General features: G+C 50.9%; 3 protein-coding genes and 1 long non-coding RNA gene across 8 annotated transcripts; 2 read left to right on the forward strand and 2 right to left on the reverse strand.

Annotated features, from left to right (window-relative positions):
- The first annotated feature begins 6654 nt into the window (after window positions 1-6654).
- Window positions 6655-21752, forward strand: VIL1 (villin 1). Its single transcript, XM_077829813.1, has 19 exons — window positions 6655-6729; window positions 7044-7118; window positions 7813-8009; window positions 8784-8892; window positions 9539-9649; window positions 10340-10542; window positions 11777-11855; window positions 12368-12466; window positions 13135-13288; window positions 13562-13662; window positions 14354-14491; window positions 15367-15525; window positions 16077-16256; window positions 16582-16727; window positions 17711-17855; window positions 18482-18670; window positions 19485-19553; window positions 19974-20108; window positions 21639-21752. The coding sequence occupies exons 1-19, from the start codon at window positions 6655-6657 to the stop codon at window positions 21750-21752; spliced, it is 2478 nt and encodes an 825-aa protein (XP_077685939.1).
- Window positions 21753-24696: 2944 nt separating this feature from the next.
- USP37 (ubiquitin specific peptidase 37) lies at window positions 24697-77481 on the reverse strand. Of its 3 annotated transcripts, none has more exons than XM_077829572.1 (24): window positions 77346-77481; window positions 74636-74802; window positions 71882-72053; window positions 71227-71327; window positions 64935-65116; window positions 64483-64557; window positions 63763-63860; window positions 59186-59270; window positions 57689-57850; window positions 56631-56762; window positions 53845-53968; window positions 53243-53448; window positions 51987-52104; window positions 50501-50580; window positions 47464-47628; window positions 45178-45243; window positions 43399-43549; window positions 38891-39146; window positions 36640-36806; window positions 34120-34180; window positions 31576-31691; window positions 29920-29989; window positions 29483-29621; window positions 24697-28744 (listed from the first exon to the last, which is right to left on the reverse strand). In XM_077829572.1, exons 2-24 carry the CDS (start codon window positions 74738-74740, stop codon window positions 28657-28659), a joined length of 2919 nt encoding a protein of 972 aa, XP_077685698.1. In that variant the 5' UTR covers window positions 74741-74802; window positions 77346-77481; the 3' UTR covers window positions 24697-28656. The 3 variants fall into 3 exon arrangements, with proteins under 3 accessions (XP_077685698.1, XP_077685697.1, XP_077685699.1); XM_077829571.1 differs by having other exon boundaries at window positions 74585-74802; XM_077829573.1 differs by lacking the exons at window positions 36640-36806; window positions 38891-39146 and having other exon boundaries at window positions 74585-74802.
- LOC144271919 (uncharacterized) lies at window positions 66775-69263 on the reverse strand. The gene is made up of 2 exons (XR_013347449.1): window positions 68884-69263; window positions 66775-68587 (listed from the first exon to the last, which is right to left on the reverse strand). It is a non-coding gene; the product is annotated as an uncharacterized LOC144271919 (long non-coding RNA).
- Window positions 77482-77610: 129 nt separating the features above from the next.
- CNOT9 (CCR4-NOT transcription complex subunit 9) lies at window positions 77611-90595 on the forward strand. 3 transcript variants are annotated; one of them, XM_077830049.1, is made up of 8 exons: window positions 77611-77772; window positions 81738-81917; window positions 82765-82880; window positions 84341-84450; window positions 86108-86217; window positions 88282-88380; window positions 89246-89337; window positions 90063-90595. In XM_077830049.1, the coding sequence occupies exons 1-8, from the start codon at window positions 77749-77751 to the stop codon at window positions 90229-90231; spliced, it is 900 nt and encodes a 299-aa protein (XP_077686175.1). In that variant the 5' UTR covers window positions 77611-77748; the 3' UTR covers window positions 90232-90595. The 3 variants fall into 3 exon arrangements, with proteins under 3 accessions (XP_077686175.1, XP_077686174.1, XP_077686173.1); XM_077830048.1 differs by having other exon boundaries at window positions 89246-89336; window positions 90056-90595; XM_077830047.1 differs by lacking the exon at window positions 77611-77772 and having other exon boundaries at window positions 81705-81917; window positions 89246-89336; window positions 90056-90595.
- Window positions 90596-141138: the final 50543 nt, after the last annotated feature.

Here is a 141138-nt window from a genome sequence, read left to right on the forward strand (position 1 = left end):
ATTGAGAACAGTCTAGAGCCATCCTCTTTGGAACCCCCTTTCAGGTAGTTGAAAGCAGCTATCAAATCCCCCCTCATTCTTCTCTTCTGCAGGCTAAACAATCCCAGCTCCCCCAGCCTCTCCTCATAAGTCATGTGTTCTAGACCCCTAATCATTTTTTAATCTTGCTTAAAGAGAAAGGATGATGTGACAGCCATGTTTGTTTGAATAAACGGGGTTGTGTCACCAGCCTTGTAAAGTATTTCTAAAATTGGCTTTGACAGTGACTGGCTTATAAGGCTTTCTGCATGTCGCTGCAGTCCCGAGGATTGGTGTTTTGCAGCCTTTTCACAGCATTTGTCAGCATTGACTTTGCTGATCGGTCTGGCAAACCAAGCTCCTCCACTTTTACTCTATAAATCCATGGTATGCTCGCAGCTTGAATACTGCGTGCAGTCCTGATCGCCCCATCTCAAAAAAGAGCTATTGAAGTTGGAAAAGGCACAGAGAAAGGCAGCTAAAATGATTAGGGATATGGAACAGCTTCCATATGAGGAGAGATTAAAAAGATTGGGGGACTTTCCAGCTTGGAAAAGAGACGACAAAGGGGTCTATAAAATCTTGACTGGTGAGGAGAAAGTGAAACGCTCCCTCACATAACACAAGAACTAGGGATCACCCAATGACATTAATAGGCAGCAGGTTGAAAACAAACAAAAGGAAGTACTGCTTCACACAACACACAGTTAACCTGTGGAACTCCTTGCCAGAGGATGTTGTGAAGGCCAAAACTAGAACAGGATTAAAAAAAAGAACTAGATAATCTCATGGAGGACAGGTCCATCAATGGTTGTTAGCCAGGGTGGGCAGGGATGCAACACCGTGCTCTGAGAGCCTCTGTATGCCCAAAGCTGGGAGTGGACAACAGGGGGATAGATCACTCAATAATTACCCTGTTCTGTTACTTCCCTTTGAAGCACTTGGCATTGGCCACTGTCAGAAGACAAAGGTACTGGGCTAGATGGACCATTGGTCAGACCCAGTATGGCCGTTCTTATGTTTTATGTAAAAATTAATGATAATATAATAAAAATGTTTAGTACAGAAACTCAACACCTGCGAAAATCGATCACTTGGGCAACACAGCTCTGTCTGCTGGATACCTGGGCAGAGTAGGCGAGCTCATGTAAATACAGCCTGGTCCTGAAGCCTTTCCCCCGCCCCCTGGCTCATCACTAGCTGTCAGGGGACAGCTCATTCACACCTTGCTTACAAATCATCATTCTCAATTATAAGGTTGGCCAACATCGTGGACCCCAATGCGCCGATATGGTCAGCAAAAACAAGAGCTGTGTGAGGAGGCTAGTCTTTGTTCAGACTTTTCAAACCTGTTATACTTTTCCAGGTACAAGTATTTTATCAAAAAGAAAAGGAGGACTTGTGGCACCTTAGAGACTAACCAATTTATTTGAGCATGAGCTTTCGTGAGCTACAGCTCACTTCATCGGATGCATACTGTGGAAAATATAGAAGATGTTTTTATACACACAAACCATGAAAAAATGGATGTTTATCACTACAAAAGGTTTTCTCTCCCCCCACCTTACTCTCCTGCTGGTAATAGCTTATCTAAAGTGATCACTCTCCTTACAATGTGTATGATAATCAAGGTGGGCCATTTCCAGCACAAATCCAGGTTCCCCCCACACACACACACACAAACCCACTCTCCTGTTGGTAATAGCTTATCTAAAATGATCACTCTCCTTACAATTTATTTGAGCATGAGCTTTCGTGAGCTACAGCTCACTTCATCGGATGCATACTGTGGAAACTGCAGCAGACTTTATATATACACAGAGAATATGAAACAAGGTAGCCTATTTCCTCTTGTTTTTTCCTACCCCCCCCCCCGATGTTCTGGTTTAACTTGGATTTAAACTTGGAGAGTGGTCAGTTTGGATGAGCTATTACCAGCAGGAGAGTGAGTTTGTGTGTGTATGGGGGTGGGTTTTTGGAGGGGGGTGAGGGAGTGAGAGAACCTGGATTTGTGCAGGAAATGGCCTAACTTGATTATCATGCACATTGTGTAAAGAGTTGTCACTTTGGATGGGCTATCACCAGCAGGAGAGTGAATTTGTGTGGGGGGGTGGAGGGTGAGAAAACCTGGATTTGTGCTGGAAATGGCCTAACCTGACGATTACTTTAGATAAGCTATTACCAGCAGGACAGTGGGGTGGGAGGAGGTATTGTTTCATATTCTCTGTGTATATATAAAGTCTGCTGCAGTTTCCACGGTATGCATCCGATGAAGTGAGCTGTAGCTCACGAAAGCTCATGCTCAAATAAATTGGTTAGTCTCTAAGGTGCCACAAGTCCTCCTTTTCTTTTTGCGAATACAGACTAACACGGCTGTTACTCTGAAACCTCTCCTTACAATGTGTATGATAATCAAGGTGGGCCATTTCCAGCACAAATCCAGGGTTTAACAAGAACGTCTGAGGAACAGTGCGGGGGAGGGGGGGAGGGAAATAATAAACAAGGGGAAATAGGTTACTTTTTATAATGACTCAACCGTTCCCAGTCTCTATTCAAGCCTAAGTTAATTGTATCCAATTTGCAAATTAATTCCAATTCAGCAGTCTCTCGTTGGAGTCTGTTTTTGAAGTTTTATCGTACTTCATATCTGCTTTTAAAGTGTGTATTAATGTGTCAATTTCAGTTCAAATTTCCAACCAGTGACTAAACTGGCAAGAACTATTGGTAACTAGTTGACCACTGTGGGGGCGTTGGGGAAATTCAGGGGTCGGGGGGGGGCACAGACCTCTGGGGGGGGTGTAGGGAAGGCCCGGTTTCACTGAATCAAGTCTCCTGCTGCAGAGGAGCTGCAATGACTAGGCCCCACTCCATCCCAAATTCTAGGGCAGTTCAGATCCGGATCGGAGCTCGGCAACTTGGGCTGAGACTCCGCATCGCCCGGCGCAGGAAACGGCAGCGTTCTTTGCACTGGGGCATGGAGCGTCCAGTCAGCGCAGCCTGCAAACCCTTCAGGGACTGGTTCCTGCGGCTCTGACAGGGAATTTCCCCAGACCCCAGCAGCAGGCTGGGACGGCCTCTGGCCCCAGGGCTCTGCTCAGTGGGATGCAGAACTCAGCGGTGTGGGGGATGCTTCTGCTCCTGCAGGGAGCTTCACCGCTTGGCTCTGCGGCCCTTCGGCCTGCAGGTGCCTGGCATGTTTATGGCAGGCAGGTGCGCTCGACCCGGCACACCCAGAATGCTTGGTGGTGTGTGGGATGCACTGTACCCGGGATGCACTGTACCCAGAGTGCTTGGTGGTGTGTGGGATGCACTGTACCCAGAATGCTTGGTGGTGTGTGGGATGCACTGTACCCAGAGTCCTCGGTGGCGGGTGGGTGCACTGTACCCAGAGTCCTCGGTGGCGGGTGGGTGCACTGTACCCAGAGTCCTCGGTGGCAGGTGGGGTGTCATCTACCTGGGTGGGCCCAGCGCGTTCAAAGCGGCGTGTCCCTGCCGTCCGGTGGCCCGTGGCGCGGCTCTACCGGGGACTCTGCTGCGGGCGGAGCGCTCTGGGCCTGCTCTCCCCGGTGCCTCTCTGCCCGTGACACCCCGCCGGGTCCCTGCTGATTCCCAGCGCTGCCAGATTCGGCTTCAGACCGCAGGAACCCGACCCACGCTCTGTTCCAGGTGCCTCCTGCTGCAGGGCTGAGGCAGGGTGGGGCCCCGGGGACAGATCTGTGACGAGATAACGATGCCACATGCCGGGCAATAAACAGGGAGTAACGGTGCCAGGACGGCAGTGGGCAGCTCCCAAGGGACCCTGGGACCTTGGCTCGCCTGCGTGTCCCTCCCCAGGCTCCTGCCCTTATATGGCGAACGCAGGCCCAGGCGAAGGAGGGGACAAAGGTCGCCCCGTCTCCGTCTCCGGCAGGAGAGCACTTTGCACAGGTACCAGCCGTCTCCAGGCTGCCGTCTCCAGGCTGCCGTGCCAAGCTAGCACTGCAGGAGAGGTAAGGGGCTGGCGGCGGGGGGGTCGGGTCTTGGCACCTTGGCCTGGCCCCTGCCCATGTGTCCTCTTGTGCCTGGCTTTGCCCTGCAGGCCCTGGGGGCGGATCTCAGGGCCCAGCCCCGAACAGCTGGGACCCACCTGCCAGCCCTCTCCAGCTCCCTCTGCTCCCAGGGTGGGGGGCAGGGCAGCCCTGTGGGGGCAGGTGGGAAGTGGAGGCCCCCAATCGATGAGGGCTGCTCCTTGCTCCTGGGGGAGCGCCCACACCCTTGAAGGGGCTGAGGACATAGGGTCTGATCCGAAGCACTGGGCTTTGGATTGGACCCACAGCCCTGCTGGGGCAGGGAAGCAGGGACCCCTCTGGGCTCCCCCTAAATCAGACCCACTCCCCTTCCCCCTTGGAGGTGCAGGCTGCATTTCTGATGGGTGCCAATCGCCCGCACCTCCCTCCGGCCCCACCCCTGCCGGGATGCACCGTGGTCCCACTTGATCCTTGACCCTCTGCCTTCAACTCTCAGGTGACAGCCACCGGCCTGGTGGTGTCTCTGGCAGCCCCAGGGCCGGCGAGCAGCGGGCCTGTGAGCCCATACAGTGGGTCTCTGCACGTCAGCGCCCACACAGCCCTGGGGAGGAGGGGCAGGAGTGGTATCTGCCTGGGACAAATGGGGAAACTGAGGCGGAGGCAAGGCCAGGCCACAGAAGGTGTCAGGGTCTGAGATGAGCCTGGCGGAGCCGCCCGGGGAGGTTTCTCCGGGCCTGGTCGCTGTTTGACGGCACTGCACAGGCGCGGGGATCTGGGGGCAATGGCCCCTCCATTGGGTGGAGGCGCAGCTGAGTGTGGGGCAGGCAGGTGAGGGCTGGGTCCAGCTGAGCACACGGGGAGTGGGGGAGGGCGGGGAGCAGGCTGAACCCCACACCCAGAACAAAGGCCCATTCTGGGCAGATCGTGGCCCCCTGCACAGAGCCCACAAGGGACATGTCTGGGCCTGGGGTGGGGGGTTGCTCCAGCTTGTCCTGCCACAGGGGCCAACCGACCTGAGCTGAGCAAGAGGGACGAGTATCTGAACCTTTCTGAATGTCGGGGGCGGGGGGCATGATCAGCATGGGGGGGCATGCAGCCGAGTGCACCTGGATCTCGGGGGCGGGGTGTGGGGGGTGCCACCCTTCAGGGCTCTAGCCAGCCGTGAGCAGCCATAGCACAAGGCCAGGCAGGGGAATCCGGTGCCGATGGGGCTGGATGGCACAGAAGGGAGGGCACACGCTGGCTCCGGGAACAGGGGGGCTCATCGGCTGGAGGTCTAGGGCGGGTGAGTGGGCAGCGGCGAAGGGCTGGGAACACGGCGCCTGATCTCGCCCCTCGGACGAGGCAGGAAGGGCCAGGTTCACCCGCCCCGTGGCCCTGCCCGAAGCGCTCATGTGTGAGCCCCTAGGGCCAATCACCAGGTGGGGCGGGAGGGACCGCGAGTGGGCAGCACGTCCAGCCCCCTGCACTCAGGCCCGAGCAAACCCGGAGCAGCCCTCACAGGGCTTTGTCCAACCTGGTCTTAGAACCCTCCAGCGCCCAGGACCCCGCACCCTGCCTTCTCCCGGCTACCCCTGCCTCCTGGGACGGCTTTTCTAGCCCTCGCTCGGCTTTCCTGCTCTCCTCCGGACTCTCGCCAGTTTATCCCCAGCTACCCGAGTGTGGGGCGCCCCCGCCCAGTGCCGAGCAGAGCGGGACATGACTCTGCTCTTAATACACCCCAGGATGACAGTCACACCCCCCCTGCCCAGCCTGGGCGTGAGCCCTGCCCCAGGCCAGCCCCTTGATCCAGGTCTCGGTCAACCCACTAAAGCATCGATCATGCGCCGGGGCACCCATGGTCCCACGGAGCGGCTCCCTGCTGGGGGCCATGCTTCAGAGCTTCCCTGCCCCCCCGCCCCCGGAAGCAGGCACTTCCCACGCAGGTGGCAGCCAACCCCTGGCATCTGGAGCACGTATGTTTATCAGCCTGGCTGGGCCCATTTGTCCCAGCAGCCGGGCCCCAGCTGGCAGAGAGCGCCCAGGGAAATCCGCTTTCCCACATGCCTCCCTGTGCCAGCTTGGCACCCACCCACGCGCCGCACCCCAGAGAGCTGTAAAACTCCCACTGCCCAGCGTGACATCTGCTCTCTGGGCTGAGCCTGGGGATTAAACCGGGCACCTCCAGAGCTAACAGCACGAGCCACCGCAGCCTGAGCTGCAGAGCCCGGGCCTGGCCTGGGCACAGATAATGCACAAGGGCACGGCCACTGCCCCTGCCCCAGAGCTGCCCGTCTGGCACCTTCCACCACAGCCCCCTGGCCCAGACAACTCCTCTCAGCCGTGGCGCTGCCCTTCCCCATGCCGTGCTGCCCCCCGGGCGCAGGGACTTGCTGGCACATGTACCAGGGGTCCCCTCTCCCCGACCACCAGGGGGAACGGGGCACCGCACCAGAACCGGCTCTGGAAATGAGCCCCTGCCCAGCCGGGCCCAGCTCCGGTGCCTTGGCGCGTGGGGTGCACACGGATTCCCCCCGCGAGGCTCCAGGCAGGGGCTCGGCTCAGCGTCTCCCTGTCATTAATGGGTGCTAATGAGGGTGTCACCAATGCTGCCTCTCCCCCGTGCCAGGCCCCCGCCGCACCGCCCACCATGACGGAACTCACCGCCAAAGTCACCAAGACGCTGAACAGAACCACGCCTGGTCTGCAGATCTGGAGAATCGAGGTGGGTGGTGGGACCCGGTGATGGGGGGGGGCCCAGCCGGGGATGGGGCTCCTGGCTCTCTGCATCCATCAGTGCCTGGGACTGAGAGCCACCGGCATGGCCTCGCCCACTAACATCCTGGCGACGCGGCCTCACCCCAGACTCGGCAGCCGCCGGGGGAGGTCAGGCTGCCTGCAGGGGCGGTGGGGTTAACCAGCCGCAGATTGCGAGCTCAGGCCAGTGGCACCAGGGTACCTGGGCCAACCCCGCGAGCCTGGTTCCCCGGGGGGAGGCCCCCTCCGGCCTCAGCTCCGGGCGTTTCCTTCTCTTTCCAGAAAATGGAGATGGTGCCGGTGCCTCCCAAAAGCTATGGAAACTTCTACGAAGGGGACTGCTACGTGGTGCTCGTGGTACGGGCTTTGCGACGGGCCTGGGATGGAGCCGGGGGCGGGGGCAATGGGGCGCCCTCCTGGGCCGGGTGGGTGGCAAGCTGGGCCGTGGGGCACCCTGCTGCCTTGCCCTGTGGGGGGAGGGGGGACGGCGTGGGGCAGGGTTGCTTAGCACCCGGCAGTGTGTGCGTGACAGCAAGTGGGGACGTGCGCTCGGGTGACCGGGTGTGCAAGCCGGGGTGTGCACCCCAGCCCGGGCAAGTGAGCTGAAGGGGGAATAGGCTGTAATATTTTTAGGAGGCCTTGTTTGTGCCTCAGTCCGGACAGCCGGGCGCCAATCCCACCCAGGAGTGCAAACAGGCACCCGCCACCCTCTGGGGAGCAAGGCCGTATAGGGGAAACTGAGGCACACATGGGCCTCTTCAAACTATTACAGAATATGCCCGCTTCATCACAATGCCAGGGGAGGGGAGGGGAGGGGAGGGGAGGGCTGGGCGGGTGCCTGTGCTCTGTGCAGGCTGGAGCGAGCGGGTGGCAGCATCTAAATAGGAGCGTGCCAGTCCGGGCCTGCGTCCGGCTGCCGGGGCTGCCGCGCTGAGCGGCTCCTCCCGGTTAGCTGACGGCAGGATCCCAGCCCAGGCCGGGCCGTCGGACCCAGACCCCGGAACGGGCGCGGAGCTGCGCCTGCCGCTAGCCCAATGTCCTCTGGCCACAGACGCAAAAGACCGGGAACAGCTTCAGTTACGACATCCACTACTGGCTGGGCCAGGAGTCCTCGCAGGACGAGCAGGGGGCGGCTGCCATCTACACCACGCAGATGGACGAGCACCTGGGCGGAGTGGCCGTGCAGCACCGCGAGGTCCAGGGCCACGAGAGCAACATCTTCAAGGGCCACTTCAAACAGGGACTCATGTACGTCGGGGCTGGGGAGGCGGATCCACTTGGGGCGGGGGGGGCATAACGCCCCCCAACCCGCACCAATAGCGCGTGTGACCCTGTCGCCCCCTTGGGGCCGTTCCCGGGAACTCCAACAGCCTGCTCCTGAGCCGCAGCAGGAGGGGGCAGGCGCTCTCGGTCCCGGGTTCGATCCCCGCCCTCGGCCCTGGTGCGGGTGCATGGCCACGGGAGGGCTCTTTGGATCCGGACCCTGCTGTCTGGGCCCAGGCTGGATCCACAACCCGCCCAGGGTAAAGGGACCCGCCAGCTAGCCCCTGCCCCGTGGGAGGGACTCGGAACCCCTGAGCGGTCCCAGGAAGGCAGGCCTGGCAGGCGACGGCCAGGCTGGGGGGCCGTCCCCGCCACATAAGCAAAGGCCCCCGCAGCTCAGCTCTCCTGGAGAACAGCAGGTTTCTGTTCCCAGAAGCTAAAGGACTCAGTTTCCTCAGGGACGGAGACTCGCTGGGACAGGAGCTCAGGCACTGAGAGGCAGCAGGGTCTAGTGGCTCCAGCAGGGGCAGAGGAGGCAGGACTCCTGGGTTCTAACCCCCGCTCCCCTGCCCCCCACTCTCTGGGCGATGGGGGCATGTCCCTGACCAGCCCCCGAATGGGGAGAGCGATCCTGAAAAAGCTGCCTTCTGGGGGGAGGGAAAGTTTAACCCCTTCGTGTCTGCAAAGCCCTGGGCAGACTGGGGGGCCGGCTGCAGGGCCCCAGGGCTCCCCACTCTGACCCGGCCTTCCCCCCCACAGCTATAAGAAGGGTGGCGTCGCCTCGGGGATGAAGCACGTGGAGACCAACACGTACAACGTGCAACGGCTGCTGCACGTGAAGGGCAAGAAGAACGTGGTGGCTGGAGAGGTGGGTGATGGTGGGGGAGGGTGGCTGGCACAAGCCCCGGAACCCCCAGTCCAAGCGCGGCCGCAAATTGGCTCGGGGCTTAAACCCAGCTCCTCGGGCCCTTTGCCAAAAGCCAGTCAGGGCAGCGTACACACGCGGTTCTCCTTCACTTCCTGTCCTAAACATTTGCACTGAGCCGCGGTGCGTCGTTAGCAGCCGCACCCCACCCCAGAGGTGGCCGCATTTCCGCACTGGGCAGGTAATTCCTGCGCCGCGTTGCTGTGTGTCTGTTGGAGGGCTGCTGCGCCCCACCCCAGAGGCAGCTGCGTTTGATTGGTGAGGGATGCTGTGGCCATAACGCAAATGAAGCTAATGAAATTCATTGTAATGGGGGAGCTGAGGCCTGAGAGGTTCATGTCAGGGTGAGCCTGCTCAGGAGCTGTAAGCACTGGGACACGGTATGTGAAATGCTGCCTTCTGCAAGGGGGGACTCAGAATTGCATTGCTGTGTGTCATAGGCCCTGTACTGCCACCAGCTGGTGGGGATTCACTTTTAACTCCCATCCCAGGGAGAACCCTTTGGCGCTAGAGAACCCAGGAATTCTGCCTCCAGCCCTGTGCTTTACACCCTTGTTCCCCCACTGACCTGGCTGCCCTTCTCCTGCAGGTGGAGATGAGCTGGAACAGCTTCAACCAGGGGGATGTTTTCCTGCTGGATCTGGGCAAGCTCATCATCCAGTGGAACGGGCCGGAGAGCAACCGCGCTGAGAGGCTGAAGGTAGCATGGCAGCATCCCAGCTCGGAGGGGCCAGAACACCCCCCTGCCCCCCGCCCCGGGGGCCTCTGTGAGCCTTGGGCAGCCTCTGCTGCTGGGGTCCTGTCATCCAGCCCTTACTGGTTACTGAGTGAGACCCCGTGGGGACGTGTCCCACTGGGGTCTCTCCAGTGGCCTCGCCTGCTGTCGCTGTTCGCTCAGCCCTCATCCTTCCCTGGGAGCCCCCCATCCCTGCAGTGTTCGGGGCTCAGCCCCTCATCTCTGCTCTCACCTGGGGGAGTGGGAGACCCAAACGCCCCCTCCGCAGAGGGAGAAGCTGGGACGGGACATGGATCAACTGTCCCTGCAAGTCCCCTTTGCATGGTGGGGAGCCCAAATGGGTTGGTCCCCCCCCAAGTCAGCCCCGCCCCAAGAGAGTGGGTCTCCCCTATGGCAGCGCTGGTGCCCCTCACTCCCGAGCCGCAACCCCCTATTAGCTCAGCCCTGCCCCCCGGAGCTCTGCCGGTGCCCCTCACTCCCAACCTGCAACCCCCTGCTAGCCCAGTCCTGGGCTCCTGCAACCGCTCTGTCCATGCCCCTCACCCCAGACCCACAGCCCCCTGTATTGTTCCATAAATCAGCTGCCCTGTGGCTGCTGCCCGGCCCGGGTTGCTCTCACATGTGACGCCAGCCCCACGGCCTGTTTTGGTGCAGGGCATGAACTTGGCCAAGGACATCCGAGACCGCGAGCGGGGCGGGCGTGCCGATGTGGGTGTGGTAGATGGCGAGGATGAGGCGGTCTGCCCAGAGCTGATGAAGATTCTCACCCACGTGCTGGGGGACCGGAAGGAGATCAAGCCAGCCATCCCCGACACCGTGGTGGACCAGAAGCTGAAAACCTCTCTCAAGCTCTACCAGTGAGTCACCCAGGGGAGGGGCCAATACGCAGAGCGTGGGGAGAAGGAAGCTGTCAGCCCCATCAGGAGAGGAGACCCCTGCCCAAGCAGGGCTTGTGTGATCTCCCCCCAGGACTCTCCCATGCCCTGGAGTGCCCACACTGCATCTTATCTAAGGCTAAAAAGGGCTTCAGGCCCATCAATCCACACCCCAAAGTACTAGCTGTATAGCAGCTTCCTGCAGCAGTGAGTTCCTCCAGTTAATTGCAATGCATTTCCGTTCTCCCTTCTCCCTATTACCTTCTTCGTGCCCTGTAGCTCCCCGCGGTGCTTGCATCATGAAATACTCCTCCTACAGAGACAGCAAGAACAGCTACGGAGCAGAATCCCTCCGGGGCTAGTCAGAGCGGTGTCAGGTGAAGTCAGTTTTAAAGTCAGTAGCTCAGCCGGCTTTGCTCTCTGGAGAGCTGTGGCTAGGGTTAAACCTCTCTCCAGCTGTCGCTGCTGTGAAAGGTGAACTCAGGAACCAGCCTGTTTCTCACATGTGCCTGTTTCACCCTTTTCAGCCAACGTGCGCACAGCTCCCATGAAACGTTGCTCTTCCCTGGTTCTTGAATTCTCTGGTGGAACCTGCTTTTTCGTAATCCGCATTCCTCTGAGGTAGAAAACATGCATCAGACAGAGCCAGATCCCTTTCAGCATCATCTTTGTGACCATCTGCAGGGAAGTCCAGGGAGTTAGAGATCTGCTCTGCCTGCTTCCCCACAGCATAAATGAAAGGAGATCCCTGCACATCACCGGGGGGTCTGTGGAGTCTGCAATGCGAAATCTCTATTTCCACGCTGTCCATTGTGAGGGTTTGTCTCTGGGGCACGGAACTGGGGCATGGTGATGAGATTCTGCCACCTTCGTTGCTTTGTTCCTTTTGGTTGCAACCTTTGTGGCTGTTTTCCTTCTGTTTCTGTCTTCTGTTTACTCCTGACACCATGTCATGAACTTCTGTAGCTTGCTTAGATACACCAGCTGTGTTCATCGTAAGGACTTTTAAGACTGTCCCAGTTATGGCTGAGGTTAGAGTTAAAGAAGTATTTCGCACAGAGCCCCACTGAGTGGCTGAATTGTGCCATACAGTTTACCATCCCAGTCCAGGTTCGCAGCGTCTAAAGGGGCAGTGCCCTCTTAGCCCCGTGCCATGCGTGCCCTGCTCAGTGCGCTGGGCCATGGCTGAGCTGGGGTTGTGTCTGGTTTCTCGCAGCGTCTCCGATGCGGAGGGGAACCTGGTGATCCAAGAGGTCGCCACCCGCCCCCTGACCCAAGATCTGCTGCAGCACGAGGTATGTGGCCCCTGCGGGAGGCTCCCAAGGGGTTTCCTCTGACTCCCCGCTGAGCTCCTAGGAGCCGGGCGCACAGACGACAGGGCCCTGGATGAGGGTCGCTCCGCAGCAGATTCATGAGCAGGGCCCAGTGTGGGTCTTTAACCCCCGGGCCCTGCGGGAGGGATGGTTCAGCTACCTATGCTGCCCCCTCTCCCATCAGCTGGCATCCCCTCGCTGATCTCTGTGCCTGGCCCCGCTGGCCGGTCTCTCCAGCTCTCCCGCCACGCCAGTATTTGAGCAGAGCGGTCCCTGCCAAGGAGGACGGGGAGGGTCCGACGGGCTAGGAGGGATGCCTCCATCCCTTTGCCCACTTGACACCTCCGTCGGGCAGTCCCACGTGCCCAGGGCGGCCCGCTGGGAGCTGAGCCAGCAGAGGGGACCCACGGCTATGGGATCCTGACCCACTGAGCCCACCAGTTGCTGGTGGTGCAGGGGGGCTCCAGCCTGACCCCTCTCCCCCGACCCCCCAGGACTGCTACATTCTCGACCAGGGTGGCCTGACCATCTACGTCTGGAAAGGCAGGAACTCCAGCAAGCAGGAGAAGCAGCAGGCCGTGAGCAGAGCCCTGGTGAGTGGCAGGGGCTGGGATGGAGAGAGACCCTGTGCCCCGCGCACCCCTGGGTGGGGCTGCATGTTCCCCGGTGTGACCTCACGGTGCCCCCTGCTGTCTGTCAGCCCTGTGGAAATTAACCCCTGGGGGTCTGGACAGCTCCTGTGCTGTGGATTAGAGGCTGGGAAACCCCCGAGAGGACACAGCGCCCCCTACAGGTGATTCTCACCTAGCTGCGTCAGCCCTGGGGGATTGGGGTGTGTCAGTGGGTGGGGCCCTGAGCTGCCCGCCTGGGCCCTGCCTCTCTTTGCTCCACTGTCACACCCAGTGTAACGGCCCTTCTGTTAGTGGAGTCACTCCTGATTCACACCAGCACAGGTGACAGGCCCCCAGAGCTCTGCGTCGAACCTGCCGTGCGACAGAGCCTGGTGTTACACACACACACTCTGCTTTGTACCTGCCGTCGTGGGGACCCGGGCGGAGACCCAGGAGTGTTTGGGGGGGGCTGTTAAAAGGCTGCCCCCGTCAGGGAGCGGGCACCACTCTCCCTGCAGCGCCCCAGGCTCTCCGATAGCCCGGTGCACCGATGGCTGGACGAGGGGCTGGAGAGGGGACGCCCTCTCTCTGCTGCTCCCCCAGCACTTTTGTGGCTCCCCCCCCCACCCACTGGGTGCTGGCTCTTGCAGGGGTTCATCAAAGCCAAGAACTACCCGCCCAGCACCCCCGTGCAGACCGAGAATGACAGGGCCGAGTCGGCCATGTTCAAGCAGCTCTTCCAGAAATGGACCGTCAACAACCAGACCAGCGGCCTGGGCAAGACCCACACCCGGGGCAAAGTGGGTAAGAGCCGGAGGCCTGGGCACTAGCGGGTCAGGGCCTGGCACCAGGAAGCGGCAGAGTGGCCCAAGCCAGCCCCTTGTTCCCACGCAGGGGGTGGGGGCCGAGGAAGGGTCCTGTGGCAGCCACACCAAATTCTGGTGCGGAAGGGGGCAGGGCTCAGCTCTGGGGGGCTGCTGGGTGTCCCTCGATACCACCTCCCCGAGCTGCGAGTGGACTGGTCCTGCTGGGCCTGACCCCTTCCCCCCAGCCTCAGTGCCCGTCGTTCTCCCCCAGCCAAAGTGGAGCAGGTCAAGTTCGACGCCACCACCATGCACGCCAAGCCCGAGGTGGCCGCGCAGCAGAAGATGGTGGACGACGGCTCCGGGGAGGTCGAGGTAAAGAACAGGCCGCCGGCCGTAGGCCTGGCCAACAGCGGGGATCGAACCGGGGACCCGGCAGCCGCTGCGAAGCCAGGCTCAGGGACTGGGGCTGTCACAGCCCCGGCTCCTGTGTGGCTCAACCCAGAGGGAGACACGGGGGCTCCCCACACCTGCTGGGTACATGGGCTCCCCCATGTGACCAGTGGGACCCCCGAGCTTGGGGCACAGCTGTCCGGTGGGCGTTGACAGGGTCAGCAGAGCGAGGTGCCGTGCGGGGAGGAGTGGGAGGCCCCGGGGCCATGCTGAAGGCCAGACCAGCCAGTGCGCGGCTGAGCAGAGCCGGTGCCGATGGCAGGAGGCTCACAGACCCAGCCCAGCTCCGTGATGGGGCACCATGCGGCCCGTCGTTAGCAGGCCTGGCTGGCGCTGCTGGCATGGAGCAGGGCCACGCGGCATGGGCCCCCTGCCCAGGCTGGCGCATCCTCCAGGTGTCACATGGAGACTGAGACGTTGGCCCTCCAGATCCCTAGCCTCTGGGCTCTGCCCCCCAGCACCCCCACGGCAGGGGACGCTGGCAGCTCCTGATGCCCCCAGCCCTTGGACTCTGCCCCCCCAGCATCCCCGCGGCCCTGCTGCAAAGTGCTGGCCGGGGGCGGGTGTGGGGTGGTAGGAGCCAGCCCCCGGCTCATTCCCAGCTCCCCGGCAGGTCTGGCGCATTGAGGACCTGGAGCTGGCGCCGGTGGACAAGCACTGGCTGGGCCATTTCTACGGGGGCGACTGTTACCTTATCCTCTACAAGTACCTGGTCAACAACAAGCTGCATTACATCATCTACATCTGGCAGGTGCGTGGGCCCCCCGCTGCCCCAGCCTGCGGGGTGGGATCCCGTCTCCGACGGGCTCAGGGCCAGGGTCATCCCAGACCCCCCGGCTGAGATCCCAGCTCCAGCGGGGGCCAGGGCCAGCAGGCGTGGGATGACCCCTCCCCCCGTCACGAATCCCGGCCCGTGTGTAACAGGCAGAGATCGGCTCTCGCACCGATGCCAGGTGTTAATCTCCCTGCCAGAAATCATGTCGTCACTGACCAGGCTACCTGCTCGTGTTACCCACGGACGAGTCCAGTCTCATCTCTCGTCTTCAGCACCCTCCTGTGGCAGAGAGTTCCGCAGGCCGATCACGCGCTGGGTGTAAACACCTTGGCTTCGTTTTGAATTTGCCCCATTTCAGCCTCACGTAACGTCTCCTTGTTCCCGTGTTGTAACCACGGGGCCAGAGCTGATGCACCCTGGGCCAGCCCTTCCCCCAGAGCGCTCTGCAGTCACGACGCAACATCCCAGAGCAGGGGGTGGGAGTGAGGTCACAACACAGGGGGGTTCCCTCTACCCGGTCAGTTAATGCTAGCCAATGGCCACTCTGGGCTGGTTTGCATCTTCCACATGCCACTCAGATCCTAACCAGGCCGTTAATTTGCTGCAGGGTGGGGGTTTATCGTCATTTCCCAGATGGGGAAACTGAGGCCCGACCTCACTCTCCAAGGTGCCGACTCCCCTGACTTTCGGGATTGCGTGATTCTCCCAGGGCTGGGTCAGTGTTGGCGCTGGGGTTGGAGCACCGGCTGCCCAGCCCTGGGCCCGGTGCTCCTGCGGCTGGGGGTCCCAGGGGTTGCGTGGCCCCGATCCCCACTCTGAGCCCCTCTCCTCCGTCCCTCACCCTTGCCTAGGGCCGCCATGCCAGCAAGGATGAGATCACTGCCTCGGCCTACCAGGCCGTCGCCCTGGACCAGCAGTACAGCAATGCGGCCGTGCAGGTGCGGGTGCCCATGGGCAAGGAGCCTGCCCACCTCATGGCCATCTTCAAGGGCAAGATGGTGGTGTACGCGGTGAGTGCCAGGGATGGGGGCGGGGGGAGGTCCCTGCGCCATCACCCCTGACCTGCCACTCGGGGCTCTGCCGAGGGTGCTGGGGCTGCGCCGGGCACTGCCCACCTGCCTGCACTAGTCCAGCCCCTGGGAGACAGCTCTGCTCCCCCCCAGCCACGGAGCCCAGAGCCCCAGGCAAGCGGGCATGCGGGCCGCGCTGTCCCCTCTCTGCCAACGAGGAAACCAAGGCACGGGGAGAAAGCACTTGCTTGAGGCTGCTCCGCAAGCCAGGGGGGCAGAGGCGAGGCAAACCCCCGGCCTCAGGCACTGGCTGGAAGGTGGGGCTTGGGCTGAAATGGGCAAGCTGATCCGTGGGGCTGGAGCCGCGGTGGGCTCCCCCAGGCTGTTACAACCGGCCCACGAGCTGCGTTCATGGGTGGCAAAGGGGCTCCTAGCCTTAGGTCCGTGCTATAGTGGACCCCATTCCCCCGCCCCGTCAGGGCCGCAGAGTGAGGGTGGAGGCCGGTTTGACGTCTTCTCTCCTCCCCCCCCCCCCCGACGCTGTACCCCAGGGCGGCACCTCGCGGGCTGGCAGCATGGAGCCGGTGCCGTCCACCCGCCTCTTCCACGTGCACGGCACCAACGAGTACAACACCAAGGCCATCGAGGTGCCCCCGCGCGCCTGCTCCCTCAACTCCAACGACGTCTTGGTGCTGAAGACGCAGGCCTGCTGCTACCTCTGGTACGGGAAGGTGGGTATGGTGCTCGGGAGCCTCTGGCTGGGGGCCGGAGAACCTGAGCCAGCGGCGAGATGCTCGGGGCAGAGAAGTATTCTCCCTGGCCTGGGGGAGGCCTGGAGCCACCTTCGTTGTAGGGTCCCCCAGACACCTGGCTGGTCCACCCTGGAGGGGTCCCGCCCCCTGCTGCCATCCCACCGGGATCCCATCTCGCTCCCCTGCCAGCGGGGAGGATGGCGCTGAGGACGGGCTGGACCCATGGCGGGTTCTCGGCGCTGCACTGGGAGGCCGCGCGGACCCTCTGGGGGGTCCTGACCGATTGCGCTCTGGTTCCCCGCAGGGCTGCAGCGGGGACGAGCGGGAGATGGCGAAGACCGTGGCCGACCTCATCGCCAAAACAGAGAAGCTGGTAATAGCCGAGGGCCAGGAGCCGGACAACTTCTGGGTGGCCCTGGGTGGGAAATCCCAGTATGCCAACAGCAAGCGGTAAGGGCTGCGCACCGCTGGGACCCATCAGGCACGGAGCGCAGGGCCATCCCCCTGGCAAGTTTTGTCCGTGACTCTGCCATCCCCAGCCAGAAGGTTCCTGCCCCGCAGAGCTCTGGGGAGGGATTGAGCTGTAGTAGGGTTAGGGTTCGAGACACTATTATAATAAACTTGAGGAGAACCATGAGAACGGCCCCTAGCTCGTGTTTAGCTCTTCCCAGCAGCAGGTCCCAACGCGCTTCACCACGGAGGTCAACGTCAGTGCCATCACCCCCATGTTACAGATGGGGAAACCGAGTCCCTGAAGCAGCTTGCCCAAGGTCACCCCATGGCTGAGCCAGGCGTAAATCCCAGTATGGTGCTCTATCCCCTGGGCAGCAGAGCCTCAGGAGGAGGAAGGGCAAGTGGCTGACCTCATTGAAGCAGTCATGACCTGGCTGGGTTGGTCACCGCCTCCACCCCCCGAGAGCACCGTGAACCGGAGGGGAGCAGTGGGTTTGGCTGCAGGCCGGCCATCGCGCTACCTTCTAGGTTAGGGTGGTGGCATCTCAAGAACACGAGTTGCCACCTCTCTGCAACGTGCCGGGCGGGTCTCTGGTCCCACGGGCACATCCCAGCCCAGGCGCCGGGGACTAAGGGCCGGGTCGCCAGCACCGCTCCGAGGTGTGCTGGACGTAGGACCGACACGCAGCAGCCTGGTATGACATCCCTGGGGGGCAACACGAGGCTGTTGCCTGCCAAGGTCAAAATCCAAGTGTGGGGGGAACCTTGAGCCAGAGGAAATAGGATCATGGCCAGAGCCAAATATTCCTCCATCTGAGAAAGCCCTTTGGCTGCCGTTGCGTGTTGGCCCGGGGTAGTTCTCCAGGTGGGCAGCCCCTGCACCTGTTGGCCCCCAGGGGTCAAGCAGCTGGATGTCGAGCTGGAGCCAAGGGCCAGGCTGGGTTCTCTAGTTCTGACCCTCCTTCCCCCCTTGTTCACAGACTGCAAGAGGAGACCTTGTCGATAACGCCCCGCCTCTTCGAATGCTCCAATCAGACCGGCACGTTCATTGCCACGGAGATCACCGATTTTATCCAGGATGACCTGGAGGATGACGACATCTTCCTGCTGGACACCTGGGACCAGGTAGGGTGGGGCTGGGATGGGGCCTGAGACAGGGCCAGGGGTCTTACAAGGTAATGTGGGGAGCCTTCAGCCCCACTGTCTCCCCCAGGGAGTCTGTATTTTGGTCCCCCTAGCACAGACAAGGGAGCCGAAAGACGTCTCTCCCCCACAACCATGCAGCAAGTCACTGGCAAGCCAGGCTTAGAATTGGGAATCTACCAACCCCTCACGTCTTCCTCCGGGCCGCATTGGCCGCCCAGAGCCAGAATTCCTGGCTGCTGGCCCCCTGCTTTCAGCCCCAGGTCCGTCCGTCCGTCCTCTCCTGGAATCATAGACTATCAGGGTTGGAAGGGACCTCAGGAGGTATCTAGTCCAAAGCAGGACCAATCCCCAATTTTTGCCCCAGATCCCTAAATGGCCCCCTCAAGGATTGAACTCACAACCCTGGGTTTAGCAGGCCAATGCTCAAACCACTGAGCTATCCCTCCCCCCCCAAGAGACCAAGCGCCAGGGAACGCGGCCCACCACCGGCCCAGGAATGGGCTAGTTGGGGCTTTCCCATGTTAGCGGATGGCGAGGGGGCGGTGTGGGAAGCCGCTGGCCTGGGGCCTCCTGGCATTGTCACGGAGGGGCTGTTTCTCGCGCAGGTGTTCTTCTGGATTGGGGAGCACGCAAACGAGACGGAGAAGGCGGCGGCTGCCGTGATGGCGCAGGAGTACCTGAGAACTCACCCCAGCGGGCGCGACCCCGACACACCCATCATCGTGGTGAAACAAGGCTACGAGCCCCCAACTTTCACGGGCTGGTTCCTGGCCTGGGACCCCCTGAAGTGGAGCGTGAGTGGCTGTGCAGGGCTTGCCCGTTTCCCTTGCCACTGGCAGGAGACGTGGGCACAGGCAGGGAACCGTGGGGCATAAAGGCTACATCATCCTTCAGATTTAACCACCTGGGCATCCAGAGACTAACTGGGTAGCCCTGATGCCCTCTTAATCCACAGGCCGGTGGGAAGCTCCCACACAACTAGCCTCTGCCCAGGGAGATCTTGGGCAGACCAGTCTGGGGCCTCTAGCAAGACCCCAGGGAATGGGGCGGGTGGGTGGCAGAAGTTCTGGGGCGCAGACACCCGTTCCCCGGGAACCAGCTGGCTGGCCCCACAAAAGGCTCCGTCTCCCATTGCCAACTACCCAAGACAGCCAGTCCCTGGTGCCCGTCGCTTAACGACCCCCAGCACAATCCCCGACCTCCAGCCTAAGGACTGGTGCCACTGACTCCCAGACACTTCCCCCCGTGTTTGCAGCAAACGTCGCTACCCAACTGGTCCCTGGGGGGGGGGGGGGGTGTGCCCCTTTGGCAGGGCTCCTGCACCTTTCCCTGCATCCCAACGATCTCCCCAGATCCCCCTCTGGTGAGATATACTCAGAACTGCTGGGGAGGGGAAGGCCCAGGGCTGTACGGAGACAATGGGACCGAGGCCCAGCCAGGCCCGTGGCAGGGGGAGAGATTTGCAGCAACCAGACTGGTTCTGTCCCAGGGCCTGCCCAGCTTGACTTCAGTAACCCAGACGCAGCCGTTCCAAAGCCAGCCAGCTCTGCTCTCCCCCCATGCCTGCCTCTGGCCCCTCCCAGCTCAGATCTGGCTTCTCTCCTGCAGGACAGGAAATCCTACGAGGAGCTGAAAGCCGAGCTGGGAGAGGACAGCAAGTTCAGCCAGCTGACCACCGTGAGTATCTTGGGGAAAAGCAGCCTGGCTGCAGGACAGTGCGAGGAAATGGCCATTGGTGCTGAGCTGCCCGCGATGCTATGCACACCCGCTGGTCGTGGCTATTGAGGGATGCAAAAGCTCCCAGGCTTCCCCCTCCCACACCAGCCAGGACCCGGCTCAGTCAGGAATCGGCATGATTTCTGGTTTGCCCACACCTGGCAGCACAGCCCCAGGCAGCAATCTTCCCCCTGCGGCGGGGTGTGGGGTTCCAGGGCCTGAGATGTGCAGGTCAGACTAGAGGTCAGAGTCCCTGGAGGACAAAGGGTCAGGACGGCAGCAATGAGACGCGGTGGGTACTTTGGCAAAGGCTGGCACACAGCACAGGGTGGGGGCTTCACCCGGCGATGGCTCCATGTGACTCTCCGACCCCCTCTCCAGGAAATCACAAGCCAAGAGGTTTTCACTGCCAACACCACCTTGAACTCGGCAACCACCCAGACCTTCCCCCTAGAGTTGCTGGTGAACAAGTCCTTGGATGAGCTGCCCACAGGAGTGGACCCTAGCAGGAAAGAGGTGAGAAAGGGGGTGTGTGTGTGAAATCAGGGCATGGCCCACGGCAAAAGCTGCAGCTGTCCCTGCCCTGTGGTGCAGGTGGGCTTTTAGGGTCCGAGCCTGCCCCAGCGACAGAAGAATTTCCTTGGGCCCTGGGGGAATAAAGAGCAGCTCCTTAGCCAGCCAGCTAAGCACAGATCTGAGCCCCGTCCCAGGGCCAGCTCCGTGGTGAGTGGAGATACACTGGGGAGTAAGGAATTTAATACCCAGCGTGCGAGTTCAAGGGTGATGATGTTCCAGGGGCCCAGGGGTCAACCCCAGCTCCTAGTTTGGTCTGGAGGAGGGAGGGTGCTTAGCTAAGGGGCTGTGTTAATTATTTGGGACCAGTCTTGCTCGAGGGTGAGCGGCTCAATGGGGTTAATTTTGTTGTGTGCGTTGTCACATCAAGGATAGCTGGCCTGCTAAACCCAGGGTTGTCAGTTCAATCCTTGATGGGGCCATTTAGTGATCTGGGGCAAAAGTTGGGGACTGGTTCTGCTTTGAGCAGGGGGTTGGACTAGATGATCTCCTGAGGTCCTTTCCAACCTTGATATTCTATGATAAATATTGTCCAAGCACCTAGAGCCACAGTGTAAAAAATGGGCCTCCAGGGGGCGCACCGCGTCCACCGCGGTACCAGCCCCGCGTAGAGCAATTTGGAGATGCAGAGGGTGGGCTGCCGCAGGGGATTTAGTTCCTTTGCAGAGGGGGGAGCATTTTGTCCCCTGCTGGTTGCAGAGGAGCACGAGCTGGCCCAGTAGAATTACCCAAGTGTGAAGCATCCTCAGGGAGCATCCTCAGCGGGAGTTTTAACAGAAGGAAACAAGCCGCCTTGTGCCACCGGCTCCGAGCCAGCCTCCTGCAGGCTTCCCCCGGCACAGGGAGGTTCAGTTGCAACGCCTGCTGAAAGGCAGCCCGCAGAGCCGTGAGCGGAGTTGAGGAGGGAGTGTAAGCAGTTCTGAATGCCCACAGCACGGGCAGTATCCTGAAAGTAGCGACTCGGGCCCGGGCCCGATGCTTTCTCCAGCGCTGACCTGCTGCAGTCATTGGAGTGTCTGGGAGCTGGGACGTGCAGGGTAGGAGTGCCAGGAGCAAGCAGCTGTGCTCCGTTTTGAGACACCAGCGTACAGGGCTAGGGCCTTCTGTCGAAATGGAAAGGGAGTAACTCCAGCTGATGGCCTCGTGTTCCAGTCCCCGGGGAGACTTGCAAAGGTCTAGGATAATCAGCTGCTTCACTGGTGGCCCAGGTCATCCTCCAATGGCTCATGCCTCCCTCAGCTCTTGCCATCTACATGTCAGATCTGGAGCTCTCTGCTGGCAGCTGGATACCAGCCTGGAGAGCGATGGTAGCCCAGGGCATTACCTCAAAGCCCCAGGTCTGACTTCCGTCTCAATTCCTGCTACCCAGCAAAGCCAGAGGGCCAGGAGGTTGTAGCTCATCAGGACGGCCCTGTCCTCAGGGCTGCAGTTTACACCACCACCACCTCATCCGAGCCCCTCTGCCTCCCTCAGGAGCACCTGTCCAGTGATGATTTCGAAATGGTCTTCGGCATGCCCCAGAACGCCTTTGCTGCACTGCCCGTGTGGAAGCAACAGAAGCTGAAGAAGGAAAAAGGCCTCTTCTAAGCAGAGCTGCAGTGAGATTTGGCCTGAGATGTATTTGGTTTAGTATTAAGAAAGTAAAATTAAAGCTAATTCAGAGAACGGGGCTGTGCACTTGACCCTGCTTAGGTGACAGCTAACCATTCCTCCCCATTGTGATTTTTTGGGCAGGGAAAACACTGAACTCCCACTAGGCTAAAATCTTTACTTTCCAAGCTACCCAACTGGTTGGGTTGGTTTGACAGCTATAATTTGTGTGCTGGGATCTTGCCTTAAATGGTGTGGCTGTGGGAAGGACTGGTGAGTGGTGACCAGGCTCTCAAGTAGCACGGCTCCTTCACCCTGGCTTATTTTGTTTGTTCTCCAACCTCCACCCAGGATTGTGCTGAGGCCGCACACAAGGGAGAAACAACAGAGGTGGGAATCAGAAACCTCTGACCTGTAATTCCAGCACCACCACTGACCTGCTGTACAGCCGTGGGGATGTCACAGCACATCTCTGCCTCAGTTTTCCCATCTGTAAGGCGGGGATACTTACATTCCCTAGTCAGTGGTTTGAGGTTCCAAGTAATGTGTTGCTCTGTGGTATTAGAATGATCTTCAGTCTTTCTAGATGTCAGATCTTTGCAAAGCAAATGGTTTACATTTTCACATGTCCTGGTACCTCACTCCTAAAGATAAAGTATACAGCCCACTACTGCAGCCTCCATTAGCTGTTAAGCCTTCATGAAAAGTATTATGCAAATATTTGTGATGCTGAAGGTAAAGGTTCCAGCCACAGCAGGGAGTGACATTTTAAAAATCCATATGCCATACACTTTACTGAAGCACAGTGCAAACTTTAATGACCTTGACCATGTTTGTCGTATTTGTATTACCATGGCACCTGCAGGCCCCGATCAGGGCCCCATTGTGCTAGGGGCTGTACAAACACATAGAAAGTCTGCCCCAGTCTAAGGCAGGATACACTTTGTGGGAGAAAAAGGTGACAGGTAGGTCAGTCTCTACATTAGCTCTAACTGATGTAACATCTTCCAGGGCAGTGGTTCTCAACCAAGGCTACGCGTCCTTCTGGGGACTATGCAGAAGTCTCTCGGGTACATCAGCTTAAGTAGGTATTTGACTAGTTTTACAACAGGCTACATAAAAAACACTAGCAAAGTCAGTACAAACTAAAATTTAATCCAGACAGAACGAGCAAGTAACCAAATTGTCAGTAATAGTGTGGCTGTGACACTTTCGTATTTTTATGTCTGATTTTGTAAGTAGTTTTTAAGTGAGGTGAAAATTTGGGGATACACAAGACAAATCAGACTCCTGAAAGGGGGACAGTCGTCTAGAAAGGTTGAGAGCCACTGGCCTAGGGATGCAGGACCTATTTGCTACAGCAGATGTTGCCAACTGTATCACAATTGGCATGGTTTTTTATTAATACAATTCCCTCCCACTCAGTACTGAGATGTGACAATAAAGTTTCCCTTGTGACTTCATTTTGGATTTAAACTCTGATCTCCAAGGCGAAAAGCAAATCCCTTAGCCAGAAAGCCTCACTTGTTAGTGCAGTGGGAGAAGGGAACGTGGGCTTGTGAGGGGAGTAAGTACTGGAATAGCAGGGATTCTTATTAACCACGGACAGAGCTTGGAGCTGCACAGACTAGACGCTCTTGTCCAAAGCGGGCTACAACTGAAATAAATGCACATCTCGACTGACAGACAAGAGAAGAGCCTACATATGCTCTGCAGAGCTGCTTTCACTAGCACTTAAGGTCACTAAAAAAAAAATGCATAAAATAAAAAGTTACTGAGCATAAAAGTGGCCAGACTGGGTCAGACCAAAAGTCCATCCAGCCCAGTGTCCTGTCTGCCGACAGTGGCCAGTGCCGGGTGCCCCAGAGGGTATGAACAGAACAGTCAATCATCAAGTGATCCATCCCCTGTCACCCATTTCTAGCTTCTGGCAAACAGAGGCTAGGGACACCATCCCTGCCCATCCTGGCTGATAGCCATTGGTAGACCTATCCTCCATGAACTTACCTCGTTTTTTTTTTTTTTTTTAAACCCTTTTATAGTCTTGGCCTTCACAACATCCTCTGGCAAGGAGTTCCACAGGCTGACTGTGTTGTGTGAAATACTTCCTTTTGTTTGTTTTAAACCTGCTGCCTATTAATTTCATTGGGTGACCCCTAGTTCTTGTGTTATGAGGAGTAAATAACACATCCCTATTTACTTTCTCCACACCAGTCATGATTTTATAGACCTCTACCATATCCCCCGCATGTCGTCTCTTTTCCAAGCTGAAAAGTCCCAATTTTATTAAATTTCTCCTCCTACAGCAGCCATTCCATACCCCTAATCATTTTTGTTGCCCTTTTCTGAACCTTTTCCAATTCCAATATATCTTTTTTGACATGTGGTGACCACATCTGCACGTATTCAAGAGTGGGCGTACCATGGATTTATATAGAGGCAATATGATATTTTCTGTCTTATTATCTATCCCTTTTGCCATTCCCAACATTGTTTGCTTTTTTGACTGCTGCTGCACACTGAGTAGATGTTTTCAGAGAACTGTCCACGATGACTCCAAGATCTCTCTCGAGTGGTAACAGCTAATTTAGACCCCATCATTTGATACGTATAGTTGGGATTATGTTTTCCACTGTTCATTACTTTGCATTTATTATCAACATTGAATTTCATCTGCCATTTTGTTGCCCAGTCACCCACTTTTGAGAGATCCCTTTGTAGCTCTTCGCAATCTGCCTGGGACTTAACTATCTTGAGTAGTTTTATATCAATGGAACAGAGCCGCACTCTTCTACAGAGCAAACTAGTTTCTTCTTCACTAAAGGTACAGTACAGGCCCCCAACGTAAGCAGAGTGGAGTCAAGTGCTCAACTATCCACATCTATATGAGTCTACAGAAAACTCCATCTTTGTGGAAATAAGATTCAAACCCATCAGAGGGTTAATAAAGAGGTTTTAATTTCACAAAAATCTATCTACACATCATTTAAAAAGGAAAAAACAAGAGCAAAACTGTAAAGAATACCGAGGAACAGATCTGCTAAAACACAGAGAAAGTGCTGCTCCACATCAACTTTGTAAAGAATCAAAAGTCACTCAATGCAGAATCTAACCCAGTCACGTGGCATCCATCCTGGCTGCTCTCAAACACACACACCTGGAACCCCCTCTCCCCCCCCCAGTTTTTCAAGAATAATTATGTAGTCAGGAGGCACGTAAGATCTCCGGTGGGATGGGGAATACTGACAGCAGAGTGCAAAGGATACATAACCCCTTTTTATTCTCTCTCTTTGGCAGTTGATTACAATCTTAGATTAAATCAGTTAAAAAGTGACCCAGTTAGTTCTTTCTAGCCACGCACAACTCCCCCCCGCCCCAAACCAAAGAATTCTTCACGGGCATCTAAAACCTTTTGTGAATTTAAATAAGAAGTTAACACTGGATAATCAACTGCTTCTCCCATTGGCTGCAGTGCAAACAGCATCTGCTAATCTTTCCAGTACATCAGATACAGCACACACAGAAAAGGAAGTAGAGGACACTCCAAATCAGGCCATTTACACCATGATGCAGACAGGGCTGGGGAGGCAATCAGCCAAGGTTAGATACATCAGAACGCTCTCCTCCCAATTATTAAATCCTCGTATTATAGACTGAAGCTTTAATTAGGAAGCTAGTACCTGCATTTTGTTGTTGTTCTTTTGCACATCCCAGTACAACAGTCCTCTATGTGGACTCAGTCACATACAGCAATATCTGGGACAAAAATTCCAGTTCATTTACATAAACATTTATACATTTATCATAAAAAGTAGCCAAATACAGTGAAGGAGTAACTCAAGAACAAGTTAGAGCAGACATCCGATGATGGGGTGGAAGAAAGAATGACATTAGTGTTTTCTTTTGTTTTTTATATGCTGAAGCACACTCAGACCAAACTAAACTGGCTCTCAGGTTCTTTTGAAACTGACAACTCTGTATATTTCAGGAAATGTCAAAGAGTGTTTTATAACATGCACTCTCTAGAAACCCTTTCTAATTAATAGGATACATAGTTCAGACCAACAGCACTCCACTATCTCCCAGAAAGACCACCTCTCATTAGCAGGTCTCACTACTATTAACATGGCCATTTTAATAAAGGCATTAAGGGTTTGTAGGATATTTAAATGATTTCCTTTCCAAGATATCTGATGCTAAAATCCCTTGCATGTGCTGGCTTTTATTTGGTTTGTGTCTGTCCTACATATAATCCAATATGGTTGTAAAGGTTGCACAGAGCTAAGCTCTACTGAATTTCAAAGTTATTGCAAAAATACAAGTAGTATTGAATGTGAAAGCTAATTAGGTATAACACAGAATGCTGGGAACACATACTCCCCCCGATTCTGAATGAACTAGCCATGCTGTGCAAAACCCCCAAAGCATATATTTATACATACACCCCTTGACAAGGTACAGATTTCCTTCCTCACTACCACCCTGGAGCTGAGAGAAAGAATCCATCTTTAGACGGGGGATGTGGATGCGTACAGTGTTGGACTGACAACCAGCTCTGTTCAGGAAAAGGTTCACAGGGTCACTCAAGCTGCCATATGCCAAAAAAGTGAAAGACACATATATGTTCACTAGTTGTTACTAGCTATGCTAAGTGAGATCCTGGTTTTCACTAGAGGGACCATGAAATCTGGTTTCAAGCATCAGCTCTCTCAACTCTGGATCTACATCAAAGCTGGTTTTATACATTAATTAGGGTAACAACTAAAACTGGGCAATCTTGGTTTTCTATTATAAATGAACTGATTTGGAGTGCTGTGCCTCAACATGATAATTTGCTCCCCACCAAGCAATCAGCAGTGCTAACTCGCTGCTGCGAGAAGTACATTTGTTATTTAAAGCGCCATGGGTGCTGCTTTCAGCATGTAGGGAAAAGGGTGATGTTGGTTAAGATGAGGAAGGCAGCTTTGCTTTTATGACGGAAGAAATCTTTGCCACATTTTCATAGGTACGTGCCCTTATCAGTCAAAGAAAATTCCTACATTAAACTCCCCCCCCCGCACACACATTCCACTAACACATTCACTGTTGACAATACAAAATCATAATGATTTATAATAAATTAACATGTCATATACTACTGGTGCTGCACCTTATGAGGTAAAAGCTTTGTCCTGTTTGTGACAGAAGTTTAATGCTTAGGCCAGTTACTATGAGATCAACACAACCAATAAGATATTATCCAAGCCGTAACAAAACTCATTGAGATTCGCTTGGTACACAGACCAGAAGATCAGCCTTAACTTGACAAGATCTGTGGAGGAATTATTTTGCCTGCTGTCCTCTACAGCAATGGTTTGTCTACTTAGCTCTGGATGGATTATTCCTGAGAAACTTCTAATGGCAGTTTAAATACAAATATCTTTGCACTCTCTGTAACCAATTATTCAAATCACAAAATCCAAATTAGGGGTAGAAAAGTAACTGCTCCAATGATTAGCAACAATTTTTTTGCAATAAAAGTAAATACCAATTAAGGAAATACTTGCCCATATTAAATAAAAGACCATTTGAAGGTTCAAATAAAAATTAAATCACTGGATATTTTTGCCAAAGCCAGCTATAAAATGAGCGTCACATTACCAGGTACAATTAGGATAATAAAATGTAACAGTTCTGCCCTGTAATATCTTATGTTAACACTCAAAATGGGTTTTCAAAAGCTTCTAAACTGATTTAGTTTATTCCAGTTGAGCAGCCCATATTCCTAAAAAAACAACAGGCAGCTAGAATAAAAACATCTATGTCTCTGTGTGATTCCTGGGCTTTGTAGGGACAATGTGAAATTATGGATCGGTCTAACTGCTAAAAGAATTTTTCAGACTTTCCACTTGAGGATGACAGAGACAAACATTTGTGCCTGCAGACCCTGAAGAGTTAATGCTAGAATGCTCTTTTTCCGATGTGTGAGGTAAAAAGAAGAGCTGTTAGTTCACTTCCTTTTACTGCTCAGCACTGGCGCTGCTTCCCTGGAAGAGAATCTGCCAATAGGCCAAAGCTTACCTTCCACCCCACTAGCTGCTTCTGTCAGAGTCAAAACAAGGCAGCCCAACGTGATGTAAAGTCAGTGAGAAATAGACATACTGACAGAAAGATGTAAACTGCAATATGCAATGACACTATGAAGAAGATGCAGTTAGAAAGGATAAAATTTTTAAATGAAAGAAATATAATCTCATTTCTAAACAAAGACAAAAATGACCTGTACAAGATGACACAGTGGGGGTAGGGTATGCAATAAATTCCACAGCACCAGTAGTTTGTTTCCTGGAACGGCATGTAAATGGCAGAGCATTTACAACCTCATGAATGTCAAAACGCGTCAACTTGAATGATGTCAGCACACCTGTTAGCAGGACAGACTGGCAATAGCGTACTTGGTGATCTAGGGTTCCAGTGAATATTACTGACACCATACATGCCAGGTTGCAGGCTGTATTGCTTTAATTGCTCGTAGGGGAAAAGTAGAATGCCACGTGATATGTAAATCCTCCCCATTCACATATCACAGTTAATGGACTTTAAAGTCAAGCCTCTTTTTGCACTATTGTTTCATCAGTTTATGAGCAGCTGTGGTCTTGTGGCTTGATGTAACTCTTTAAGGCTCCATGCTGACAAAAATATTTCTGGAACAATAAAAATCTCACCACAGGAGGAGTGCTTTGAGATGTCAAAGGTTTACAAGTATGGTTCAGGCCCAAGGTTTACATGCGTGGTTCTGCAAGTGAAGCATCTCATATGCCTTACTTTTTGTCTCGTTTTGGCCCTGAGCTGTTTGCTACTCCTGCGTGTCTTGCGCAAGTTCAGAATTCTCCATGCTCAGGAGAAACAAGGGATTTGCTCTTCACAGAGGCTGACGAACAGACCGCCCCACTTCCATGCTAAGCGGCTGCGTATTCTTTTCTGTTTCTAGTAACTCATCGAAGATTTCCCTAGAAAACATGAGAAGGGAGATTATGAAATCAGTGAGTGCAGAGCTGCTGCACAAGATGAAGACAGTCCTATGAGAAGGGAGAATGACACACAGGAAATGAGTGGTTTAATTTAAGCCTTGGAAATTTCAGAATTATAGATCCTACTAGTTAAGCCTAAAGAATTACATTTTGTCACCAAAGGTCTCTAAGCAGGGTTCCTGAAATTCTGAAGTCATTCAGAACCAGTTGGAAGCTGCAGTAAGATTTTTGCAACAAATTATAGCAAATCTAAGAGCGTGTTAAGCCTTGCAGGGAAGAGGGCAGCAAAAATAGAATAAATTAATGCTAGTAAAAGAGCTGGGGGGAATATGGGAATTTACAAATATATGACTATATGTCAGAGGAAAACATACACTAAGGGCTAATACTTAGCTGAAATACTGAACATCCTCTTTAAACATGCCTTTAATTCTTAGCTATGATCTCATTATGACAATTAGAACCACAGAATCATAGGGTTAGAAGGGACTGCAAGGTATGTCTAAACCACTATATATTAGCGAGGGATAATTCTGCGCTACTGAACTTTCAGAGGATGCTTTAGTGCTAGTCAAAATCACATGCAGCAGTAAATCAAAATTAAGACACACTGGCAAATATTAGATTTGACAACTCCACTGAAGAGGATGGTAGGGAGAGAAGCACAGAACTTCATGACTGGGAAATGATTACTGACTGGAAGTGAGATTCTCTTACTTGTGCATGTAAAAGAAGATATAGCCACTTCGGTCTCTATCACACTGAACAGAGGCCTCTAGAATTCTAGACACTTCTAGGTCATTGTAGGTGAACCAGGACTGTTTCTTGATATCATAGACATCACTAATATAATGGCCTAAAAAAAATAAAAAGAGAAACCATATTTATTTTCATACTATAGTTCAAAACAAATCAGTAAGTTGTTTCTAGATACCCTGTTGCAGTTAGCTGACATTTAAATACTGAAATGCCATCATGTTGTACAAACCACTTATAGACTAAATGGGTATTTTTGACTAATTAATGTTAACTATGAAAACAGATCTTAACGCTATTCTGCAACTTCAAAGACTATTACAACCATTTTCAATTACATTTATTTAATCTCCACATGAACAGAGAGACGGAGATACCGAAGTTATCATATTCCCTACCTGAAGAGGATGTGCTTCCAATATGGCTGACAATGCTGACGAGACGATAGGAATGAGGGAGCTCTCCTATCTGGAAAATACAATCCAATCATTTGCTTTTAAATATACTCTTAATTCCACTTAGTTCAGAACAAAAGGCCTTACAGCATGTTAGAATATGGTTTTGGGTACTCTGTACACAAAGTTGAGCTGTTTGAGAAATGTGATCAAGGAACATAAGAACTGCCACACTGCATCAGGCCAGGAGGAAAAAGTGTCCCTTTAAAATTGGAAAATGCCATGCGATTTTGTTTTTGTTTCCCCATTCACAACCTGCCAATGGAACAGCAACAAAGCAGTCATTGTTTTGAGATACAAGCTCTCCATTTTGCTTTGCACTGCCATTTGTCTAGACAAGCTATTTCCTGAATGACCACTTTCCATTGATATCAATAAGTCCACAGAGAGAAGTTAAAAGAAAAATCAAAGAGAACTATATTGATTTCCGCAGTATTAAAACAAACCATTTGATAAATGAGGTAAATCAATAGGGAAAGACTGGATTGGTGGCCTAGAGATTCTCTCCTCCCCTGCTCTTGGAGTGTTAAGGAGAAAATGTCCCTCTCCTCTTATTTGGGATGAAGCTCTTCTCATCAACTCAGCCGTGACAATTAAGAACAGATAATGCTGACTGGCTTTAAAGAGAATTCCTGGTCCTCCTCAGTCTGATATACTGGGGTTCAACAGCAGTGTGAAAACACAGCTCTCTGATGAAGGTTCAGCAATTGGAAGGGAAGTAAAACTTCCCTTAAGGAATTCCCAATAAAAAACATTAATCCTTTCCTTTCTAGATGCCATACAACACTCTCCTTACAAGCAAGATAGACGAGTGACCCTCAGTGGGTCAGACAGCAGGAGTTGTTGCTATATTCCACTCAGGACTCACAAGGCTGGCCTCCTCCACAACTTGCCTGATCTTTAATGGTCCAGGAGCTAGAAACCCACAGCAGTTACTCGCACTATCACAAACCACTACACTATCTGAAATGCTGTTTCTCCCTTTTTGATAATTAAGCAGCCTGTATTTTCACTTGTTTCACACAGCAGAATGCTTCCAGTAGTCAAGTTACTCTGTTTCCCTGTTCCCCTCCCCACCCATAAGATCCCTCACAGCAACCAAGGGGTCTTGGCAGCTCTTCCAACTGTAGGACACGCTCTTATAGAGGGAGATTACTGAACTATACACTGTTTCCCAATACACCTCTACCCCAATATAACATGAATTCGGATATAACGCAGTAAAGCAGCGCTCCGGTCGATCAAAGCAAGTTCGACATAACGCGGTTTCACCTATAACACGGTAAGGTTTTTTGGCTCCCAAGGACAGCATTATATCCGGGTAGAGGTGTACTAATGGGAAGGCTGCTACTTAACAAGCAGTAAAGTGCTCCGGTCGATCAAAGCAAGTTCGACATAACGCGGTTTCACCTATAACACGGTAAGATTTTTGGCTCCCGAGGACAGCGTTATATCCGGGTACAGGTGTACTAATGGGAAGGCTGCTACTTAACAAGGTCCTCTAAGACTGAACAGATGCACTTGCTCCAAAATATCTAGTGGTGAACATGTGAAGAGGCATTAGTTCCCCATTCAGCGCTTGAAACAATGGATCGTCACCTCAGCATTCCTTTTCAGCTCTTCAGCTTCAGCTTCTGAGTACTCCATGTCGAGAACATCCTCAGTCCCAGAGTCCTCATCAGAGCCAACACTGTCCAGAAGGGAGCTGTTAAATTCTAAATGGCACAAAGACACAATGATGCCATGTCAGAATTTTTGGCATATACTGGAAAGCAGACCACAGACGTTACAGACAGTTGGGTTATATTTTTCTTCATAATGCATCTTCATAAACAAACACCAAGGAAATACTAAAGCTAAAGGCTCTCCCTTCTGAAGAAAGCAAGGGATATTGGAAAATTTACAAAAAACACCTCACAAAAAACCCTCTCTACCCACCCAAAAAAATGTGGTAACTTATGCCGTGACTCTGAATCAAGAAACGGACCCTGAACTGCAGAAAATGCAGAAGTAGCAGCAGCACACACGCCTTTCACCCTCTTTTACAGCAGGGCCGCGTTACAGGGAGCAGAAACAGTCAATGCAAACTTTTTTGCAAATTTCATTTGTCTGCACAGCTGCGTTTTTCAAAAGCTTTGGTGGCCCATGGTCAACATCCACATTAAATGAACTGCACCCATTTTGCTTGGTGATTGGGAAGTTTCCATGGTGAGAAGCATTTCTCTATATTTCAACTAGAAATTCTATTCACAAACTACATTTATCAATTAAAACTGGCATCTAAACCTACTGCTGGCAGCCTCCATCTTTTCATTGTTTATACATGGTGAGAAGGGCTGCTCCCTGCAGGAACTTCCAGAATGCTTGGCTGAGCAAAGTGCACACGGCTTTCTGTTAGAGCCGGAAGGGCTCTCCTACACAGTGTTCTAAACTTTCTGGGACTTTGCAGCTAACCAACTAAAGCTTTTTCCCAGCACTTGTTACAGAAGCACCTAAACTTTTCCCAGATAATTTAAATTTGCATGGTGAGTCCTAATTGGACTCGAGTTCTCTGCTCTTCTCCTCTCCCTGGTTTTTTAAAACTGTCATCATGCCAGTTAGGATGGAAATACTTTGCCAAAAGGAAGGTTCATGCAACTTGCCCTGTAAAGTCAAGACGCTGAATTAGTCTAATCTCCTCAGGTGTGTTCCGCAGTTGAACCCTCTTAAGTGAAAATGCTTTATTGCCAGATCTCATGCTCTTTGTTCCGAGCTTTGTAAGATACATTGTCCCAGGGAAATGCAGGCTGTCCAAGTGAGTCACTCATGGAGACGCAATCACAGAGAATCCTTAGTCCCAAAACACTGATAGTGCTGGGATTACTACACTGTTATAGCATCAACACTGGACCAATAGCACCAACACTGGATCATGTTTAAAAAAAAAAGAACTGCTGGCTACATGTGAGAAGGGAACAGCAGCGTCATAGTGAAAACGTATTAGCATCCCTGTTAGCAAGTACCTGCTGTCACAATTATGAATGACATGACAGCCTGCTTAGAGGCATTTGACAATATTCAGGATGTCAAACAAAATTAAGTGATTGCAAATCAAGAGGATTTTAAATTCCCAGTACGGGACCTTACCAGCCTACTAAGGGCCGGAAGTGCTGCAGGGGGAATGCACTCAACCACTGCTGGAGAAGGAACCTGCTTTGCCAAAACATCACCCCCAATATCTGATAAAAGAGTGAGGCTGTGGGCTGCAAAGAGAGCCCAAGAATGCAGGACACTGGTTAAGAGTACACGGTAGTAACTGGCTGAATCTTCACAATGTGATGTATCAGAGTTGTGAATTATACTTTTACACTGTTGTGTGTTTAATATTGTTTTATTCCTGTTAAAGAGCAGACCCGTGCCTCTTCAATAATAAGCAAGGGAGGACTATTTAAGGAGCCTGGGCAAGATTAGAAGTGAATTTTAAGTAATACTCCTGTATTTCATCATCCCAACTGCCCCTCTTCTGGTGTGGGGTTTTTTGGCTTTGTTCTGCCCTACTCGTATGCTAGGCCTACAAGACTGCTTAACTGAGCCTTGGGCTGAATGTGTTACCTCAGTTTAGAATGCACGGGCAGCATACCTGCTCACTTTGGGTGCTCTCCAGGGCTACACCTTGCTGTGGATAATCTCTCTGTTCTTTTATTAGATATAAAGCATTTTATCCATGATCCTGGGCAAATCTGTTACATTTAAGTGTATTAAAATGTTAATCCAAAACTACAGAACTATGATAAGCCAGGGCTTTGGGAACTGATTCAGCCAAGAGGGTATTTGCAGTTGTGAGATTGCAGGGGTCTCTCGGCCATAGACAGCTGGCTTTTCGGGAACAAAGAGTTTCAAGATCCAAATATCTGTGTACACAATATTTTTAAAAAACTGAATTAAGGAATGACAAACTACTGCAGTTTTCATGTTAAGAATTTTCACTGGCATTTACTTCCATAACTGAATGAAATAAAGCTGAATGGAACAGAGCCAACTACAGTCAAACAAAATAAAGGCATGAAATCCCAGCTGCCTTTCAGATGCTCAGAGTTGCAATCACACACATGGATATATGTCCCCTAAAAAGCAGCATTATGGAAGCGGTTAAATAAATTTCACCTTGGAGACTTAATTCAGTAGCTCGTTTAAGGTCATCGTCTTCTTTTTGTTCTCGTGCCTCCTGATGGAAAGAAAACAAAACAAAACAAAAAAACTTAGTTCACTGAGACACTTTACTGTTTAAAATTCTTGTAGTGTGCTTTTTCTATTGAAACTGTGCGGCTTTGGTTTCTACAACAAACCTGACATAGTACATTAAAAGTTCCATGTGAAGGAATGTTTACAACCAGCAAGAATCCAATGTTCTAGTGCAACAGGACCTGGGACAAACCTTAATTAAAGCTTGTCAAAGCTACCAAAGTTTGGTATGCAGCAGAGCAAGTCCCTACTAACACCATGAGCACTCTCTGGATCACTGATCTGAAAAGCATCATAATGAATTTGTGAACCATTTGAAAAGTAAAACTGTCACTTACACATAAAGTTCTGGACCCTACGACAACATTTACACAATTTTCTGCCCAAAGCTAACTGAGGACACAAACCTCAATCAAAAGGTGAAACAATCTGCTACAATTTATTTTAAAATTGCTAAAAAAGAGGGCTTGGCCTACAGTTTAACAAAAATATATAATTCATGGAAAAATGTCTGTATTTCCCAACTCCAGAAAAGGATTTTGCAAACGTTACATCAATGAATCTTAACAAGTTGGGATGGATAATAAAAGTGAAACCATCTTTTTTTTGTATCTCTGCCCTGTCTCCTCCCACCAACCGCAAAAGGGGTCTGTGTTGTAGCAACACTGATTCCAGCAGAAGAGGCTGGATGTGGCTGCTTCCAAAGCCAGCCGGCACTACTGCACGAACTGGCTCCTTAACTCAGGGTCTGAAGGCGTGCCACGTCTGAATCACAGGTGGGGTGGCAGGTCCTCACTATGACTACACCAGACGGTAACATTTAAATCCATTTTACATTATTGCCATAGGGGTTTTTCATCTCACCGTTCCAAAAGCACTAGGAATCTACGTGTTAATAGCACAGCTGAAATGAAGCAAATCCATCACTGTGCCTCACAAGGAATTACACTGGAGGGTGGGGAAATTTGCCCCCTGATATCTAGGCCAACCCCATCTCTTACAAGGAGTACCATGATATCTAATATCAACACAAAGCAGACAGGGTGCTCAGTTCAAGGACTTATAACAAATGATCTCCTTCCCTATCACAGTAAACTGTATTGAACTCTATTTGTCTATACAGGAAGGATGAAGGGTTAAGTTGACTCCAAGTTGTCTAGGTATTTCAAACCTGAAAAGAAGTAGGGTTGGCAAAATTAGATTTTTATTTTTTTCTAATGTGGATGATAAAAATAAAAAATCTATATAAAATATTGTTTTTAATTTTTAAAATGTTTTATTTTTACATCTGCTCAATAGTGCTGGAACAATTTGCATAGTGGGGGTGCTGAGCGCCATTGAATCAAACTGTAAACCCTGCGTATCATGGAAACCACTTCAAGCCAGGGGGCGCAGAAGCACCCCTACTTCCAACACCTATGCAGTTGCTGGAAATGAAGGGCAGGACAGGACAGGGTTGGAGTTAGGGCAGCACTGACAGTGAGGCCCAAGACAACAGGGCACAAGGTGCGGGGGTGGTTGCAGTCCTGGCCATGGGAACAGTTCCTGCTCCCCTCAATGTTTGTGTGCATGAAGGGGAGATGAGCAGTCTGTCCAGTATCTGTGTAACACATTAGCAACCCAGGGGGGCTGTTAGAGCTCTAAATGTTTGCAGATGCAGAAGTAGCACTTCTGTCCCCATTTGTGTTTGACTAGAAGGTTGAGTTAGCCTTTGCAACCCTAAGACTGGACTACATGGGGCTAGAACTGAAGACTATTCAAAAACAGCAGCAAGTGCATAACGCAGCTGTGTGTTTGCTTAGCACAGGTCAGAAGTGCAGTGTGATCTGCACTAACTCCCACTTTGTTTCAGGGTGTAATTCCAGGTGCTAATATTAACCTAAATGGTTTGGGACCTAATTATCTCAGAAACCTGCCCTTATCCCTCATGTGATACCACAGCAGTTGAGGTCAGAGGAACAGTTTGAGCTAACCATGTTCTGATTTAAAAAGAGAGCTGCTGGCATGGTTGCCTGAGGGGATGGTCATCTGCATTAGAACCTGCTTCTCCCTCTGTCTCTTGACAGGACACACTGCAAGGCCTTCAAGTGGGGGATGAATTAGGGAGGTGTACGGAAGATAAAGAGTGAGGCTTGTTAAATTTCAATACATAACTAGGTGAGGAACAGCTTTGCCTTTTTTTGTATAGGTGAACCTTTTAAATATCTAGGTGTGATTTTCAAAGTTTATACTAACTGTGATTAATATAGTTAATCTCACCGACTGTACTGGCTAGTGAATTAGAATAATCTTCTGCTCTTCATACTGGTCTCTTCTAGAAGATAAATATTAGCAGTAGAGACAATTTGCAATTATTGTCCAAGCCCAGGGTGAACTTTTATTTTGCCATCAGGTTTCTGATGTTAGAAAAGATGACTTAGGGAAGGGAGTATTAGCTCTTACTTGTTCTTGGAGGCTCTGAGCCAGTGCCTGCTGAAGTTCTTGTTCCTCCCGCTCTCGCTCCATATCGTACTGCTGCAGCCAGTCAACCTCCCCCTGGGAGCCTTCCGGAGTTTTGTTTTCCTTATTCTCATCAAAATCTTTAGTTATCTCAGTGAAATTGGCAGGACCTGAGGAAGCAGAGGACATTTATGCTTTTCTGGTCCCTTGTTTGTTACCATCTAAGTCCTCTTTATGCCCCTGAACTCCTTGGAGCACAGTGGCATCTACTGGTAGAGGGACAACTAATAAATCCTTAGGAATGCCTAAGGATTTGATGAGAGAGGGGAATGTTATAACAAATCTTACAGGTTTGGGACTGAGCAAGGATTTATCAAAACCCTCTCTCCCCAAACTCTATGCTTTCATTTAAAACCAGCAGCCTTTGCCTAAACAAACATGTCCCATTCTGCTAGGCTTTCACAACTGTGGCCCAAGTTCAGCTAATTGACATTTGCCAGAGTTACAGTACATAGATTTAGACAGTGCTTACATACTATGGTGCCAGCACCACAGAAAAACCTAAAATTGAACCCACTATGTTTCCTCTAAATAAGACTGAGGGAAGCAGCAAAATCTCTTAAACGCTATTAGGGTTTGTCATTTTTTTGCTTCAATTTAGAGCTAGATGATCTACAGATTTTTAAGTAGTATAAAAGCACAAGTAATTTTCAACTGTGTAGTTTACCTTTAAGATCTGTGCAATGGAAAGAGGAAAGAAGCTGTTTTACAAAGCTTATGGAGGGAATATTTGTTGCCATTACTATATGTACCTCTCTTATCTGCAGCATACTTTCAACCCCCAATTGGCTACAGGTAAATGGTCAGAATCCCCCTAAAAAAACAGCAAGGCCATCTATCTTAATGTGAACCCATCCTTGAACTGGAAAAGCAGACTTCCACATCTGTTCATTAGTTATCAGAGGATTACAGGAAGCAAAATGCCAGCATCTGCAACATCCTGAAAATGCAGGACCACCCGAGTCAGGATTGTAACCCAGCTCTGTCTAATCCTCTTAAATGAATAGCAAAACATAGAATTTTTTAACTCTACTTTTTAAGTCTGTGACTCAGACTTTCATTATAAGGAGCAATACTCCACAAGGTTTCTGGCTATTACACAGCTCTCAGTTATGAAGAGGAGTGGGGAAAGTGTGCCCTCCATCATATCTAAACTAGGTAGGTCTCCCCCTTCACCTGCATTGAAAGTACATGAAATTCAATGTGATTGTGTAAAATGCACCACAGTAGATATGAATACGGGAGCAGACAAGGTTGTGTGAATTATTTCACGTGTTGACTTCTGACATGAAGTTTCATTTGACAGTACCTGACATTTTGAGCTAACTGCAACCTTCAGTAGAGTAAGGTTTTTGCATTTAATTTCTTAACTCTTAAGAGGAAAAGAAAAGAAAGAAGGAACTTCATCTGACTGCGTTTTCAGGATAGTGGAGTTAGGAAATAATTTGATCCAAAGCAAGTAGCATGAGCAAATTACAAGCTTTTAAAAATTTCTGTTAACCAACTAGAAAAGCTGAGATCCAATTACCCCACACTCAAATCAATGGGGCTTCTTCACAGTGGTAAAGTTAAGCACATTTGCGGGATTTGGGGCCACAATCTGTAAAAGTGTGTTGGGCTTATTCTGAAGGATTTACATAAATATACTGTTTTAGGGGGAAAAAAACTTTTTAAAATTGTATACACATAAGGCCAAATTAATTACAATTCTACTTATTTTTCACTATGCATCAGAGGGATTTTAGCCTTATCCTTTGAATGTATTAATCATACACAAAAACAACTGTCTTTGGATATTGCTACTATGCTACTCAGGATTGCAACTGATTTGGAGACAGTTATAGAAAATAAAGTGTACTCAGAATATGGAAGAGTAAAACTCTTTTGTTAGTGAATTGACAGAGGTGATTGTTAAACAGGAGATGGAAAAAATCACTAAAACTTTGGTGATGACTAAGTTTAGCAGAGCCATATTACAAGTGTTCGATATTAGAACGTTTTCAAAATTAAATAAACAAAAAGCTTTAAAGATAGGAAAAACTTGATATTCATATTTCTCCATGTACATCAGACACGGCCTACAATCCACTCACATGCAATTCATGCCTCATATTTCTGATCTGCTGCTGTAAATACCAACTTCTGAGTCACCATAGAATCTGTTCAGTTAAGATAAAGTTACTTCTCATCCTACCTGATTCTATAGTTGATTTGGGTTTCTCCACCTCTATAGACTGCAGATTTTCTGGCAATTCCTGCACCTCGTCCTCTCCAAAACCAGTGTCTGGGCTGCTTGTGGGTTTATCTTCATCATGGCTCACAGAGAATGAGGCTTCCCTCTTGCTAATCTCTAACACAGCTGCTAGCAACTCATCCTCGCTCATTCCATCGAAACCAGCATTTCCCAAGTCAGAAGATTTATCGCACTCTGGTTTACTTCGTTTTGAAGCCTACAAATGAATGGATTCAGGCTAAAAGGCTTTAAAAAAAATTAAAAGTGTGTCATATCCAGTTTGCATTTACTGTGCACATTTCTTTTGGGTTAACCATCAGGAAGTGGGAGTTTGGGTATCAACCATACTAAATACAGGTCACATATACAGAGTCAATGCAATATGTCTTTAGGGACGAACGTTAACTTTGAATAATAGATCTACACAGTGGTTTTCAAACTTTTTACATTTGTGGACCCCTAAAAAATTTCAATGTGAGGATCCCTTTGAAAATGTTAGACAGTCTGCAGATCCCTAGGGGTCTGCAGATCACAGGCTGAAAACCACTGATCTGCAACCATCAGGATTTGCAAGATGTGCAAGGCTACAGCTCTCTCTCCATCTGTGATCACCACACCTTCCCCTTGTGACACCCTTGCAGGTGGTGGTGAGCCCTCACCCTCTGGTAACCTCCATATATAAGTAGCAAAGTCATCACCAATAGGTGATTAATGAAGCTGGACAGCAGCTGCAAGAGATAAACGCAACTTGAACTGGAAGATGTAAAGAGAACCGCTGAACCTAGGCCAGGATGAGAAGAGAAGGGAAAAGAACTCAGTGTCTCAAATGAGCTTTAGACATTCTCAGGAAATATGACCAAGACAGGCCAAAATCTGAAGATCAGGGCAGCAAATAGCAATGCATAAAAGAAAAATAAATGGTTCTTTCACAACAGACAGGCCTGTCAACTCTACCCGGAAAACTCAGGCTAACGCTGTATCTTTATGTTGCTGGTCTGTTAGCCAGCTTGTCCACTGCTGCAGTAGCCTTCTATGTTTGTGCTTATCATTCAGCTGAACACACAAGCTGCTGAGACTACAAACTGACCACCACACCGGTTACATAACCACACACTCAGACCAGAGATTATTTCCATCTGTGATGCTGTAGGACACAGGCATAAGACCATGGATAGGAAAGGAAGTTCAAAGAGGAGGGTGAAATTCTAGAGAGAAGAGATGGTCCAGTTAGTGATAACCGGTAGTTGGTCAGGTTCATGCATGTAGGACGAAAAAGAATTTGAAGACCAGCTAGCCAAAGATTCAAAAGTAATAGCAAAAAAAATGTTAAGTACATCAGAAGGAGGAAGCCCACTAACCAACCAGTGGAGCCACTGGACTATCGTGATGCTAAAGGAGCACTCAAGGACAACAAGGCCATTGCAGAAAAACTAAATGAATTCTTTGCATCTGTCTTCACAGCTGAGGATGTGAGGGAGATTCCCAAACCTGAGCCATTCTTTTTAGGTGATAAATCTGAGGAACTGCCCCAGATTGATGTGTTATTAGAGGAGATATTGGAACAAACTGATAAACAGTAATAAGTCACCAGGACCAGATGTCAAGCTTCAAAGGGGTAGCCGTGTTAGTCTGGATCTGCAAAAGCGGCAAAGAGTCCTGTGGCACCTTATAGACTAACAGACGTACTGGAGCATGAGCTTTCATGGGTGATGAGATGCATCCGACGAAGTGGGTATTCACCCACGAAAGCTCATGCTCCAATACGTCTGTTAGTCTATAAGGTGCCACAGGACTCTTTGCCGCTTTTACAGGACCAGATAGTATTCACTCAAGAGTTCTGAAGGAATTCAAATGTGAAATTTTGCAGCGCTGCTAACTGCAGTCTGTAACCTTTCATTTAAATCAGGTTCTGTACCAGATGACTGGAAGATAGCTAATGTGATGCCAATTTTTAAAAAGGGCTCCACAAGTGATCCCGGCAACTACAGGCTGGTAAGCCTGACCTCAGTACCGGGCAAACTGGTTGAAACTATAGTAAAGAACAAAACTGTCAGATAGATGAACATACTTTGTTGAGGAAGAGTCAACATGGTTTTTGTAAAGAGAAATCATGCCTCACCAATCTACTGGAATTCTTTGAGGATGTCAACAAGCATGTGGACAAGGGGAATCCAGTGGATATAGTGTACTTACATTTTCAGAAAGCCTTTGACAAGGTCCCTCACCAAAGGCTCTTAAGCAAAGTAAGCAGTCATGGGATAAGAGGAAAGGTGCTCTCATGGATTGGTAACTGGTTAAAAGATAGGACACACAGGGTAGGAATAAAAGGTCAGTTTTCAGAATGGAGAGAGGTAAATAGTGGTGTCCCCCAGGGGTCTATACTGGGACTAGTCCTATTCAACATATTCATAAATGATCTGGAAAAAGGGGTAAACAATGAGGTGGCAAAATCTACAGATGATACAGAACTACTCAAGACAGTTAAGTCCCAGGCAGATTGCAAATTGCTACAAAAGGATCTCGCAAAACTGGGTGACTTGGCAACAAAATGGCAGATGAAATTCAGTGTTGATAAATACAAAGTAATGCATGTTGGAAAACATAATCCCAACTATACATATAAAATGATGGGGTCTAAATTAGCTGTTACCACTCAAGAAAGAGATCTTGGAGTCATGGTGGATAGTTCTCTGAAAACCTCCACTCCATGAGCAGTGGCAGTCAAAAAAGCTAACAGAATGCTAAGAATCATTAAGAAAGGGATAGATAATAAGACAGAAAATATCATATTGCCTCTATATAAATGCACGGTAGGCCCTTATCTTGAATACTGCATACAGATGTGGTTGCCCCATCTAACAAAAGATATATTGGAATTGGAAAAGGTTCAGAAAAGGGCAACAAAAATTATCAGGGTTATGGAACAGCTTCCATATGAGGAGAGATTAATAAGAGTGGGACTTTTCAGCTTGAAAAAGAGGCAACTAAGGGGAGATATGATAGAGGTCTATAAAATCATGACTGGTGTAGAGAAAGTAGATAAGGACGTGTTATTTACTCCTCCTCCTAACACAAGAACTAATGGTCACCAAATGAAATTAATAGGCAGCAGGTTCAAAACAAACAGAAGGAAGTATTTTTTCACACAGCGCACTGTCAACCTGTGGAACTCTTTGCCAAAGGATGTTGTGAAGGCCAAGACTATAACAGGCTTCAAAAATGAACTACATAAGTTCATGGAGGATAGGTCCATCAATGGCTAATAGCCAAGATGGGCAGGGATGGTGTCCAAAGCCTCTGTTTGCCAGAAGCTGGGAATGGGCGACCGGGGATGGATCACTTGATGATTGACTGTTCTGTTCATTCCCTCTGAAGCACCTGGCATTGGCCACTGTCGGCAGACAGGTCTCTGGGCTGGATGGACCTTGGGTCTGATCCAGTAGGGCTACTCTTATGACCACCAATGCATATGGTTACATACGAGCAAACCAACAGTATAACTACTCAACTCAGCCCCACAGCAATCCTGGGCGACTAGATCTGATTGATTTGCTATTCACATAAATTGGCTGCATTACTCCATTTTTGCAACAACAGCACTGCCATCTTTCTCACCCATCCCTAAAGGAGAGTGCAAATGGAAGCACTCTTATCAGTTAAGGCAGATGCAAAGTAGAACCCTCAAAGTTTGTCTTACTTGCCATTCTAGGATGTCATTCCCCTCCCATACAATCCCGATTCATCTCCGTTCTACTGCACTTACAATGCCATCGTACAGGCAAGAAGCTTCTTTGGATGCAGTCAACATCTGCCACAACAGACCTCACAGGCAGAATGTATTGAATTATGCCCCCATACCAGAAACTAGGTCTCTAAACATTTCTAAGCACTTATCACCAGAGACTGACAGCTTTACTTTTCAATCAGCTAAGAGACACAGAGTCCAAAACACTTAACTTGGGGGTCCACAAACTCATTCCAATTGTATGTTATTATTTTTCTTCCCCATCCTCAATGCATACCCTGGCCCCAAGATTTAAACAAAGAATTTTACTGGATAATTATTACCAGTGACTGACTTTCATCCTATTTCAGTCAGGGAGCAGCTTCAAGAGAAGGCAATTCAAATACCCGCTAAGGACTGAATAGTAAAACAGTTGTGCAGCTGACACACCTAAGCTAAAGACTTCAGTGCAGTTCTAATACAAATACCTCTGCTGCCAATGGGATCCCAAGCCAACACATAGAGAGGTCAATCAGATGGCCTGGCAAAGCAGCATAATTGTGCTAATTATGAACCAATCTTGTATTTACATCTGTTTTATTCACAGTCTGATAGACTCTGACAGCCCAGACACAAACATATAAGGGATTTTTTCCGTGTGAAAGGAAAAGGGTATGTTTTCCCCTCTCAATAACAGAAAATGCACATGTATTGTAAATCCTACAGAGAGGAAAGAATCTTTTACCTTTTCAGGCTCTTCTTGCTGTTGCTGCTGTTCTCTGCTCTGTACATCACACAATCTTTGACTGTGAGCAACAGACCGTTTCAATGGCTCATCCTCACTATCTGAATCCACATAGAGTGCCACAGAGCTCTTAGATTTGAATGTATACTTTCTGAAAATTAAAAATACAACTATAATTTCCTAGCACTGTAGAAACCTGTTAAACTTTTAAAAAAGGAAATTTGAGTGTAACAGGTAGGCAGTTATGCAAATTTAGAAGAGACTCCAGTTTCCTATATTTAAAATCTATTTACTTAGCAAATCAATTTTCCATCCTAGCTTACCTACTGGTACATTGGAAGTTACTGTATTCCTTTACCAGGTATTCATTAAAAGAACTTCCCTGCACTTCTGCGTTTAGGTATTTACAGTGCATGGACAACATTCTATGAACATTCACTTAAGTGGACTCCATTAGAGTACAGAACACATTATTATATGCTGTTTAATTTGGGAAACTTATTTAAACACTTTAATTATTCTCTGAAATCAAGTTATGTAGATCATAAATAGTGTTGGCAGGACAAAATTTCACACGTGTAACAGTTTTCCCATTTGGCCTTTTTATTAAAACCAAAAGGAAGGAGGGCTCACGAAGGTGAAAAATAAAAGCACTTTCTATAGGTTAAAACAGCGGCTCTCAACCTTTCCAGATATTGTACCCCTTTCAGCAGGCTGATTTGTCTTGCATATCCCCAAGTTTCACCTCACTAAAAAACAACTTGCTTACAAAATCAGACGAAAAAATACAAAAGTGTCCCAGCACACTATTACTGACAAATTGCTGATTTTCTCATTTTTATCATATAATTATACAACAAATCCATTGGAATATAAATATGGTACTTACATTTCAGTGTATAGTATATAGAGCAGTATAAACCAGTCACTGTATGAAATTTTAGTTTGTACTGACTTCACTAGTGCTTTTTATGTAGACTTGTAAAACTAGGCAAATCTCTAGATGAGTTGACGTACTTCGTGGAAGACCTCTGCATACCCTCAGGGGTACATGTACCCCTGGTTGAGAACCACTGGGTTAAGAAACCTGTGCTCTCTACATGCATCCTCCAGTGTCTTCACTTTTATGCAGCGTAAAGTTATCCAACACTACATTACATTTATCACTGTTTCTCAGGAGCTGGCCTCTCAGAAAGAAGTGTAAAAACAATGTCCCTTTACCCCCCACAAATAAAGCCTAGGATTAAATGACTCTTCCTGAACCAACTTTGGTGCGCAAAACATAAGAACAGAGAAAAGAGCTAGCTCTTGGAATAAGAGACTATTTTGCTTCTCTGGTAAACGACTTACAAACCAGCTTGTTTGCAGTTATGGTTACAACCAGTTCTTAAGAGGAGTCGAACTATCAAAGAGTCCATACAAAGCAAGTTCAGTATTCCTTGCTACTGTAGGTTTTAATACTGAAAAAAATCTAGTCTGTGTTATAATTATAAACCTCAGAAAACAGGCTTATAAGAGAAATGCTGAAAGATGTGATTTGGGCTGTGTGAACACTAAAAGTGTCCTTAATATTTATGCCATTGGATACACAATTTCAAGGCAACTCTTGGAGCATGAAAAACATTGTAGAGACAGTAATTTATAAAACAAAAATCAACAAGGAGTAAAAATGGTAAAGGAAGACAAAAGTGGGAGAGAAAGGCAAGACTTTTATTTAAATGTTCAAAAGTTCTTCAGAGAACTGCCCCAAATCAAGGACATTTCAGAATTACAACTTACCTACAAGGTGTGGAAGTGCTTACAGTACAGGAATTCACCATTTGGGAAGCTTTCAATGGTCGAGAACTATAAAGAGAACAAAGTATTTATTGCCACAGTTATATTCTGAAAAAAATGTGCATTTTACTCATGGGCTACTGCATGCCAGCCCATGGCCAAAAAAGCCATAAGGAGAATACCTGTTTGTATTGGTTAATCACAGAGATTTAGAGTAAGAATTCTGTGCTATGAATATACAAAAGCGGTTCATAAAAATAATTAGCCCTTTCAACTTGATTCTCCTCTTAGTGGCACACCCTAGGACAGCTCTCAGTTTGAAAGCTTGCAGCACTCCTACCATCTTTCCAGCTCCTACTGCCAACTCATGATTTGCTCTCCCACAACCTGCCCTGGCGGCTTTACCAGCTCCCTACCTGGCCCACGTTTTCACCAATACAACTGCCACACTAGCTTTCTGATCCACCTGACCCTCATCTCGGATCCCTCAATTCCATCAACTCTCATCATACCCAACCACCTGGCTGCTGTTGTAGCAATCCCTTCCAATCCACACAGCCGACTTCCTCTCCAAACCCAAGACCGCTGCATCCAGCTCACCTTTCGTCACCCCCTACTGCTCGCCAGGAGGATAGATTAAGACTGAGAACATTCAGATTCTATTACAAACCAGACCCTTTAAAGCGTTTTTCTCCTTTCTTTCTTTACAAAAGTAAAGTTTTCAAATTACAAAAATATACTGTTGAAAACCCTCATTCAAAACTAAGCATAAAGAACACATGTGCCATCCTGCTGAACATGCCAGACACATCCTAACTCACTATGCTATTGCGGTTAGGGCACTGGATCGGAACACAAGAGACCTTGGTTTTGTTCCTTGGCTGCCCCACTTCCTATGTGACCCTGGGCACGATACTCTGTGCCTCAGTCTGCCATCTGTAAAAATGAGAAGCCATGGTACCCCACACTTGGAAAGCCGCACGCAATTCTGGTCACCCAATCTCAAAACAGATATATTAGAATTGGAAAAGGTGCTGAGAAGGGCAACGGAAATTATTTGGCGTACAGAACAGCTTCCATGTGAGGCATGATTAAAAAGATTGGGAATGTTCAGCTTGGAAAAGGGACAACGAAGGGGGAACATGATGGAGGTCTATAAAATCATGACGGGTGTGTGGAGAAAGAGACTAGGGATGTGAAATTTACCCCTTCACATCACACCAGAACTAGAGGTCACCCAAAGAAATTAACAGGCAGCAGGTTTAAAGGAGGGACTTCTTCATACACCGAACTGGCAGCCTGTGGAACACATTTCCATGGGATGTTGTGAAGGCCAAAAGAATAACTGGGTTCAAAAAAGAATGACATAAGTTCCTGGAGAATAGGTCCACCAGTGGCTATTAGCCCAGTCGGTCAGGCACACAACCCCATGCTCCAGGTGTCCCTAAACTTCCAACTGCCAGAAACTGGGACTGGATGACAGGGGATGGGTCACTAAAGACTGCCCTGTTCTGTTCATTCCTTCTGAAGCATCAGGTCCCGGCCACTGTCAGAGACGGGATACTGGGCTAGATGGACCATTAGGTCTGACCCAGTATAGCCATTCTTAAGTAATACTTCCTTCCTTCATAGGGCTGTTGTGAGGACAAATTCATTGTGTGAGGTACTAGATACTGTGGTGACAAGCACCATAGAAAAACCTATAAATAAATTAATGGACAGGACAGCACAGCAAAGGGTGCAGGGGAAGATCAGCAGTGAAAGGGTATGAAGTTATATCTTAATGTAAGAGCTATCATGGTGTACCAAATATGAAATGAAAGCTCAATCATTCTAGTACTTGTATTGGAAATAAAGCTGAATTATGGACTCACAGGGAACTTCCCTTGGTAAACTCTAGCAGTCCATGCCGCAGGGGTTAGGGCAAGAGTTGTTCCTTACAGAGTGTTCTCTAGATATTGTCCTGTCTAGTTTTACACATCTCAAAGCAAAGGAGCTCCCACCATTCTTACATCATGAGATGTAATCCTCCTTCCCCACACATTGTCTCATATTGGTATCAATATGGATTAATGCAGCAGACGAAAGACTTGGCTTTTAATTTCATAAAGGGAATCACAATGACCTTTGAGGGGACAGGAGCAATTTTTAAATGTCTTTTATTAATTTGACTCTCTCTAGAGTAGATCTGATATGCAACATTTGATACCATCCCCTCCCATGTGCCATATACATGAACTTAATACTCATAAATAGATAACTGTGATAAATTCTGCACTTCACACTTACACTGCAGAATGCGCACTCCATCCCAGAGTAAGCGGGGGCCGAGTGCTTTCTGTACAATGAGATAACAGGGTCAAATATCTCGGGATAACCACCTGCTGCCCAACTTTGTGATTGAGAGAAAGTGCCACATTGAAGCTGTATCGTTTCAGATGAAGAATCAGGACCCTGAAAGATAGAAGGCAAGACAGGAATAACTGCATTAAGTTAAAAACCAAAGACAGTAGCCAGTAAATAAACACATTCAAAACCCAGCTTGCTTTACCCACAAAATAGTCACCTCAGTTTCAAATACATTTTATTTTTAGAAAAAAAGTTTTTTACCTCTTGGCTTTCTGACAACAGATGTTTGGTTGCATTAACAGTTAGTTGTGTAGTGAGCTTGATGAGATGTGGTCCCGCAGGGTTCTGGGAGCTAAGTTACTTACGGTTCTGTAGACAGTAAACTGTCCCCTGAACTTAATTTGGGTATTTACTGGCTGCTAGTTCATAATGAAGAGCACAGGTGTAATATGCTCTCAGCCTGATCCTCTCAGGAGACAGTTCTGGTTACTGCTTCTATCTAGCAAGACCCTGAAGTTGCAGACCATTTTAACAATAGGCAGACATCCTGCTCCAATGGAGCAATCAGACTTTGTCAACTCAAGAGACTTCCTGATTCAATCAACATCATTTTGTTCTTGTCCAGGATGAGCTTATGCCAAATGGCTTTTATATCGGTCCTCATTTCTACCAGCTAACGAGAGAGCTAGAAAATAACTCTGATTGCTTCCAGTGAGGAAACAGAGCCAAGTATAATGATCATAGACCAGTGTCATCAGCATATTCCCTCAAGATATCCCCTACTGACTTAACGTACATGTTGAACAACACTTAGGCCTTGTCTATACAACCTTGGTACGTCGACCTAAGTTACGCTACTCCAGTTATGTGAATAACGTAACTGAAGTTGACGTACCTTAGGTCAATTTATCGCAGTGTCTACACGGCTGTGTCAATGAGACACGCTCTCTCACCGACTTACATTACTCTTCTCAGGGCATTGGAGCACCGGAGTCGATGACAGAGTGCTTTGCCATCGACCTAACAGGCTTCACCAGACCCGCTAAATAGAGCCCTGCTGCATTGATCGCAGCAATGCCAATCTACGGGTAAGTGTAGACATGGCCTTAGACTGGTTGGCCCTGAAAATCAAGCATACTAGAGGATGAAGAGCAATCACTAACACAAACTGGGCAGAGGGTTTTTTTGTTTAATTTTGTTTTTTTTTATTAGTCATAAGCTTTACCTAACTTCTAAAACTTTTGTTCATGAAATTACCACCAACCTTACATATATTCACTGTGTGGTGAGCCTTCCCTCTTGCACTGCATTTTGTGTTTATTTAGACTGGGCAGGGACCACGTGGTATTACTTGAATGATGGTATCACCAAAGGGTCCAAATTAGGGACCCCACGCTCCATTATGCTAGGTACTGTAAAACTTACACCATGACAAGATGATCCCTGCCCCAAAGAGCTTACAATCTATGTAATGATTCCATCTACGTGATTATAAGTACCAAGCACACTATCAGTACTGCTTCAAGAGTACTGTGTATTTCTAATGATATCAGCCTGTCTAGCCTCTCAGCTACCACCCAGGTATTCTGCTCTTTCTTTAGAACAAAGCTGGCAGCTATAAACCTCTCTTCACAAACGGGAAAGATCTGATCCTTATTAGGAGACAGTGCAAGCTCTGACTTTCCGGATGGAAGGGTATATAGGGGAGAAACCTCTCTGGACTCTTCCTTGCAGCCCCACTATACTCACTGTGATATAGAAAGACAGCAAGCACCAAGGTGAAAGGGATCGTTGGCCACGCAAAGTGAGGTCCTTCATTGAACTCAACGGCATTTCTCTGTCAGTCTAGGTGTAATGTGGTAACTTTTGAACACCACAATTGATCTATTCCAAAGTTTCAGGGAATGTTTTAGGCATCAATGGACAGAATCCTATTGCTTTTAGTGAAAAATCAGAAAACCGAAAGGGGAAAGTGGAACTGCTTGGAGCCCCAGGTATGTGGCTAGCACATGTATCAGCTTCAACCAGGTCTACCATAATCTGTAGATCAAAGAATCAGTTGATGGCAGCCATTAACAAGTTCCAGCATAATTCTCACCCCACTGCCCATCTCAGCCTTGCCCTCCTTCCCAAATGAGTTTAAAATGTTGATAACATGTATGACTTATCTCCCAGGCCTGGTCTACACTTAAAATTTAGGTCAACATAACTACATTGCTCAGGCATGTGAAAAATCTACATCCCTGAGTGATGCAGCTGTGCAATTTAACTCCCCTAGTGTAAGACAAAGCTAGGTCGATGGAATGATGCTTCTGTAGCTACCGTTGGTGTAGCTGTGTCTAACACTACGGGGTTATGCCAGCAAAGCTAAGGCACTGTAGCTATGCCAATACAGTCCCCATTGTACACTGTACCCCGAAATAAATAATGGGGGAAGGGAGGAATGCACAGAGCCACAGGCATGGGGAGGAGAATGGGGGAGGGAGACATCAGAGCACAGCACCGCAGGCATGTGGTGGAGGGGAGGAATGATGTGGGGGGGGCATTCAGAGCCCCTGATTCAGGGGAGGAGAATGGGACACAATGATATGGGGGCACAGAAAGACCCGGGCATGTGGTGGACAGGGTGAACAGGGGCATATACTGGATGCCGTGGAAATGAAGGATAGGGCCCCAGCATGAAGTAAGGGAGAGGGGTTGCAGGGAGCCCTGAAACAGAGGGAGATGGAATGGTCGTCCACAAGAAGCTGGGGGGTGGGGAGGGAATGGAGGAATGTCAGACTCCCCTGGTGTGTACAATGAGCTCTGCATACAGAAGCAATGATGCGTACAATCCTCTAATTACATCTACCATTTCACTCTTCATTCTCTTCATCACTTTAGCCCTGCTCTTCCACGCTGTCCTATGTACCAATACGTTTATCTGTTTTTATGACATGGTTTTTGGGAAAGCACCAGAGTAGGATTTTACCCTTACCTGGGAAGCCTATTGAATTTGTGTGTAACAACAGCAGACTTTCCATTACACTTCTCACAAGAATACTCAATCTCCTCTGCCTATTAAAGACAAAGCAAAATATAAGGATGACTCAACCAGATCTCCATTGAAAGCAGATGGCCTTTTTCAGTCCAGTGTTTTTCTGAAGAGGGCAGTCATCTATTTCTTAACTGACTTATTTCAACATGACATACTAAAAAAGGAATCAGATAAGAGAACAAGAAATAAGCTCACAACTGAAGATCTGTCAGTTAAGACAGGTGGAATTAGTTAGGGAGAAATTATTTTTTCCAAATCTGGAAAAAACATAGAGTTAGAAAATAGAGAGGGCAAAGAAAGATTAGTACTCAAAATGAGAGGACAGTAGTTTTGCAAGACCTTCAGCTTTTCCTCTCAGAAACATCTACCATGTAGCTTTTCATAGCCCTTACTGGACAACATTTAATTCTCCATATCCTTAGTCCAAAGCTCCTATTTTTTTTCTCCTGAAAGGCCCTCTGCCTTTGGGATCATTACTGATGTATCACAGTTAAACAGAATTTTCAAGCACAGACAGCTAGAGGAGATGAAAAGCAGCATGCGAGGAGTAAGCATACAACAGCAGCAATATTTAGACATTGTCCACTGTTTATATAATTCATTTCTACAAACCAGGGGTCAAAACATACCACTACTCTTCTACTAAGGATGGAAGTCTGTACCTCAAGCATAAGCAATGGGCTTATTCTTCAGCCTTAGAAAGGATAAGTCCATGTTTCCAATCAGTGTATCAAAATAAAATGAAGACCAGTGTATATAAAAGGGACCATGGCAGATTTCACAGATTTAAAAAAAAAAAAAAATCTTACTACTGATCAGTTTTGATTTCAGAGGGGACTCTTACCAAAATGCAATACTATGAATTGTACAGGAAATATTTATCTCCAGTTTTGAACAAGCTCATGTTGGAGGTCTATTTACTGTGCATGTATCTAGATATTTTAAACAGATATATATGGCCTCTGGTCTCTGTACTGATTTAAAGAGACAGACTAGTTGTCCAACCACCCGAGCACAGGATTGAGAACCAACAATTTATGAGTTCTAATCCCATCTGAGGTGGACTCTTCTCTAGGATTTACAAAATTCTTCTGCACCTCAATCTCCCTATTTAAGGGACAGTAAAACATGTACATCCCAGGAGCATTGTGAGGATCAGTTTGTGTCTACACCATATTTTAAGATTAAAAGCATTAGTGTGTTGTTTGCACACAATCTCTACAAAGTATTTGAAGGTTGGACAGCTCATATGCCTACAACCCCCGCTATAAATACCCAGTAAAATGCATTGTAAGACTACCCCTCTCATTGCAAGGTAATATACAAAATCGAATTCTGTTACTCAATATATATTGATGTGGGGTGGGGGGGTGTGTGTGTGTGAGAGAGAGAGAGAGGTGAATAGTAATAAATAAGCATTATGTACCCTGAAAAAAAGATCAAGGGAATCCTGGATGGATCGAGAAGGAAGTAATTTCTTTCTTCGGGGAAGATCAATGGAAAGATCATTAAACTGTTCTCGTTTAGTGACTGTTTCACCACACCTACAACAAAAAAGCACATGTGATTTTGCCTATACGTATGTTGGGAAATCATCATAGTTTATATGGTTTATTTCACAGTAACTTTATGCATCTTGACATACCAAGCCCATTTTAACTCATCAAGATGATGAAGTCTCTCACTGACTGAACTTACGCTTTAATTTTGGGACTTGGGTTCAGTATTTTCATGATTTAAAGAAATAATTCCTGTGAGTAATAGTTTGAGAGCAAACATGAACCCGATCTTTAAGAAGTACTTTGGAGTGGTCAAAGGATCTGTCATATGGGAAAGTCAACAGGCCTGGTAGTATAGCTAAAAGCCCTCCAATCTGCATCATCCCTCTCAGGACGAAAGGAGTCAGCCCAACATCACAAGGGAGCAAAAGGAAATCTGATTTTTTAAAAAAATGAAATACTAATATTTGCACACCTTTAAAAACCTTAATTTCATTTCAGGATATAAAAACTGGACCCAAGTAGTATCATACAGCTTTTAAGAGCACAATATGACACATACATAACAACAGTTGTCTAGAATGATGACATGATTAACACCAGCATAGTACCAAATGTATGTGGCACTGGCCATAGAGGTGAATGACCAGGTAGATGTGCTTACTCAACACATCCTTGTGTAGCCTCTGCTGGCATAGCTCCTTATGGAGCCACAGGAGAGCTGCTATTCCCTGGAAGAAACCACTGGGAGAATGACAGAGAAAACGTGGCCTGCCTACTTCTGGGAACAAGCCCTTTGCTGCTGTAAAGCCCTGATCTTGTCTAGAGGGCATGGATGCGAAAGCAAAAAAAACACCTACACTGAAACCAAGGCCTCTTTCTTGCAAAAACAGATTTAAAAGCTAGCAGGCTGCTTGGCTAATATGTTATAGTAAAGAGCAGTGTAGTGTGAGGGTTTACCCTGTGACTACACTTAATCCTCTGTGCAGACAGTTTCAAGCACCTGGAAAGTTTTCATTTCTGCTTATATCATATGTAGGAAAAGAAGGAAACTGCTTAGTACTACATGTGGCAGTTGGTTTGTGGATGAATAAGATCACAGAATATGAAAATACTCTCCTTCCACCTGCAGAACTTTTACTTCTTCGACTTCAAAAGTATTGTCTTTCTCAAAAATACTTACATTTTACATATGATAGAATGTTGAACCTCAAACTCTAAGTTAGTGATAACTGGACAAGTGTAAACTTTAGTGGCTGAGATGTCATCAGAGGCCCGTCCCGGCGAGTTATCTTCACCAGACATTGGCTCACTCTTCCAAGTTTTGTTTAACTTTTCCATGTCCTCCTTCAGCTGATCCAAACACTGGCTCAAAAACTCATGTGCATCCTAGAAACGGTGTAAATACTTTAGATTAGAATGATTCTCTGCATGTCCTGCTTTCAATCTCTCTACTATACGTGTGTGTGTGTGTATGAGAGAAAAAACACACAGACTAACTCTGAATACAATGGTCTTATATAGGATCACATGTAAGTTCTGTTATAACCACAAAACGGATAAGAGCCATCCATTCAACTAACAGCTCAATCAGTATCAATTTGACTCCAATGGGCATAGGCTAAGTCAAACAGACTACTGCTGACCTAATGCACAATGGGCATAGGCTAAGTCAAACAGACTACTGCTGACCTAATGCACAATGGGCATAGACTAAGTCAAACAGACTACTGCTGAGCTAACGCACAAAGCATACAAGCAATTTGTAGAAGAGAAAGCACTTACATTTTGCATGTAACCCGAGAACCTCTCTGCAGTAGCTGAAATGGCACTTTTTACTTTCTTGAGCAGCTCTTTCTTTACCTCAGGGCTGCAGACATCCTTTTTTGCAAGCAGATGGGCAAAGCGTCTGGAGAAATTAATGCAGTAAAAGGTTGGTTGGCTGGCTTTCCAAATCTTATGGTAGGTAGTGTAAAACCTGAAGATTTCTCTCTAAAAACGTTTGCCAAGTCTGTTTTCCATTAGAGGATGAGGCAGAGGGGTTCATCTTGTATAATACCTCACAAACTGTCCCCACCCTCTTAGATTCCAAGTGTTTTAAAACTTAACTCCTGATGCCATCATTTCAGTGGGACTCGGCATTTAAAAATTCCTCCAATATAAAGAGCACAATAACAAAATATGTTATGTAAAATCTCTTATGAAATAACATCCCATTACAATAAACAGATAAATAATTAACCCTAATTCTTATGGACAATAAACACTTTTATAAATTACACTCCACCCAGCTGCAAGTCTTATTTCTTTTTGCAATACAAGAAGTTGCAACATATAGCTTCATTCATTTACATAACAAAGGCTGAAGAAATCTGGCAAGACAAGTTTGTTTTAACTCAGATATACCATTATTGTTGGTAACTTTATTAATAATCAGGTGATCCTCCCTACCTTCAATTACTGTGATCTAGTTAATTTCATAGTGCTCTTCAATGGATAGATACCCATAGTATAATACATTCAAAGCACAACGATCTACACATCAGATTTTATATATGCAGACACATATTAACCCTCGATATTGAGGAAGGCAGCAGCACATATACATGCAAGTGACATACGAAAAAGAAAACTAACAATTAGTTAACAAAAGAATTGGATAAATTTGCCTGAAACAAAGCAACAGAAGACAGACACTATGATGCATTTAAGTCAGTCCTGTTGTACCTCTACACTCAATTGCACATGGCCCTCCATGAGAAGATCCTATTATAATGGGTCACAAGAGCTATCTACCTAGTTTGCCTGTAAGGATATAGGGCACTGTCTTTAGTGCAGCTTTACAGTGCATTTATACAACTAGAATTGGAAAAATAGGCACAATGGCCCATTTGACAGACCTCTGAAAGAACAGGACTTAGTTGAGAGCACAAGGGTGGTCTTCAGAAATTCCTATTTTACTCTATCTGCAAAGTTGACAGTAACATTAGACAAAGAGTCCACAACATGGTTATTCTATGACTGAGGTCTTATTGAAAATCCTGGCAAAAGGACATTTCAAATGGCATACAGAACTGCCAAGTCCAAACAGTGCAGGAAGAGTTCAAGGAGCTCAAGAAAGATAAAACAGAAATAGAAAGGGTCCGAAGACAGATAACAAAAGTAATTACAGACATAAAAAGACTTCCAAAGGAGAAATTAAAGACTAGAACCATTTAACTGGGAAATGGGACAAATAAGAGGGCATATGAGAGCAATATACAAAATACTGAATGGTACAAGGAGGGTAGAGCAAATACTATTTGCCCTTTCTGGTAATACAAGAACCAGAGGATAGTCCGTGAAATTTGAAAGGCAACACAATTAAAACTGATAAGAGGAGAGACAGTTTTACACAGCACATAACTCATGTGCTGTGTAAAACACAGTGTGGAATTCATTGCCACAAGGTATAACTGAGACAAGCCAAAAGCTTAGTAGTATTAAAAGAAGATCAGACATCTTTATGGACAGTAAACCTCTACAGTTACATAAAGTAGAATAAAAAAAGTATAAAACATAAACCCTCATGTGCTAGGGCATAAGCCAACAATTAACTGACAGGGACTAGAAATATGCTTCCTCTATTGGGAAGTTCTTTCATGTTTGTCTTATGGATTTGCTTTACTTTCTTCTGAAACAGCTGGTTCTGCCAATCTCAGAGAGGATACTGGGTTAGGGAGACCACTGATTTGACACAGTACGGCAATTTCTTTGCACCCTACTTTATGTTTCTAAAATCTGTCCCTCAATACACTTATAAATTCCCAAATTATGATGGATTTTCAGAGACAGCAAGAATTGTTTCCATTTTCCTAATTTTACATTCCAGCTAGGGTTGAAGGCACAACCAACTCTTACATGCCTGTACTCAAGCATCATGTCCTACAAATTCACCCCAAGGTCCAGTTTGCAGATAGAGTAAAACAGGAATTTCTGGTTATGGAACACCTGCCATATGAGGAGAGATTAATAAGACTGGGACTTTTCAGCTTGGAAAAGAGACGACGGGGGGGGATGATAGAGCTCTATACAATCATGACTGGTGTAGAGAAAGTAGATAAGGAAGTGTTATTTACTCCTTCACATAACACAAGAACTAGGGGTTACCAAATGAAATTAATAGGCAGCAGTTTAAAACAAACAGAAGGAAGTATTTTTTTCACACAGTGCACTGTCAACCTCTGGAACTCTTTGCCAGAGGATGTTGTGAAGGCCAAGACTATAAAAGGGTTAAAAAAACCCTAAATAAGTTCTTGGAGGCTAGATCCATCAATGGATATTAGCCAGGATGGGCAGGGATGGTGTCCCTAGCCTCTGTTTGCCAGAAGCTGGGAATGGGCAACAGGGGATGGATCACTTGATGATTACCCGTTCTGTTCACTCCCTCTGGAGCACCTGGCACTGGCCACTGTCGGAAGACAGGATATTGGGTTATATGGACCTTTGGTCTGACCCAGTCTGGCCGTTCTTATATTCTTAAATAAAGTTACCATAAAAGAAAATATCGCACCCAAGCAAATGAAGTTTACCTGATAAGTGCATTGAGTGGAATTTTTTTCCAAGGGATACCCTGCTTAAGCAAATCATTAGCAAACGACTGAATTGAAAACAAGGACTGTAAAATGGCATTCATGTAGCAGGTATTTCCCAAGTTTGAAAATCTGAAAACAACAACAAAGGGTATTATTGAACATTGACCTTTTAAGCCGTTTGCTGTTCTCCATCCCAACTGCTCCAACACAGCTCCTCCCTCCTAGACCATTAGTAGGGTTGCCAGGTGTCCGGTTTCCAAACAGAACGCCCAGTCAAAAAGCGACCCTGGACTCTCCAGTCGGCACTGCTGACTGGGTGGTTAAAAGTCCAGTCGGCATGCCCGCCCTAGCTCCGTGCGGCTCCTGGAAGTGGCCGCCAGGTCCCTGCAGCCCCTAGGCACATGGGCGGCTATGGAGGCTCCATGGCGCTGCCCCCATCCCAAGTGCCAGCTCTGCAGCTCCCATTGGCCAGGAACCGCGACCAATGGGAGCTGTGGGAGCAGTGTCTGCGGGCATGAGGTCAGCACGCAGAGCCCCCCTGGCTGCCCATGCACCTAGGAACTGCAGGGACCTAGCAGCCACTTCCTTGGAGCTGCGATAATTGCTGCCAGGACCCCCATATTCCCTCCCACACCCCAACCCCATGCCCTCCAAACCTCTCATCCCCAGCCCCACCCCAGAGCCTGCAACCCCAATCAGAAAGTTGGCAACCCATTAGTCATCTTGTATATCTGGAAAGCATCTATGGGTATTTCTACAATCTAGATATAAAAATACTGTGATTGATCATTTGGTACAGAGAATAATTTTCAAACAAGCTTATTCCTTTCACAAGTTTGTTGGATTCACTATATCAACTACTAAGTTCCCAGGTTAGCATTTTAGCGAACAATTTTCTTTTCCCAAACTGGGAAAAGGGCTCCTTACTCAGGCACAATTCTCACTCATTTCAGAACCAGGTCTTGAATTTGTTTCTATGTAATTAGTACACTTCAGTCTGCTCACATTCAGATGACAGGGGAAAAAAGTCTGGTATCAAAGTAGCTGAAACTTACCCCTGTAGCTGTTGCTGTGGGTGGCTGGAAAGGGGCACTCGAGGTTTGTTCCATCCTGTGTAGTCTTGATTCGATCTCATTTTTTTAACAGAAAGTGGGGCTGGCTGAGAGAGAAACCCCAGGCTTCTTTTGGCTGAGGGCGTCTGACTTGATATGCTAGACCTACAGTGCAAAAAAAAAAGGGGAATAAAATATAAGTTTTTAAGTGCACTGTTCTTTCAAGACAGTAGCAAAGACAACAATTATAGCTGATGACAAAAATGACAATCGTATCAGCCTTATCCATAGCACATGTCAAGGTGCTGCCTATTTACTTATGGCAATTTAAATGGGATTGAGTTGCAGGAGAGAATGCTGTCCTACTCTACCTTTATTAGATTATGTCTTGAAGAATCTCAAAACAGAACTCACATACAGGAATCGCTTCACTAATAAAATGGTCCTGCCTTTGTAATGAATGGTAGCAACCAGGCAAACAACTGGTGCGCACTACATTGCAAAATAGTGGGCTCCATATGGGAAGGGGAAACACTGCTCCAGAACATCCACCAAACCCCACAGCAGATAAGTCTTTTGTTTTTAAAGTACCATTGGACAAATCCCCACATAGTAAACTCTGGGAAGGATGGTCTGAGGCATGGCTAGACCACAAGTCAGGAGATCTAGTTTGAATTTATGGCTCTGCCATTAACTTTCCATGTGAACCCCCTAGCAAGTCATTTAATCTCTATACCTCAGTTCCTCATCTCTACAATATGGATAATATTTCCTCTCTCCCTACCCTTTGTCTGGTATAATATGAAACTATGTGGGGCAGGAACTGTATCTGTCTGGTGCCCAGAACAACGTGGTCCCAATCTGGCACTACTGGAATATGGCTACTTCTTATAAAAATAACTACACTTTATCTACCTGGGAAGAATGAAGGCTGATTCAATCTCACTGGCATTTGAACCAGGAATTCTAGAGTTTAGGTATTTTAAATGTGACACAGACCATTAAACCATCCACTCTTTTCCTTGCAGAGTTTGGTTTTGATCCCAGATTCTTCCAAATCCCTCAGGTAACATGGTGTGAAACAATCAAGCCCATAGAACTGAATATGGGGCTCTGATCTTCACTGACACAGTGACTCCTATACCCAGCACCAGCAAAGCTCCCTTCAACAGCAGAGCTTCTCAACAGAGAGGTATGTTGTATATGACTTTAATACAACCCATGCTTTTCTTGGTGAAATCTTACAACATGCAAATTAAGAGATTTTAGGAAGCCCGTCTAGCCCAATATGCATACAGACCACACGACAACCCAAGTCTTGTACAAAATGAGAGCAAGTTTCAGCAATCTTGCATTATTTATTTTTAAAAAAATGAGATGCACTTGTTTTCATGAATAAAATATGCATAGCATTTGGTAAACACACGAAAATTCAAATGCCTAAATTCCTGAAAACCAGCTCTTTGTCCTGTAGACATAACAGTACAGAGTCATGCCTACCTGTCCAGGTTGGAATTGCCAGTGGAGTAGTCCTTTGATGCGGACCTGCTACCATAAAAGGAGGATGATTGTAGAGGCAAAACCCCTGGAAGTGCAACAGAAAAAACATGTGTCATTTATTCCAACTAGCTCAGCTATGCATACTGTACTTGAGGAAGATAAATGACTATAACTTAATATGTAAAAGGTTTAAAAACCTTTTCACCAAGTAATTTTTTCAGAGTTGTGTAATGAAGGAAGTACTAGCTCTAAATACTAAGTGCATGTAGTTTTTCATATAAGCTAAAGTTCAGCTGGGTACCTCCACCTTGAAATTCTGATTTGCTTATTTGAAAAGGGCTGTTAAAATGTGGAACCAACAATTGAAACAATGTAATGTGTATTTGTCAGTTGTTCAAACATGAAAAATAGACACACAAATCCTTCCTATGATTTCCAATACAGTGTACACAAAATTCAAAACAAATACCCTGTACTGAAAATTAAGTTTCTTTTCCTACTCTCCATTTCACGCTAAATTAATGTATATTTGCGGGCAAAACATGAAGTGTTTCAAATGAGATCTATTTTCACACCCCAGTGATTCGAATAATAAATGTTGCCACGTAAAACCATAACTTCACAACATTCAAGCACATCTATTAAATGTTCAGAGAATTATTGTTCACTTTCATCATGGTTTTGGGATGGAAGATGCAGAGTTCAGGCGAACTGCACAGCCTGAAGGACGTTTACTGCTGCCACCTGTACTTGCAGATAAACAGAGACCTTCGCTTTCTAATTCTGAAGTCCTTTTAAAACCTATCCTTTTAAAAAAAGACTTCACTCATCAGTTCAGCATCAACCTTACTTGTTCGACTAGCAAAATCGTAGTCTGAGCTATACCAAAATGAAGAGTATTCACATTTTTAAATCTGTACCAGCCAATGTTTCTCACAAAGGCAGATCTAGATTACATTCCCCTTTGTGAACAAGGTGCTCAACCTTTAGAATTGCAATAAACTACATCCTAGAATACTGAAGGAGCTGACCGAGAAGATATCCAAGCCACTAACGATTATCTTCAAAAACTCATGGCGTTTTTCTGCGACCAGGGCAAGGCCATTTTCCTCAAAAGTGGATGTTCCCTCTCGAACAAGTCTACGCCAGTTATCCCTATCCCAGGCTGCTGTCTCTCAGTGTGTGTACTCCACTTAGGAAGGAACTGTCAATTGCATGCATACAAAATGGGAAATGACTGCCTAAGAAGGAATACGGAGGAAAGGGATCTGGGGGTTATAATGGATCACAAGCTAAATATGAGTCAACTGTGTCACACTGTGGCAAAAAAAAGTTAATAGCATTCTGGGATGTATCAACAGGAGTGTTGTAAGCAAGACACAAGTAGTTATTCTTTCACTGTACTCCACACTGATAAGGCCCCAACTGGAGTATTGTGTCCAATTCTGGGCACCACATTTCAAGAAAGATATGGACAAATCGTAGAAAGGCCAGAGGAGAGCAACAAAAATGATTTAAGGTCTCGGAAACATGGCCTATGAGGAAAGATTGAAAAGTTGGGTTTGTTTAGTTTCCAGAAGACTTGGGGGGCGGCAGGAGGCATAACAGTTTTCAAGTACATAAAATGTTGTTACAAGGAGGAGGGTGAAAAATTGTTCTCCTTAACCTCTGAGGAGAAGACAAAAAGCAATAGGCTCCAATTGCAGCAAGGGAAAAACTTCCCAACTGTCGTGGTAGATAGGCACTGAACAAATTGTCTAGTGAGGCTGTGAAATCTCTGTCACCAGAAGTTTTCTTTTTTTTAAGAACAGATTAGACAAACACCTGTCAGGAATGGTCTAGTTATTACTTAGTCATGCCTTGAGCGCAGGTGACTGGATTAGATGACCTACTGAAGTCCATCCAGTCCTACACATCCATGATTCTAAGAAAAGAATTGCATTAAAGTTTGTGTCTGCCACTTAACTATCTTGACTTGCCAGGACTATTTATTATGACCTCTCAAGGTCCTCTCCAGCCCTACATTTCTATGATTTTATTAATAATTTGAATTACCATAAAGCCTTAGAGTCCTAGTCATGGACCAGGAGCCCACTGTGTTAGGTGTTGTACAGACAGACTAAAAGACAGTTCTTGCCCCCAAAGACCTTCCAGTTTAAGTATAAGACAAGAAACAACAAGTGGATAGCACAAGGAATCAATGAGGTCTGGTCTACACTACCACGGTAAATCAATCTATGCTACGCTACTCCAGTTACGTCAATAATGGTACTGAAGTCGACATAACTAGATCCACTTACCACGGTCTTCAGTCTACACTTCAGTCTTACTTCAGTCTACACTGCGCTGCGTCAACGGGAGACGCTCTCCCACTGACCTACCTTATGCTTCTCGGGAAGGTGGACTACAGAAATCAACAGGAGAGCACTCTCCCATCGATTTAGCACATCTTCACCAGACCAGCTAAATCGATACTGCTGCATCAATTACAGCAGTGCCAATTTAGCTCCGTAGTGAAAAGATTCCCTGAGAGAATATTTGTCAAAAAAAATATATTAGTGCTCTTCGTTATTTTTTGAAGTGGGGGCCACTTTGGCAAAAAAACCTTCAATGTGAGCGCCACGTCAACCCGACACAGACGGTTGAACACTCCAAGTTCTTTGTTGGTTGATATGGTAATATTACTGTTACTGGTAATATTGCTTGGGGTGCAGGAGGAGGTATGGGGGTCTGGCTCTGGGAAAGGGCTCATGGCTGGGGCAAGGGCTTGGGATGCAGGAGAGAGTATTGCGGGCTGGCTCTGGGGGACTTCAGGTTGGATGGTGGAAGAGCTATTCAGAACCTGCCCATTGAAGAGGCGGCACTTACTTTCGGGTGGCCCCCGCCCCACGCCACTCCTGGAAGGGACAAACGCTCCCCTGCAACCCTTGGAGGGCACGTGGCTCTGCGTGCTGCCCCACTCTGCAGGTACCCCACTGCAAATCCCACCAGCCACAGTTCCCCGTTCCCGGCCAATGGGAGCTGTGACGGTGGTGCTTGCAGGCAGGAGCAGCACACTGAGACCTCTGCTCACCCACTTTCACCCCGGGGCCGGAGGGGCATGCTGGCCACCTCCAGGAGCAGCGTGGGGCCGGGGTAGGCAGGGAGCCTGCCTTAGCTGCAGCCCCTCTGTGCTGCCAGAGAGCACAATCAACAGGGAGCCGCACTTAGGGTCCATGGGAGCCGCCACTGGCTCATGGGACTTGCAGCGAAGAACACTGAAATGAATACTGGTCCCAGCATACCAGTGCCCGAAACACTGCCAAGTTTTTTGTAGGCATCATGGCAAACAAAAGCTAGGGAAGGATTTGAAGGAGACTAATTAATATGTGCAGCAGATGTTTACGGGTAGCTCCTCCCAAGAATGAGCCATAACGTGGGAGAAAGCACAAAGGCGCTTGTTTGAAAATTCAGCATGTGACCAACGGAGGCTGGTATTAATCAAAGTTGAGAACTCAATAGTAAACGAGAGATGATAGGTAAACTTGGACCTGCAAGCCCGACTTCAGTATAGGGCAAACTGGTTGAAACTATAATAAAGAACAAAATTGTCAGACACATAGATGAACATAATTTCTTGGGGAAAAGTCAGCATGGTTTTTGTAAAGGGAAATCATGCCTCACTAATTTACTAGAATTCTTTGAGTGGGCCAACAAGCATGTGAACAAGGGGGATCATCTTGAATACCGCCTACATCTTGAATACTGCATGCAGATGTAGTCGCCACATCTCAGAAAAAGATATATTGGAATTGGAAAACATTCAGAAAAGTGTAACAAAAATGATTAGGGGTATGGAATGGCTTCTATAAGAGGAGAGATTAATAAGACTGGAACTTTTCAGCTTGGAAAAGAGAACTAAGGGGGGGATATGATAGAGGTCTATAAAATCACAATTAGTGTGGAGAAAGTAAATAAGAAAGTGTTATTTACTCCTTCTCATAATACAAGAACTAGGGGTCACCAAATGAAATTAATAGGCAGCAGGTTTAAAACAAACAAAAGGAAGTATTTTTTCCACACAACACACTGTCAACCTGTGGAACTCCTTGCCAGAGGATATTGTGAAGGCTAAGACTGTAACAGGGTTAAAAAAAAAACTAGGTAAGTTCACAAAGAACAGGTCCATCAATGGCTATTATCTAGGACGGGCAGGGATTGTGTCCATAGCCTCTGTTTGCCAGAAGCGGGCGACAGGGGATGAATCACCAGATGATAGCCTGTTCTGGTCATTCCCTCTGGGGTGCCTGGCATTGGCCACTATCAGAAGACAGGATACTGGGCTAGATAGACCTTTGGTCTGACCCAGTATGGCCGTTCTTACGATAGGTTGTGAAGGGCCTTGAAAGTGAATACAAGTAGCTTACGTTTGATGTAATAGAGGGGGGAGCTAGTGGAGGACTTCAAAGAGATGGCTGACATGGTCAAAGCGACAGGCTAGGAAAGCTATTTTTGCAGCAGCTTTCTTAATGGATATGAGTGGAGCAAGACCACATTTTTTTCTAGGCTAGAGGAAAGGAAATAAAATGCATGTTTACCTGATGTCCTGTTCTCCTCTGTCTGTTTCAGATTCAGCTGTTTCTCTCTGCTACTATTTAAAAACTTCCATGCTGGATCAGTTACAGCTTTGTTATTGCTACAGATAAATGGGAGCTGAAGTCAGAGCAGTTATGTGAAGTACAGCTTTTTCCTAGTTAATGTTTACACTTTAAATTTTTTTAGATATTTCATTTTGGCCTTTGTTATAATTAACTATGAATTATGTTGTACACCTCATCAGCAAACAAATTTAGCCAACTAATTCATTAAAAAGGCCTTTTCACTATCATGTCAAACACACAGCCTACATATCTCTGCTGTATTAAACACCATCCCCCTTTGTGCTGTGACCTCTTACAAGTCAAAGCTGAAACCCAGTAAGACAACTTCTGTCAAAACCAGTGCAAATTACCACCAAAAGGCGAATATCCCAGATATTTATTTAGCATCCAACACCATTATAGAAGACGTGTTCGATTAGTGCTAACTTACAAGGCAAACACATTGTCTGCAGATAACATACTAACACAGAATTAACATACCTATATAGTGCTCTCTCTCACTCCCTAGGCCTTAACCCTTTCCAAACATATATTACAGAGTTATTTTGACAAAGATAGATCTGGGTATTCTTTTCAACAAGACTCATATTTAAAGAGTAGGTGGGCACACACAGGAGGAATTTGCATCAGAAACTACAAAAATAAGTAATAACTTACGATGAAGAATCATTCTCTTTGGGATAATCTTCATTCATCTCTGAACCAGAGGGCTGTGTTCTTTTCCTCTTTTCACTAACATAGCACAAGAATAAATCATTTCAAGGAATCATTAATTCAGACAGACAAAGTCAAACCTCTTCCTCCACCATGCATGCCTCATGTGCTCTCTGTATTTCCTGCTAACCTTTCACTATTTTCAAGTTTAAAATCTAAAATACAACAAAGAATTCTGTACACACAGCTCTTTTAGGTTGTTCCAGGAGCCCATGGACCACCCGTAAGCTGGAAATGTGATTGTTAACACTTTTTTCAAAGCAAACCAAAAAATTATAAAAATGAACCAAAAGGGCGTATACGTACTTGTACGTGCAGTAAATTGTTATTAAGATTACACATTTGTATAGTGCTAAATTTTGATGACAGCATATTGAAGGAACTTTATTTCATACCGGTTTTCCAATAAGCCCGTTCTGTGAGGAGTTGATGAAGTGGGAGACACTGAAATGTTAATCCTGTTGCTAGGTGTTCCACTTCCTGGGGAAGTCTTAACAGATGTTCTACTTGGGCTGCCCAGCACCTTTCGAAATGGATTTTCTTCCTTTCCCTCCACAGTCACTCTTTTGGAAGGAACCTGCAAAATCCAGCAGGGGAAATCCACAATAATCAAAACTGAAAATGACTATTGTTATTCTAAAGTGGCATTTACATGTACCTCCCACAAATGCAGTATATGAAAACAAGGAAATGCAAAAGTTTAAGGACAGTAGAGTTTAATGTTGCACAGATGGAGTACAGATTGCATATGTGAAAAGTCATTGTAAAAACCACCACATTATGGACATGCATACACGAAGTATCCATGCAAACTTTACCCTTCTTCCCCTCCCACACTGTCAGCGTCACTGATGTTGTTTCTACAGCACACTAATTCTTTCAGATACAGACCATGTCTTAGGTCTTCTGAGATGCACCTACTACACCTTTGGGTGCTATAAAATAAAGTGCAATAATATTAAGACAGATATTTTTTAAGAACAGTGTCCTGTTGCTGTTGACCAAACAAAAACAAATGTAATGCCATGGAAAGAGGTGGCATAGTTGGCTAATTCTAAGTAATATTGATAGGTTTCAGGCTTGAGGACCGAACTAGAGGGATTAACCAGGTTGTATGCAGCATTAGTTTTTATTTTAAGACTCTAAGCAGCACTGAAAATTTGTTTGGAATAATCTTAAAACAACTTCCGTTTCAGGTTGCAATAAAAGGATTGACTTGGTACTTTCACAGAATTGTTATGTAACTGAAAGCCTTTGAATATGGAGTGAAACTTACAGTAAAGTGACTGACCTAGGCACCATGGCAAAGGGTTCTATGTTCTTTGCAAACAACTCTCACCTCAGACCTGATAAACTCACTACACCAAACACATCTTACAGGATATTTATCCATAAAGAGTTACATATAAGGTACAGAAAGCTCATAACATGTCAAGATTCATCATCGTTGTGAGACGTATGTATGGGTAGTATTTAAGGAATAATGTATTTACATTGAAAGTATGCTTTATGGATTTGGAGTAGAAATTAGTCACTATGTCTCAGTGATGGCCCACTTGGGCAGGAGAGAGTTGTTACTCCACCCTGTTTGACTAGTAATGCAACGCAAGGCTCAATTGTTTAGACTTGCACAATACCAAATCTCAGAAGAAGAAACCATCTGGGGCAACAACAAAAAACACACACTCAAAGGTAGCACTTCACAAGACAGGGGTTCACCCTGTCTTTGACCAGAAACAAAATGCTGTTTTCACTATAATAGACAAAGAAGCACGCTGTATCCGTTCACTGAGAAAACCCCCTTGTGGAGCATGGGTGCTTTCAGAAACATTTGGATCCTGGCTCTTGAGAAACTAGGCAGCTCTGCAACAGGCTGTACTCTGGGGGGGAAATCTACTTTATTAAACAGGAAAGGTAACCATTAATAAAAGTGCAGATCCGGGGTCATATTTTGTGGATTTTGTTTTGTATTATAATAACCTTTTGTTTCCACCACTCTCTATTTCTAGTTAAATCTTTATTTTTATTGTAAATGCTCATAAGTGCTGTGTGTATACAGGACCAAGGGTTTAAGGTAAAACTGGTAAACTGGGGTACACTGTACCTTTCAGAGCAGAGGATCTGGAATTTCTGTGAGTAGCCAGTGTCAGGGGATGGATATCACAGGGCAACAATTCAAAGTGTACTCCTGGGCCAATTCTGCACCAAAAAATTCAAAACTCGGCACCAAAAAAATTCAAAATTCCGCATATTTTATTTGTAAAAATAATGCAATATAATCACACCAGTTTCAATTGTTTGGGTAATATATTTAAACTACAATACAGAAAAAAAGTCACAACAACTATTCGTCATTTCCTAAACACATGAAAACTAAGTTACAAACATTTGGTAACTAATACCCTGCATTCCAGTAGTAATTCTGGATTTTCATTTAAATTACATTACAGAAGGGAAAAAAAGGAGAATGTCATTTTAAATTGCTCAGACTTTCACATATGAAAGTCATAGTATTCCTAATCATTGTCCCGCATTTCAGTGCAATCCAGTATTGTCATCTAAATTATAGTACAGAAAACAAAGAGCCTTCAAGTTTTTCTCACTTAGTGATTTCCTTCTGCTAGAAAGGATCAAATTGTACAGTGAAAAATTTCTCTCTGCATCTGCAGAATTTCAGACAGCATTTATGCAACTCAAGGCCGGTTTGGCGATATTTGGAATTCTCGGTCACTGAAAGCCAAAACACTTAGAGGTCTACAAAAATAGGTTGACACTGAATAGCTTCAGGCACAAACTTTTCCCTGTACAATTTTAGCTCCTGTTCAGATACCTCAGAAAAAACAGGTATTATTTGAAAGTATTCACAGTGCTCTGGCAGGATATAAACACGATGAGGATCGAATAACCTACAAGCCTTCAGAGAATTTAGACCTGGTTGTCCAAATGACAAATATTTGTCAAGCTTTTCAGATGCTTCATGGAATGTCTCTTTAAAGAAATCTAGACCAGCAAATCTTTTAACAGGAGATAAGTTTTCTGCCTCCTTAAACTTGAAGAACTCTGAGGTGCTTTCTGAAGGGAGCTCTAGATGTGAACTGAAATATATCTGTAGTTCTTCCAGAAGGTCAAATGCTTTAATTGTGCAAGGCTTCCTGCTCTCAAATGCCAGATTTAAACTGAGAATTTGTTCACAAAATTACGTGCTAGAAAAGTGATCTGTACTTTAGTTGGGTCATTCAGCATTTTCAGAACAGTTTGCACAGAAACTGGGGAGCTGCTATTGCACTCTTCATTAAAGAACTCTTTGTAGAACTGAAAGTTCTTAGAGTGATACCTGACAGCATGGAACCAGCTGTTCCAGCGTGTTCCACCTGGGCTAGGAGGCATGGATGCTTTGGCATCTGGAGACTCCTCTTGTGGTTTCTGGTTCATGAAACGGAGGTACCTCGCTTTCCTACAACTAGAGTTATAGAACATGTTTTTGAAGCACCTTAAAATGTATCAACCAGCTGAAAAGGCTTTCTAAATGATTCACCAATTAAGTTAACAATATGTGCCAAACAGGTTATATGCACAGAATTTGGAAACCGTGTAGAAAACACAAAATCAAATGACATTTTCATGTAACTAGCATCGTCAGTATCAATTACTGCAACATTTTCATAATCAATCTGGTACTCACTTACTGCTTTGAGTACAGCCTGTGAAACAGCTGAGTGATTAACAGCACCTAAAACACCGTATCCACCATAAAAGAGTTAACATGCCCACTGCAATAAGGCTGTAATGGTGCAAACAGTACTTTCAGAACTGATCTTGCCTCATCATCACAATAGTTAACAAAGATAACAGTGATTTTCTTGTCTTTAAGTTTTCCTTTTCTTTGAGGTACACTTCAGGTAAGTACATCTCAGTCAGTTGTGTCCTACAAGGAATTGAACCACCATTCTGTACCCTGCTGTCAAGAAATTCCCCTCACAAGCGGGTGGTCAGTCTTTGACAGGGGGATGTTGGCACCTGCTAGTGTCGTCACGCATGCTGTACAAATCTGAAAGCAGAAGAAGTTAGATAAGTCTTGAGTGAGCACAAAGATTTACCATCCATGTAACAGCTTTAATCTTAGATTAATACATTTATTCATATATTTAGCTCTGAATTTCTAGATTTTAATTTAGATTTATAGTATAGTAAATGATCACAGTCATCATTTACAAAAAAGTCATTTAAAAACAGAGCCGTCTATTGAAGATTTCAAAGAAAGTGGAAAGATCCCATCGCTATGACTGTTCTATGCTACTTATCTTATTTTTCTGCATTATAACATTTTCTTATATTTCCACTCACCTCCACACGTTCTCTCTCTGACGGTGTTTTGTTTTTCAGCGGACTTGTAATGGTCTTCTGATGTTTATTTCTGCCTTCCTCTTCAGCCCATCTTCCTTCAGTTTGTTTTTTTTTGATGCAAAATGAGCCATAATTACAGACCATCTGTCATAACTGAGAACAACACTGCACAATGTGCAAAATAATTTGTTCCCATGCGCATGAAGTTTTGTGGGGAATTCTCAAGCACAAGAAGCTGGTGTAGCTGTTTTTGATGCGTGATATGAAGGCTGTTCACATTGTGCAAAAGAACGAATATCCCTTTGCCCTTTGACAGGTTTCAGAGTAACAGCCGTGTTAGTCTGTATTCGCAAAAAGAAGAGGAGTACTTGTGGCACCTTAGAGACTAACCAATTTATTTGAGCATAAGCTTTCGTGAGCTACAGCTCACTTTATCGGATGCGTACTGTGGAAAGTGTAGAAGATCTTTTTATATACACACAAAGCATGGTAAGCAGGAGAGTGGGGTGGGAGGAGGTATTTTTTCATGCTTTGTGTGTATATAAAAAGATCTTCTACACTTTCCACAGTACGCATCCTATAAAGTGAGCTGTAGCTCACGAAAGCTCATGCTCAGATAAATTGGTTAGTCTCTAAGGTGCCACAAGTACTCCTCTTCCCTTTGCCCTTTGGTAACTTCATCTGGGCCTAGCTGGGTACTTTGGGAAGTGTTTAGTTCTGATTGTCCTGACATTTTATTGACTGCTTGGTAAATGTTTTATTTGCCCTCAAAGTCTTTTTTTTTTTTAAATGGATAGAGTAAAATAAAATAAAAAAATAAAAAAAAAAGTGAGAAGGCACACAGATCTTCCTAGCTGAGGATTCCCTTACTGTCATTTACAATAAGACTCCTTTACACCACTCTGGTAATGTAGCGGCCTTAAAACTTTCACAGATTCCTGGGGAAATTGACTGAGAATGGGAACTGTTTACTAACAATAGGAACATTAACAATGTTACTACCAGGCAGGCTGCTACATTTCTGCCTTAGAGAATGAGAACGATTAACCATCAACAGCAACTTTAACATTACTACACAGTCAGGCTGCTACATTTGTGCCTGAGAGAATGAGATCAATTAAGTAGCAGGCAGGCTGCTACATTTCTGCTTCTAGCCTGCCTCATGCATAATAAAAAGCTGTACCCTTCCATGCCAGCGAGCTGCAGTAGCAAGCAAGAGGAACAGAGTCTCTCTTTCTCTCGCTTGTTGGCATGCACGTAAGCCCAGCCCTGCACCCCCAAGACAATGCTCAATCATGCAGGCACACATGCCCAGCCCCCCTCCCCCATCTCTGAGGCTGCTCTAGGCACACTGGAACAGATACACTGCCTGGACTTCCAGGGACGAGGCGCATGTCCCCTGGCAGATTTATTTTTTGTTTTTCTGTGCAGGGGGGCACAAGAAAATGCGGGCCATATGAATTCTGTACCTCCACAGGGGGCAGAATTCTGTCAGGAGTAAAAGGGACTCAGGGATGGGTTGCAGCTACTGTTAAACTGAAAGTTAGAGCTGGCATAGCCTAGAAGAGTGCTTGAATGGCTGAAAGGCTGGTGGTGTCAGGAAGCTGACACCCCGCTACAACAAGACTCTCCTTCAGTGAAGACTGGGGGTAGAGCAAGGTGACTTGCAGTCCTGGGTATCCCAAGAACCGTCACAGCAACAAGCAAAGGAGTCAACAAAAAGCGACCTCAAGAAAGGTGGGTTTCAGTAAAGTAGGTCTGACGATTTTGTCTGAAAGGCTGAAGAGAATCTCACGAAAGATTAAAATCAGACTAATCTGATACCAAAAACTGTTTAACAGACGTTTACTATGCAAAATGTCACTTCCAGCCAAATCTGCCAATTACCGTATACATGAGCTTTGCATTTTTATTTCATCTATCATACCCAACTTCTGTGCAGTGTTTCAGAATAAAAAACTTAAAGCAACATTCAGAACTACGCTGGGTGCAGACCCTTAAGTATATGTTTTCCTCCTTTACTACACTTTTCCAGCAGACTGACTTGCCTATCCAACAAGGAGTAAATGCACCCTTCCAGAACCAGTCAATGATGTTCCTGGATCATACAGAAGACTGGAACACACTTTTCCCACTACCCTACCAAGTGGTCAACTAATGGTGTGTATCTCTCTCTCTCCGAGCCTGTCCTGATTCAAAAGGCTTGGGACACAAACTGGAATCACCTATTGTGCTACTACAATATGCAACATACACACAAAATGAGGGGGGAAGAGAGGAAGTGATTAAAAGGAACTGGGGGAAGAGCAAAGATCTGATGTGTAAACAAACTGTTTAACAAACCTGGTTTTCAATATATGGAAATTGCCTGTTAGCTTCCTTCTGGGTCGTCCTGCTGCCCAGAACACCTCCAAAGCTGCCAGATCCCTGAGACGGTTTCACAGCTGACAACAAATGCACATGCCATTTAGTTTACTTGTAGTTTTATATATTCTTGCTTTCTTTGTCAGAAATCATTTAAGGCTAGATTTTCAAAACATTCACCAGATGTATGTGTAAAAACCAGAATCTATATCTGGCAGACAATACAACATCAGGAGTGCATATGTTTAAAAAGCAAAAGTTTACAGATTTTCCTCCTACAGTCTGTGTACTTAATGTGCAACAAACCCAAGTGTTCAAAGAAAGGAGAAGGAACTGTGCATGTCTTTGAACATGGTAAATGATTGGTAACCATTTTTCAAATACCAACTCACTTATACATTAAATACTATGCATGCCAACATTGCAGGAAAGTTACATAAACGTTAAAATAAAATTGAGTTCAATGGCCCAAAGAAAAGTATTCAAACAAAAGCAATGCAAAGGAACAAACAGCTTTAAAAAAAGGGAAGATGGTCAAAGATGGACAAAATGGTCAAAGGTGAACTGAAACTAATTCAAAATCTTATCTTTATCCAACCTGCTATTAACACAATTTGCATTGTTTTGCGCTTACCAGTATGAACCCGGTCATGAAGGACTGCATCCAGATACATCCTCATTTCATTTGCGTCCTTAGATGGTACCTTATCAATCGTCAGGAAGCTGGCATCCTTTAGGGTTAGCATCAGGCAACACAATTTTCCACCATTTGGTCGTAGGACCACAGTTTTAATGTTATGGCTTAGCTGGAAAGAAAGTAAAGGTATAACGTAGATCACTGTAAGAAATTAAATTATTTAAGTACTTCCACAATAAAAGAAAAAAAAAAACTCCAAAACCAGTTATGTTGGCCAAGAGTTATAAAGAAAGAAAATGTACTTAAATACAAGTATTTCCCCCTCCTCCATACTGAGTCATCACTAAACCTTAAGTTAATATGGTTAATGAATTTTTAAAATGCCACTCAGAAAAGGCAACACTATCACTGACAAGCCCCTATTTTCAAGTGTTTACAACATTCAGAAACTTTCTTCACTGGATTCAAATTTCTTGATTCTCTCAATCCTAAATGAATGAGAGGTCAGTAAAATTTCATTTAGCTGCCAGAGATATCAAAATTAAAGAAACTTTTAATCAATTAAGCATTTTTTTTCAGATTTTTATCTGTTGTTCAATAACTCAAGACTTTTGAGGGCTAAACTATATGAAAGTTTCTAAAAGGTAAAAATTCTTGACAAGTTGGAAAAAAACTGGCTTGGTAATCAGTAAGTATCAAAGGACTGCTTAATATTCAGTACATATTTAACTTGGTTTCTTTTTTTTTAATAGAGTAAAAAATTTACTAGTGCAACAAATACAACGTTAACATAAAAAAAAGTTGCCCTCCCTAATTAATCTACATATTCCTTCTCACTTTCTGCTAGGTTGGCTACGAGAAATCACCTGACCAATGATACTTTTTTTGGTTGCGCGTACCTTGAGGAAAACTTTTTTAAACAGATGAATAAACAGAGTTCTTGGTATCTTCAGGAACCAAGTTACGCATCACTGTAACATTTCTAGTGTGGACATAATCCACTTCAGTCAGTGATTAGTTTTTCATTTGGTGAAGCTACCCTTCCACCATCTTTTATGCCCAATCCTTGCTTTTTTAATTAACTGAAAACTTTCAGTACAGCAAGAATTCAAGTGGGGCCTTCAAATCTTCCACTCTCTCCTAAAACAAGCACACCAGAAAAGACTCTCAATCTTGTCACCATCCAAGGTCAAACCTCCTTTTGCAACTTAAAAAGCTCTGAAGACATAACAGTATTCATCGTCCTCCATTCTCTCCAGCCACCAGTTGTGTCTTTTTTAAACTAGATTATAAAGTCTCTTGGACAAAGAGACTATATATGTCTGTATATAGAATCTAGCACGATGGGGCCCCAACCCAGCTGAGGCCTCTAGGAACCACTAATAATAATTTTTTACAAGTATGAAGAGCTGCTAGCTCCAGAGAGAGAAAGATTTAATTCAATTTGCCTCTATAACAGGACAATAGGGTCTCCCAAACCTGCAGATGAAGAGGTTTCTGATTAATCTGAACTTGAAGACAGAAAAAGGGACTTTTAAAATTTCTCCCAGTGTTTCCTATTACAGGAACTGTTGTTTCAATACATGAATATCACCAAATTGCTGAGAATTAAGTTCACACACTTTGTTTATCAACTTACAGTTGGCATGATCCCTATTTTTCTACCAATATGCTCATTAAAATCTTTGGTAGCACATGATACTAGATTTACTCATCTCACCAATCCAAACAAATTCCCTGCCAATAATACACAACTTTGCTCTTCCGTTCCTAATGTAGATTCAGCAGGTACCTTCTGGACCATTAAATCCGTCCTATCCACTGAAGGGAACCCTTCCCAGGACTCCTCAGGTAAGAAGGCAGACAGTCCTTAGGGATACGAAATATACAGTAGCACTTAGACGAAGAATCACCCAAGCTAATCTTTTTCTTACATAGAAAACATAGGACTTGCCATACTGGCTCCAACCCAACTTTTATGCTTTTATACTTTGTCTTTTTTAGATTGTAAGCTCTTCAGGGCAAGCACTGTATCTTCATGTGTGTTTGGACATGGTGTTTGGGGCACCCACTGCAATTTAAAAAATAATTAGGAGGAATGGGATGTAAATAAGAGAAGGAGAATTTAGGCTGAACATATGAGACTTCCTGACAGCGAGATCTATCAAGTCTCCCAAGGGAAGTGCTGGAAGTCAGGTTTCTTGGCACATTTAAAATCTAGACTGGACAGTACTGTAGTCCATGTACAACAGTGAAGAGTCTTGCATCTGGACTAAGGGTATGTCTACATTGGGAATTTTCAGCAGTTCAACTGGAAAAAGTGCTAGTGCAGACAAGGTGTAGGTGACCTAATAGGTCTTCACATACGTGCTCTGGAAGTTTATCAAATAAGCAAAAAGAGTTTCAAAAAGATAATTAAAAAGCAAGATACTATATAGTTGGTCATTTTCTTTCATGTCTTAAGCTTTTTCATTTCTTCCCAGTTAATGGTTTGCTCACTCCGGCCTTGGCATTCCAACAATACACCTGAATAATTTAAAGTATGGTTATACAAAAGGATTAGTGTTCTGGAAATGAAAACCAAGGAAGAGTCACAGGGGGAAGTTTGTGTGATACTTAGTAGTCTTGGAGATGACAGCTGTTCACAAAAGGGAACAATCCATGCATTGCTCATACAAAACACCTTGATATTTGGAGTACCTGAAATGTCTTTGGAATTCCTCCAACATTGTAGTGAACCACTAGACTCACTTTGTTGTCCTTCTCCACAATTTCAAAGCTTCCTTCTTTCCATTTTGTAATCCCAGTTTGTATGCTACGCATCCGGACAGGTCCATGCACCTTCAGTGGAGCCATTTTTTTTTTTTCCCAAATAAATAACTTATAACAGATTAACTAAATTTACTTCACCTTGAAACCTGTTAAAAATAAGAAAATTAAAATTGGTAACTGGCAAATATATCTGCGTAAAGTGTAAAAATAAGGAATAGCGTATTTTGCAGGAGTTTAGTGAAAAAATAGAATACATTAAACAAAACATAGATAAAGAAATCTTCCACAATTTGGACAGCATTACTTTAACCCACTGGCCCCGAACTTTTCAGGGTCATGACCCCCTTACCCCGTCTATGCTCCCCCTCCACCAGGCTGGGGGTGAGGCGGGGGGAAGAGAAATATGGACAAGGGTAAGGGGGCTGAGGCTGGGGCCACAGATGAGCACTGGGCCAGGAGCAGAGGTGGGTGGATCTCCCTCCCGGTTGGTCAGCCATGGGGTGTGTCCCACAGTTTGGAGAGCTCTGCTTTAACCCCTAAATGTTTAATGTTGGGTGAGACACCAAAAGATCTTGCAAATCTAATAATGTAGTTTCCACAGAGTTTCCAAAACAAATCCACCTTTAGCTAAGACCAAGCAGGGAATGATGATGGGTAGGGGAGAAAAAAACAACACTTTTTTTTTTTTTTTTTTTTTTAGGAAACCACTTTTTTCCAAAATTAGACAACGAAACATCTAATGAGAAATCTGCTTTTAGTAACAAAATTTATTCTTTGTATTTTACATGCTTGAATCACTGTCACCTCAAACTCACACATTTCTCTGTCTCAGCCACCTGTTGCATCTTGTCATTGGTCCAGATTGCAAACTTTTGAGTATAGATTGTATTTTTACATTGGTACAGCACTTAGTACAATGAGACTCCAACTTGACTGAGGCTTCTAAGCAATACTAATACAAATTACTAAAATAACATGACAAATTATTCTGTAAATACTTCATGTTTTGATAGGCATTGTCTGATCAAAGCTTCTGTCTTTCCTTGGTTTTTAATAATAGGAACACACACATAACCACCCTTTTCTATTTAACTTTTGACTAAACACTATTCTTAATTACAACCTAGACACACACAAGGTACAGTAACTAAATAGCAGGGTCAAATCAGTTCAAGTTTGAACAACACAGTTTTAAGGGAGTTTCTTTAAAGACAATGAGGGTGTTTCCGCAGGTTAATCAGCAGCAATATGTATAGCAGAGTGCCTTACTGAACCTGCCCTTTCATCACTAACTCTGACACAAATTCCATGAAAGGCGATGCAGTTTATCCAAAAACACAAGACTAAGAAGTTGCATTCCATCACCATTCCCTAGTGTAGACTTTCTCTCTCTCCATTTCTGCTCTGCTAGTGAAAGTAATGGTGGGAGTCGCCAATACACACAAGATACAGGTGTCAGCTAGATCTGCTCTCAGCAAGGTTATACACGTTAGTCAAAACCAGTGCTTCCTCCATTAATGGCACCTGTAGAGCTGCACTGCAGGGAAAAATTAAGCAAAAGTCTAGCGTAAACATATCTATAGACCAGACTGCTGTCAATGGCTAAAGCTAAGTACTTAAGTATTTTGCCACTTTTTATTGCAGCTTATTCTCTCCACTCCCCTTTAGTTTTCTTGCAACAATGTAGACAGGCCAATTGGACGGAAGACCGCAATCTACAGACTCACACCTCCTCAGACATTCAAACAGAGAAACATTTTCTGATCATGACATTGCCCCGACCACATTTTTGATAGTGAAAGAATTAGGGAATCAGAGGCACACTTTCTTTTCCAAATATCAGAGGGGGAGCCGTGTTAGTCTGTATCCACAAAAACAACGAGGAGTCTGGTAGCACCTTAAAGACTGACTAATTTATTCGGGCGTTAGCTTTCGGGGGTAAAAAAATCCACTTGCTCCGGTGCATGAAGAAGTGGGTTTTACACCCACAAAAGCTTAGGCCCAAATAAATTTGTTAGTCTTTAAGGTGCCACCGGACTCCTCCTTGTTTTTCTTTCCCAAAGAGCAATTCGATATCGATAGGCCCCAGGAAGACAGGCCCTGACCTTCTTCATCATCAGCTGCAGGCCTCTGTCCAGCCCCAGGACTGCCGTGCTGAGGTCAGCGGGGGTCGCTAGACCTGCCAGCCCTTCCCCACACGTCCCCCTAGGTTGGGGGATCCAGAGGAAACCAAGGCCTGGAGCGCGCGGGGTGTGTGTGTGTGGGGGGGGGGCTCACACTAGCTGTTGGGTAAGGGCAGGGCCCCCCCAGGAGCGTCCCAAACGCCACAGGCCGGGCTCAGGGGCCGCCTAGGGGGGTGGGGGGCACAGCGCGGAGGGGAGGGAAGCCGCCAGGGCTGAGGGCAGCCCGAAGAGGGAGCACCAGGCCGGGGGGGGGGGGTCGGGGAGGGCTGCCCTCCCTGTGTGCCGTGGGGGGGGGCGCCTAACGCGCAGGGCTAGAGAGCGACCCCGGGGCTGCCCGTAGGCGGCCGGGCGGGCCGGGGTCCCCGGGTGGGGGGGACCGCAGCGCCGGGGGGAGCCGGGCTCCCCTTGTCTGCGTGTGCGTGTGTGTGTGTGTGTGTGTGTGGGGGGGGGGGTTATGGCCCCTCCCCGGCCGCCCCCGCGGCTTCCCCTCCCCCCTGCCCCGCTACCTGCCGCTCGGCGTCTCCCGAAGCCCCGCTCGCTCCTCAGGGAGACCGGGGGGCGGGGGAGGCAGATGGCGGGAAGCGGGCAGCAGCGCGAGACTCCCCGCGCGCGACACGCACGCACGCACGCCCGCCCGGCGCGGGCACGTCACCACGCCGCGGAGCACGCGCGCAGGCGCCGGGTGGACCCCGCGTCCCCGGACACGGAGCGCTCCCTGCCCCAGAATTCACCGCGCGCGGGCTCGGTCCGCGCCCCGCCGGCTGCGCGCGCTCGGCGCACGTGACGGGGCGAGAGGGCGGAGGGCAGGGGTCACGGCGGCGCGCAGGCGGCCTGGGCCCCATGGCGGCGGCGGCGGCGGCGGCGGCCTCCTGATCCCGGCCCTGGGCGGCGCGAGCGGCGGCTCCGAACATGCACAGCCTGGCCACGGCCGCGGTGAGTCCCGCCCCCGGCGCCGGGTCCCCGTTCGCAGCTCGCCCGGAGCGGCCGGGTCCCGCCCCCCCGGCCGGCCTGGCCTCGCCCCCACCCCCAGCCTGGCCTCGCCCCCCCGGCCGGCCTGGCCTCGCCCCCACCCCCAGCCTGGCCTCGCCCCCCCCGGCCTGGGGCCCCGTTCAGCCCGGGGGGGCCCCCGCCGTCCGCCCGCTTCTCCTCCCATCGCCCCTCCTGCTGCTGGGGCGGCGGCCCCCGAAGAGCCCGGGGGCGGCCCCGCGGGACCCTCTGCTCCGGCGCCTGCAGGAGGCCGCGCAGGCCGGAGAACTCGCCCCGGGGCCCTTCCCAGAGCGCGCCTCTTACCCCCCCCCCCGCCCCCCCGAGCGCCGGGGTCCCTGCCGGGCCAGGGCCAGGACACAGCGCTGGTGCCCGCGGGGAGCCCCGGCACACGCGGGGAGGCTGAGACCTTGCGGGGGGGCTTCTCGCGGCCCCCCCCCCCGCAGCACGTGCGGGTTCCCGGGGCGAAACATCCCGCCTCGAGCTGCGGGACGCTCCTTGGAACCGGAGCCCGTGAGAGGCCTTGCCGTGGCGTGCGGGCGCCGGGGTGGTTTGCTGGGAGATCAAGTTGTAGGGATGTTTTAAAATTCATTTACTGCCAGTCCCAGTCAGACTTAAAAAAAAAACAAAAACAAATATGAGTCACCCAAGCACTTAGCGGTATCTAATTCCAGCAGCCTTTAGTTTTCCTAGCCAGTCTAATGCCATGATTGTAAAGAATCATTCCTGGACTAAATACATGTGTGGAGTACAAACGGGTGAAAGCAGAAAGTTAACTATTTTAGCCGTCCCTTACGATTTTAGAGCAAAATGCTTCTATCCTTTTTTATAGTGGATAAGGGATTGCTGTACCTCCCATTAAGCCCCCAGCTATACGCTAGGCTTCCTTGCGATAAACTGTTTTTAAACAGTTATCTAATAAAAACAACTGGTTGATGTGAATGGAGAGCAAGTTGTTGAGTGCTAATTTAAAAAGTCTTCAATATATATATACGCTCTGTGAGCTGTGATGAAATGTGTTTACTGTCCACCAACCTGCATTTATATTTAGAAATGTAAATGGGGCCCAAAATGCAGCCCGGTGCTGATGGCTGCAGTACATAACCCTATCCTTAGGCAAGGCTGTTAGGCCTATAAACAGGGGTTTTTATTTTTTAGGTTGGAAGAAGTTGCTGTTACAAAACTGTAATAAGGCAGAGCACTGGCCTTCTACATAGTGAGACTGCTGGCAGAGCCTGCATTTAGATGCTAATCTGAAAGGGGCATAACATAATAGAGGGGAGGTCCAGAGAATGGAGCAAAAACAATAAACGACAGAAAACTTGAAATAGAAACATGAGAGTGAAAATACAAATTAATCAGACCCCTGCTAGTTCATTCTTGTTAAATAAAGGTTCATTCTGGTGTTATCATGTTGATCATCTAACAGTATATGTAGAGAAACACACACAATTCGGCAAGGTTGTGTGATAATCAATGTTTTTTACCCAGAATGCTTGGGGGGCAGTTTCTTAATTAAAGAAGTCTCCAACTGGCTAAATCAAGGTTGTTATGGAATTATCAGAGTTGCAATTTGGCAGGGTCACTGCAGGTAAATGCCCTTACTCTTGTGAAATGTGTTGTGGGCTCTTCAGTGATTCACAAGCGCTCAGTGCGTGGTGCTTTAAGACAGCTATGGCATCACTCTTGCATACATGAGGTGCAACAGAGTACATTTAGTAAGATCATTGATAAGTGTCTGCAATGTTTACATACAGCATTTGACCTTCACCAGGATCTTAGGGAAGGAGAATGAGACTGTGAGCCTTGAAAACAGCAAGTTGAAAATTAGAGTATTTTATCAATGACTGCATTAAAAGCAGATGAGACTTTCAGGGAAAAGAAACAGATGGGAATCTGTAGGGTCTGGGGAGAAATTTGATTCTTTCTTAAGAAGGCACTGGACACTATAAATTTGTGCATGCATTGCTGAGGAGTCAACACATTTGAACTGTTAACTTGAACTGAACTTTCCAATATGTCTAGCAAAATAGACCCGAATGTTTATCTGTCAAAGGGCTTGTCGTTCAGTCGTCATAAACTAATACAAATTAGACCTTCCAGTTTTCCATGTATTTCTAAGCACTGTTATAGGATTACACTTCTCACTCTTAAAACAGAATAAATTTGTCACTTTTCACCATTCAAGAGATACCCTGGTTTGAGGTTCTGAAAAGCTATCTGGAAAACAGGGAGAGAGGAGAGGGGGCGAGAAGGATTGATTTGAGGAAAGATGAAGAGTTAAAATGTGTAGTGAGCTTTGCAGGGCAGGGATTGACTGTGTGTGACATCTACAGATAATCTGATGGCACTAAACAAATACTTTTCTAAGTGAATAAGAACAAGGGGTTATTAAGTCTACAGATTTTTAATAGCATAAATACCAAGGGTGGGGAAGGATTAGTTAGAATGTGCATGGGATATAACTGTGCCGAATGGATGAAATTAAGAGAGAAAACTTTACCTAAGTATCAGGAAACACTTGTTGATATTGAGAAGTGAGGCTGTGGAATGGTATCCCAAAGAATTAGATGGACCCTAATACGCATCTCATCTCTAACTTGAACAGTTCTGTAAGGATTGGTTCTTGATGTACAGTTTCACTTCTGGTACTAGTTGATTTCACTTCCTAGTTCTTGTGAAAGAGTTGAGTTGCAGAGGACACTGCAAGGGAATGCTTAAATCTAACTACACTGTAACTAGTTGGTCTAAACGTCAAGAAAATAGTCCTATTCATATCTAGTTACACCTGAATTTTCAACCTAAACTACCAGATTGTCAGTTTAATAGAGCAGCAATGCATTAGTTTTGTATTGCTGTTGTAAAGAGCATTCGCAAAGGCATGAGACTGTTTTTTAATGAAAGTTTAGCTTTTCTGCAAAGGAAATCAGGGAGATCTTAAAATCCTGGATTCCCCAATGTGATTCTTTTCTACCTGAGAACTCACTGAAGATGTTATTCTTTCACTGATCTTGTGAGAAAGTGGGTATGGAAATATCTTTTTAAAAACTGTCATCTTTAATCTTAAAAATATTACCCGAGTGTGGGTACAGATTCAGTTCTCTCTGTCTTATTCTGGAAGGGATTTTTACCACACAGCAAATTAATAAGGGGTTTCCCTTTAAGATATATACTTAGGGAAGAGACTGACGTTCATGGGCAAGCAAGATGGATTTGTGCAACATCTAGTTGTAACAATGTCTCTTTAGCAATACTTTTAAAATGCCCTGGGGTACCATGCGAAGGGTGATGAAATAATTAGAATCTTTTTCATTTATGTGGGACTCTTATTTTATTGTCGTTTTGAGTGAGAGTCGCTTGTGTTGAAAAGCTGCTGTCTTGAGCTTTTTGGAGGTCTAAAACCAGTGGAATCTAAACTAACGTGTCTTAAGAACTCCTTTAAATACATTTTTATTATGCATACACTTTGAATGCAGGGTCTAAAGATACTTAACATAGACAGGGCTGGTGCTGTGATATAGCATAGATTTCTAGTGGAAAAAGAATGAAAAATAACCTGTCCTAGTCTTTTGCTTGTATCGATGGGAAGTCATGCGATTCGCTGAATGTTGTTGAAGGAAGTTGCTAGATAACATTTTGCCAGAGGATACAGAGAAACTACAGTAGCGAGAGATTTATTCCTTGAAGCAAAGCACCTGTCCATGTTTCGTGGCAGGTGAAATGATAAGCATTGACCTGAGACCATTATCTGTGTCCAGAACACTATTAGAAAAGCAGGTCTGCTGCTTTCTTCCTCCTCTAATTGAGGTTGCATTAACTGCCTGGCTTCATCTGTCTCTCTCAAAGTAAAAAGGGTCTGGTTTGAATCCGAAAAAACCGTGATGTACTTACACGTTTTATTGTCTTCCCTCAAGCCTGTGCCGACAGCACTGGCTCAGGTGGATAGAGAGAAGATCTATCAGTGGATTAATGAACTATCCAGCCCCGAGACCCGTGAGAATGCCTTGCTGGAGCTGAGTAAGAAGCGTGAATCAGTCCCGGACCTGGCCCCAATGCTATGGCACTCATTTGGCACAATCGCAGCTCTTCTGCAGGTGGGTGCTTTTCCTTTGCACTGAAATGATGCTCAGGGTGCTGTGCAGGTGACTGGGAGAGCTCGCTCATTGATGTGGCATCTCATGGGTTTCCTCAGTTACCTCTCCGTCACTTAACCCTTCCTACTGCAAGAGAGCCTTTTGAATAAAAACACGCATGTCCCTCCTTGTTTACCTCTTCAGCCATCCACCACACTCCACAGCTGCTGCTTGACTCTCTGAATATGAGACCTGGGAGTTTCCTTTGAGGAATTAAATTAAAATAAGAGGGACGGGCACTGAGAAACTCCTGTTCAGCATACACATGGAGCAAGGGAAGAAAGTCAGAAAGGGCTTATGTTAGTAATCGACAGGCATGGGGCAGACTTTTCCTCCTCAGTCACTTCCTTATAACTGCCCCCTGTGCTCACGCAGTTCATCCTTCTTGGTACCCATAGCATCTTCGCTTCACGGAGACGAGAGGTCCCAGCATATGATAGATCAGGATAGAGCTTTGCATGCTGGGACTTCTAGGCACAATGAACTGCACCGCTGTTATTTGTTGGTACTTCCAGGGCATCAGTTACCATGGTATCTAACTGACAATTAAAGGCAGCTGTAATCTGCTTAATTACATGCAAAATAGATGCATCACCCTGATACCTGGCAATTTGCATGGTGCAGCCCTCACTTGGGCAAAGTTTGTTCCCTAGGTTACATAACTTCCTTTTAAAATGATGCATGAGGCAGTGATGTAGCAAACAGAAGGCAGCCATCTCTCTGGCACTTGCAGCCGCTTATCAGGCAAATGAATTTCTGCAGCTTGGTCCAGTTTTCTCCTTTAATTTGCTTTGTTTAACTTTCTCAGGAAATTGTAAATATTTATCCATCAATCAACCCGCCAACCCTGACAGCCCATCAATCTAACCGAGTCTGCAATGCTTTGGCGCTCCTGCAGTGCGTTGCGTCGCATCCAGAAACCAGGTAATTGTCATCAGTCATACTGGCTAGCCTCGAAGTACCTGTAAACTGTGTGTCGGGCTGTGTAAATCATTTGTTTTGTGTTACTTTGGGCCAGTGGTAAGTTCATTTATATTGCCTCCATGTTAAAGGCAGTGTGGCATATGGCACTAGACGATGGACAGCAGCACTGTCTTGTCACTAGTTCCTTTGTGGATCTTTGCATGCAGCTTTACAGAAACCCCAAACATAGGACTTTGCATATTGAGATTTCCTTAAATACTCTAATCTCTAAAACCTGGTCTTCCTAAGACACTCCAGCTGAGATTGGGGCCCTGTTGTGCTAGCACCTAATAAGAGCTTGCAGTGTAATTTGACACAACAATGGGTGGGCGGAAGAGAGGCACAGCCAGGGAAAATGTCCCAAAGTCACTCAGCAGGTCAGTGGAAGTGCCATGTCCGGAGTCCCAGTCAAGTGCCTTATTTGCTGGAGAACACTGCCCCTCCAATATCCTAGGGCCTCACTGTCCCTGTTGCTTGACGACAAGGAAAGGAATAATCCAGGGGCTCGCCCTAAAGAACAGTGACCGAAACCCAGAAGAAATCCGGCCTAATGGCCATGTTCTCTCATGTTTCTGTTCTCCCTGTGAATAAGGCCCTGTAACGAAACTGTGGGAACAATTAGGAAGCTTCAGCCTCTGCCAAACAAGGTTTCACAGCACTGCTCCTTAAGCCAGTCTTCAGGGAAATAGTCCAGTTTTTTCACTGGATTCCTTTATAACTACATAAAAATGTGAAAATTCAAGATCAGTATCTGAAGGGTGGATTCTCTTTACTCTGAACACAGTCATTCAGTTCAGTAGAGAGAGCTCCCCTAGGATGGGCTTTGGAAATGGTATGTCAACAGGGGAACCTCTTCATCTGGGGACTTCCCACAATCAGAATTCTTTCCAGCCCATTATCAGAAATGGGTTCTGGGGCTGGGAGCCAGGGATGACTGAGTGCTGTGGTGACGGTTGGTCTTGTGTAATATTTATACTGTAGTCGTAGCTGGAGGCCAAGCAGATTGAGGTCCCATCCTGCCGGGGGCTGGGCATGCACCTGGTAAATAAGTTGCTGCACCAAAGCATCTGCAACCTACAAGACCAGCTGTAATGTGGGGGAGACAAGAAGCAGATCAGGATGGGGGAGATGGGTTAATACAGAAATGTGGATATGTGAGATCCTTAGCCTGTTGGGAGCGATACCTATGACCTGTCACCTGCCTGCCCATCCTGCACTGACGGTGCGGCCCGCAGTATGTCAATTCCCCTCTCTCCGTTTGTGAAGGAGGATACTTTGCCTGCCCGTCTAGAGCGATGGGTGTTACTGTCTGGTGAGGCAGAGGCAGATGTACCACGCTGTGTCACTGGATTGTGTGGTCTGTTTAGCCCGCTTGGCTTCTCATGGTATATGTTCAATGTGTCTTCTGCCTTTTCTTCCAGGTCAGCCTTCCTTGCAGCTCACATCCCTCTCTTCTTGTATCCCTTCTTGCACACAGTTAGCAAGACTCGTCCATTTGAATACCTGCGGCTTACCAGCCTTGGAGTGATTGGTAAGCAGTCATGCAAACACTGGGAGCACTGGCTCCTCCTTTCCTATGGGCCAATTCATCCCATTCCTTTAGTGTAGCAGCACCTTAAATCACTGTTGCTGTCCTTCCCTACGTAATCTTCTGAGTTATGTGATAATGTCTAACTTCCCATTGATGTGCAGAGAGCTTACCAGCGTGACTCCCATTAATACTAGTGGGAATTGTGAAGATAAATTCTATGTGACCGTGCTAGAAAAGACCCTAGAGTTTTGGACCACGGCTGTGTTGCTGGCGGGGTTTGTCACACCGAATACAAGTGCATGGCTGATGTATCGATAGCATGCACCTAAGCCACATCTTGGTTTGGCACAAGAAAAATTGGCTCCATTGGGAAGTTCTGGTCTCAAAGCAGGTGGGGAGTTCTCTTGCAGGAACAGGGAAGCTGCTTTTTCTTCAGCTACAAGCTGAGCCCATCCAGAGAAGTAATTACTGAGGGGGTCAGACTTCCATAGTTTTTCTCCATTTTCTTGCCATGAATTTACTTGGGTGTCATTTTCCCCTATTTTTTTCTTTTCCTAAAAGCTTTCTAACCCAGCACAGTAAGATAGTGTCTCTAAAATGCATTCATTTTTCATGAAGGTTGCCAGTGGTCAACTGATGGTACGATTCAGATCGGGTTTGTTTTATTGCTGGGAGGAGACAAAGCTTAGACTTTACCTGCCTTTTAAAAAATGGCATATTTGCTTCATTCTGCTGAACCACTGCAGTTCCCTAGCCAGAAATGTCCGCAGATTTAGCGTGAGGATTGCACTGGCTGTTCAGTTCCCCCTTTAAAATCCCTGGGGGCATACAGGCACTGGTTTATGTAGCATGTTCCCATGCCGGTCACACTGTTCTCGACTCAGACTAGTTGTCTCAGAGAAGCAGTCTGCACTCCCACGCACAGCGTGGTGAGGATGTATGCCCTGGAGAGACTTGGAGCACAGCTTCCAGGGACTTTTTGGTCACCCGGCATTGAGTGTTGCATGAAGCCATCTTCTCTTCCTCTTTTTTCTGCAGTGTGTCGCTCGGCATGTTGGTCACAATGTGCTAGTTGGTTTTCATAGAGAAAAGGCCCAATCCCTGCCATGTGACGCAAACAGTGTAAAGTCAGACAGAGAAAAGCAAGGGGGGGGTACAACCAGCGAGCGAGGAAGGTAGCGTTTGCAGCATCAACGCTTTAATCTTTTCCGATGAGATGTGTACCGTATTCCCAGTAACCCCTCCTGCTTCTCACTGCAAGTCAGCTAGATCCACTCCAGGTGGCATGGGACTTGATAGGCCTCTCAGCTGACAATGACTCCGGTTAATGGCTCTTAAGTTCCAGACAAGCGAGTGGGTGGGCTGCTTTCGGCAAAGCAGGTGCTAGGAATCCAAAGGATTGTCCCCACCGGATAGTAACAGTTTCAGAAGCCGAATTTGGGATACAGCTGCTGCTTGAGTCATCACTCCGTAACCATTCAGATATTCTTTCTTTGTACTCAGGCTGTGCCCAAAGTCTCCCGTTGTGCTGGACAAACCTGAGCAAAGCTTGTGTTCTCGTCATCACTGTGATCATATAAATATTTGGCTCCTCGCTCAGGCTGCTCTTTCCAAGACAGTAGTGATTAAAATCTGAAGTTCTTTTGTCTGTTTTTAGGGGCCCTGGTGAAGACGGATGAGCAAGAAGTGATAAACTTTTTGTTGACAACAGAAATTATCCCCCTCTGCTTGCGCATCATGGAGTCTGGCAGCGAACTTTCCAAAACGGTATTTGCTTTTAGCTGAATTAAGTGATTTGTTTTTGTTGGCCTCTTGGCCGCTTCCCCCTGGTTCCCAGGTGTTACGTTCATCATGTCCCTGCAGGCAGCAGATCAGCGCATCTTACCAGTTAGTTTGAACTTCCCCCTGTTGCAACTTGACATTGTAAAACAACGGGCAATTGCTGATCCCTTTATCTCCTTTAAAAACGTTGCTCTGAAGATCCGAGCTGGATGTTATCCACCGTCATCCCCCGCATTAGCTGTGCTCTCGTGCTGCGTGAGGGGCCGTGTTGCTGGTGACTCCCCCACCCCGCCTTGCTGGAGAATGACCTTCCCGTGGCCTGTCTTGGGTCTCCGTTGTCCTGAATTGGTGAACACCGTGACTGTGCCATGCTGAAGCGTGACAGTAATGCCTCACTTGCTAGTTCTTCTGGCATCCTCAGGCCAACCACTGACCCACCCAGTCATATACGCTCCCCCCACCACTCGACCATATTCGTAGATGTTAAGGCAGGAGGGTACCGTTAGTCTAGTCCCGCTTCCTGTATAGCACAGGCCAGAGAATTGTATTCCGTCATGCCTGTACCTAGCCCAGTCACTCGTGGTTGATAAAAGCATCTCTTCCAGAAAGGCAGCCTGGCTGTGTAACACTTGAGAAGAAAGCCACAAGCCAGCTGGGCAAGGTTGTATATGGCTAAGCAGGGCTGTGGCCTGGGGTGTTCCTCCCTGTCTCCCCTCTCTCAACAGTTGATCGGTCTGAATTGCCCATTACCTCGGGTAGCATGGCGGTAGTTGTTAGGCCATGTCTATGCTACTCCTTACGCTGGCAAACCTTACGTCGCTCAGGGGTGTGAATATTCCACACACACACGCCCCATCCCCCCCCCGAGCAATCGAACTTATGCTGGCATAAGTACCGCTGTGCACGGCGCTGTGTCCGCGTGGGAGCTTCTTCCACTGCCGCTCGTGGGGAGTGGTTTCATGATGCCGACGGGAGAGCTCTGTCCCGCCAGCGTAGAACAGCTGCACGAGAGATCTTACAGCGGCGCAGCTGCGTCGTGCAGTGGTGAGCGCCGTAGTGCGGACGTAGCCTGAGTGAACACGGCTCAACACGACCCTGCTGTTGTATCTGCCTGTCTTCCCCTTGTAGCGTTGTTGTCGCTGCATTGGCCCCAGGATATTGGCGAGTCAGGATAGGTGAGGTCATATCTGTTACTGAGCCAACTTCTGGCGGGAAGAGAGACAAGCTTTCGGGCTACGCCGAGCTCTCCCTCGGGTTTGCAAAACGTGTTGCAGCTAAATACAAGGTGAAACAAATGGTTTAATGTAAGGTGTTCACACACATTCAAGGTGAAGTGGCCCATTAGCATCCCTGCAATCATAGGACAAAAAAGGGGGTTAGTGGGTTACAGATGGTTGTAATAAGCCGTAAATCCAGTGTTGTTTAAGACCATGATTTTTAGTGCCTAGCAAAGTTATGAATTGAAGCTCCCAGGCTCGTCTTTTGAAAGTGCTCTGTGGGTTTCCTTTGAGGCCGAGGACTGGTAGGTCAGATAGAGAGCGATCGCTTTGTGACAGGTGTCCGCCCGCAGGGCACATGGTGTGTTTGTCTTTTATCATTTTCCTGTGCGAGTTTATACGGGGGTGTATTGATTTCACCCACATCGTTGTTGTTGGGGCATTGGATGAGGTGCACCATGTGTTGTGAAAGGTATGTATAGCTACCAGGGATCCTGAAAGGTGTTGCGGGGTGTATATCCCTGTAGCTATGGAGAGATGTCTGCAGGTTTTGCATCTGTTGTTCGAGGCAGGGTCTGGTGCCCCTTTGAGTTGGTCGGTCCTGATCTGTTTGTTTCTTTCTCCCTTTCACAGTGAATTCCATGTGCTGTGAAAGACCAACTGTTCCTTCTGGTTTGAAACTGGGTAAACCTGTTAGCCACCCCTGTTGAAATACTTGGTGCCCTTGGCATGTGTCCGTTTTGCAGTTGGTAGGGGTTGCTGTCAGAAGAACAAACAGGACGTGGTCCATTACAGGCGCAGCTGGTTAAGTGATTTCTCCCCTCTGTTCCAGGTTGCTACATTTATTCTACAGAAGATCCTCCTGGATGATACAGGATTGGCGTATATCTGCCAGACTTATGAGCGGTTTTCTCATGTCGCCATGATATTGGTAGGATTGGTTGCTCTCTTCACTTACTAACGGGGTTACACTGGAGGAACCAGCTTGTGTTTACCCATGATAGCACCTGCTGCGAAGGATTCGTCCTATGCAGGCTTCCCATGGTCAGCTTTGTAAATTCACCTGCAGCTTCTCATCTAACTCTTACTGGGATGAGTGTAAAACACATCATGGATATTTATGACTAGACTGACTAAAACCTGCACAGTTAGAATCTCCAAGGAAGATCCCTCAGTAAGGGGAGTGAGGTGGGACATAAACAATGCAAAAAGAGCTATTTTAGCCGCATAGATCAATTAATATCCAATGGGCCTGAGGTCGGATTATGTAGATTTTTGCCCAGTGCTTATCAGACATTCGTTATCCCTCCTTTACGGCTCTAAGGAGAGGGATGCTGTCGCTTGCAGGCAAACCGAGTGAGCGGATGCTGAAACCCTAGCCCTGGGAAATGATTTCCATCCTGAACCTTGGACCAAAAATCAGGGAGATGGAACTCTTGCAGGTCCTGGGCTGAATATGAATAATCAAGTTTTAAAGGAAATGGCCTGGTGATATAATCTGTAATGACAGCTGGGTCCATCCAGCTGTAAGTGGGTCTTGGTGGAAGAGAGCCCCACAGTAGTGGCCCCAGTTTGAGCAGGGTCTTTGAGTTGGGGTCATCTCCTATTAGTGTTACAAGCTAGACTGGAAAGAGGACGGTCTGCCTGCCAGCAGGCACCAGTCCTCTCTGCTTTGGTGGCTGCCAAAACCCGGTCCCAGTCCTGGGAGAATGAAACAAAACCACTGAAGTCGAGCACTTCCTAGTCCTTTTTCTAAACACCATTTCTCTAACTGGAGCCGCTCCTTTGTCGAACAGGGTAAGATGGTCCTACAGCTCTCCAAGGAGCCGTCCGCAAGGCTGTTGAAACACGTGGTCCGCTGCTACCTTCGCCTTTCCGATAACCCAAGGTAAACATTTTAGGAGTTTTCAGGGGCTCTTGTGGGGCAGAGAGCAAAGGTGCTTCCCCCTCTTGCTGGAAGTGCCATTCCGTTGGGATTCCCGCTTCGCGTGTCTGCCTCTCACTCCGCCTTGGAAGCGGAACGGGACCTTTCTTGATACAGACCCATGAGCTCCCGCAGCACCTGCCGGCCACGCTGGCTCTGCCTGACTCTTGTAACGCAGGTTCGGCAGGTCAAATGGTCATAAATTACAACTGTCCCAGCGCGACTTGAAACGTAGGGACCAGGGCCGGTGCTGCTGCGCGAGCTTCACCTCGCTCCTGTGGGGCTATGCTACAAAGGGCTCATGGAAGGCAGAGTGGTGGAGTAATCAGGGGCCACTTCTCCGGCTCGCTACATTTGCATTTACTCTGTCCCTCACTGGGCAGGCTCTGAAGCCTCTGACTCTGCAGACGTGCCACTCCTCTCATGTCTGGAAGGGGGTTGTGACTGGGAATGTGTTGGAACTGGGGGGGCCCTTGGGTCTAATGTGGGGGATCTGCCTGGAGCTTGGGTTTGGGGAAGGAGGGGAGGTCATGGCTACAGTCGTGTTCCCAGGCACGTTCAGAGCAGCCTGCTATTGAGGACACGGGGAAGGCCTGGCCCAGGCTGTAATGTTCCAGCAGGGGGCGTGCTCCCCTCTTGTCAATGTGAGTTTATTTGTTGGCCCCCCTGTTTCTCGTCTCCTGATGTAGGGCACGAGAGGCTCTCAGACAGTGCCTTCCTGACCAGCTGAAGGACACCACCTTCGCCCAGGTGCTGAAGGATGACACTACCACCAAGCGCTGGCTGGCGCAGCTCGTCAAGAACCTGCAGGAGGGTCAGGTCACCGACCCCAGGGGCATCCCGCTGCCCCCGCAGTGACACCCGCGGAGGGTGGGGCACCAGGGAGGAAACAGCTCAGGTTTACAGAGACCCAAGAACCGATGACCTCTTCCAGAACCGCCTGTGTGCGCAGGGCGGCCTCCAGACTGCCCGCCTCCCAGCCGCGGGGGGATTGTGACACCAGCACATACTGTTACTGCAGCTTAAAAGCCAAGCACCGCCTCTTCCCAGCTCGCCTGGCACCTGCCTGGGGCCGGGCCGGATGTGGACTCTTCCCCGTACCGCAGTCTCCGTGCTGGCAGTGCGTGGGGCACGGGCTGCCTCCCTCGCATTCCTTGTCACGCTCACCGTTTACAAGTCTGTTAGACGAGCGAGCTCAATAAAAGTTGACCCGGTTGTTTTATCCCCTCCTCAGAGCGCGAACCGGCTGCGTCTCGCCCATGGGGCGGCTCTCTCTCCGTCCGACGTGGAGCAGCGTCTTTCTGGCGGAGTGTCTGGTTGCTGCAAGTGCCTGCCCTGGCTGTGGTTTCCGTTCGCGACTGGCGATGGCTGGAGCGAGGCCCATCTGCGCTCCACGTGCTGGGGGAGCGAGGGAAGGGAGAGAACTTGCAATTAACCCAGGTGTGAAAGGCTTTGACTTCCTGGGTTCTGGGCCCTTCCTTCGGGGTGGAGGTGACAGCAGGGTAGTGTTTCTGGGCTATAAATTGCGCATTTCAGCTGCTCCGGCTGCTGGGTGACTGCTGTACTCAAAGCACCGTGAACTGGCTGTCCGGCATCCCCTGGACTGAAGTAGAGCACCTCCTCCTAGTGCTGCCCTCAGCCGGCAGGACGGAGCTGGGTTCGAAAGCCCGCTTTGCTGGCCAGGCTTAGAGGCAGCAGCTCGTGCATGTGTGAGCTCAGCCGCTTTGCTGTCCAAAGCCCGTTGAATGAGGGGATCCTGCCTCTGGGCGGCAGGGGGACCGGCAGGAGTGACTTCAGGCAGGTGCCAAGGGCTCCAGGGACATCAGCTATTCTGGGGTGCCAGGCCTCAAGGCTGCCTCCATACACAAGGGCTCTGGCTCTCCTGTCTGTCCGTCCTCCTTCTCCCCTGGCCCAGGTTGGCATCTGCCTCAGCCCAGCAGCTGTTAAGGCGTCTGGAAAGGCAGGCGCGCCCCTGCCTGCGTAGAGAGGGACAGGCTAGCTTTTCAAGCCGAACAGAGCGGGGAGGCTGGGCAGCAGAGAAGGCAGGTTGGCCGTAACTTGTCCAGCAAGGCTAGAAGCCGGGATCCCCTGGCGACTGCCATGCCCTTGCCCTGCAGTGAGAGCTGGGCTTGGCCGCGGCACTGAGCAGCCAAATCTTGCGCTTCCTTGGGGAGAAGCTTTGTCCCTTTTTGCTGATCATCGGCCATGATGTTGTGCCAACAGTGTCTTAACCCCCTCCAGGTCTCTCCTCCCCCAGCCCGCAGCCAGCCCTGCGGAACGGGGACAGAGCGCCAGGCTCCCTCCCTTACCCCGGGCTCTGGTTTTATAACAGATAGTCTCATTTTTTCCATCCCCGCCTTGACGCGACTTAAAAATGCTTCTGTTTTGTAACTTAAACTTAATAAAGAAAAACCCAAAGCATCACTGCTCCTGTCTGATCTCTGAGTGTGGGATCAGAGAGGGGGCCGTCTGCAGGCAGGAGATCCGGGAGGCCTGCCAAGCGCACCCTGAGGCTCCCAGATCCTTGGTTCTTCAGCAGTGGGGGGTGAATCCGCTCTAGGGAGGATCCTGGCAGTTTTCAGTGGGTGTCTCCCTACCTCTCCCCGACCTGTCCGTTGTCTAGACCCACCCCACGGTCTTGTCTGCGTCTGGCTGCAGGAGCTGTTTGTGTGTTGTCTGCGCCATTCACATGAGCACGGCGATGGCTCTTAATCTTGTATTTGGCTGAAGCCGTCCACTGTCAGGTCCTACAGTGTATCGCTGAGTGGGCTTCGGAGGAAATCTCTGGTTCTGAAACACCTCCAGGGAAATGCTGCCCTGCTTCTAAGGCGAGTGGGGTTCCTTTCTACTCCCCCTCCCTGGGCCTGTTGGCTGGGCTCAAAGCAGCCGCTCTCCTACGGAGCAGTTAACAGACAGCGTGTGCTCTCTTTCCTAGGTGGGGTTCCTAGCTAGCTCTGAGCTCCCCTGCAGGGATTACCCGCCCCTCGGTGGCTCTGCCCAAGCCCCGTCATGCCAGCCTGAAGATTCAATCCTGCTAGAGCATCTGCATTTCACTTGGGGCTGCAGATCTGCTTCAAGTGCAATTTAGGGACCTCCGATAAAACAAGCCGAGTCTGGGGCAAGATCCCAGAGCGGGGCTTGGGCCGTTCCTGAGCTCCTGCATGGAGAGGCAGATGGTAAATGAGGCTGGGATCCAGGCGTGAACTAGGTCTGTGCCGTCCCCATAACCCAATTCCAGCTTCTCTCAGCCTGGCTAGTGGCCTCCTCTTGGATGGGGGCTTTCCCCCCTTCCTGTGCGGGGGACCCTGGCAAGAGTTTGGTGATTTGTGGTGGACCTTGTCGGCATGAGTCCCATGGGAAGATGCCAGGTGCTGCCCACAAGGGAGAAAAGAAATTTACCTCCCTTCTGTGGGGGTGAAATCTACAAGCGCCTCCCTGGGAGTGGCCGGGCTGCGCTGGCTGAGAGCGTCGACATGACCGTGCGCCAGCAGCCAGCAGACGGAGCAGAGCTGGATGCAGAGGCTTAGCTGGGCTCCACTGGGCCTGTCGGGGCTGCAGATAGCTCCCGCCAGCACGAACAGCCTAATTCTCCACCCAGCAGCTGGTACCTGGACTCCCGGCCTGGCTCGCAGCACCTCAAGGGCAGCCTGAGTTCAGAAATCCATCTGGGCTCCTGCGGGGTAGGGACCGGCGGAGCCATTCCCAGCTGTGAACTGACAGCACCTGGCCTACTTGTAGCAGGCAGGGAAACTGAGGCATGGACGGGGCTAGACGAGCTGGGCCTAGAAGCCGTGTCTCCCACCTCCCTCTGCGAGCTGCTGCCCGCGGCTCAGGCTGGTGTTACTGTAGTGGGGCCTGTAGAGCGAGGCAGCTCCTCATAGGTGATCTGGGCTCTCCCTACCTCTGCCTGGATCCTTTGCAGCCTCCCTGCCCTTGTCGGTCCATCGGCTGTCCCCCCCATTCCTTTCTGCTTTGGCTATTCTGCTCTCCGGGGACCCCTGAGGAGCACCGCGCCCCAACGCACTCTAGGGCTGTGGGAGCCGGGGACGGGCTACAGCGTGTGAGCGAAGCGGTCGGGCTGCTGGCCACGGGGTCTCGTTACTCGCCGTAGCTCTGAGCTACCCTCTGTGGCTGGCCTGGCCCCTGCAATGGGGATTGCCCCTGAAACTGTTTGCGAGGTTTTGTCCTGCACCCTGTGGGCCTGTGGGAAGAGCAGGAGGCAATGGGGCTGGGACTGAGCAGGACCTCTGCCTGCCTGCCCGCAGCCCTTTGCGTCCCTTTCCCAGCCCCAGAGCTCTCCAGGCCAGGCCTTTTCAGGTTCCGGTGGGGCCCTGCCAAAGCCGAGAGTCTATTTTAATCTGTCTGGGTCCCACCTTCAGTTGCTTCCAGCCCTGGGATGCAGGAGATGGGGCCGGGGCGTCTCCCTGGCAGATGCTGCTGGGTTCGGGTGCCTTCCTCCTGCTTGCTGGAGCCAGGGCAGAAGGGGGCCTCCCTCCAGGCTGGTTCCAGTTTCCTGGCACCCTGGGGTGATCACATTCACGCTCTTGGCCTCGGCCAGGTCTCCCTGGCGCACGGTTCTCGGTGCTGTGCCCGGAAGGCCCCCCCTGAGTTTCCATCCCCCGCCTGGGTTTCAAAGCCCCCTCACTAATCGCTGGTGGCAGGGGGGAGGGTTGGGTTGCAGGCAGGGTTTCGCGGGCACACGCTGCCTGCTGACAGCTCTGCTGGGGCATGGTAGGAGGAAAATGCTCCGGTTTCCCCTGGGGCGTCCTCTGGCGTCTTCAGCCCACTGCTGCGTGAATGCTCCAACCCCTCCTTGTGGCCGACCTGGGCCCCGAACGCAGCAGTGCCCAGCGACCCACCCGGAGCTGCGGCCTGGCTCCACCGCAGAAGTGTCCTGCACACACGTGTGCATGGGCGTTGCGCCCACGAGAAATGACGTGGGAAGAGACCATTTCTGGCCCAAGGCCTGGGCAGGTGGTCCCGGGGCTGGTCTCCCAGGTGCGCTGGGCCGTGTCCAGATTGCTGCTGACTGAGGGTTGATCCTGCGCCCAGGGAAGACGACGGAAACCTCGACACTGTGATTCCGCCGTCAGCTGCGGCTTCGAGCTGCTATGCCGGAGAGGGGGGCAGAGATTCAGATGGTAACGGTGGCGTGGGAATGACTCCTCTGCACCCCTCGCGGCTGTCACGAGTAGCCCCAGAACCCGTTTGGGTCCTTAAACTCCCCAAATCACTGTCTCCGAGCTGGACCCGAACCACCTGCCAGGCGCTGGAGATGCTGCTGCTTCCCCTTCGACCCTGGCCCTGTGACCTGCAAGGACATCCAGAGCCCAGCACTGCCTGGGAGTTCCCAAAAGACGGACTTGCCTTCCACATCTCACCCAGGAGGCGCCGCCCGGCTGTGAGCGCAGGGTGTCCGGATTCAGACACCTCTCCAGCGAGCTCCCCCTGCCCCCAGTCACTGGGCTCTGCCCTCCCCCCTAGTGAAGGAGAGGTGAGTTTAGGGGGCAATTTAAGGCACTGTTTTTTTCCCCTCCAAGGTTTGTGTCAAGTCCAGATTAAATCATGAAGGAAATGAGTTTCTGGAGGGTGGTGTCTGGCTTGGAGCTCCGTGTTCAAATCACCGGGGCTGGATATAATACCAGAGTGGTGGGGGGAGCAACAGAGCTGGGGGGGAGATGGAGAGCCCAGGGCTGAGCTAGCAGGGGCTGCAGATCAGGACTGAGGGGCACTGGTAGATCTGGGGGTAGGAGAGGGGGCTGGGATAGCAGGGGCTGTGGGTCAGGAGTGAGGGCACTGGGGGTAGGGGAGGGGGCTGGGATAGAAGGGGCTGCGGGTCGGGAGTGGGGCAGTGGGGGTAGGGGAGGGGGCTGGGCTAGCAGGGGGCTGCAGATCAGGATTGAGGGGCACTGGGCTAGCAGGGGGCTGCAGGTTGGGAGTGAGGGGCACTGGGGGTAGGGTTGGGGAGGGGACTGGGATAGCAGGGGCTGTGGGTCGGGAGTGAGGGGCAGTGGGGGTAGGGTAGGGGGCTGGGCTAGCAGGAGGCTGCAGATCAGGATTGAGGGGCACTGGGCTAGCAGGGGGCTGGGGGTAGGGTTGGGGAGGGGACTGGGGTAGCAGGGGTCTGCGGGTCGGGAGTGAGGGGCACTGGGGATAGGGTAGGGAGGGGCCTGGGGTAGCAGGGGTCTGCGGGTCGGGAGTGAGGGGCACTGGGGGTAGGGTAGGGAGGGGGCTGGGGTAGCAGGGGCTGTGGGTCGGGAGTGAGGGGCACTGGCAGAGCTGGGGGTGGGAGGGAGCCCACGGCTGGGTTAGCAGGGGAGCTAGCAGCAGTCAGGATTGAGAGCCGTCAGCAGAGCAGCTGTGGGGCTCCGGGCCAGGACAAAGGTGCATTAACAGAGCTGTAAGCAGAAGCTTGCACTGCACCTACCCCCTCGGCCCCACAGGCTGGGCATTGGAGAGGCCCCCCCCGGTCCCTGGCCCTACAATTCCCCCGTCAGTATCCCTCCTGCCTTCGCAGTACGGGCTCTGAGCAGCTCTACGGCCGTTAGTCTCTTGCCGCTGCGTGAATCTCAGCTGTGGTGAGCGGTTTCTGGGCTCCGGAGAAGGGCCCCCGAGCTGGGATCCACCTGTCTGAAAAACTGACACGTGTTCTGACATAGCCCTCCAAGCTCATCTCCTCAAGGAGCTGGGCCTTGTCCCTGCAGCCCCTGAGAGTGGGAGTCTCGGGTTGCTCCTGGGCTGCGGAGCGCTGCAACGGAGTATACCAGCTGCTTGAAAGTGCTGGGTTTGTGCCCAGGACAGCTGCAGTGAGTCATAATTACAGACAGGTCCAGGGTGGATACAAATTGGAAGACTTTTTTTTAAAAATTAAATAAAATTCCTTTTTAAAAAATTTTTTATAAGTTTTTCTTTTTAAAAATGAGCCAGTTTAAAATGAAATCAGAATTAATACAAAATATGTTGAGGCCTAAACTTAGAAGATTATAATAAGACATTTAAATAACAAATAAATAAGCTGAATCCATGACCCTCTCTTAAAAAAACCACACCCCATTTTGAATTAAAGGTTTCTTTTCTAGATAAAGAAAGAGTCAGTGAAAGCATCTAACTTTTGAGGTCAAGTTTCAAAAATATGGTACAGTTGGTAGCCTAGGTAATTTAGGAGATTGGCTTCTTCTCAAGAGACATAGGCGAGACGAGAACTTTAAGCCCCAGTTACTTTCCCTTAGGCGTATTTGAAAATTTTCACAGACCAACCTGAAATAATCAGTTTAATTCACTGACTACAGTTAATCCCTCTATTTAATAAATTATTTATTGTCAATGTGAAACATCATTTGATCAGAGAAGTTTGGGTCTAAAACATTTAAGGTTGTCTTGTCTAATACAAATAAATTTTCTATACTGTTTTGCGTGTTTAAATTCCAGTTACCATTCTAATGCAGATTGACACAAAACATGAGCAAAAAGTTAATTATCTAGTGTGACAAAGTTCCTGCTCTACCTTGGTGGGTCTTGCGCTTATTGGCGGATTTGCTCGCCTTGGAGCTTCACGGCAGCCCTCAGCTGGGCCGTTTTTCTGAATTCACAGTCCAGGTCAATTCCTCCTGTGTCTGAGCAGGAGTTGGGAGGATTTGGGGGGAACCCAGGCCCGCCATCTACTCCAGGTTCCAGCCCAGGGCCCTGTGGAATGCAGCTGTCTAGACTGCCTCCTGGAACAGCTGGGCGACAGCGACAACTCCCTGGCTACTTTCCCATGGCCTCCTCCCAACCCCTTCCTTATCCTCACCACAGGACCTTCCTCCTGGTGTCTGATAATGCTTGTACTCCTCAGTCCTCCAACAGTCCGCGTTCTCACTCTCCGCTCCTAGCGCCTCTGCTCCCAGCTCCTCACATGTGCATCACAAACTGAAGTGAGCACCTTTTTAAACCCAGGTGCCCTAATTAGCCTGCCTTAATTGATTCTAGCAGCTTCTTGATTGGCTGCAGGTGTTCTAATCAGACTGTCTTCCTGATTGTTCTGGAACCTTCCCTGTTATCTTACCCAGGGAAAAGGGACCTACTTATCCTGGGGCTTATATATCTGCCTTCTGTTACTCTCCTATAGCCATCTGGCCCGACCCTGTCACACTAGTAAATAAGCAACATATCATTCACCATTTTCTAACCTACTAAAAGTGTTCGGATAATAAGAATCTGAAACTAGTAAGCTATATAATTGCTTAAATGTATATAGTTATGGTGTACACTTCTAGGTAGCAAACGGATGTACCAAATCTACCGTAAAGTGTCTGTTTAGTTGTAAGTCAAGGTGTTTTAATGGTGATATCAACTAACGAGTGCATCTTTCTTTAGAAAATAGCTGGAAAACAAATGGAAAAGCTGATTTAAATCGGCCCACCCTGGACATGTCACAATGCGTATTTTCCCGAGACTCAGACGTTCCAGTCCTAACAGAATAGCACAGCTATGGGAATAGGTATAGCAGCTACTGGGACTGACCACTGTAATGAAGTCAGTGTTAAACTTCAACTAACCCTTTATTAAATTACGCATAACTTTACTCAGATTCCTTTTTGGTTTGAAATTTCGTAGGCTCTGTTTCAGTCCACAAATAACGGTATTTTAGTGGGGGGTCTGTGTACATGCATGCATGTGCTGTGAGAGCTTTGGGAACAAATATATCCGTCTCCGCACCCCCCTCTTCTAATCCAGCTGGAATTCTTGCATGCACGTGAGACTGTTTCTATATTGTTTTTTATAAACACCTACACTGAAGGCTGAACCCAGTCTTGCATCACCGGAGACTGCCATTAATCGGGGAAAAGATAGGGGATGCTTAGCATTATTGCAGCGTTAGGGTTATAATCAAGCAGTCAGGTCAGGAACTTCTGGAAGTTACGTCTATTGAGTGTTTAATTCTGCTCTGGTGCACACGTATTTTTTGTGTGTCCCTGTTTTGATCCTTAACACAGTGTTGAATCCATTCCATAAAATACACAGGCTGTACACTGTGGCAGAGTTAACGTTATAGTTCAGAGTTCAACAAACATCTGGTGATTTTTGAATTTGACGACTTCTGAGCACTTGATTTCACAGACTTAATTTTCATTAACACTGCACCAGAGCTGAGGAAACAGAGCCAGGTGCTGAGGAAACACATCCCAGGGCCAACCCCCCCCCCCCCCCCCATCACGGGCGTTAGTTCGGTCAGAGGCTGACCCTGCCAGCTGCTCACGCGGCAGAACCCAGCCAGGGGCTGAGCAGGCTCGGCTAGGCCTGGTGCTTCAATCCCCCTTGAGGCTGCCGTCAGCCCAAGAAGGGTGGGCAGGGGTTGGCGGAGAGTCGCAGGCCGAACTGCCGGCCGCAAGCAGCCCCAGTGTCGCTTCTCACCGCCCCAATCTACAGAGCCAGAGAGGAATAAGGCTGCTGCAGCCAGAATTTCCTTCGCTCCGGCTGCCGTCCTGGGTTCGCCCAACATGTGACCCTGGCTGTCAGAAAACTCCCCAGCTCCCTTTAACAAGCAACTCTTCCCCCCCGCAGTCACTGCCGAGGACAAACTGCGGGGGGCCAGCTCTTGCTTAGGGTCGGAGAGTTTGAGCTCTTTACATTGGCTTTGTAGTGACAGGAGCTCCTAACCAGCAAGGAGCCTCTTTTAAAGAATTTGTTTAGCTCAAATAATAGCAAGAGCCAAGAGATTATTTGAGCTAAACAAATTCTTTAAAAGAGGCAGGGTGGGGAGTAAACAAAAGCCTAAATTACAGCAGGTAGCACGTAAGCGGGAAAGGAGAAGTGCTAAAATGGCTTGTGTAGAGCAAATAACTGAAGGGAAAAAGACAAACACTAAAAAACACTTTAAGGAGATCAGAAGCCTGTGAAAGAACGGGTGGATTCAAGAGAGCAATTAAAGACGACAAGGACGTTGCTGAGAAGCTAATATTTTTGTCTGTGTGTCTTCTGCCTTTATCACAGAGGCTGGTGGAGAGAGATCTGTCTCAGACCGGTTCTCTTCTTGTAAGAGAGGTACCATCGGGTCTTGAGATAGCAGCAGAGGCGATCCCGGACCAAGCTGATAATTTATAAAGTAACCCCCGCCCCCGCTTCTTCAAGCTGGACTTCATCCTAGCCTTAGTAGTATAAGGGCTTTACAACCGAACCCCACCCCTTGACCCCCTAAACCCTGACCACCTATCACTGGAAGTCCCGCCCCATGGGGGTATTACTTCTGGGGTCAAGGTGGCCACATGACCAGAAGCAAGGTGTATCATGTGACGCCTCTAAGAGCTTCTCCCACTGCCCCCTACCAATCAGGTTGGGTTTCGTCCCCATAGGTCCGCCCCGAGAGGAGATTTGATCAATCAGTGGGAGTTCTGGGGCAGGGTGACCCATCCGGAAGTGGGTCATGTGACCCCTCTAACAACTCCTCCCACCTCCCTCTACCAATCAGGAGGGGTTTCGGCCACTGGGGACCTCCGAGAGGAGATTTGATCAGTCAGGGGGGTTTGGGGGTGCGGTGACCCATCCAGAAGAGGTTCGTGTGACCGCTCTAAGAACTCCTCCCACTGCCCTCTACCAATCAGGATGGGTTTCAGCTGTTGTGGACCACCCCTGAGAGGATATTTGACCAATGGAGAGGAATTCCGGGGCAGGGTGACCCGTCCAGAAGTGTTTCATGTGACCCTTCTAAGAACTTTTCCCATCACCCTCTATCAATTGTGATGGGTTTCGGCCACAGAGGACTGACCTGAGAACAGATTTGACCAAAATAGGACAGGTTCTGGGACGGGGTTAACCACCCAGAAGAGGGTCGTGTGACCCCCCTCTAAGAACTCCTCCCAGTGCCCTCTGCTAATCATAGCACAGCACCATCACCCCATAAGTCCCAGCGTCGAGCAGACGAGGCCATCTTCTACCAAGAACGCATGTTTTAGAAATCGTGGACACATGGACTCCTTCACCACCCCCGTGAGAACTTCGAATTTTGTTTTAGCCCCGAGGGTCTTTGCCCATCCGTGGAGAAAGTGCTACATCAGCAACAGTTCCAAGGAGGAGGAGGGAGCGACCGAGGGGAGCCCTTTGGCCCAGCCGTTGATGGTACGCCGGAACCCAAACCCGAAACCCAACTGCCTGTGGGACACCCCGACGAGCACGGTGGCCTCTTGTCGTCCACCCCCGTAGAGGAGGAAGGCGAACGCAGCTCGGGGGAGTCACCAGCGGACAAGGTGAACGGAAAAGATGTCGCCCAGGTAAATGAATGATTAAGAAGTGATGGACGATGATGGGGCATAATGGGTTAGGAGCTGGGGGTTGTGTAAATCTAAAAAAACAAGCAGTGGGAACTTACACTTGTTTCTTGTCTGAAAATTTCTCAACAGCTCGACGATGCCTTTCTAGAGGCCTCGGAGGCCTTGGACAGTGTTTCATCAAGCAGCGAAGATGAACCGGGCTCACCTTGGTTTTGCTCAGCGTCGATCCAAATTGTTGAAGACGACTCCGAGGATGACGGCTAGGAGGAGTTTAGGAGGAGGCTTGGCATGGAACTAACTGAGCCACTGCCACGTCGTGAGCGTAAAAAAGCCATGCAGACTCTTGTACGCGTTGCTGTTTATGCTGTCCTTAACCACTGCCTTAGGGAAAAGCTCTTTGAAGATTGTGAGGGCTGTGTCATAGATGTGCCAGCCCAACGGCACCATGACTGTGTGACTTGGACTTCAGTGGATAAAACTGCCAGCTCCGGGGCCTGTGTGCTGAGCTGGGTTTGGAAAGCTTATTAAGCACTGTGATTGCCATAGGTTATGCTATGCAATGTCTGTGCCTCACCCAAGAAGATTTAGCGCAAGGGGTGACCTTGATAAATGCTGTGCAATTCAATGGAGACCCTGTGTTTTTAAAGAAAATGACCAAACCAGAAGATGCCTGCTCACAGCGTTACATTGACCGTCTAGTCCGCGCAAAAAATTACAGAACCCTGCTTAAGAAAGGTTCAGAGTAACAGCCGTGTTAGTCTGTATTCACAAAAAGAAAAGGAGGACTTGTGGCACCTTAGAGACTAACCAATTTATTTGAGCATGAGCTTTCGTGAGCTACAGCATGAAGTGAGCTGTAGCTCACGAAAGCTCATGCTCAAATAAACTGGTTAGTCTCTAAGGTGCCACAAGTACTCCTTTTCTTTCTGCTTAAGAAAAAGACTCTTTGTATGAAATCTAAAAGGATTACGTTAGAGAACGGTGAGGGGGCAAACATGCGATATAAAACTTGGTAGCTGTAAATTAAAAAACAAACAAACGTTGAAAAGGGCTTTGTGACTATCTGTGTTTCTGTTGGGAGGTCTCTGGCCCTTATGTGAGCTAAAAGTTTTAATGAAGCATCTTAGTTTGTTTTCAAGGAGCTGTATGTCTTTTAAATAAAAAATAAATTGTCTGTGAGAACCTAGCTCTTGTGGTTTTGTGTAAAAGAGAACGATTTACAGCAAAAAGCTGAAATGTACGTTGTGGGAGGGAAACAAATCCTAAAAATGTGTTTACAATGAAACAAAGCAAACAAACCAAAAAACCAAGGAGGGATGGTTCAGACATGTGGGTGAGTACAACAGAGCTGACTTATCCTGTTGCACTGAATGGTTTTAACCACACCCCCACTGAAGAGCCAGGGTGACTGTGAGTACTCACCCTTGTTGCTGTAGGGTTAAATTTGATGGGGGTGCACCCACAGTCAGGGTGGGGATGGTGAGTTCTGATTACTATGAAACGAAATAAAACCTCAGGAATTGGCAGATGCTATTGGACAGTTTAAATATAACCCCTGGAGTTGGCAGAACTCTATTGGACAGTTTAAATATGGCCCAGGAGTTGGTTGAACGCTATGGGTTATTCTTTCTAGAAAACACCCCCACCCCAAACTTTAAGCATGAAAGAAACATGTTAAAAAAAAACAAGCCCCAAGATATTCATTGATATCTGCAAAGGGCCCCCACTTGGAACTGTTTAATACTGTAAGAAGGCCCTACAGAAAAATGTATTTTAACTAAAAGGAAAAAAAGAAAACGAAAAAGTCCAGTTGTGCAGACAACTGGATTCCCCCACCCCAGAAGGCAAAAGGGACCGCTGGGGGGGGGGGGGGTGCCTAAAGCCCCTAAGTATCTATTATTTCGGAGCTGTGGTGATCAAATTAACCTGCTAACTACTATTTTGAAGTCTGTTTGAAACAAAGAGTTAGGACGGTATAAAAACCTCAGGTATTTTGGAGACTGTCTTTGTCAACAGAAACTCTCTTGAATTGCTGCTGGACTGCAAGAGGAGGAGGTATGCTCCCTGTTTTTAACTCTGAAAATATATATTATATAATGCCACTCTTTGGTGTAATTCTCGCGGGGCCTAGCAACTGCGGGAAAATTTACTTTATAAAAAATATTTTGGATAATGCCAAACAGACACTGTCTGTTATGCCTGAGAATATCGTGGGGTGTTACAGTTGTTGGCAACCTCTGCATACAGAACTGCTCTGTAAATATCCCTTTATCAATTTCGTGGAGGGGCTGCCTGATGCTTTTGACGATGACCGTTTGTTTCCTACCAATAAAGTAAAGATGATTATCATAGACGATCTGATGAACTCTGCTTGTGAAAGCGATGAAATCGAGAAAGCCTTTACCAAGTACGTGCATCACAGGAACTGAGCATTATGTATATTGTTCAAATCATACTTTGTCAGGGGAAAAAGAGTCGCACGATTAACCTAAACACAAAGTACATGGTTCTGTTCAAAAACCCGAGGGATAAATTACAAATCGCTACGCTCGCTCAGCAAATGTACCCCGGCAAAGCTCAATTCTTTCTAGAAGCTTTTGCGGATGCTACCAAAAGACCTTATGGCTACCTGGTGGTGGATTTAAATGTTTCCACACCAGAAGCTTATAGACTAAGAACTGGTCTTTTCCCTCCAGACCGGCCGGCAGTTTATACTTTGAAAAGAACAACAGCCGGGCATAAAAAGAGATGAATTATTGGCAGGCTCTGTGGTTAATGGTTCTAACATGCTCGACTTAGTCAGGGCCATCACCCAGACATGTTCTGTTCCTAGCAGACATACCTAAAGGATGGGACGTGTTTATGAATGCCATGGCGGAACTGAACGTACCATCTTCTGTCATGGGCAACGCGGCCAACGGAGATCTTTTGGAACGCCTGAAGGCCTCGACCACTGACACCAGGGTGGATCGAGAAACCGTGATCCCTTTTTTGCCATCTAAAAAAACGAAAATTGGCTAAAAGATCCGAATGGCTCAGTGTGTAATATTTTTTCATGTTCTAAAATTTTTAAAACTGGTAATGTTTTGCTTTAAATAAAACATTTCTATACTATTTTTTAAAAAAAAAAATCTGTGTACTTTTTCTGAATTGGTCATTGTTTGTTTTTTTTAAAAAAAAGAACAAAAAACCCACCAAACATCAATTGTCTTTAAACCCCTGTTTGGTCACCATCAGCACAGGTGACCATGCAGAGTCCACCATCACAGGTGACCATGCAGAGTCCACCATCTCAAGAGACCACACAGTCCCGGATTCGCAGACGAGCTCCAGCACGGTCCGACGGGGAGGTACTGGATCTCATTACATGTTGGAGAGATGAATCTGTTATGGCAGAACTATGTTCCAAAAAAAGGAATGCAAATACGTACGCTAAAGTCTCCAGGGCCATGACAGAAAGAGGCTACTCCAGGGACACAGAACAGTGTCATACAAAAATCAAGGAGCTCAGGCAAGCGTAACAAAAAGCCAGGGAGGCGAACGGGCGCTCTGGGTCACAGCCCCATACACGCCGCTTCTACCGTGAGCTGCATGCAATTATGGGGGGTGACGACACCACTACCCCACCACTTGTCCGTGGACACCTGCAAGGGGGGAGTAGCACGGAGCGGGGAGGATGAGTTTTTGGAGGACGAAGAGGAGGAGGAGGAGGAGGACAGTGCACAGGCAGCAAGTGGGGAATCTGTTTTCCCCCCTAGCCAGGAACTATTCTTAATGCTGGAGCCAATAGCTTCCCCCTACTCCCAAAGCATGCCCCCGGACCATGACCCTGGAGAAGGCACTTCTGGTGAGTGAGAGCTTGATCGGAGCCACGTGGTGGAGGGTGGGGGGAAACCCAGCCGCGCTGGGCTGTTCGCGTTTAGTTTAAAGGGCTCATCCCTGCTCAGAGCCTCATCAGAGCCCAGCGGTGTGTGTGTCTGGGGGGGGAAGGGAGGGAGGGTGTTGTGTGAAGCGATCATGCCACAGAGCCCGCAGGCTGCCTGCAAGCTGAATTCTGTTGCCCGGCCGCGTGTGATGGCTTACTCACACCAAAGTGGCAGGCACTTCAGTATAGGAGGCAAAATGAGACCTTGTACAGAAAGAACATGTGCTGTGTACTATGAATTGCCTGTTTCACTGAGAAACAGTGTCCCCTTTGTTCTCTAAAATGTATCTTTTAAAATACTACCCTCCCTTTTTTCCTCCTGCAGCAGGTGCAAATGTTTCAATGCGGCCGCTATCTACTCCGTCCCAGAGGCTGGTCCAGGTTAGAAGGCGGAAAAAACAAACTCGGGACGACATGTTTACCGAGCTCATGCAGTCCTCCCACACTGATAGGGCCCAGTTGAATGCGTGGAGGCAAACAATTGCAGAGTCGCATAAAGCGTTACATGAATATGAAGAGAGGAGGGATGCTATGGTCAAGCTCATGGGGGAGCAAACTGACATGCTCTGCTGTATGGTGGATCTAATGCGGGAAAGGCAGCAAGACCACAGACTGCCGCTGCAGCCGCTGAATAACCACGCTCCCTCCTCCCCAAGTTCCATAGCCTCCTCACCCAGATGCCCAAGAACACGGGGCGGGGGGCGGGGTGGAGGCTATGGGGACCCACACAGTCAACTCCAGAGGATTGCACAAGCAGCAGAAAGCTGGCATATCCTAAATTTTTATTTGGTTTCTGGACTTGTCCTTCCCTCCTCCTCCACCCCCCTAACCCAACCCCCGTCCCTTCCCCCGTCTAGCTTCTGATTTCTCTCAATGTTTTGAGCAACAAATAATAAAGAACGGTTTTTAAACAATTGTGACTTTATTTCCTTTAATATATATATAGGGGGCGGATAACTTTAAGAGAAACAAACACAACTGTCACACCGTACCCTGGCCAGTCATGAAACTGGCTTTCAAAGTTTCTCTGATGTGCAGCGGGCCCTGCTGCGCTCTTCTAATCGCCCTTTTGTCTGGCTGTGTGAAACTGGCTGCCAGGCGAGTTGCCTCAACCTCCCACCCCCAATAAACGTCTTCCCCTTACTCTCACGGATATTGTGGAGCACACAACAAGCAGCAATTACAATTGGAATGTGGGTTGTGCTGAGATCTAACCGAGTTGGTAAACTGCGCCAGCGTGCTTTCAAATGTCCAAACGCATATTCTACCACCATTCTGTACTTGCTCAGCCTATAGTTCAACTGCTCCTTACTACTGTCCAGGGTGCCTGTATATGGCTTCATGAGCCATGGCATTAAGGGGTAGGCTGGGTCCCCGAGGATAACTATAGGCATTTCAACATCCCCAACAGTAATTTTCTGGCCTGGGAAGTAAATCCCTTCCTGCGGCTGTTCAAACAGACCAGAGTTCCTGAGGATGCGAGCGTCATACACCTTTCCCGGCCATCCCACGTTGATGTCACTGAAACGTCCCTTGTGATCCACCAGTGCTTGCAGCACCATGGAAAAGTACCCCTTGCGGTTTATGTACTGGCCATCCCGGAGTTCTGGGGCCAAGATAGGGATATGCATTCCTTCTATTGCCCCGCCACAGGTAGGGAACCCCAGCGCATTAAAGCCATCCACAATGGTCTGCACATTTCCCAAAGTCACTACCCTTGATAGCAGCTGGTCAATGATTGTGTTGGCTACTCGCAGCACAGCAGCCCCCACAGTAGATTTCCCCACTCTAAACTGATTCCTGACTGACTGTCGGGCATTACAAGCTTCCACAGGGCTATGGCCACTCGCTTCTCAACTGTGAGGGCTGCTCTCATTTTGGTATCTTTGTGCTTCAGGGCAGGGTGATGGTTGTAACTCTTTATAAAGTCAGGTAACACAGCGATGTAACAAAAGGTGTTATGGGCTGTAAAATATCTCCACATCCTAGTTTTTAAAGTTCTGTTAAATCGCTCCACAAGCTCTGCTTTGACTTCATTATTAGTAACAAAATGGTGAACTCCATGCCGCTTTAACAATCTGCTTAAAGGTTTGTTTAAAAACTCTTTCCTCCAATCAGTTTGTAATTTTTGAGGCACGCAACCTTTGCTGAAAATAGCTTTAAAGGCCTTGGCTACCTCACCACTTGTCTTGTCTCTTAGGCCTAAGGCCCAGGCATATTTGGATAGAGAATCTATCACTGTAAGATGTACTTGTGACGATGTGACTCAGCAGGGAGGGGGGAGTGTTGACCTGGGAATGTGCCCTGGGGATGGGAGACCTGAGAGCCTGTCACCTGAGCCAGGAGGGGGAGGGGGAGGTAACACCTCTGCCCAGGAATGTGGACGGAGGCTGCAGCAGGGAACCTGCTGGGTGGGTTTAGTTTTCAGTTTGGGGCTGGGTGGAGGAACACAGGGAACCCCAGGGCTGGGGTCTAAGCTCCCTGCTCCCCCAGAAGGACATGATTGCGGGGTCCTGGTTGTACCCACGAGCTCTGTTGTGGACTGTGTTCCTGTTGTCCAATAAACCTTCTGTTTTACTGGCTGGCTGAGAGTCTCAGTGGATCCCAGGAAGAGGGGTGCAGGGCCTGGACTCCCCCACACTCCGTGACAGTACTTAAAACCGCTGTTGTGTTTGGAGAACCGGTGCATATCCACCAAATCTGCCTGCCATTGGGCATCCACATCGGAAACAATGGTCTTGTTTCTTTTAAAACATATGCGAGCTGGTTTGTGTAAAGTGTAAGCATCCTGGTCTGAAAGCCAAGCTGTTACCTGTCTTCTATTTAAAGTTTTACTATGCTTTTTGGCCACTTGAAAAAGAGGGTTCACCATGCTGAAGCTCCCAACTTCCCCGGGGGTGTAATATATTTTCTTTAACAGAGCTGTCTGTGTAGACATGATGGTTACTGGTACCGTCTTTTACTAATGGAAGTATGGAGGGGGACACATTCATATTGACACATTTAAATAAGTTTTATTAATCACCTGGTTTAACACACCCTTTTACAGCTGCCTGTAAAAATGGATGCCAGGACCCCTACCATAAGGGAGTCTGAGCTGGTTCATTCTTCTATTTTGTCTTTTTCCAGACTTTCCTCTTGAGATTTGTGTCTCAGACATGAACAAAAACAGCTGATGCACGATACATTTACCCCCACAGGTCTACCGATGTGTAAGTTCTCAAAGGCCTCTAGAAAGGCATCGTTGAGCTGTTGAGAGATTTTTCAGAAAAGAAACAGTGTAAGCACCCCACTGCTTGCTTTTAGATTTACACAATCGCGGGTCGGTTCCTAACCCCATTACACCCCATCCTCAACTGTCACTTCTTAATCATTCATTTACCTGAGCGACGTCTTTTCCATTCATATTGTCTGCCGGTGACTCCTCCAAGCCATGATTGCCTTCCACCTCTAGGGGGGTGGGCAATGAGAGGCCGTCACACTCATCGGGGTGCCTCATGAGGTTTTGGGTTTCAGGGTTGGGTTCCTGCGTATCCATCAACGGTTGAGTCAAAGGGCCCTTGTCGGAACTGTCACTGATGTAGCACTTTCTCCACACAAGTCCAAAGGTGATCGGGGCTAAAACAAAGTCTGAAGTTCTCACAGGGGTGGTGAAGGAGTCCATGTTTCCATGATTTCTAAAACACGCATTCTTGGTAAAACATGGCCTCTTCTGCCCAGCACTGGGACTTACGGGGTGATGGTGCTGCGCTCTGATTGGTAGAGGGCGATGGGAGGAGTTCTTAGATGAACCACTTCCGGACGGGTCACCCTGCCCCAGAATTCCTTCCCGTTGGTCAAATCTCCTCTCAGGGTAGTCCCCAGTGACTGAAACCCCTCCTGACTGGTAGAGGGAGGTGGGACGAGTTGTTAGAGGAGACACATAAGCCACTTCCGGATGGGTCACCCCGCCCTGAAACTCCCCCGATTGGTCAAATCTCCGCTCAGGGTGATCTTATGGGGGCGAAACCCCTCCTGATTGGTAGAGGGCAGTGCGAGGAGTTCTCAGAGGGGTCACATGACACACTTTGCTTCCGGTCATGTGGCCGCATTGACCCCAGAAGTAATACCCCCATGGGGTGGGATTTCTGGTGACAGATGGGCTGGGTTTAAGGGGTGGGGTTAGGGTTTGATTGACTGTAAGGCCCTTATACTACTAAGACTAGGATGAAGTCCAGCTCAAAGAAGTGGGGGCGGGGGTTACTTTGTAAATTATCAGCTTGGTCCGGGATCGCCTCTGCTGCTATCTCAAGACCCGATGGTACCTCTCTTACTAGAAGAGAACCGGTCTGAGACAGATCTCTCTCCAAAAGCCTCTGTAAAAAAGGCAGAAGACGCACACACAAAAATATTAGCTTCTCAGCAATGTCCTCGTCGTCTTTAATTGCTCTCTTGAATCCACCCGTTCTTTCACAGGCTTCTGATCTCCTTAAAGTGTTTTTTGGTGTTTGTCTATATCCCTTCAGTTATTTGCTCTTCACAAGCCATCTTAGCACTTCTCCTTTCCCGCTTACGTGCTACCTGCTGTAATTTAGGCTTTTGTTTACTCCCCACCCTGCCTCTTTTAAAGAATTTGTTTAGCTCAAATAACCTCTTGGCTCTTGCTATTATTAGTGGCCTTGCTGGTTAGGAGCTCATGTCACTACAAAGCCAATGTAAAGAGCTCAAATTCCCCCTCCCTAAGCAAGAGCTGGCCGGCCGCAGTTTGTCCTCGGCAGTGACTGCGGGGGGGAGAGTTGCTTGTTAAAGGGAGCTGGGGAGTTTTCTGACAGCCAGGGTCACATGTTGGGCGAGCCCAGGACGGCAGCCGGAGCGAAGGAAATTCTGGCTGCAGCAGCCTTATTCCTCTCTGGCTCTGTGGATTGGGGTGGTGAGAAGCGACACTGGGGCTGCTTGCGGCCTGTGATTCTCCGCCAACCCCTGCCCACCCTCCTTGGGCTGACGGCAGCCTCTACAGGGATTGACGCACCAGGCCTAGCCAAGCCTGCTCAGCCCCTGGCTGGGTTCTGCCTCGTGAGCAGCTGGCAGGGTCAGCCTCTGACCGAACTAACGCCCGTGATGGGGGGGAGGTTTGGACTGCACACTCCAGCCCTGGGATGTGTTTCCTCAGCACCTGGCTCTGTTTCCTCAGCTCTGGCGCAGCCCTATGGGGCCTGATCAGCTGTTGAAGGCAGGGGGATTCAGAGCTAGAATTTCGTATCCTGCTAAGCATAGCTGGGGCTGGGCGGGGTGGGTGGGTGGTTAGCTGCTCCGTGCGTGCAGGGGCTCTTGGTGCTGCCACTTGCAGGGGGCTGGCAGCAATCCTCGGGAGAGATGGTTAGTGCTGGGGCTACAACACGACTGCCTGGCATATGCCAGGCTGGGCTCTGCAGAGTTAGCACCAAATGAGGCTCGGAGCAACCCCCTGCCTCGCCCTTGGCTGGGGCTGCTCAGAGTCCCTGCCGGCGGCACCGCAGCTGGTGAGGGAGTAGGGGGAAAAGTCTCCTCCAGCAGCCGGGTCTCCCCTCTTGTGGAGTCCACCCCTTCTCTGCTTGCCACTGCCCCCTGCCTGCCAGGAACGACTCACTTCTGACTCCCACACCCTGCTGACCAGCCATGGCTCCTGCCTGGGCCAGGATGGGAACACCCCACAGGGCAGGGAGTTTCAAACTATGGCCGGGGAGAGGATACCCCAGAACCAGCCCCGAGGGCCTTCTCCCTGCTCCGACACTCTGCAAGTCACTCCAACTGGGTTCTGGCTCCCAGCCACCGTGCGATGTGGCTGCTGCCCCCTGCCCCTAGAACCTCTCCCCGATTTCCCCCCACCCCTCCTCCCAGCCCAGCAATACTGCTCAGCCGTGTCTTACAGCAGGGCAGGCCGTCCAAGCCTCCTGCTCTTCTCTGGCTTCAATTGTCCATCATGTACCCCAGGGGAGGCAGGTGGGCCTGGTTATTTAAGAGCATGCAGGGCACCAGCCACCGCTTGTATTTCTGTCCTTCAAGGTGCTCCCCGCCCCCAATCCATCCGGGCAGAGAAGGGGAAGGAGCTGGGTGGAGAGTCAGTCCCCAGGATTACTGGGATCAATTTGCCTTTGGCCTCGTGCCCCACGAAGGCTAGGAGAGGTGTCGTGCACACAACCCCACTGGGAGCTGGCGTGAAGCACAGTGTGGCAGAGCGGCTACCCTGGCTCTTTGCCTGCATGGCTGGTGGTAGCTGGGGTGGGCAGGGCTGGGGCTTCCTCTGAATGCATCCGATGAAGTGAGCTGTAGCTCACGAAAGCTTGTGCTCAGATAAATTGGTTAGTCTCTAAGGTGCCACAAGTCCTCCTTTTCTTTTTGCGAATACAGACTAACCCGGCTGTTACTCCGAAACCTGTGAATCTCTGCTATCCCTGTACAGGCTACAGGGGGACCTGGCTGGGGCCAGTGCCTTGGGGGGCGGGGAAACCAGGGTGAGACCTTTGGGAGGCAGGATCCCTCCCTTGGTCCTGCTCCTGCTGCAGGTGCTGGGCTTGCCCAGGGCCAGGTCAGAGGAGACCCTGTGGCCACAGAGCCCTCCCGCATCTGGCTGCAAGGAGCCTTGGTTCCATCTTTGTCCCAGGGAGGTGGGAAGGTTGGGTGTGGGGGAAGTTGGTTGGCTTTGTATGTGGGCAGAGGAGGCCAGCTGCCCCCCCACGGGCAGTGTGTGTGTGGCACTGGCCCCGGACTCAGGGGGCAGGGAGGGATAATAGCTGCTGCTCTCAGGGCAGCCTTCTCGCTCAGCCTCCCTGGGCAGTCCTGGAGCTGGGAAGCCAAGAACCCAGTTAGTCCCAAGGCACACGTCCTCCCCAGGCTGAGGGGAGCTGCCTGCTCTGGAGGTGAGGAACCCCAGGCTGTCAGAGCCCTCTCCCCCTTGACTCCTCCCATGGGACAGAGCGGACTTGTAGGGCAGCCATCCTCAAGGGCGGGGGATGGGGCTGAGTCAGTGAGGGGGCTCCCTGGAGCAGGGAAACCCCTCTGTGCCTAGGTCCTCCCACCCACTGTCCTGCAGGGCCCACGCCCCAGAGCTCACTCACCAGGGTCCTGCAGGCTTCGCTCAGGAAGGCGGGGATGGCGGGGGCCGCCCCCTCGGCCAGCTGGCGAGCGTGCGCAGGGGCTGGCAGCTGAGGAAGGGTGTGCAGCACAGCAATGCCACCCTGCACGCCTGCCGGGGAGGGCGAGAAGGGAGCTGGGTGAGCCTCCCTGAGCACCACGGGCTGCCAACTCGCAGGCTCTGCGTGGCTTGGGGAGACTCCGCTGGGCCGGAGCAGCAAGGAGCCACCTCTTTGCAGAACCGCCTCTGGCCTGACGGTTGTTCCCAAGGCCACCACAGCCCCCATCTCCAGCTTGGCTGGGTTGAGCGGAGCCAGGCCTGAGTGCTGGGGCCGGGGATGGACAGGGAAGGGGCCGTTCCCTGTGGGTCCCTGTCGGGCCGTTAACAGCACTGCCCAGTAACCAACATACTTGGTCTCCCCTCAATCCCAGGCACTAATGGGGGCTGCTACTCGGGGGGCGGGGAGGGATTGCTGCAGGAGGCGGGTCATTCCCAGACAGCAGTTAGGACACAAGGGAGGGCAGGGCAGCAGCAGTGGAGGGCCAGCCGGCCTCAGCGACCTGCCCTTCCCTGAGGCCCTGCTTGGGTCAGGTCACGTGCTGGGGGCCACAGATAGACCTGGGCCTGGCCACTCAACAGGGCAGGCTGTGAAATGGAGCCAAAGCCGCGGAGAGTCTGGCTGGGCAGGGAGGCTGGAGGTGCCTGTGGGGAATGGAGGAGGAGAAGGAAACCCCACAGGTCTACCCCACAGATACACTCTGAGGTCTGGCAGAGCTCTGTGTGGGGTGGGGGGGGGGCTGGACTAGTGGCGGGGGCGGGATCCCTGTCCTGGGTGCCACAGGTCAGCACTGAGGAGATCTGCGGCTTGGAGGGCAGAGGTTGCACCACCCTTGCCATGTTGTTATAATGCCCCCAGCCACCCCTGCCCCTATGAGCTCTCAGCTGCACTCACCTGGGCCACCTGGGGGTCCCCATCCTGCAGGTGAATGAGCAGCGTCCCCAGGCTCTTCTCCACCTCAACCCTAAAGAGGGACGACTTCTTGGAAACCAATTTGCTGAGATGGCCAAAGAGCTCCATGGGGGCCCGCCTCAGGCCGCTGTTCTCCTGCAGACATGGGGTGCAGGGCGGTTAGGGGGACAGGCTCAGGCCCTCACATGCTTTGGGAATCAGCCTGGCAGCTGCAGAGCCCAGAGAGGTGTCAGCTAGTTCAAACGACAGGGCAATTCTCTGCAAACTCCCCTCCTTCCTGCTGGGCCCCAGGGCTGCCGAACAATTGTGGGCCCCGGGCCCACGAATGACTCTATCCCTGCCTCCCCTGGCAGTGGAGCTGAGCTGCCCCACAAGTCCAGGAACACGCCTGCATCGGACACTGAGCCCCCTCCCTCCGCGTGAAGGCAGGTCCTGAGCATCTCCCCCTGTGGGGTGCCCTACAGCGCCATGGGGCCTGCCCTGCTTGGTACTTACATCCTCAAAGAAAGTTCTCGCCTGCAGGGCCAGCGGGACGGCGACGTGCGCCTTCCGAGGTGCCTTGGGGTCCCGCAGCATCCAGCAGAGCCCTTCCATGGCGTCCAAAATGGCCCGGGGGTCGCAGCATTTGCACACGGTGCAGACAAAGCTCCCCAGGATCTGCTTTCATTTCTTCCTGACCTGCAGAGAAGGGGAAGCAACGCTGTCAGCCGGAGCGTAACCACGGTCCGGGCAAGTCAGCCTACAGCCCAGTCTGCTCCACAGGAGCCATGGGCTGGGGAGAAGGGGAACCAGGAGCTTCCAACCCAGCCCTCTCTGCCTAGTACCCTGCCATGCCAGACCCACCTTGCCCGGGAACTCGGTGACTGCGTTCCTGAGGCCGTGCAGCGCTCTGCCTCGAATGTGGATGTTGCTGTCCTCTGTCCGCTGCAGCACGGCCCTCACAACCTGCTTCCGCATTCTCCATCAGCAGGGGCTGCAGAGGAACTAAAGGGACCGAAAGGAGCTGTCAGCGAGGGCTGGGCGAGGCCAGTGGGCCCTAGCCCGGCTGGAGCAAGGGGAAGGGAGTATGATCAGGGGCCAGGAGCTGACTTAGATCCGTACCGACTGCTGTCCACGAGAGGCTGGCTTCAGCTGAGCTTAACAGAAGTGACACGAGCAGGGCAGAGCGCTCCCTCTGGTTCCAGTGGGGTGCTCCCAAAGCAAAGGGATTAATTTACAAGCAATACACCACCAGGACCATCTCTCATTGCCTGACCAGCTATTGGCAGGGCCGGTGCAACCACTAGGCGAACTAGGCGGCCGCCCAGGACACCAAGTGGTTGGGAGCGCCAAAAAGCACGCTCAGGGGAGGCGGTGGAGTGGAGGTGAGCTGGGGCAGGGGGGGTGCCGCAGGGCTGGGAGCTGCTGGGGGGGGGGGGGGGGGGAGGGGCGCCGCAGGGCAGGCGGGGGTGGGGAGCTGCCGCAGGGCTCCCCGGGCCGGAGGTGGGGCGCAAGGTGCAAGTTTCGCCTAGGGCGCAAAATATCCTTGCACCGGCCCTGGCTATTGGCCTCCTGTTCCATCAGCTTCTGGGCCTGGTTAACCCTCCCCCCGGTCCTCCAGGCTCACCTCTGCCAACAGGACAGCGCAGGCCATGCGTTTGCCCTCCTGGCTGGCTGGAGGCTGGGAAGGAGGAGCCCCGGGATGCTCTTCAGGGCCTCCTTTGGGTGGCTCACCATGGGCCTGGGAGAGAACAAGAGCTGGGGTTTACGTGTGCATGACAACCCTACACATGTCAGAATCCGGCCCGGTCCCGGCCCCCCCCGCCATCTCTGCCCCACTAGGCTCCAGAGCGAGAACGGGACTCCTCCAGCCTCTGTCCTCCCCTGCTAAGGAGAGCGAACCCCTCGGGCTGGGCCTCCTCGAGCAGCTGCCAGCCTCGCTCCTGGTCCATTAGCGCCACAGCCGGCTGACTGCCCCCGAGGAGCAGCACCCGCGCCAGGGCCTGCGTGGCCATGCTGGGGAGAGAAGGAGGCAGGAAACGGGGATGTGGGGACGCCTGCTCTCTGGGCGGGGTGGGGGGCAGGCCTCCCTTGCTGCAGCACTGAAGGGATCAGGGTGAGACTAGAAGCTGCCCCACTTCTGCCTTTGGTCCCCCGCAGCCAACTGTGTGTGGGGGGGTGTCTGCAGATGTGACCTACACTCTCCTCCAAAGATGTGAAAATTGCCGCCGCCCCACCCCCCGGCAGGAAACTGACCCTGGGGAGAAAAGTACATGCCGTGCCCCCCTGAACACCCTGCTGCCCTGAGCCCTGCCCCCATGAGCTGCCCACTCTGAGGAGCTCTCTGGCTCCCTGAGTATCCGGGGGCAGCTCTGCCCGCTCCTAAGCACGAGAAGCCTGGCTGATCTGAGCCCTCGGTCCCCCCAAGGCATCGGGGGTCCCTGGACAGCAAAGGGTCCAAGCAGGAAGCTTCCCCCTCCTAGGGGCTATCACAGACACCGCGTGGGTGCTGGGATCCATCAGCCTCACATGTTACCTGCGGGGACTGGCGTCACTGGGCAGGACGTGCTGGGCTCCCGAGAGGTGCCGTGCTGGGAAGCAGGCGATGGCGAGGAAGCAAGAGGCGAACAGGTCGTCCTCGAGTCCCTCCAGGGTGTCCGCTTGACCCAGGGCCCCGACCAGCTCCCACAGGCCGCGTGTGGTCTGAAAGGGAACAAGATACAGTCAGAAGACCGTGGCCATGTGCAGAATGCAGCCGGAAAAGAGGGCTGAATGCCAGCGCTGGGAACTTACCGCCGGGGGCAGCCGGGCCGGCTGGGGGCAGCTCCTGTCCTGGGTCTGTCTAGCGTGAGCCCAGCCCTTCTCCGGGCTGTTGTACAGCAGGATGTGCAGTACCTCCCTGGCCAGTGTGGGGTCTGCACCTAGGAATCTCCAGATGGCCTTGGTCTGGCTGTGACGGACAGAGGGACGGCAGGGAAGGAATTAACACAGAGGACGGGCCCCATTGGGGATGATGGCCTCCGAGGGATGACGGGCCAGAAGCAGCAGGTTGAGCCTGCTGGAGGCTGACCTCAAGGCCTTTCAGGCGCTGGCTGGTTCTCAGGGGGCGGTGTGTCACAGTGAGGGATGGGTGGAGGTGGCCAGGCTCACTTCTCCCTGATGGGAACCAGAGGGGCTGGGGTTAGAGCCCCCATGGGGAAAGCAGAGACTCCCGGCTCAGGGGTGGGGGCTGGAGTGAGGAGGTGCCCACCCTTGGGGGGAGGTTAGGGCTAGGTGCTGGGCTGGATCTCCTGAGCTGGGGGGGGGGCGCAGTGTGGGGGCTGCGGGCCAGGAGAGCAGGAGCTCCTTCCCCATGGGGCAGGGGGTGGGGGGTTCAGGAGGAACAAGGCTCCAGTTCTGGCCACGCCATAGCTCTGGGGTGGGGGGTTTGGAGAAGGCTGTAAAATGGGTGCTGTGCTTGTCGGCTCCGGGCAGGACGCAGGGCAGGTGCTGCTGGCCCGGGGGAACCTGGCAGGCTGGTGAATCGGAGAAGACCAGCCTCTAGGGGTGGGATGAGGCGTCTAAAAGATACCAGGCTGGGATTCCGGGGGGGAGAGGGCATTTTCCAGCTGGGGGGAGGGGGTGCCCTTGCGGGGACATGCTCAGTGTAGGGGTGTCAGTGGGGGCAATGCAGTTAGGCTGGCCCCTCTCCTGCCTCAGCCTGGAGGGCTGCCCTGCCAGGAGCAGGGGGGCCATGCTGACAGAGGGGGTGACCCTGCTCACATGGGGTCTCTCCTGGTCTGTGTTGTGATGGGGGGGTCCTGGAAGACTGTTCTGGCCTCCAGCCAGCCAAGCCATTGCACAGCCGAACCGGGAGGGGGTGGACTGGTTAGCACAGAACGAAGTGGGGGAGGGTGACGGCCGTGTTAGGAATAGCTCAGCTGGGGGAGCCCTGAGCCGGGGGTCCCAGAGCACATGGAGCCCTCCAAGGGACAGGGAGGCTAATGGTGACAGCATGCCAGGGCAGGGCTCTTCCCGGGGGCCTGTGTGCAAGGGGAGGGTCTGTGCTGCGTGTAACCATGGTGCTGTGGAGTGACCCCATTAAGGCTGGGCTCAGAGGCTGGAGGGGGGTGTTTTATCCTTTCCCTGGGGCCAGCGCTCACCGCTCGTAAGGCCAGGGCATCTGCAGGAGGATGCTGACCGCAGCCTTGGTGTGCTGTCTGGCCAGTAGGTGTAGGATGTCTCTTGTCCCTTCACTCAGCTGCCCGCCCCGGGGTGGGCACAGTGTGTAGGAAAGAGCTGCATGCAGATCCTGCACCTGTGGAGGCAAAGCGGGGGCTGAGACCCTACCCCCGCTGTGGGTGCCTGGCAGGCAAGGGCCAGGAGGAGCTGGGCAGGCTCAGAAACAAGTCTGCAGTCACATGGCCCGGCAGATGCCATGGATAAACTCTCCCAGCAAGTGACTGAGCCAAGCGGGGGTTGGTACCTTGAAACCCCCACCCCTGATCCAGCTCCGTAGCACGAATCCTGCTGCCCAGTGACACCCCACCACCCTGGCTATCCCGGCGGTCCCTCCCCTTGTGACAGCACGCCTCTACGTCAATCCGTGTCCACTGGGCAAAGAGTCAGTGGACACGGGGGACCCCACTGCAGGCTCTGTTCCCCCAGCTGCGGGATGAGTCTGGAGACAGGGCACATTTCCCAGGGAATGAGCTGGGCAAGCCAGACCCCTGGGATCAATGCCTGCAAACGACAGGGCCGTGCCCAGTGGCCACTCTGCAGACAGGGCATGCATGGGTCCCATTGATCAATGATGGTGAGAAGGGACGTCTCCCCTCCACATCCTCCCTTGTGCCCTGGGAATTCTAGGCACGGGGCAAGATGGAGCTGCCCGAGATGTCCAGTGCCCAGCCATTACTTGGCCCTGTAGCTCGGATTCTTTCTCTCTCAGCACCGCCTCCATGACGCCCACCAGCTGGTCAGCACACTCCCCCTTCTCCAGCAGGCCCACCAGCAGGGTGAAGCTGAAGGGCATGAGGTCATGCAACGGCAGGTGCTTCGCGATGAGCTGCAGGGAAAGGCACAGGCCGAGTGTGAGCAGTGAGCCCCGGCCCGGGGAGGTGGGTTCGCTCTGTGGGGAATGGGGACAGAGACTGGCAGCCTGTGCCCAGGGCTATGTGAGTGGGCATTGGAGCCCATACCTGGGAATTTCCATCTGCCGGCTCCTCATCGAGGGAAGGAGACAAGAACGCCCCCTTTCCCACGTGTGTGTCTGTCTCTCACAGTCTCTTTTACTCACCAGAGGGCTCTCTCTGCAGCTGGCATCCTTCTGCATCTTGCTCAGCACGGTCGCCACCGCCCCGTCCTGGTGTCCACGACGGCTGCACAAGAAACCAGCAGCGCTCAGGCAGGGCTCTAGGAGCCGGAGCCGGATTCTTCCACCTCCCCGTCGAGCCAGGTCAGAGGAGCCAAAGAGCCAGACTCCGGCCGCAGCTGGGAACGCCCAGCTAGGGTGAGCTCTCAGCTGGCTCCTGGGCCAACTGCCCACCTATCACCCTGATGTAGAAGGTGTGTTGGGGCTGGGCTGGGATCAGGGGAGGTCCCAGATGGTCCCAGGCACCTGGTGAAGAGCAGATGCCAGGTCTGGTGGCCTCCTGAACATCGAAGGCCTGGCTTGTCAGCAGCCCGGCCACGTAGCCCTGCTCTGCCATGGGTTTCAGGTCCTAATGGGCAACCGAACAGAAAATCAGGGCATGGGTTGGGGAGAGCCCAGCTCTGTCTGTATCACCCCACCCCACTCCGTGAGTGCTGTGGGGGGCAGCAGGGTCTTTGAAGCTATAGAACGTGAAGAGATGGGCACTGGCTCTCACAGCTCGGCTCCTCTCCTGGGCTCGGGGAGAGCAGATCCACGGCTGCAAGTGCTGGGGAGCAGGGAGAGAGCCATGTGAGCGGCAGCAATGCCGGGGCAACCCCCAGAACCTGCTTCCTGCCCCAGCAGGGAGAGGACATGGAGCACTTAACCCCTTCTCCTCCACTTCCGGACACTGGAACTCAGCGCTCCTCGGGACAGGTCTGAGGGTCTTGAGCTCAGCACTTTGAGGATTCTCCCCATTGATCCTGTGGGGTCTCAGGGCTGTTTCCTTCAGGGGCACAGGAGCACCAGCCCAAATTTAGGAGGCCAAAGTGACACTCCCTGGGGCAGGACTAGGATTGTCTTGCTGGATCCCAGGGTCGGGTGTATGCCCCGTGGGGACTGGCGAGTTCCCAGCGGCCAGAGGCCTGCTCAGCCCCCTCGGGATCAACTGGAGCCTTCCCTCTTGTGGTTCGGACAGAACCCGAACAGCTGGCCCATCCCCAGCTGGCCAGTGCTAATGGGCCCCTCCCTCTCCCCCTCCTCCCTCCCTGTCATACCAGAAACAGACGCAGTAGCGTGGTGGGGTGAGGTGCTGCTCCAGGAACGTCTGCAGCACAAGATCCAGGCCCTCCCAGGGCAGTTGTTGGAGAGACTGAATTCACCAAGGAGCTGAACTGACTAAGAGCTGAAATCACTGAGTGTTGTGTTAAGTAGCGGGGGAGCCTGAAGATATATTGTGGAGCCGTTTGCCGGACGGCTGGAGTGCCTTGTGGACAGGCTGGTGGAGCAGTTCGTGGGACGGCGGGAGCTGCTTGTGGCAGCGGAGCTGAGCGAAGCAGTTCGTGGGGTGGCTGGTGGAGCGGAGCGAAGGCCTATGGAGCTGTGGGGCGGTCAGCTTCAGATCATGTAAGGTGCCTCTTACCCCCGTCCCGTCTCCACCCAGGTTGGGAGGTAAAGCTCCGCAGATAAACTTTCGAACTCTGGGGCTGCCCTGACCAGGGACAGAGACTTTTGGGTCATTGGACTTTTGGGACTTTGGGTGATTTGAGGTTGCTGGACTCCAGAACCAAAGGGAAAGGACAGGCCCCAATTTGCTTGGGGTGGGTTTTTTTTGCTCATGGGTTGTGTTATGAATCCTGCTGGTGATGTTTCCCCAACATAATGCCACATTGTTTCTCTCTGTTATTAAAAGGCTTTTTGCTACACTCAGACTCTGTGCTTGCGAGAAGGGAAGTATTGCCTCTTGGAGGTGCCCAGCAGGGGTGGTAAATATTTGTCCGAGGTCACTGGGTGGGGGGTCGAGCCGGTTTGCATTGTGTTACTGGAATGGATCCCCTAGATATTGAACCCGGCCCTTGTTGCTGCCAACTCTGACGGGCAGGAGGGTTACATTTTTGGGGGCTCGTCCGGGATGCCAGTACCCCTCGCAAGCACCTGTTGAGTGATCCACTACATTGGGAAACAATTTATATTTTTTTTTGTTTGTGCTTATATTTTGAGGAAATTACTGTTTGTATAATGGCTAATATGTCAGGTTTGTTGGGCCCTGGCTCAGCAGCTTCTAGCTCAGAGGCTGCAGCCTCGGCTGATGATTGGACAAAAGCTCTGGGGCAAACATTGGAAAAGGTTGTGCTGTCCCATGCTGAGTCAGACTCTTGTCGTAAGTTAAGATTATTTGCTGGGGAGGAGGAGTTTGAACCCTGGTTAGAGCATACCACTGAAATGCTGCAAGAGTGGGCCGTACCAGATGCAGAAAAGCGAAGATGCCTTATAGAGAGCCTTGGCGGCCCAGCATTAGATGTGATTCGCACCCTGAAGCTCATTGACCCTGGGGTCAGTGTGAAGGACTGCCTAGAGGCCCTTGAACACAACTTTGGGAGCGTAGAGGGCCCTGAAGACAGCTACTGTAAGTTCCTTAATTCCCGACAACAAAAGGGCGAGAAGGCTTCAGCGTACATACAGAGACTGGAGAGACTGCTTCAGAGAGCTGTCATGAGGGGAGCAGTGACTGCTGAGCAGATGGATCAGACCAGACTGGCTCAAATTGTAAGAGGAACTCAGTATCAGAACCCGATTCTACTTCATCTCCAGCTAAGAGAACGAAGGGAACATCCCCCAAGTTACTCCCAGCTGATAAAAGAGGTCAGAGAGGAGGAAGAAAAGCAGGCTGCCAGTGAGTTTTGGGAAGCCCAAACATCGGCTCCAGCCAGCACAACACCACTGCAAACGGCCAGTGTACTGATGGTGAGCACCAGAGAGGAACTTGCCCAACAAATGCAGGTCCTGACGGAACGGATAGCTGAGCTGCAAAGTACCGTTGACCGAGTTAAGACTTCCAGGAATAAGAAGCCTCAAACTGTGGCGATTGAGAAGCCCGCACTTAGAGCCACCATCCCACCCAGGCGAAGGGGGAATGGTCAATTCTTCTGCTACCGATGTGGTCAGGATGGACGCAGTGCTGCCAAGTGCCGTAATGAAGAAAACCCCTCCTTAGTGTATGGAAAGCTGAGGATCAGTTGGGAGAGATCCGGTAGCTGCCAGAGGGTCTGGGGACGGGGACCCCCCCGGTCTGCAGGATTTGAAGATTCCCCCAGAAAAGACTGTCCAGCTGGGATCCCCGCAGGACTGATAGGGTCTCGAGCAGAGGTCACGGTGAGGATTGAAGGGGTGGAGTGTAAAGCAGGGCTTGACACTGGATCTCAAGTGACTATTATATTTCAGTCATTCTACCAACAGATGCTTAGGCACCTGCCTATACAGCCACTGACTGGCCTTGGCCTGTGTGGCCTCAGCATGGATGAATACCCCTACCAAGGGTATGTCATAGTGCACCTGGAATTCCCAGAGGAGGTTGCTGGGGTAAGAGAAGAGGTAGACACAGCTGCCTTAATATGCCCTGACCCTAAAGGGACTTCTGATGTGTCTGTGCTGATAGGGACCAACTCCAGTCTCTTCAAGGTACTCGCGGATTACTGCAGAAGGCGGGCTGGGGACCAATACCTGAATACCCTGATGATCCATACGCTTTGTGCTGAAGCCTATAGGAAAACTGAGAGCGCTAAAAGGGACACATCTGAGCTACCGCTTGGGGCACTGAAGTACGCGGGCATGACCCCCTTAGTAGTGCCTGCAAGGACGGAGCAAGAAGTGCTTGTCATGAGTACCTGTCTGAAAGGCAGTAAAGGGACGTTAGCAATGATAGAGCAGCCGATGGGAGGAGAGCTCCCTGAAGGAGTGCTGGTCCCCAGTGGAGTCATAACCCTACCTGCTGAAGCCCAGGAAAGGGTGACTATACTGATTGCTAATGAAACGAGTCGTGATGTTGTTGTGAAGCAAGGACAAAAGACAGCAGACCTCTTTGAGCCCGAGTCGATTGTAAAACCCCAGTGTGAAACTCAAGTTCCGACAATAGACCCAGCAAAGTTTGACTTTGGAGATTCACCAGTGTCCGAGGACTGGAAAGATCACCTGAGGAAGAAACTTTGTGAAAGATCCAAGGTGTTCTCACTGCAGGAGTGGGATGTGGGATGTGCAAAGGGAGTAGAGCACAATATCAGACTACATGACTCTCGACCTTTCAGGGAGAGATCTAGGAAGATTGCTCTCTCTGAGATGGAAGATGTGTGACATCATCTTCAGGAGCTGGCTGCGAATGGCATCATTACAGAGTCCCGCAGCCCATACGCCTCACCCATTGTGGTAGTCCGTAAAAAGAATGGGAAAATCCGGATGTGTATTGACTACCGCACCCTAAACAGCCGTACTGTGGTCGACCAGTACACTATGCCTCGAGTGCAAGATGCCTTAGACTGTTTGCTGGGAAGCCAGTGGTTCTCTGTGTTGGATCTTCGAAGTGGATACTACCAGATCCCTCTGGGAGAAGAAAATAAGGAGAAGACAGCCTTCATCTGCCCATTAGGGTCTTATCAGTTCGAATGCATGCCCCAAGGGATTTCTGGAGCACCTGCCACCTTTCAACGTCTCATGGAGAAAGTTGTGGGAGACATGAATTTACTGCAAGTGTTAGTTTATTTGGATGACCTGATTGTGTTTGGAAGAACCTTAGAGGAGCATGAAGAAAGACTTCTTAAAGTGCTTGATAGGTTGGAGGATTATGGTCTGAAGCTTTCAGTTGACAAATGCCAGTTCTGCAGAACCTCAGTGAAGTATGTGGGTCACATTGTGTCCCAAGAGGGTGTGAGTACTGATCCTAATAAAATAGAAGCACTCACTACACGGCCACGTCCAAGTAACTACAGAAAACTCAAGACCTTTCTTGGATTTAGTGGCTACTACTGCAGATTTGTGAAAAACTATGCTACGATTGTAAAGCCTCTGAATGATCTTACCAGGGGACATCAGTCCAGCAAGAACAAATCTAAGCCCAAGAATAAGAGGAGGTCCCCAAAGCCTCCTGTGCAGAGACACTATGGCCCCTTTGCACCATTTGGGCCCCGGTGGGATGAGAGATGTGAAAGGGCTTTTCGAGAAATCATTACTTGCCTAACTCATGCTCCAGTTCTAGTTTTTGCTGACCCAAGCAAACCATTTATCCTGCATACTGATGCCAGTTTGGAGGGTCTGGGAGCAGTCCTGTACCAGGAAGTGGAAGGCAAACGTAAACCTGTAGCCTGTGCCAGCCGAGGATTGTCTGATAGTGAAACTCGCTATCCCACCCACAAGCTGGAATTTTTGGCCTTGAAATGGGCCATCACTGAGAAATTTCGAGACTACTTGTATGGTGCTCAGTTCCAGGTGTGGACAGACAACAATCCACTGACGTATGTGTTAACAAGTGCTAAGCTGGATGCTACAGGGCAGAGATGGGTGGCCGCCTTGGCTAGCTATGAGTTCAGCATTCAGTACCGATCAGGGAGAAGCAATGTAGATGCAGATGCATTGTCCAGGCGTCCGCAGGCTCCAGAAGTTGCTGTGATACCCACAGATGGAGTGAGAGCTATTTGCAGTGTGAGTCGCCGAGAGCCAGAGGCCTGTGAGAGCCTTCAGGGATGTGTTGCAGAAGCTTTGGGCCTGCCCCCTGAATGCATGCCTTCTGCTTCAGTGAACTATATTGCATTGGACCAATCTCCTTTGCCCATGCTCAATGCGGCTGACTGGCAAGAAACCCAGCGGCAAGATATTGACATTCGTGATACACTACTTGCCAAAAGGGAGGGGCGAAACCCAGCTGCGGTTGTCCCACCTAACCCGGAGGGTAAACTACTATTGAGAGAATGGACCAAACTAAAACTGATTCAGGGAGTGCTACACCGAATGACCACCGACCCTTTACAAAAACAACGAGCCCAACTAGTACTGCCAAAAGAGTACAGAGCCCTGGCCATGAGGGCCCTGCATGATGACTTTGGGCATTTAGGGATGGAGAGGACCCTGGAACTTATTCGTAGTAGGTTCTATTGGCCCCGAATGGCTGAAGATGTTTGCAGGAAATGTGAGACTTGTGCTCGATGTGTTCAAAGGAAAACTCTGCCCACGAGGGCTGCATATCTCAAGAACATCACCAGCAACAAACCTTTGGAATTGGCATGCATTGATTTCTTGTCTGTAGAGATAGACAAGAGGAATGTTGGGAACGTTCTAGTAGTGACTGACCATTTTACACGGTATGCACAGGCATATCCCACATGTGATCAGAGGGCCACCACCGTTGCTCAAGTATTGTGGGACAAATATTTCTCAGTCTATGGATTCCCGACTCGGATACACTCTGATCAGGGGCGGGATTTTGAGAGTCACCTTCTGAAGGAGGTGCTGAAGATAGCAGGAATTAAAAAGTCTAGGACAACGCCTTATCACCCCCCAGGTGATCCTCAGCCAGAGAGGTTCAACCGAACCCTATTAGATATGTTGGGAACTTTGCAACCAGAGCAGAAGGCAACCTGGAGCCAGCATGTCGCATTTCTGGTGCATGCCTACAATGCCACAAAGAACGATGCTACAGGAGTCACCCCATATCTCTTGATGTTTGGGCGAGAACCAAGATTACCCATAGACTTGTGCTTTGGTGTATCAGAGGATGGAGATAGCTATGAAACTCATCAGCAATATGTATCCCGACTAAGAGAAAAGCTGCGGGATGCTTATCGCTTAGCTACCGCTGCGGCTCGGAAGAACGCAGACCGCAACAAACATCGATATGATGCTAGAGTGCGTTCGCAGGAGCTCCAGCCGGGGGACAGAGTCCTGCTGCGAAATTTGGGTATTGCTGGCAAATGCAAGATAGCTGACAGGTGGAAGGCAATACCTTACCTGGTGTTGGAAAAGCTGGGAGATCTGCCGGTCTACAAGATCAAACCTGAAGATGGTCCAGGGCAAATAAAGACGGTGCATAGAAACCTTTTGCTCCCTGTGGGGGAATTGGTAAGCACCCCTTATGAGATGGGCCACGACAGGGCAGCCGGGCAGAACAGAGGTGCTAGACCAAAGCCGCCATCCAACACAGACAGCGGGCCCCGTGCAGCTAACTTACCCCTATTCTGCACATCTGAGAGTGAGTCTGAGGAGGAAGACACAACCCTGGTGTATCCTGGGATGGAGACGAGATTTCAGTCTCGATCAGCTGAACCAAACGAGAGTTTTCCCTCTTCCGCCCTAAACCCCATGGCGGAATTATTTAGGCCCATTTCTGACACCCCTGTGATGAGACACACAGGTTATTGGACAATGGAGACACACAGGTAGAGGATGTCCTGGGCACCTTGGACCCTCCAGCGTTAGTACTAGAAGTGCAGGGGCCTATGCCAGTACCCGAGGGACCCTCCAGGGAAGCCTCTCCATCCGTCACTCAAGAGGATGTTCCCCCTACCTCGGCAACAGAGATTCTCAATAGACGAGACAGGGTGATAAGACCAGTGAAACGGTTAACTTATGATGCACCTGGGGTGACTAGTGAGGAGCCAATACATTTAACACACAGGCTTGTGGAAGCTAAAGTGGGCTTCCTGAGGCCCTTTGGAGGAAACCAATGAGTTGGTATAAAGGGAGTGTGATTTGTCGGGACGACAAATTCTCGGCTGCGGGGAGGATGTAAGCAGTGTCAGGATGAGCTCCACCCTGATATCTGGTGGTGAGGTGTGGCAAGTTGTGGAAAAGAACTTCAGGGACCGATCTCATTTGCATAGGCACACCCACCCCGCCTAGAATGAGGCCATAGCTGCCCAAATGGTCACTTTGGCTGCTGTGGGATCCCCAGTGTCTCTGTTATTGGGGCAAGAAGAATAAATTGTTATTACCCTGATTATGGGAACCGTGCTTGGAACTGTACTTGGCCTTTTGTTATGATGGAGGGACTCACCATCAACTAAGTGGCACTCGCTAGGCAAGGGTCATGGGTTCCAAAACTCTGTGAATTGAGAGGGAGGTTGGGGATAAGTATTAATACTTGGTGGCAAGGGCCCCTTGGTGAGGGCTTTACGTGCTAATTGTACTTCCTCCTCTCTCCATTGTGGAATATAAGAGCTAATTTTGATTTCATTAGGAGTCTAGTTACAGACTGCTGAGCTCACTTTGGGCTAATGGTGCACCAGCACTGAGGCTCCCCTACTATAAGCTGAAGTCACGTAAGAGCTGAAATCACTGAGTGTTGTGTTAAGAGTGGGGGAGCCTGAAGATATATTGTGGAGCAGTTTGCGGGACGGCTGGAGTGCCTTGTGGACAGGCTGGTGGAGCAGTTCGTGGGACGGCGGGAGCTGCTTGTGGCCGCGGAGCAGAGCGAGCAAAGGAGTTCGTGGGGCAGCTGGCGGAGCGGAGCGAAGGCCTATGGAGCTGTGGGGCGGTCAGCTTCAGATCACGTAAGGTGCCTCTTACCCCTGTCCCATCTCCACCCAGGTTGGGAGGTAAAGCTCCGCAGATAAACTTTCGAACTCTGGGGCTGCCCTGACCAGGGACAGAGACTTTTGGGTCATTGGACTTTTGGGACTTTGGGTGATTTGGGGTTGCTGGACTCCAGAACCAAAGGGAAAGGGCATGCCCCAATTTGCTTGGGGTGGGTTTTTTTTGCTCATGGGTTGTGTTATGAATCCTGTTGGTGGTGTTTCCCCAACATAATGCCACATTGTTTCTCTCTGTTATTAAAAGGCTTTTTGCTACACTCAGACTAGGTGCTTGCGAGAGGGGAAGTATTGCCTCTGGGAGGCGCCCAGCGGGGGTGGTATATATTTGTCCCAGGTCACTGGGTGGAGGCTCGAGCCGGTTTGCATTGTGTTATTGGAATGGATCCCCTAGATATTGAACCTGGCCCTTGTTGCTGCCAACTCTGATGGGCAGAAGGGTTACACAATTAACATTAAACTTACCGGAATAAAGAACAGAATAATTGGGTGTAACAATTTTTAAAGTTGAAGGCCAAGAGGGGGCCCATCCTGTAAGAATATCATACCAATGGTGTGTTATAATTTGCTCTGCTTGTGCAGATACTCTTTATATTTCAGGTCCCTGATGTAAAATAGCCAAAAATTTCCGTCAGCTGGATAATTTGGTTGTTTTTCTTCATTAGCTTGTACAGACTTGTCCAATTGACCCACAAAGACAAGGTCAAGTTTAGAATATTACTGGTACCCAGGGTGTTAGTTCGTTTATCCTCATGAGCTGGGAAGTAGCAGGTTAAGGTGGGAGTCTGTAACCTAGTGATATTACACACACCTTGCTCTGCTGGTGGTTCTTGCCACAAAAGCTCCTCTAATCCAACGGCACTGGAGCGAGGTCGAGACTCACCAGCGCAGCGCCTCCTGATGGTCGTTTAGGGAATTAGCTCTCCAGTGTACAGAGCGCCTCCTACTGGCCAGTGTCTCACCTGCCGCTGGCACCCGTGTCCCTGCTGGACCCCGGTACCCTTTACCTTGGGGTGCTGCCCCCGCAGTAACCCCTTATTCTGGGTTTCCCCTCCCAGGGGAACCCCCAACCCTCTAAACCCACCTTGCCTCAGTGGCTACTGCCAGTCGTCACCTCACCCCCGCTCACGGGGGCAGACTGCAGTGTAATGGCCACTCACCATTGGCAAGGGGTTAGGACCTGCTGCCTTTGCCTATCCCCGGGCTGCCCCTCTGCAGCCCCCCTGTACCTTTTCAAAGGCCTTCATCAAGGCCTGCAGCCTGGGGGTTTACCAGGCTGGGGCGCCCCAGCTCCCCTTGCCCTTCCCCAGCACTGCTCCGCTTCAGGGACCTTACTCCCCTTCCCACTCACTCCAGGACTAGAGTGAGACTTCTCCAGCTTCTGGCCCACAGCCCCCTTAGCAGGGCCAGCTGGGCCCTAACTGAGCTGGCCACAGCTGTGTACCATCCAGAAACGTATGCAGGAAAAGGTTATGGTCACGTTTTGTCAGCAGAGGAGTGAGGACTGTCATCTCTTTAGCGCGGCCCCAACCCACCTCGCTTTCCGTTAGCATAAGAGCTGATGTTGTTCAGAACAGCACCGGGCTAACAGGTACGGCCCTTCGCAGCTCTCGGGAACTGCGAGTGGTGAGAATTCGCTGAGGCCAGCGGATGTCGCCGATTCCTGCAGGTAGCCGTCTGACCCACCCACGGTGTGAGAAAATGCTGCCTGCAGGAATTAGCTTCTCCCCTCGCCGTGTCACGGACAGCAGCACGTCCCGACAGTCTGCAGCGGCGACGGGTCCAACTTTGCTCGAAAAGGGTGTTTCAAGCAGTCTCCGTGTCAAACCAGCCGGATCGCTTTCCTTACCAGCGTGACAAGCCTGCAAGCGGGAGACGTGGTCTAGCTTGCCTTTAGTGGGGCTTTCGATACTGTCTCCCGCGACCTTCTCATAAACAAACTACGGAAATGAAAGCGAGATGGACATAACGATAGATACGACGGGCATAACGAGCGGGGTTCTCCAGGGATCAGTTCTGGACACGTTTCTATTCAAAATCTTAATGATTGAGATAATGGCATAGAGAGAACACTGATAAATGTCAGGTCTAGAAAACACGACCTAGAGAACGCCCTGGAGAGAACACCTGTAAAGTTTGTGAAAATTTAAGGTCGAGAAAACATGACCTATGAGGGAAGATTGAAATACGATAAGAGTTTTCAAGCATGTACAACTAACGTAGCATCTTTTTAGAAAAGCCGTTTCTTACACTCCGTACGTATCGCTGAGGGCTGCAGAGAGCCCATTTCCCCCGTAGCCATTTCACATACGCGACAGTGCAAGAAACGGCTCTCTAGAGCCATCTGCTAGGGCGGGTAACACTTCAATACAATAGCAGTTTCTTACAATCTACACTGGGGGGAGCCCAGGGCTGGGCCGGCAGGGGGCTGCGCGTCGGGAGTGAGGGGCACCGGCAGAGCTGGGGGGAGCCCAGGGCTGGGCTGGCAGGGGGCTGCGGGTCGGGAGTGAGGGGCACCGGCAGAGCTGGGGGAGCCCAGGGCCGGGCTAGCAGGGGGCTGCGGGTCGGGAGTGAGGGGCACCGGCAGGGTTGGGCTAGCAGGGGGCTGCGGGTCGGGAGTGAGGGGCACCGGCAGAGCTGGGGGAGCCCAGGGCCGGGCTAGCAGGGGGCTGCGGGTCGGGAGTGAGGGGCACCGGCAGGGCTGGGCTAGTAGGGGGCTGCGGGTCGGGAGTGAGGGGCACTGGCAGGGTTGGGCTAGCAGGGGGCTGCGGGTCGGGAGTAAGGGGCACCAGCAGAGCTGGGGAGGCAGGGCTGGGCTGGCAGGGGGCTGCGGGTCGGGAGTGAGGGGCACCGGCAGAGCTCAGGGGAGCCCAGGGCTGGGCTGGCAGGGGGCTGCGGGTCGGGAGTGAGGGGCACTGGCAGGGCTGGGCTAGTAGGGGGCTGCGGGTCAGGAGTGAGGGGCACCGGCAGAACTGGGGGGGCAGGGCTGGGCTGGCAGGGGGCTGCGGGTCGGGAGTGAGGGGCACTGGCAGGGCTGGGCTAGTAGGGGGCTGCGGGTCGGGAGTGAGGGGCACCGGCAGGGTTGGGCTAGCAGGGGGCTGCGGGTCGGGAGTGAGGGGCACCGGCAGGGCTGGGCTGGCAGGGGGCTGCGGGTCGGGAGTGAGGGGCACCAGCAGAGCTGGGCATGTGACATTGGCACGTATCTGTCCCACGCTGGAGCGGGTGCCAGGCAGGGATCCCCAGGGCCCGGATGGGGGGGTCCCCAGGGTCCCCTCTCCCTTGCAAGGGTCCTTCTGCGCGGCCGCGGCTGCTCGCTCTTGCGGCCACCAGGTGGCGCTGAGAGCCCGGGTGTCCTGGGTCCAGCCCCACCGCCCCAGGCTGTGCGGGAGGCAGGGGCTGCAGCGCCGGGCCCTGGGCAGGGGCAGAGCCTGGGGCGGGGATCCCACGTCTCCAGGGCGGGATGGGAGTGGGGCAGGGGCTGCCCTCCTGGACCTGATCCAAGGAGCATCTGAGTGAACTGCAAACAGGGCACTGAGAGGCAGAGTGTGCGAGGAGCTCGGGGCTGGGCTAGCAGGGGGCTGCGGGTCAGGAGTGAGGGGCACCAGCAGGGCTGGGGGGGCAGGGGCTGCGGGTCGGAGTGAGGGGCACCAGCAGGGCTGGGGTAACAGGGGGCTGCGGGTCAGGAGTGAGGGGCACCGGCAGGGCTGGGGTAACGGGGGGCTGCGGGTCAGGAGTGAGGGGCACCGGCAGGGCTGGGGTACCGGGGGGCTGCGGGTCGGGAGTGAGGGGCACCGGCAGGGCTGGGGTAACGGGGGGCTGCGGGTCAGGAGTGAGGGGCACCGGCAGGGCTGGGGTAACGGGGGGCTGTGGGTCGGGAGTGAGGGGCACCGGCAGGGCTGGGGTAACAGGGGGCTGCGGGTCAGGAGTGAGGGGCACCGGCAGGGCTGGGGTAACGGGGGGCTACGGGTCGGGAGTGAGGGGCACCGGCAGGGCTGGGGTACCGGGGGGCTGCAGGTCAGGAGTGAGGGGCACCGGCAGGGCTGGGGTAACGGGGGGCTGCGGGTCAGGAGTGAGGGGCACCGGCAGGGCTGGGGTAACGGGGGGCTGCGGGTCAGGAGTGAGGGGCACCGGCAGGGCTGGGGTAACGGGGGGCTGTGGGTCGGGAGTGAGGGGCACCGGCAGGGCTGGGGTAACAGGGGGCTGCGGGTCGGGAGTGAGGGGCACCGGCAGGGCTGGGGTAACGGGGGGCTACGGGTCGGGAGTGAGGGGCACCGGCAGGGCTGGGGTACCGGGGGGCTGCGGGTCGGGAGTGAGGGGCACCGGCAGGGCTGGGGTACCGGGGGGCTGCGGGTCGGGAGTGAGGGGCACCGGCAGGGCTGGGGTACCGGGGGGCTGTGGGTCGGGAGTGAGGGGCACCGGCAGGGCTGGGGTAACAGGGGGCTGCGGGTCAGGAGTGAGGGGCACCGGCAGGGCTGGGGTACCGGGGGGCTGCGGGTCGGGAGTGAGGGGCACCGGCAGGGCTGGGGTAACAGGGGGCTGCAGGTCAGGAGTGAGGGGCACCGGCAGGGCTGGGGTAACGGGGGGCTACGGGTCGGGAGTGAGGGGCACCGGCAGGGCTGGGGTAACGGGGGGCTATGGGTCGGGAGTGAGGGGCACCGGCAGGGCTGGGGTAACAGGGGGCTGCAGGTCAGGAGTGAGGGGCACCGGCAGGGCTGGGGTACCGGGGGGCTGTGGGTCGGGAGTGAGGGGCACCGGCAGGGCTGGGGTAACGGGGGGCTGTGGGTCGGAGTGAGGGGCACCGGCAGGGCTGGGGTACCGGGGGGCTGCGGGTTGGGAGTGAGGGGCACCGGCAGGGCTGGGGTAACAGGGGGCTGCGGGTCAGGAGTGAGGGGCATCGGCAGGGCTGGGGTACCGGGGGGCTGCGGGTCGGGAGTGAGGGGCATCGGCAGGGCTGGGGTACTGGGGGGCTGTGGGTCGGGAGTGAGGGGCACGGGCAGGGCTGGGGTACCGGGGGGCTGTGGGTCGGGAGTGAGGGGCACTGGCAGGGCTGGGGTAACAGGGGGCTGCGGGTTGGAGTGAGGGGCACCGGCAGGGCTGGGGTAACGGGGGCTGTGGGTCGGAGTGAGGGGCACCGGCAGGGCTGGGGTAACAGGGGGCTGCGGGTCGGGAGTGAGGGGCATCGGCAGGGCTGGGGTACCGGGGGGCTGCGGGTCGGGAGTGAGGGGCACTGGCAGGGCTGGGGTACCGGGGGGCTGTGGGTCGGAGTGAGGGGCACCGGCAGGGCTGGGGTACCGGGGGGCTGCGGGTCGGGATTGAGGGGACCGGCAGGGCTGGGGTAACGGGGGGCTGCGGGTCGGGAGTGAGGGGCACCGGCAGGGCTGGGGTACCGGGGGGCTGCGGGTCGGGAGTGAGGGGCACCGGCAGGGCTGGGGTAACGGGGGGCTGCGGGTCGGGAGTGAGGGGCACCGGCAGGGCTGGGGTACCGGGGGGCTGCGGGTCGGGAGTGAGGGGCACCGGCAGGGCTGGGGTACCGGGGGGCTGCGGGTCGGGAGTGAGGGGCACCGGCAGGGCTGGAGTAACGGGGGGCTGTGGGTCGGAGTGAGGGGCACCGGCAGGGCTGGGGTACCGGGGGGCTGTGGGTCGGAGTGAGGGGCACCGGCAGGGCTGGGGTACCGGGGGGCTGCGGGTCGGGAGTGAGGGGCACCGGCAGGGCTGGGGTAACGGGGGGCTGTGGGTCGGAGTGAGGGGCACCGGCAGGGCTGGGGTAACGGGGGGCTGCAGGTCAGGAGTGAGGGGCACCGGCAGGGCTGGGGTACCGGGGGGCTGCGGGTCGGGAGTGAGGGGCACCGGCAGGGCTGGGGTACCGGGGGGCTGTGGGTCGGAGTGAGGGGCACCGGCAGGGCTGGGGTACTGGGGGGCTGCGGGTCGGGAGTGAGGGGCACCGGCAGGGCTGGGGTACCGGGGGGCTGCGGGTCGGGAGTGAGGGGCACCGGCAGGGCTGGGGTACCGGGGGGCTGCGGGTCGGGAGTGAGGGGCACCGGCAGGGCTGGGGTACCGGGGGGCTGCGGGTCGGGAGTGAGGGGCACCGGCAGGGCTGGGGTACCGGGGGGCTGCGGGTCGGGAGTGAGGGGCACCGGCAGGGCTGGGGTACCGGGGGGCTGCGGGTCGGGAGTGAGGGGCACCGGCAGGGCTGGGGTACCGGGGGGCTGCGGGTCGGGAGTGAGGGGCACCGGCAGGGCTGGGGTAACGGGGGGCTGTGGGTCGGAGTGAGGGGCACCGGCAGGGCTGGGGTAACGGGGGGCTGTGGGGCGGAGTGAGGGGCACCGGCAGGGCTGGGGTACCGGGGGGCTGCGGGTCGGGAGTGAGGGGCACCGGCAGGGCTGGGGTACCGGGGGGCTGCGGGTCGGGAGTGAGGGGCACCGGCAGGGCTGGGGTAACGGGGGGCTGCGGGTCGGAGTGAGGGGCACCGGCAGGGCTGGGGTACCGGGGGGCTGCGGGTCGGGAGTGAGGGGCACCGGCAGGGCTGGGGTAACAGGGGGCTGCAGGTCAGGAGTGAGGGGCACCGGCAGGGCTGGGGTACCGGGGGGCTGCGGGTCGGGAGTGAGGGGCACCGGCAGGGCTGGGGTACCGGGGGGCTGCGGGTCGGGAGTGAGGGGCACCGGCAGGGCTGGGGTACCGGGGGGCTGCGGGTCGGGAGTGAGGGGCACCGGCAGGGCTGGGGTACCGGGGGGCTGCGGGTCGGGAGTGAGGGGCACCGGCAGGGCTGGGGTACCGGGGGGCTGCGGGTCGGGAGTGAGGGGCACCGGCAGGGCTGGGGTAACGGGGGGCTGCGGGTCGGGAGTGAGGGGCACCGGCAGGGCTGGGGTAACGGGGGGCTGCGGGTCAGGATTGAGGGGCACCGGCAGGGCTGGGGTAACGGGGGGCTGCGGGTCAGGAGTGAGGGGCACCGGCAGGGCTGGGGTACCGGGGGGCTGCGGGTCGGGAGTGAGGGGCACCGGCAGGGCTGGGGTACCGGGGGGCTGCGGGTCGGGAGTGAGGGGCACCGGCAGGGCTGGGGTACCGGGGGGGCTGCGGGTCAGGAGTGAGGGGCACCGGCAGGGCTGGGGTAACGGGGGGCTGCGGGTCGGGAGTGAGGGGCACCAGCAGGGCTGGGGTAACGGGGGGCTGCGGGTCGGGAGTGAGGGGCACCGGCAGGGCTGGGGTAACGGGGGGCTGCGGGTCGGGAGTGAGGGGCACCGGCAGGGCTGGGGTAACGGGGGGCTGCGGGTCGGGAGTGAGGGGCACCGGCAGAGCTATTGGGGGGAGCCAGGGTTGGCATCGCAGACCTGTGGGGGCACCAGCAGAGCTGTAGGAGCACTGAGGGGTTCTGGGATTGACACCGGTTCAGAGGTGAGAGAGCCCCCTCCCCTTTCTGCAGCACCTGGGTTTTCCGGGGATCCCCCACCCTGGGCTGGCTCTGGCATTGGCCGCGTGAGTCTCTGGCAGCCTCTGAAGCCATTCAAACGCCTGCCCCTTCCCACTGTGCCCCCAGCCCCGCTTCAGGGGGCAGCGCCCTGGATCAACACCCCCCAGAGCTTTGGGGGAAGCTCCGCTCCAGCCCCGCACGGTGTCGCAGGGTACCCAGGGGCTGCCCGACGCAGGATGCCCTGAGCTGTTTCCGGCATGTCCCCTGGGGGAAGCTCCGTTCTGCTGCCGGGGCTCAGACCCTGGGCACAGGTCCCCTCCCCATCACTGCACGGAGGCCATAAACTCCCCCCTAGAGCCGCTGAGGGCCAAGGGCCGGCTGAGCCCTGCCAGATACATTCCTGCCATAGCTCAGCTAATTAAAGTCAGGGCTGGGGCAGGGGGTTCACCTCTGTGCTCCTGGAGGGCATGGGAACATGGCCAGACCCTGCTGAGGGCTCGCGGCATCGGCTGGGGAGAGCAATGGGGCTGAGATCACCCAGGGACCAGACCTGGATCTCCTGAGCCCCGGGTCAGTGCACTTGCTGCAAGGCCAGTCTTCCTCCTGCCGTGCTGGGATTTCCATGCAGCTGGACTCAGCTCAGGTCTGCAGCTAGCCCTCTGTGCCTCAGTTTCCCCATCTGTAAAATGGGGGGTAGTACTGGCACCACAAGGGTGGGGCTCAGAATGCCTGTAAAGTGCTGCTAAGTCCTTGGATGGAAGATCGATCTTTATCCGTCCTCAGACACCCCTCGCTCTCCCCTGACACCCGTCTCTCTCCGCATATACCCCTATCTCTCCCCACACGCCCCCTCCAGCTATCTCTTGTCTCTCCCCATATACCCCCATCTCTCTCTCCTGGCTGGCATAGCTAAGAACGGCCAGACTGGGTCCGACCCAAGGTCCATCTAGCCCATTGCCCTGTCTGCCGACAGTGGCCCATGCCAGGGGCCCCAGAGGGAATGAGCAGAACAGGGAATCGCCCAGTGATCCATCCCCTGTCGCCCACTCCCAGCTTCTGGCAAATCAGGTGGTAGCTGCTGGCAGCGGGCTGAAATCCAGCCGACGCCCAGGGCCTGGCGAGGCCGCTGGCTGGCACACCCAGCTGGGCTGCGCTGGATGCAGTCGGCCTCCGTCGCTCTCCTGGCCCTGCCGCCAGCCATCTGGTTTAGCTGCCGGCCTTTCCTCAGCCGGCCCTGGGCCCTCCGTGTTCTCCAGCAGGACATGGCGCCCCGTTGGCTCCGGAGCTAGGACGGGCCTGCGGGGCCCTCGGGCAACGAGCTTTGGCCAGCTCTGGTTCTAGCTCTGTCTGCCCGCTGCAGAGAGCTGAGGTGCCGGGGGTGCCGGAGAGCAGCCTGGCAGGGTCACCATAGCAAACCAATTACCCCAGAAGGCTGGAGAAAGGCCTCCGGGTGCCCAGGACACCAGAGAGCTGGGGGGCCCTTCTGGGGGCGCAGAGGAGCCAGGCTGCCCGAGCGGGGCTGGGGGGAGAATCAGGTGGGTTTCAGCCCCTGCCGGGGTAGCCTGGCTGCTGGAGTTGCTGGGAGCACCCCCACGGGACAGTGCTCCTGCCCCACTCCCCACAGCGCCCCCTGCGGGGAGAGGCTGGACCTGGAGTAGCTGGAGCCCAGGATCTCCCAGGTGAGAGACAGAGGCAACACCCGGGCTCTCTGGCTGTGCTGTGTGAAAGGCCAGGTCCCCATTCAGAGCGGGGTTGGACCTTGCTCCCTGCCTCTGGGGAAAACCCATTCCCTGTCTCCGCGCGGTGAGGACACAGCCTGTCTGAGGCTCTGCAAAGCCAGCTGGTGGTGCCAGCCGGGCCTGGCGGGGGTAGGTTTTTCCATTTGAACACGGGGCTGGAATTGAGCCCGTTCCCCCCTCTAACTCCCGCCCCTTGTAAATGACCACGTCATCAGGCCCGATTCACCGGATTAGTGCCATTAGGGAATATTAGGGCAGTGAAAAGGTCAGTGGAGCGGGAGCCTGGCACAGCCAGACCCTCCTTTGCAGCCAGGGCCTCGGGCTCCTGGCAGAGGGGGCGGGTAGCTCTGCATGCAGAAGAACAGACCCGCCGGGACTTGTGTAAACCAGTGTCGCACGGCCTTTGAGTTTGTCTCGCACCGGCCTTGTCTTTGGGGGCCGAGGCGGCCAGGTTTGGAGCATGTGGCTGTCTCGTGGCATGCCCACTACTTGGGCAATGAAGAGAGCAGATCTCTGGGGGGCTGCTCCCCTGAGCCCGTTTAGAAAACCCACAAACAGCCACAAACGACGGCTGAAACTGGCACCTTGCCTGGGTGGCAGAGCTCAGCTCTGGAGGTAGGTTTTGCACCATCCCCAAAGGCTGGGAGCATCTGGACCCAGGAGCTTGGTTCTGACCCGTCTTCCCTCGACAGGCACGTATGAGAAGCCAGGTTCTGGCCTTGGTTACACCTGCCAGGATTGGGCCAGCTGGGGGAGATCAGCAGAGCCCTGCACCCATACGCCAGCTGAAGGTCTGGCCCACGGAATCAATAGGGTTCCTGGGCAGAAGCTAAGCTAGCCATGCCCAGCCCCACCTCTAGCCCCGAAGGGTCCCCAGGCCTTTCACACAGACTGGATAATAAATGGAACACTTGCCCACCGCTAAAATGCAGCCACCTCTGGGGTGTGGAAGGCGGCTGGTGTCTGGAGGCCTGATCCTGCAAACTGCTCAGAGGCTCCCAGGAGATGCTCCAGTCTCTCAGCCTCCAGCAGCTCCCACAGCGGGGCCCCCAGGCCCCACAGGAACTGCATGACTCCCAGCTGATCCTGCAGCAGTTGCCATGGCGTTGGCCTGACAGCTGTGTGCGAAAGCAGTCTCTCTCCAGGCAGGAAGGCAAATGAATACAGTAAGGCCTTGGAAGCCAGGACCCTGGGTTCTCGTCCCAGCTCAGGTGGGGCAGGGGAGTGTTGTCTAGTGGCTAGAGCGACTGGGTTGGGAATCAAGTCGCCTGAGTTCTCTTCCCAGGTGTAGTGAGGAGCCGGGACGGAGAATCTGGGGTCTTTGTTCCGGGTGTGGGAAGGAGCAGTGTCAAGTTGCACAGGCCAGGAGACCTGGGTTCTATTTCTATCTTTGCCAGTGTGTGACCTGGGCCAACACGCATCCCCGCTCTGTGCCTCAGTTTCCCCGGTCTGTAAAACGGAGGTGGAAATACTCGCTTCACTCGGGTGTGGACAGAGGCTTCATTAATTGTTTGCAGATAACTTCCATCAGGACTCGCTTAGCAGGGCCAGCAACTCGACCTGCAGCCGATCCCTGCCCCCATCCTCCTTCCAGCATCAGTTCGGGGGCAACCAGCTTCCTGCTTTCCCACCTCTAGGACCTCGGAGCCTCGTGACTCATAACACCAGAGGTGGCAGTAACGTCCCTGCTGCCTTGTCCGTCCAATAGCAGGCGCTAGTGAGTCGCCCTCCGGGGTTGCTCCAGGTGGAGAGGTGTCGGGGGTGGTGATGCACCCAGCGAAGCAGACTTGCAAGGGATTCCCCCCTCCACGCCGATCTCCGTCCCCCCTGCCTGGAGGACACAGGGTCAGTGACTTGCCCAAGGTCACCCAGCGCACAAACTGTGCTGTATCAGCCAACGGCGCGGCCTGGCCTTCTCCCCTGCCCCACCCTCGCACGTGCCTGACATTCCCGCCAGCCATAACCCTGCAGACGCCAATGGACGTGTTTGACTTTACACACCTGAGTCCAATTGAAATCAACCGGGGGGGTCCTGCAAACTCTCTGTGGCAGGGGCTTGAGTCTCCCTGTATGGACCTGTAACGATCCAGATAAAGATGTGAGACATAGATACACGCAGACCCACTCTTCGCATTGATTCAGGACGAGCTGGCCTTGGCTGAGATCTGACTGAGTCCAACCCACGCCGCTTGGCAGAACAGCCGAACCCGCTGACAGCACGGGGCGGAGAGGGGGGGCATTGTCCCTACAGCGCTAGACGCCACTTGCCACCCAGGGGTTGGAGCTGAGCCCCTCATTCGTTCAGAGTAATTGCTAGCTACTCAGACGAGCTGGGGGTTTTGTGAGCTCCCGGGAGCAGGGTTCCCTGGCTGTACAGCGCCTAGCACGCAGGGATCCTAATCCAGAAATACAAATACTCAAAACTCTTACTGAGCCAGGCATGGGGCCGAGTGGTCAGAGCAGTGGCCTGGCCCTCAGGGGGGCTGGGTTCTGTTCCCAGCTAGGCTGCTGGGTGATGTTAGGTGCATCCCCATGCCTCAGTTTCCCCATCTATAAAATGGGGATGATGACACTGCCCTGCCTTGTGAGATCCAGGGGCAAAGAGAGCCAGGGCTGTATTATCATTTTAATTCCTCGCTGGGACTACTTGAGCCCCGGAGCAGGCAGCATTAGCAGGGAGGCTAAGGACGGAAGCGAGGATCCCCTTCCTTGTGCCCAGAGACAGGCCCTGTTGGGGACAGGGTGGGGTGTCGGGGAGCTGACCTGTTCTAAGCACTGTGCTCTTCTGCCAGGCTAGCTGTCTGGCACCAGCATAAAATCCCCTTGCAAACAGTCCCTGCAAGCAGCCGCTGGCCGGAGGGTGGGAGTTTGTTGCCTGGCTTTGCTTGTGCCAACTCACAAGCAAAGCAACGTGAATGCACACGTCTCACTTGCAGGGAGCGAGGCCGGAGTGTGCACCTGGGAGAGGGGAGGGGGGCACCTGCATAAAGGAACCCCGGTCCGGTCAATTGAATGCTGTGCTCGAATGGGGCCAGCCAGGGGCTGATCTGTGGGGGTGTTCGACAGATGACAAGTGCTCCCCGGCCCGGTGTTCGACCTAGAGGCGCAGGTCTCCTGGCAGATACATTGAAAGAGATCTCCACCCGCCCCGCCCGATGAGCTCCCCTGAACTGCGCCGGGATCCCCTCCACAAGGTGGGGTTCTCTGGGCCCTGCCCCATCACCAGCAGAGCTGGCATCAAACCTGGGGGTCAGGGAGTGCAGGAAATCGGTTTCTGGGTGCTGCTGTAGATGTTTGACCTTGGCTGGGGGGCCTGGAGGGGACAAAGCAGACATTGCATGCTCGTTAAATTGGGGCCAGGAGATGACACTGAGGGAGAAAGGCCCAGATCCAAAAATGTATTTAGGCTCCTAACTCCCCCTAATCTCTGGGCCCCGAAGCCCCCCCGGTGTGGCAGGGGATTGGTGCCTGGGGCTGAATCAGCTCTCCGGCTGTGCCCACGCCCAGCTGTGGACAGATCCCTCGTGAAGGGGAGCCAGGGGCAGCGGCGGGCTGGGGAATCCCTGGCAGCATGGGGCTGCAGAGCTGTGCCCCCAGACAGCCAGAGAGAGGTAGCAGGGGGTGGATCTGGTTTTGAACTGATCCACACAGACCTCTAAATCGGGGAGGGGGAGCCCAACCCTGCCCCCCCAGTAGAAGATTTCAAAGGCAGTGGTGTGATTCCACTTCCCCCCTTCCCCACCCCTTTGATCTCCCAGGATTTATTTGCTCCCTGCAAACTAACTGAGCGGGAGCTGCCTCGGAGGTGAGATTAGGGCAGATCAGTGCTGCCGAAGGGCAAGAGAGCTCCGGCACCATGGGGGAGCTGCACCTGGACACAGGTCCTGGGCTGGACGTGTCTAGGCGAAGAGAGGTCGCAGGGGCGTGGGGAGGATGGAGTAGGTGACCTGAGAGAGATGGAGAATTCCTAACGGGAACAGAGCTCTTCTCCGAGGGCCTCCTACCTGCCTGACGACACGGGCCATGCCGAGGGAGCAAGCTGTCTGGGGCCCGGAGACAGCGGCCCCTGCACATGCCGGCCCCTGAAATCAGCCAGGGCTTTAAGTCAAGACTGGACGGCTTTCTAAAAGTTCTGCTCTGCCCGGGACTCCCATTGTGACCTTGAGCGTATCTCGTCCTTGCTCCGGGCCTCAATTTCCCCATCAGCGGAATAGGGTTAATGATGCTGACCTGCTTCACCAGGGGTTTTAGTCTAGGCCTCTGACCCTTATGAGGAGGATTCAAGGCTTAAAACGAAAGCTTAAAAAAACCATTCTCAGCACCTCTCCCCAGCGGAGGTTGGATTGTGGGCCTGTAAACCGCTGCTCAGTTCCCTGGTAGAGGGAAAAGGCCACCTGGACCCTTTAAGATCCTCGGGAAGTTTGCAGGCAATTTGGGCGGGTGTCTGAGTCTCACTGGTTGCTAGGTAAGGACTGGGGCTGGTTCTCACTCTGCGTTGGTACTGACGGGTTCTTATTAACGGGACGCGCCCTCGTTACTTCCATGTGAAAAGGTTTGTAGCTCCCATTGTTCCAGGCCCCCTCTAAGATGAATAACGAGGAAGGGATTCATTTTTTTCGGCGGTGTGTTGGCCTTAAGAAGCGGAGAAGGGAAGGTCACTTGGAAGGAACATTCCTTCTAGGCACTGGAGACCCGGCTAGGGCAGGCCCCTCACACGTGGGTTTGACTCCTGCTGCGCTGTGGGGGATCGGGCTGGCTCCCTGCTCTCGGAAACCAGAAGTAAATCTAGTTTTGAAAAAGCAGTGCGGCCACGCTCCTGGTGTCCTGCGGGCTACAGGACCCCTTACGCTAGGCCCTGGACGTCCACGCTGCGAGCTGGAGGGGTGAATTCCCACACGACACCTCCCCGTTCTGGCGCCCTGCTCTGGTCAGGGTCTGTCTATGTTGGGGGGTGGCTGGAGGTGCAGGACGCTGGGTGCAGCTGGATTTGCTGGGTGGGGTCGATTCATGGACTTGGGGGGTTCTAGGCACCCCCCGTGGGAGCTGCCCCGGACTCAGACCCCAGCCGGAGGTGCTGCCGGCGGCTGGTTGCTGGAGGGGAGGCGGCTGCTGTCTGGAGCGGGCTGTTAGCCCTGGGGGAGTGCAGCCCAGCGCCGGCCACGCCCCGGCACCTTCCTGCGGGTCTGCCCGCTCCCAGCCCGGTGCTTGCTGCCCAGCCAGCCAGGCGGGGCTCCGCGGAGGGGCCCGAGCCAGGAGCCGCGGGCCGGGGCTGCCCCATGGGATGCGCCAGGAGCCCGGGGTGCTGCGAGCCGGGCCCTTTGGCGCGGAGCCGGGAAGGGGAAAGGCTGGAGCAGCGCGGGGGCCCATGGAGCCAGGGGAGGGGGCAGTGGGGGGGAGGGGGCTGCAGTGCCAGGGGAGGGGGCAGTGGGTGGGAGGGGTTGCGGTGCCAGGGGAGGGGGTTGCGGTGCTGGGGGAGAGGGCAGTGCGGGGGAGGGGGCAATGGGGTGCCAGGGAAGGGGGCAGTGGGGGGGAGGGGGCTGCGGTGCCGGGGGAGGGGGCAGTGGGGGGGAGGGGGTTGCGGTGCTGGGGGAGAGGGCAGTGCGGGGGAGGGGGCAATGGGGTGCCAGGGAAGGGGGCAGTGGGGGGGAGGGGGCTGCAGTGCCGGGGGAGGGAGCAGTGCGGGGAAGGGGGCAATGGGGTGCCAGGGAAGGGGGCAGTGGGGGGGAGG

The sequence above is a fragment of the Eretmochelys imbricata genome, chromosome 11 (genome assembly GCF_965152235.1).
Source record: "Eretmochelys imbricata isolate rEreImb1 chromosome 11, rEreImb1.hap1, whole genome shotgun sequence".
NCBI classification, from domain to species: Eukaryota; Metazoa; Chordata; order Testudines; family Cheloniidae; genus Eretmochelys; species Eretmochelys imbricata.

What these genes read in the sequence shown, in the direction of transcription:
- USP37 (XM_077829571.1), bottom strand. Translation starts at nt 74,740, where the DNA reads ATGGCTCCACTGAAGGTGCATGGACCTGTCCGGATGCGTAGCATACAA. An exon ending in AAAGAGAATGATTCTTCATC is followed by an intron (nt 63,861 to 64,482) that starts GTAAGTTATTAC and finishes ATTTATCTGTAG; the next exon opens with CAATAACAAAGCTGTAACTG. An exon ending in AAATTCAATAGGCTTCCCAG is followed by an intron (nt 47,629 to 50,500) that starts GTAAGGGTAAAA and finishes TCTATCTTTCAG; the next exon opens with GGTCCTGATTCTTCATCTGA.
- VIL1 (XM_077829813.1), top strand. Translation starts at nt 6,655, where the DNA reads ATGACGGAACTCACCGCCAAAGTCACCAAGACGCTGAACAGAACCACG. An exon ending in GCTACCTCTGGTACGGGAAG is followed by an intron (nt 16,257 to 16,581) that starts GTGGGTATGGTG and finishes GGTTCCCCGCAG; the next exon opens with GGCTGCAGCGGGGACGAGCG. An exon ending in AGTTCAGCCAGCTGACCACC is followed by an intron (nt 19,554 to 19,973) that starts GTGAGTATCTTG and finishes CCCCCTCTCCAG; the next exon opens with GAAATCACAAGCCAAGAGGT.
- CNOT9 (XM_077830047.1), top strand. Translation starts at nt 81,705, where the DNA reads ATGTACTTACACGTTTTATTGTCTTCCCTCAAGCCTGTGCCGACAGCA. An exon ending in GCGTCGCATCCAGAAACCAG is followed by an intron (nt 82,881 to 84,340) that starts GTAATTGTCATC and finishes CTTTTCTTCCAG; the next exon opens with GTCAGCCTTCCTTGCAGCTC. An exon ending in CTCATGTCGCCATGATATTG is followed by an intron (nt 88,381 to 89,245) that starts GTAGGATTGGTT and finishes TTTGTCGAACAG; the next exon opens with GGTAAGATGGTCCTACAGCT.